Source organism: Prionailurus viverrinus, chromosome A1, assembly GCF_022837055.1.
Source record: "Prionailurus viverrinus isolate Anna chromosome A1, UM_Priviv_1.0, whole genome shotgun sequence".
In the NCBI taxonomy this organism is placed as follows: domain Eukaryota; kingdom Metazoa; phylum Chordata; class Mammalia; order Carnivora; family Felidae; genus Prionailurus; species Prionailurus viverrinus.
Genome location: NC_062561.1, coordinates 163,977,787 through 164,121,965, shown reverse-complemented (window position 1 = coordinate 164,121,965; position 144,179 = coordinate 163,977,787). Strand labels below are relative to the sequence as shown.

Here is a 144,179-nt window from a genome sequence, read left to right as displayed (position 1 = left end):
ATCTTTTAGATTGTAGGTGATATTGTAGAGAAAACAGTGGTACCATCTTGGTTGAGTTTCCTTTAGGATGATCCTGTAGATTCTCTGCAAATACTTCTTTTCCTGCCCACCACTCCTTTCTCAAACTTGCTTCACCTATTACATTCCTGTATTTCAATCGTAAGGAGAAGTAAAAGAAGAGTTCATTTCAGAAAGATAAATGTTTAGCATAAGATATGGATTCTAGCTGATTTGGTCAGCTAGATTTTCAGACCACACTTCACACTCAAAAAGAAAGTAAAAGAGATATGACAAATGTCACTTAGCATTCTAAAAAAATTCTTCTTATCTTTTTCTTCTCCTTTCATTTCTTCCATCTTCCCTTCTCCCTCCCCCTTTTAAATGTTTATTTATTTATTTTGAGAGACAGCTTATGCACAGAGGGGAGGCACACAGAGGGAGGAGAGAGAGAATCCCAAGCAGCTCCATGCTGTCAGTGTGGAGGCTGAGGTGGGGCTTGATCTCAAGAACTGTGAAATAATGACCTGAGCTGAAATCAAGAATTGGATGTTTAACCAACTGACCCACTCAGGTGCCCCTTGTTTTTCCATTTTTTCTGGTCTGATTCCACTCTGAGAACACTTGCCCGATTTGGGGTTAAGTTTTCTTTGGGTTACATTTGAGTGACTCACAGTTCTGGAAATTGATGAAAATTCACGAAATTCCTGAGCAGGCTTTTAAACTTCTCCTTCAACCTTTGAAAAGGATTACTCCTCTGGGAGAAAATGAGCAGATGGTGCCTAAAGCAGTTGGCCAAATTTCTATAACAATGCTATTACTTGACTCTGTGTCATCCGCTGGAGCATCTGTCAGAAAAAAGAGTTATGCTTCTGTGCTTCTCTCCTTTGACAATTAATCACACCTCTCCTCCATTTCTCACTGTTCAGCATATTGTCTTTTTCAAAATCTGGTGCCAGAAGGTTTCAGTGACTCCCTGACATAATTCAAAAAAGATACTACAACAATAGCATTATTGGGAGTCCTGTGAGACAAAGAGGGACTTCACTAGGAAAGAGGCTGACACTTTTTCAGTTATTTGTGACAAGAAGACTATTTAGAGTCAGTCACTTAATCTCAAGGGAATTATGATCTATGATGACATCTTAGTAAAGAAAAAAAAACCCCTAATATGCTATTCAAACTCCACAAGCTTCTGCTCCTCCATCATTCTGACTTATTTCTAGTCAACCTATGTTCAAATATGTACATGGTGAAGAAAATCTATCATTAATTCTTGCCATGTGTCATTATTACCACATGAGATGCCCGTGTCAGGGATCATATGTCCAAATGCAACAGTTATTTGTAATATTGCCTGCATCAATTAAGACAGTGACTGTAAATGCCCATGACTATGCCTTGGCCAAAGTTAGAGAAGAAGGAGCAGGAGACATGTACTAAATTGGAGCAGTCATAGTCGTAACACTAAAACCATTGGTCATAAATATGCATATATTCTGTTCAATTAGAATATTATGAGTCTTTAAGGATAGAGTGAATAACTCTATTTCATAGGTAAAAACCAGGTTATGTTTTATATCCTAGGCATCCAACAGTTACTATGGATTTCCAGATACAATCTTAATGGCTTTAAGCTCTTTAGCCAAAGTCATAAAATTTTTAAAGTTTCTCTTCAGCACTGGTCCAGTCCAACTGAGGCTAAGCCAATGGACTCTCCCTCCTACATCAGAATTAGAAACTCATATGCTGGCCCAGGGGATGGAACAAGGCAGAGGATGACTGAGTTTTCTTTTTTTTCTTCTCTTTGCCAAATACTGTTTTTTGTTTTTGTTTTTGTTCTTGTTGTTTTGTTGTTGTTGTTGTTGTTGTTTTGAGAGGGATTTGATGTTCTTGAGTTTATTTTTGAACAGAGAGGATATTTATAGGAAAAAGGAAACAAGAACAGGAACTGCCCATGGAAAACTAGTCTAGCATGGTCTGCTAGAAAGCCAATATACCTGTCTGTTATTTCTTTGTTCCTTGGAGACTTTATCATACTGATATGGAACTGTATCCTCTCCTCCACAAACAGTGGAGGCTTAAGATTTCTGTATAAAAAGGCTGAAGGTCACAAACAGGTTGGACCTTTTGGAAGTCAGAGACTAGAGAACTTTATTTGAAGCTGTGTTTGTTCACTGTGATTAACTTAGATTATTTATTACAGACAAATATAACAAACGTTCTTAGAGCTTTTAAGATTCAAGATTAAGAACATATCAATTTTTATATCAGATTATATTATTAATGATATTATAACTATAATCATTGTTTTTATTTAAAATACTTTCAGGGATAAAGAATCTAGCACTGCTAAAGCTTCCTCAGTTTACCTTTTGGTTCTGTGTTCATGAGATCTTCCATGTTGTTCATTTTTCTACCCCCACAGATGTCACCTGCTTCTCTGTCCTTCCACTGTACTTTCTGTAGTTTTCTGTTGTAGCTCTTATCATATGGTGTTGTAATTATTTGTTCCTGTTTTCCATTAGATCATTTGTTCTATGATATTGCTGTATTTATTTTTATTTCCATGGTACATAGCATTGATTAACATCAATGCTGATGAATCAGAGGTTCAATCTCTTGGATGACAGTGTACAAAGCTCTCCTTACCCATTCTTTAGTGAAATTGATGACAAACAAAAACAAAAACAAAAACAAAACAAAACAAAAGAAAAAAGGAAAGAGAAAAGAAAACTCAATCACGTAAAGCTTTCAGAAATAGCTCTTAGGACAAATGTCAAGCAAAGAAACATCTCTTCAAGGAAATCTATAAAAGGTAGTAAGAAAGGTGAGACTTTGAGAAAGGTGATATTTGAACCAGGACTGCTTCCTCCTTTCCTTTTTCCCAGCTCAGCAAGATGGAAAAACTACTCCAGACCACTGCAGCCAAGAAGATAGGACCCCTTCTTACCTAGCCCCTTGTCAGAGGGCTTTTTTCTCTGAGGAAGGAGGTCTTTAGTGCTTCACATCTTGGACCCAGCTACCTCTTGCTGAAGCTAAGTTCCAGGTGATTCCTGATGAGAGTTGGTACTCCCTTCTTCCATCTAGCCCTCACTTACAGAATAGAGGCTCTACTTTGGGTATGGAGTCCTGAGAATACTGTGGCACTGATTTACTTGCCCTCACCATTAGGTAGTGGTTCCACACCAGGAGAGATAAGCTAAGAGAGCCTCAGTGGTTTCCCCCCTACACTGAGTGTTCAGCTTCCAGAGGGAGTAGCCACACTGAGAGAGGCTTGCCATTTACCCCACCCTCAGTTCTAGGGTCCTTCTTCACAGATTTTTGCCTAAAAGGAGAAGCAGACTGTAAAACAGATAACTCTTTACCATTTCTCAAAGGAATTGACTTCATTTGCAATGGAGCATGGAGAAATTCAAATCTAAGGCTCTCTCAGGAACAGTGGAGGTTGTGGTGAAAGACAATTAAGAGACTAGTAGATTTTATGAAGATATAGCTTAGACTGTAAGCTACGTTGTCACCACCTTCAGCTCTGCAGCCATGGCTAAAAGAGTTTTTCTGGAGGGAGAATCAGGCCATAAAACAGATAGCTCCAAATCTTTTCTCAAAGGAACTGACTTCATTTGCAGCAGTTTAATGAAGTTTAAGCCTAAGCGCACTCAAAAGAAGTGTGGAAATTGGTAAAAGGCATTTGGGAAGAAATTCTTGAATGTAATGAAGACATAGCCTAGACGGTTGGCTGCCAAGTTTGTAGGAGATAACTAGAGAATAAGATAGCTGGGAGAAGCTTTCCTGCCATTTAAACAAATCTCAGACACTGACCACAGAATCTATTTCCTCTAAGGAGCCACCATTTGATTGGATTAGTTTGTATGTGTCTAGGGGCATTGCTGATATAGTAGAGCATTGGGGCGCCTGGGTGGCTTAGCAGGTTAAGCGACTCTTGAATTTGGTTCAGGTCTTGGTCTCAAGGTTTGTGAGTTCATGCCCTCAGTCGGGCTCTGTGCTGACAGTGCAGAACCTGCTTGAGATTCTCTGTCTTCTCACCTTCTGCCCCTCAACCACTTGTGTTCTCTCTCTTTCTCTCTCTCTCAAAAATAAATAAACTTAGAAAAACTCCACATATTGGGGCGCCTGGGTGGCTCAGTTGGTTAAGCATCCAATTTCGGATCAGGTCATGATCTCATGGTTTGTGAGTTCCAGCCCCGCGTTGGGCTCTGTGCTGACAGCTCAGAGCCTGGAGCCTGCTTCTGATACTGTGTCTCCCTCTCTCTCTTCCCCTCCTTCACTCACACTTGATCTCTCTCTCTTTCAAAAATAAATAAACATTAAAAATTTTTTTAAACCAACCCCCCCCAACTCTCTACATCTTTATTTATAAAAAAAGAAAAGTAGAGCAATCAGCTGGAAATTCATGGAGTTTAACAGCTGAATGTGTTCATTGTAAGAAAGGAAGAGAGCCTTATAAATACTACCCTTCTAGGGTAGCTGTGCCTTTCTGAAGAGCAACAAAAAACAGAGGCTTTGATTATGTGTGGAAAGGTGTGCATGGGGAATAGACTATGTTAAAATAATCCAGCCATTCACTAAACAAATTTTTAAAAATGGCAATAACATTCCCTTGAAGGGGAAAAACCAGTACCCAGAGTTTCTATAATATCATCTAACATTTTCAGTTTCCCCCAAATTATAAGATGTGCAAAGAAACCAGAAAAACAAACAAACAGTACAAAGTGTCTGTGACAGTGACCAGATATCAGATTTAATATAAACTTTTCAGCTCCAGAATTTCCATTTGGTTCTTTTTTTTTCTCTTTCTTTCTTTCTTTCTTTCTTTCTTTCTTTTTTTTTTTTGTCTCCTTATTGACAATCTTTATTTGATGGAACATTGTCATTATACCTTCCTTAACTTCTTTAATCATGCTTTCCTATAGTTTTTTTTTTAACATATTTGAAATGGCTGCTTTGAAACATTTTATGTGAAATCTGATCTCTCTGATGCATGCGTTAGGCATTCTTCTCAGAATACAGAGCCAAGAGGAGGAAGGTGACCAGAACTATAGGCAAGCTGGTATTGTTGCAGGATTTTTTACCTCAATACCCAGGGTTCCTTGTTTCACTGCTTTGCAGAATGAACAGGTGAACACAGAATAAAATGAGCAGCAGGTAAAAGTTTACTAGATTATGAGATCAGAAAGTAAGAATAGTATGAAAGCTCTCTTTACAGAGAAGGGGCATTTGAAAGCGAATGTCCCCGACTATGGGTAAAGGACTTTGTTTTATAGGGTTTTGGTCCGCTCCCCCTTTTCTTCCCCCTTGTTCCTTCTCAGGTTCTACCCTTATTGGCTAGGTGACCCTAAATGCCTGGTCATTTCTTTTTGATTAGCTTGTTTTGAGGGCGTTGTCTATGGCCAGACTGTTGCTTGTGGGTCATGCGTTTTATGGTCTACTTATTTTTAGTCAGGTCTTTTGTTTGTCAAATTCCTGAAGAAACCTGAAGTGGGGTAGGTGGTGTCGGTCACATTCTCAAGAGGAACTTCATGCCTGAGGGAGTTTGCTTGAGGTCAGATGTTCCCAGAAGAAATGTTTTAACATTTGTGTTTTTCCCCATCCAGAGACCTCAGGTCCTAACCTTCCCCTTCTTCTTACTTGAATTCTATCTTTTCCTACTATAGTATTCTGTTACTTTTTAACTATGACCCTACTTTATGATCCAGTTTTTTTCCTCTAGGGAGCTAAAGACTACAATTCTATTACAATTCCTAAGGCCAAATTCACTGAAAACTATTTTTATATTGTCATATTGTTGAGGCTTTTCTGCCAACCTGTCTTCTTGGTCACCTCATAGGCTATGGAATTCTGAATTTTCTCACCACATGAACTAAATATGAGATTTCACTGAATATATTTTTAAAAGTGACAAAACATGATTTTTTTTCAGATATATTAGATATCATCCCTCCAGGAAACCCTGGTCTAATTGCTCCAAATGAAATACAGGTGGAGATTTCTATAGAATATCTTTAAAGATGAGATTTATTTTACTATGAGATATCGGGCTGTAATACTAAAGTTAGAACTAAATAGATTTATTAAGACACTTTTGAGTAGATGATGATATTTTTAGATTTAAGACAAATATACAATTTACATATGTATGTTTATATATCAGAATGTTCTTCTGCCTAATAAAATACTTGATTTCTCACATTTAATAGTAAAATAATTTTTACATATATATGAAAGAGAGTATTCAGTTATGAAAAAAACAACATACTTTGTTACTTGATTTGAATAGATTACCAGGATGTTCTATTATTCTATTTCCCAGTTTATATTTGGACTATTCATTATTAAAAAAAAATCATCTCTATCAAATTAGTGTCTTTGAGCCTCTTAAATACATTTTTATTCAAAAGTATCAATGCACAGTTTTAAAATATGGTAGCACAGAGAGATCGAAGTTACAATTTGTCTGTTAACGGAGATTTTAACAAAACCTGCCAGAATTCTTCAGGGCTTTTTCATGGGCAATTTTTCTGAGTCAGGTTAATTGAATATTAAAATATTTAATATTAAGAAAATAAAACTTGACAAGCAGACAATGACATGAACAGCAAAAGCCAGCATTTCTAGGTATCTATTCAATGACTTCTAACAAATGTCCCTAATCATATAACCACTACTAAAAACAAGATGTGTGGTACTTTAATCTCTCCAAAAGATTTACTAGTGCCCCTTTGCATTTAGTCCTTTTACCTCTCTCCCAGCTTCTGGCAATTACTGATCCAATTTCTGTTTCCATAGTTTTTCTTTTGAAAGAATATTATATGAATGGAAGCATACTGGATGTAGGCTTTTGTGTCTGTGTTCTCTCTCTAGCTTCTTTCACTTTTAAGTTTCATCTGTGTTGTTGCATGTAGGAGTGGTTCATCCACCAGTGGCCAGGTTGTTTTCAGTTTTGGTAAATGTAAACAAAGCTGCTGTGAAATGTATATACTGACCTTGGTGTGGACATATATTTTCATTTATCTTGTTTAAATGGAAAGATACGAGGTTGCTGGATGGTGATATAAAGAACTATCACAACTAAACACCAAGAAAACAAACAACCTAATAAACATTGGGCAAAAAATTTGAATAGACACTTCAGCAAAAAAGATATAAATCAGTCAAATAAGCACATTAAAAAATGCTCAACATCATTAGTCATTAAAGAAAAGCACACTGAAATTACGGTGAGATATACTGTACAGCCACTAGAGTGACTGAAAAGAGTAGCCAGGTGCCAACAATACAGAACAACTGGAACTTTCATATATTGTTGGAGGGAATGCAAAATGGTATGGTTATTATGGAAAAACATTTTGGCAGTTTCATATAAAATTAAGCCTATACTTTCCTAATTTTCCTACGAACAATTTAAGCAAATGGCTCCACCTAGTGCAAATATGGAAAGAAACACTTGTAAAATCTACATTGGATTTGAAAGAATTGCAGCATGCCAATTTTTATCCTATTTTTTATTTAGACATTCTTATTTTATTCTGAATCTTATTTCTGTGTGGTAGTTTATGAGCTCAAGGTAAGAAAATTCTGAAAAATAATTAAATGTATAAAATGAAATATTTTGGCATACTATTTTCTTCTTTAAAATATATTACACAGATAAATTTTCTATTGTAAAAGACACATAACATGAAATTTACCATTTTAGCTATTTGTAAGTATACAGTTCAGCTGCATCAAGTACAGTCATCCTTTTGTGCAATTATCATCACTGTCCATCTCCAGAACTTTTCTTCATTCCTTAACTGATACCTGTACCCATTAAATATTAACTCCTCACCTCCTCCTCTCCCCAACCCCTGGTTACCTCTATTCCACTTTCTATTTCTATAAATTTGAAGAGTGATATTTTCTTCTTTTCCCAGATTTATTAAGATGTACCAATGTATAATATTGTGTAAGTTTAAGGTATGCAATGTGTTGATTTGATAGATTCATATATTATGAAATGATGACTATATTAGCATTAGCTAACATCTCGATCATGTCTATAGTTCCTTTTTTGTGCCACATAGTATTAAAAGAAGAAAGAGGAGGGGAAAACGTGCTATATAATCATGGGTAAATTCCAGACACTACATAATAAAAAACCATTGTTTTCTCAAAGGTAAAGTGATAAGTTAGATTAGAATACTGAGAAAGCAAGAAACTCTTATGCTTCAAAATACAAACTTTTGTTTTCATTTTCAATGTTAGTAGTATTATAAATATATAAAATGAATATATGGGGAAGTATATTGCCTGTGCTTAATTTTATAGACTGATGTCAAACATATAGAGCATATTAAGAAATTTAATATTATGGGGTGCCTGGGTGGCTCAGTTGGTTAAGCATCTGACTTTGGCTCAGGTCATGATCTCACCGTTCAAACTCTTATGCTTCAAAATACAAACTTTTGTTTTCATTTTCAATGTTAGTAGTATTATAAATATATAAAATGAATATATGGGGAGTATATTGCCTGTGCTTAATTTTATAGACTGATGTCAAACATATAGAGCATATTAAGAAATTTAATATTATGGGGTGCCTGGGTGGCTCAGTTGGTTAAGCATCTGACTTTGGCTCAGGTCATGATCTCACCGTTCATGAGTTTGAATCCTTCATTGGGCTCTGTGCTGACACCTCAGAGCCTGGTTATGTAGGTCTCTGATTGCTTGTTTATTTATTTATCCTTTGAATTTTGATTCAGCAATTAACACATACCAGACACAATAAGAAGCCCAACAGTTGCAGAGATGAATATGAGGCATAGCTCCTATCTTCCAGGAGTTCACATATATTGTGGGAATGATGGTAACAGTATATAAAAATAAAAACAACAAATAAAAAGCATGAAAGAAGAAATGGCATTGTATAAATAATGGTTTATTTGTAGATATATTTGTTCTCCCAAATTAATAACCTGAAAATAATGTATTTACATAAAATTTGTATTTTATCTCAAATGTGTAATTGCAGGAGAGCCCTATGTAAATTTAGAAAAGGGATAAAGTTTTCCTCATTATAAGAAAGATTCTTAAAATACTTTGAAAACTCAGTATTTTCCATTAATTTAGTAGAACCAGTTTGAATATGAACATTTACTATAGCATGCAAGGCACTACATACTTTTAGTACTTACCAAAAGAAGCTGAATGTAATTTGAGGGTAAAAAGTATGTTTTTAAAAAATTGTAAAAAAAAAGGGGGCTTTAAGGTATTCTAAACTAGCAATGTTAAGAGCTAGAAATACAGTTTATATCAATGTACTTCTTTGACTCAATTAACAAAAGCTCTTTGATACAATGTACAGAGAATGTATATTTTTAATTTTTTTTAATGTTTATTGTTGAGGGAGTGGACACAGAGACAGGGAGACACAGAGTCTGAAGCAGGTTCCAGGCTCTGAGCTCTCAGCACAGAGCCTGATGTGGGGCTCAAACTCACAAACTCACGAGATCATGACCTGAGCCAAAGTTGGACGCTTAACCAACTGAGCCATCCAGGCACCCTGAGAATATTTTTTTAATGGACACATACACTCAATTACACATATAAGACAGAAATATTTAAGTGTAGAAAAGATCAAGGAATTTGTTCATTTGGAACCATGTCATAGTTTTTCTACCAGGAGCTATGAAAAATACATTTTAGAGAGTATCTTTGAAGAATGAAAGCATTTGTTATTCTCCACTCTATACCAGAAGCTCTTTTAACTGTTTGATGGGTTTTATAAATTAGATTAAACACTTTCCAAGGGGAAGACACACAAAATTCTTTCGTATACTGAACTTGAGAGAGAAAATCATTAACTTAATTAAGTCTTTGGAAAGCTATTCCTGGGTCTGGACATACTCTTATCAGTGGCCAGCTGTTGTTTTTCTAGGACTGGCTGCAACCAGGAACTGTTTTTATTCTTAATTGAGAATGGTCATCCCAAATGGTTGGCAAACTTTAGGTTTCTCCTGTCTCCTAGCAGCATGGGTCCCTAAAGAGCAGTACGAGCCAAGATCATGATGTCATTCCCACTGTGGCCTTGAGTATTCAAGAGCTAAATTGTTTCTCATCTTGTTTAAAAATATCTTGTTTCAACTATTGAGTATATTGCCTGTGCTTAATTTTATAGACTGATGTCAAACATATAGAGCATATTAAGAAATTTAATATTATGGGGTGCCTGGGTGGCTCAGTTGGTTAAGCATCTGACTTTGGCTCAGGTCATGATCTCACCGTTCATGAGTTTGAATCCTTCATTGGGCTCTGTGCTGACACCTCAGAGCCTGGAGACTGCTTCAGATTCTGTGTCTCCCTCTCTCTCTCTCTGCCCCTCCCCTGCTTGTGCTCTGTCTCTCTCTCTTTCAAAAATAAATAAACATTTAAAAAAAATTAAAAAATAGAAACTTAATATTATTACTTTTTAGAATATTTCTTTCCTATACACTACATCAATTTACATAATAAATTACTTAGTACAGTTTTGATTCAACTCAAAATTGCTAAATATAAAGATGCAATTTTAAGCTTTTTCAGAGAATAATTACTATAGAACAAAATTTCCATTAAGCATATATTAAGCATAGTATCTACAAATTATAGGAGATTTTAGTCATAAACCTTTACCCTATTTATATAATAAACTCGTGTCTATTTTGTGGTAAAAATTCTGTATAAAAACAAGAAATGGCTACTAATAGGCTATAGATGTATGCTTTCTGTGTGACTACCTTGGTGGTCTCTGCTCTTAGAAACTGTGGCTTAGTCACAACTATATCCCGTTTGAGCTCTTCTGGTGGAAAGGGGTTTGTAACCTAAAGAATTTATGTTTTACAAATTTCTTCACTCAAAGGAAATCAATGTACATTTCATTGCAGCATCCTTACAACATTCTGATGATGTAAGAGGCAAAACTTGCTTTCCACAGCTTAAAAATTAGGAAACTGATGTATGTTGAAGTTAAGTGGTTTAACGAAAGTCATTCAGAGGTTCAGGTCTGACTCTCTTATCTCCACTTCCTTTAACTCACTCTAACCATGTTCTCCACACAATATAGATCCATAGTGATCCCTATTTTGCTTCCTTAGCCCCAGAGTTTGTGGTTATTTAAATTCTACAAGTCAGTGTGCAATAAAGATGATGCTGCTGAAGGGATTGAGTTTTCTGCACGTATTTTATAGTGCAGTGTTTTAGATGTAATCAGCATGTTCTTAAAGCTCTATGTTTAAATTTATCTTGCTAAATATGACTTTTCCTTTTATTTATACCTGCTTGGTCATCAGAATCATCGTCTGCTTTTCCTGCCAGTGACAGAGGAGGGGCATCAGGCTCAATGGGTTGAATAGGATAATTTTTATCTAAAGAAAAGTTCTTAATTCTACAGATTTGTGTAACAGTGACAGAAACAGATAAAGAAATTCGTGGACAATTGGTAAACTCTCTGTGGTTTGAGCAAATAACCTAAACTCTGACTGGTTGCTGACAGACTGGAATTTCTCCGTATTGATAGGAAGAAAATGACTCAGGAAATGGCATGATGTAGTTTTGATTCTCCAGAAGAGGGCACCATGTTTCAAAGACAGAACAAAAGATAAAAAGAACTTGGATGTATACCAAGAGCAGGGCAAAGTCAGTTCTCTAACCTTTCATAACTGAAGCCTTTTTTTTTTTGAGGAAAGAAAGATTGGACATTAATACCAAGTTATAAATTATACAGCTATAATTTACTTCAAATTTATTAAAGTGATATGTTATAAAATTTAAGATATTAAGGTTTCTTGGTATAAATATCGCTTTCTTGTTCTTTCCAAAAGTCACACATGGAAGTGCTAAAAAACATTAAGATAGTGTAAACCAGGCAGACTAGGTAATAAGGGTATGCAGCACTTTCTCAAGCACTAGCTGGGTGTAAGCTCATCGTGAATGGAACTGTTTCACCAGCAATTCCTATTAGACATGACACATATGTACTCATTTTATAGAGGCTCCTGGTCTAGTTACTGAAAATGCCCTTTAATAATTTGTCTCTCATTCTCAAAGTGATTAAGAATGAGATAATTAAGATAATTAAGTGCTTACTATTTTGAAACTATTTAAATATTATAAATATGGCACTACAATTAAGTTTGGTCTATTATATTATGCAACTTAAAATAATTTTGATGTTTTTTCTTCACTAATATTTGGAATTGATCTTGTTACTGTTTGATGAAACATGAAGTCTTTGTGCCAATATTCAATGATTATTTACAGGGAACCAACCATTTTAGCCATTGTCCTAAGAGCATGGGTGAAGTGCTAAGATTATAAAACAGTTTGAACAACTTTATCCAGATACATGTTGTTCTGATTTGATTATTTTTAACTAAAATTGTCTGTCAGTTCAGCTGAACAAGCAATTAGTTCAACCTTACAATTGGGAAATCTTTCTTTTAAAAGTAAATTAACCAGGGGCTCCTGGGTGGCTCAGTCGGTTAAGCATCTGACTTTAACTCAGGTCATGATCTTGAGGTTTGTGGGTTCAAGTCCCGTGTTGGGCTCTGTGCTGACAGCTCAGAGCCTGGAGCCTGCTTCAGATTCTGTCTCTCTCTCTCTCTGCTCCCCCCTCCCCCCCGCTTGCGCTCTGTCTCTCTCTCAAAATAATAAATAAACATTAAAAAATAAAATAAAAATAAATTAAACATTTGATTGAATTGGCCAGTTATTTTCAGGAAAGTAGCTAACTTGTGTCTTGTATGTAAGCACAACCTCAACTGTCAAAACTCTGCTTCTTATTCATTCAATTGAATCAGATATATAGAGCCAGACAGTTTTTTCTTTACCTTTATGTTATCTCTTTCTATCACCTATTGTTTTTCTTTTCTGCAGGGATTGTGCATTTAGTTTTCCAGTGGCCCAGCAACTATTATCTGTGCAAAGAATGTAGGTTCTAGGTGGTAAGTGCCATACTAATAAATACTTTGATAAATGGAAGATATGGAATTTATATTATATTATAATTTCAGAAACATCTAGGTGAAATTCTCCATGTTGAATTTCAATTTAAGGGGTATTAAAAGTATATGAATTTCAATTTAAGGGGTATTAAAAGTATACATTTGTTGTGGTTTTATTTTTACTTTCTTTTGTGGTATTCTAGGTAGTCTTTCCTGTTTTTTATTCTTAGTTCATGATCCATGATGCCTATTTCAGCTTTATCTCTTCTCTTTATCGCAGTTAGGCCAGATATGTCAATGAGTTCATAAGGCTTCATTTGTGTATCTCACTTAACCTCCTACAAGTGTTTTTTTAAAAATTTTTTTTAATGTTTATTTATTTTTGAGACAGAGAGAGACAGAGCATGAATGGGGGAGGGTCAGAGAGAGCGGGAGACACAGAATCTGAAGAAGACTCCAGGCTCTGAGCTGTCAGCACAGAGCCCGACGTGAGGCTCGAACTCACGGACCGTGAGATCATGACCTGAGCCGAAGTCGGACACTTAACCGACTGAGCCATCCATTTGCCCCTCCTACAAGTGTTCTTGATTCCTGTTCTGCAGACTTGTGCTTTGAAAACACAAAACAGTAAAAACATAAGCAAAAACAGCCTCATCAAAGTTATTCCCTGGGCTCCTGGGTGGCTCAGTTGCTTAAGTGTCTGACTCTTGATTTTGGTTCAGGTCATGATCTCACAGTTTGCAAGAATGAGCCCTGAGTTGGGCTCTGCACTGACAGCATGGAGCCTGCATGGAACCTGACTGGAATTATCTCTCTTTCTCTCTTTCTCTCTTTCTGCCCCTCCCCTGTTCTCTCTGTCTCTCTGTCTCTCTCTCTCTCTCTCTCTAAATAAATAAACAAACTTAAAAAAAAAAAAGAACAGGTTATTCCCCTGAGGCACAATTTGCAGTATAATGAAAATTCTGAAACGTAAGAGGACTTGGTAAAATCTTGTATTATTCTTTTCTCAGTCCTAATGAGGAACATTAAGCATGCCATAAATTTACTTCGCTTGCACCGGCATTCCTGTGGCAGGCTAAATAAGAACTATGTTAATCTTTAGGTTCCACAGTTTGCCCAAATAATTTGTTATAAGGTACAATATTATTTGGATTAGGGCATAGTATGTAGACTACTTAAAACAGTGCATACTGGACATTCCGTAAACATTCTTAATGATCTTGTTTTGAAAATAAGAGCTGGACAGCCCCTGTTGGCTTGTTGTTTTCCTTGCCCAGGAGATACAACCTGGCAGACTCTGTGCATTTAATCAGGAGTTGTGCTTAGCCCTTTGTCCTTTCTTCTGGGAGATAATTCACACCCCATCTCTCCACAACACTTACTCATGCAGTAAGGCATACCAACTACAATCAGGCAGGGAGGTTTAACTGTGTCAGATCTGATTGTGAACATTTGTTCCCCCCAGAAAGCTCAGGAGGGGGAACCAGCCAGCAACTCTCTTTTCATCCTTCCTCAGATTGGGCTTTAGGGAGCTTAAATCCTCCACTGCCAATGACGTAGACCCACTGCTTCCCACTTCCTCTTCCCTGCTTGGTGTGATGTAGTCCTGCCCAACCTGATTTAAGGATTCCATGGAGATGAAAAGACCCAGATAAAAGACTGGAAGTTCTACTTGGAAGGAGATAAGTAGAAGAAGAAAGTTTTCAAGAATTTGGTATTTGTTCTACATCGTGAAGATCTGGGTAGGAAAACGTGGACAAAATCTAATGACAGAGAAGTTGTAACAGAAGATTCAGTACAACAAAAACAAATAGTAAGATAGCAACTGGTTACTCTAAACAGAACAAAATAGTGCACACTAGGGACAAAATTAAGAACAATAGCAAACTAGTTAAACATTAAGGATAATATATATTTTTTCTTTATAATTTACAGTAGTGTTGCAGCAGGATTCTCGCACAGAGAGTTGTGACGCCAAGGCTTTTTAATTTCCAGGACCACTCAGTTGGGTTTGTACCCAAAGAACTGAGCACCAAACATCACGTGGCATAGTTTTTTATACATTTTCTATTTCTTTGTCTCCCATATATGGTAACACACATAAACATGCAGTCTGATTAAGTAGTCTCGGTTTACAAGGTCATGAGGGATGCTGTCACGTAGGCACATAGCCAGGTTACCTTGAAGTTTTCTCTCCCTTTTTTTCTCTCTCCTTAGGGAGGGGACCCTACCACAGTATGGATATAAAACTTTTCCAGCTTAGTTACTCCACACTGTTAGTAGCACATGAATTCTAAAAATATTCAAATATAAAAAAGTGGAATCTACAGACAGAACTCAAATATAATTAAGGACTTTGCTAGAGAATTTGGTATCTATACTGTGTTTAAGGATAGAAGGCTGTATTAGTCATGAATCACTAAGTTGTAAATGATAAAAGCACAAATCAAACTACTTAAAAAAAGCAAAAACAAAAAGATTCATTGGCACACATTACTGGGGTTGAAGGGACATGCTTCAGATATAAGAGATTTCAATAATCGTATCAGAATTCTTTCTTTCTGTCTCCATTCCTGTTTCTACCTGTGAGTTGGTTTTATTCCACAAATAGGCTTTTCCATTATGGCAGGGAAGAAGATTGTTGCCAGCTCAAATTCACATCCAGCCAGGTAGAGTTTCAGTGGGAAAAGTCTTAATATCTCTAGATCCACTTCAGAGAAGACTTACTGCTCCTGCTTGAGTCCTGTGAAATGCCATGGGCAAGCTTTGATAATAGGGCCACCCTGAAGCAAGGAAGGAGTGCTGTGGAACGGTCCAAATCAGGACACATGGTAGAAAATTCCATGCTGTTATCACAAAAGGGAGCAGAAATACTAGGCAGGTAAACCAACAAAATTCCTTGCCATAGTGATATTTTTAATTGGGTGTGGTGGAAAAGATCATTTATTAATATTTTTTTTAATTTAAAAAGTTTTAAAACTAAAACAAATTTTTTTACATTTATTTATTTTTGAGAGACAGAGAGACAGAGCACAAGTGGGGGACGGGCAGAGAGAGAAGGAGACACAGAATCCGAAGCAGGTTCCAGGCTCTGAGCTGTCAGCACAGAGCTGGGGCGGGGCTTGAACCCACAAACCCACAAACAGCGAGATCATGACCTGAGCCGAAGTCGGACGCTCAACTGACTGAGCCACCCAGGCGCCCCAATTAAAAAAAAATGTAAATGCTATTTATTTTCAGAGAGAGAGGGAGTATGCAAGCTTGCTCTTGTGCAAGTGGGGGAGGGGCAAAGAGAGAGGGAGAGAGAATCCCAGGCAGGCTCCCCCCCTTTTTTTAAATGAAGTTACTTTACTGGCAAAACACCATAGAAAATGTGTTTTATAATTACATGTAAAATGGAAAGAGAGTATAGCCTACATGTTAATGATCTTCATGTTCCATCTTCTTTAGGAATTTTAAGTAGTCAAAAAATAAGAACTACCTGAATGTGACTAATTACTTTTGCAAATTTTATAGGCAAATGGTATTGAAGGAAAAGTATGCTAATTTCAGTTAGCTGAGTTGAGTGGTAGAAACGTATAAATTGTCATAATAGAAGGTTAATGATTCTGATTGTGGCTACAGTATACTCCTGTTCAACATACAAAACAATATGCTGCCATGAAACTGATGATAGCAGTCAGAGTGCATCAAATAAAGGTAACGCCTCAGAACAGCAATTCTCCTTTAAAATTTGCAGGGGCCCCTGGGGTGGCTCAGTTGGTTAAGTATTGGACTTAGGCTTAGGTTATGATCTTAGATTCCTTTCCTGACCCACATCCAGCTCTGTGCTCAGTGCAGACCCTGCTTAGTATTCTCACTATCTCCTCTCTCTCTGCCCCTCCCCAGCTAGCACTTTTTCCTCTCTCAAAATAAATAAACTTTAAAATTTGCATCTGGCTCACTTAATAATTATTAAAAACAGATTTTTAAAGCCTGTGCTTCTATATGTATATAGATAGATTTGAAATATCTTTGAAACATAGATGGCCTAACCTTTAATTATGTAATATTTAAGAAAAAAAATGATTAAACCTTTTCGGAGAAGATTTTATACCTAGGCCATATACAACATACTGTGTTACCAGTTCATGTTCTTAAGATTCTCTGTAGCTGTTACCAATCCTCAACTATTCAAAAAAGTGATTTCTAGCAATGTTATCTAGACATTAATAATTATAATAAATTCAGGGCCATCTTTGCACAAAGTTTGCTAATATTAATTTAAAAGATATATACATTAGTGAACTGGAGGGATATAAATACTAAGATTCACCAGAAAATTTTTAAATTATAGTAAAAAATGTAACTTATTCTGAAAGTCTGGGAAGAACATTCTTCCTCCTTTGGATAACTAATTCTAATTTGAAAATTAATTTGTGAGTTAAGAGAAAAAGTGAAGTATAGTTACCACCTGTCACCTTATAAAATTATTACAGGCATTGCGTAGTATACAGAATTGTTGAATTGCTGTGTTGTACATCTGAAACTAATATAACTCTGTGTGTCAACTAAAGTTCAATTAAAAAAAAAGAGAGAAAGTGACAGAAAGGAAAGCTTGCTTCCTTTTTACTTTCCTCAGCCCATGAAAAAAAAATGAAAAAATGAAAAATTGACAGCTGTATAACTTCATATTTTGTTTCTCTTTTGATGTAGATTTTAAAAGCCATCTAGAATTTCCCATTTTTAATAAGTACTAGTTCTATTAAAGTATATTTATTTCCTAATGAAGAAATTCTTAACTGTGCTTTTGTAGTCATATGAGCGTTGAAAATTATTTTATTTTGGTGATGTTTCTAGATCCAAATAACTTAATATTGTAAACATATCTCTTAAATATTCATGATTAATCTAATGAACTAGAAATTATTTTTTCCAAATAACTTCATGAGATCTTATCAAATTACTCTGGTTCCTTTGTAGCTACAAAAAAAGAAAAGGAAAAATTTTAAAAATGTATATCCCATATACTTTTCAATGTTAACATTGCTAATATAGCTGAGTTCTAAAAACTATTTTAAGATTGTATAAAATATATATAATTATATTGTCAACTCATTACAGTAAGTCTTTCTAATCAGTAAGTTATTAAGTTACATGAATATTGTATTCACTCAACAATATAAATATTGTATTTATTGGGCACCTATGTGTGGTAGGTGCTGTTGATGTCTAGGATTATAGTCATGAGAGTCTGTTTTGATCTTTTCCAGATGACAGATAAATGAATAAGAAACTTTCAAATGATGATAAATGCTATCTAGACAATAAAATTGAGTAATGGCATAATATGTGCTCATATTTGAACCTCAAATCCTAGGTTTAGGAAATGGGATACTTTGGATAGGATAGTCAGGAAAGGCCTTTCTGAAGCATTAACACCATCAGGAATCACTTAATTTACATCTTTCATTAATATTTTGGAAAGTACAATATCTATATCCAAAGAGGAGATCAGAAGTGTAATTAAAGACTTACCATTGAAAAATCAGCAGGCTTAAACTACATGGTTATAAGGCTCAATTCTGTTTACAGTGAAAAATTACCCTACTGATAGCTAGTTGGTGATAGTGGAACTGAGCATTGAAACAGAAACCACAACTTCTGAAAGTTTACTGCACCATGCCTTGTAAAACAGATAAGTTTTGCTTATGAGTGAAACCATACTGTCCATTATAGATATAGCACCAGTTTATTCAGACCCATATGTTACAAAGTAAGACCATAGACAAACTGAGCCAAGAGTAACTCCTCTGGGATTCTCGAAAGAGAAGACCATTGTCTGCTCTAGTAATTCCCTAGTTTTCAGCTTGATCAATCCTGCTTACTCCATCCTATTTCTGATGCCAGTCTCCCAAACCCTATAAAATTCTTTCCTAGTTCCCTACTTTTGATATACCCATTTCCCTATGGTGTGCAGTCTTCCTTGCTTTTAGTGACAAATCTACCTGTGCTGAGTATAGGTGTTTTCTAGGTTATCTTTGACAGATAAGAATTGACAAAATGTACTTCTTCCATTATTTGAACTATACCAGATCATATACAATCTTTCTTTTGAAATTAGAAATTGAATAGGTTGATACAGGAAACCATCAAAATCCTAGAGGACAACACCGGCAGCAACCTTTTGACCTCAGCTGTAGCAACTTCTTACTAGACACGTTGCTGGAGGCAAGGGAAACAAAAGCAAACCTGAACTGTTAGGACTTCATCAAGATAAAAATCTTCTGCACAGCAAAGTAAACAACGAACAAAACTAAAAGGCAGCCAATGGAATGGAGAAGATATTTGCAAACTACATATTTGATAAAGGGTTAGTATCCAAAATCTATAAAGAACTTCTCAAACTCAATACCCAAAAAACAAATAATCCAGTAACGAAATGGGCAGAAGGCATGAGTAGACATATTTACAAAGAAGACATCCAGATGGCTAATAAACAAATAAAAAGATGCTCAACATCCCTCATCATCAGGGAAACACAAATCAAAACCACATTGAGATACCACCTCACACCTGTCAGAATGGCTAAAATTAACAACACAAGAAACAAGTGTTGACAGGGATGTGGAGAAAGGGGAACCCTCTTACACCATGATGGGACTGCAAACTGGTGCAGACACTCTAGAAAACAGCATGGAGTTTGCTCAAAAAGTTAAAAATAGAACTACCCTATAATCCAGCAGTTGCATTACTAGGTATCTACCCAAAGGATACAAAAATACAGATTTGATGTGGTACATGTATCCTGATGTTTACAGCAGCATTATCAATAATAACCAAATTATGAAAACAGCCCAATATCCATTGACTGATTAATGGATAAAAAAGATGTGGTATATACATACAATGGAATATTAGCCATCAAAAGGAATGAAATCTTGTCATTTTCAGTGATGTGGATGGAGCTGGAGCATATTATGTTAAGTGAAATAAGTCAGGAAGAGAAAGAGAAATACCATATGATTTCTCTCATATGTGGAATTTAAGAAACAAAACAGAATAACATATGGGAGGGAGAAAAAAAGAGAAAGGAAAACAAACCATAAGAGAATATTTATGGTAGAGAACAAAGTGAGGGATGATGGAGGGAGGGTGTGGGGGACAGGCTAAATGGGGGGTAGGTATTAAAGAGAGTACTTGTGTTGAGCACTGGGTGTCATATGTAAGTGATGAGTCACTGCATTTACTCCTGAAAGCAATATTACACTATATGTTAACTAACTAGAATTTAAATAAAATTTTGAAGAAAAAAGAAATGCTTTAATAAGAAAAATAAATAAATTAGTTTGAAATCAGTTAGAGTATCCAAAAGAACTTCCATTTATTAACTAGCTCCCTGAAGGAATTAGAAAGAATATACTTTTTCATTTCATTTTTCTGAAACAATAAACAAATACATATGATAACAGAAATACTGACTTACCATCATGTATTTGAAATGTTCCAAGATTCTGCAGAAATGACATTTAAACTTGAGTAATTATACCATGAATATCTTCTACCACAGGGCTACTATTTTCCAAATTAACAACTCTTGGAATCAATTAACATGCATTAGATAATTATAGAGACGTAGAAATTTCACTTTTTAGAACATATCCCTTTGCTTTGTGAAATCCAGGTATTTGAAACTAAGTATCTCCTCTTTATCATGACCTTTGTATTTAGGAGACTTATTGCTAGTATCCAATTTATTCTGAGGAATACCAGTTGACTTTCTTGTGGCGTTGTAAATTGGTACAATGCTTGTTTGGTGAGCAAAGAAAACTTGCAAGCAATTCTAGCTCATGAGTTAAGCGGAGAACATCTCTGTGAAGCCCCTCTGGGGCCAATGCCAAGATACTAGCAAGTATATTGCACAGAACGGCAAAGAGGGCAGGAACACTGCAGAGTGTATAGCTCCTGAAATCTACTCTGAGAGTAAGCCTGAGTCATTCAAGAATGTTACTTTTCATAGGGAAGCAAAGCCATACAAAGGTATGTGAAATGTATATTTCCTATAACATGCTTTAGGAGGATGTTTCTCAACCTTGAATGCACAGTAGCCATATCTGGGGGCTTTAAAAATTTCTGAAGCCCAGGTCACACCCCATGCCAATTAAATCACAATCTCCAAGGATGGGACCCAGGCATTTATTAAAGTTCCCTACAGAATTACAGTATGTGGTCATAGTCGAGAACTACTGCTTTAGGTAAACTAAATTACGTGCAGTAGTATGCCATTTAGAAAAACAGTAGAATATTCCAGAATGGGCAGACATACAAATACAACATTCCCTACCAACAGTGATGCAGTATCTTACAGCTTTTTACTAAAAAAGGGTATTTCTGTGTAGCGGTGTTAACAGTTACATGAACACATTTGAAACCATCCTATTAGTTAAGATTATGTATAATGCCCCACCAGTTCCACATTTGCCCCGATTTCTATGCCACAAACACTTGGTTTATTCTGAGCTTGAAATTTTGTGAAATTTCTAACATATGGAACATCTACATTGATTAAGCATGTTGAATAGTCAGTATTTATTTTTACTTTTTTAATTTGAGTATAACTGACATACTATGTTACATCAATTTCAGGTGTACAACTTAGTGATTTGACAATTTGTACATTATGCCCTGTTCATCACAATGTAGCTACCGTCTGTCCTGTTACATTGCTATTTTAATATCCTTGACTACATTGCTTATGCTGTGCTTTTTATTCCTGTGACTTACTCATTCCATAATTGGAAGCTTTTTCCCCCCTCTACCCATATTCCTTTCTCCCATTTGGCCAAACCTCCAACAGCCCTGTCCTCTGGAAACCATGTTTATTCTCTGTATGTGTAGCTCCAATTCTGCTTTTTCTTTCTTTCTTTCTTTCTTTCTTTCTTTCTTTCTTTCTTTTTTAGATTCCACCTCTGAGTGAAATTATATGGTATTTTTCTTTCTCAGTCTGACTTGTTTCACTTAGTATAATAACTTCTAGGTGCATGCATGTTGTCTCAAATGGCATGATCCCATTCGTTTTTAAGGCTGAATAATATTCCATTATGTGTATGTATGTATGTGTGTATGTGTGTGTGTGTGTATCACATTTTGCTACCCATTCATCTATAGACAGACACTTAGATTGCCCATATCTTGGCTGTTGTAAATAATGTTGCAATAAATGTATGGGTGCATGTACCTTTTTGAATTAGTGTTTTCTTTTTCTTTGGGTAAATACCCACTAGTGGACTTATTGGATCATCTGATATTTCTGTTTTTAATTTTTGAAGAACCTCAGTACTATTTTTAGAGTGGCTATACCAGTTTATATTTCTACCAAAAGGAACTCTCATGTGTTCCTTTTTCTCCACATAATAATCTGTATTTATTAAAGAACAGAATTTCTGATTAATTTGACAGGATTTTCAGCTTATATCATTAGAATGCTCTTCTTGTGGTTATCATTGGGTTATATTTCATTAGAACTTGTATTATGTTTTTAACCAGCTAGTAATTTAGTGGTATTTAGAAGTATCCATTTGGTTAATAGCCTGGGTTTTTTGTGTTAGACCTGTTTGAATTCTAGCTAGCTAAACTGTGTGTTCTTGGTAAATTAGGTACTTTTTCCTCCTTTTCTTTATATCTGTAAAGTTGGGATTTGTATGCCTAATTCACACAGTATAGGATCAAATGACAAAGGACATGAAAAGTGCCTGACATATAATTAGTACAGGTAATAGCTATTATTATTTAATTTTAGTAATATGCACATTGCTATAATCAGGAGTAACTAAAGGCTCTCATTTCTAGACAACAAAGAAAGGACTGAATATTTATTATATATTTTGAGTAACTAGAATATACCACACTTTGTGCTAGGAGGCTTATATAGATTTCTGATTTAATCCTCTTTGTGTGAAGTAGATCTTATCATCCCAGCTTTATAAATGGAACACTGATGGCAAGGGAGATTAATAATGCATACTAATTTTATTCCAGTGAGCACTTTTTAATTTATTTTATTATATTTATTTATTTATTTATTTATTTATTTATTTATTTATTTATTTTTGAGGGAGAGAGAGAGCACAAGTGGTGGGGTAGGGGTTGGGGAAAGAGAGAGAGAGAATTTTCTGCAAGCTCCATGGACAGTATGGAGCCCAACACAGGACTTAATCTCACAACTATGAGGTCATGACCTGAGCTGAAATCAAGAGTCAGAAACTCAAGCAGCTGGGCCACCCAGGAGACCCTTCCAGTGAGCACTTTTGTTGATAGTAGCAACCACATTAATAATGAATCTCCAGAAACCCTAGCCTTCACAATAATTTAAACAGTAGAAAATATTCAATATTGCATCGTGTGGAAGATTTCTTCCCCCTTCAGAAGACAGAGGAGAAAGTGATGTGGAGATGTTCAGAATTCAGAAAGGGGGTCCCAAACATGCAATAGACCTGAAGTAAGTAATGCTGTGTTGGCCAGAATGACCTAATCAGAGAAATAGTAACTAGAAAGAAATAGATTTCTAACTGTAGTTACTAAGTTTAGTAAACTTTTTCCCTAAGAAAAGTAATTCAAATAGATCAACTGTGTCTTAAATGAGTAAAGAGAAACAACAGTCCCTTTGTCCCTGACTCCATTTCCCTCTTTCTACTCTGTCTGCCTTAGTGGAGATGCATCTCAAGCAGACTTATTTTAATTAACAGGATCTGGGAAACTGAATACATACAGAGGAAGCACGAGAGTTTAGACTGTGAGTCTAGAGGTGGTGGAGCAGGTACAGATAACATTTGCTTGATCTAATTATGCTTTGAGGCCCTACTTGTATGCCAATAGAGTATTTCCTGTAAAAACAAAATAAAGCATTAATGTGGAAGTGTGGTGGAGACTGGATTTTGCCTAAGAGGCCCATAAACATGGTATTCATCTCTATCCCATCTATCCTGAATAAGAATATCCAAATGGTGAAATTCATTCTCCTGTGACCAGAACTGTGAGTACTTTCTGCCAATTATGTCTTTTTGTTTTGTCTACAACACCTAAAATAATAAGGCCCTTTTTTTTTAAATTAGTGCCTGATATTAAGAGTTCTTAATTTAGTTGAAACTTGATCTCCGATAATTCTTCAGTTAATCCACCTTTTAATCTGAGATCTTCTAAAAGCATAGTCTTAATAAAAGATCTGTGGGCCAGTGGTTATTTGGGAAGCAGACAGGATAGCAGTGAGGGGGAAGATCAAACAGGGAGGCAGGAGAAACCAAGACCAAAAGAAGTTACTGAGATGGTCACTGCTGTAGGTGACAAGAGCTCCATCCTTCAGGGGAAGGTGTAGAATATCTCAAAACTGTCTACCTGAGGGTGCACACGACAGAGCATTTGCCCTTTACTCTCATTCTGCACTGATTAAAGGTTATCTGGTGTCATTACTCCCGATCTGCACTTGTGTGCATGCTGAATGGAATCCTGCAGGACTCTCAGGGCACCGATTTGGAAGGCCCTGGGGCAGTTGCTTGAGGCAAGATGTTGTCAACACTGAGTAAGTTAAAGCAAACCCTTCACAGATATGATTCCAGAGCCAAGGCTGGAATCAATGGGACGCCTGAGGAAAGTGAGCATGGGCATCTGGGTTAAGTAAACATTTTTAGGACAGTTCAACCTGTATTTGAATCTGGACTCCATAACTTGCTTTGTGAGTCATTTTAGACCCAATATTTATCATTATTATGTCTCAATTTACACATCGTAAAATGGAAATAATATGTGCTTCATAGTAAGGATCCAATTGTTAGTACCACTATAGGAAGTGCCTGATGAATATTGCCCGGAACATCCTAAGTCATATAGAAGAGGTAGTTTGCAATCACATCACGTATCTTTAAAAAGGCTGATCAACATTATTTCTGTTGAACCACACAGCAATCTTTGCTTTGAGTAGGGCAAACATTATGTTTATTTCATGAGGACCTTGAGACACAGATAGATTATATGATTTTAACTAAAGTCTCTTATAAGGGATAATGCTGGTTTTCTGCCTGTTCTTCTAAGTGTTTAATTTTTTTTTAATTTTTAGTAAATATTAAAACTGTTAAGCTGGTCTGCAATTTGTAGGTTATAATTTACTCACAAATATAAGTTATGGATCAAGACTTAATTGCAATGAACTAATATCTGTTTACTTACTAAACTTGGTGAATAGCTCATTCCCTGCCATTGATTTTACTGTTGAGAACTGGGCAGGGCTGGGCTAAGTCATCTTCCCATGTCAGAGTTCGCTGTGGTAGAACCGGTGTAATTACCTCCACTGACTTCTACCTCTTAATTGAATTAGCGATTCCTGTAGTCTGCCTTAAATTAAGTTCTTAGGAAGCAATTTAGTTGTCAAGTGATTCAGATTAAGTGTGCACATTTGGATGTTAATTTTTTGAATACCTCAGTAACTGAAAAAAGTATACAAAATAGCTTATAATTACAAGAGTCAGACACAGATTTATATAGACTGCATTAATCTAAAATTCACCATTTAACGAAAATGTTAGTGACCACATTAATTCTATGAAGATTATTTTTTGCATTTATTTATTTAATCAAATGTATATTGCAGTTCTATGCCACGGCTTAAAAAGTAGCATCATATTCTTTTTAAACATTTGTGTGATATTTATTACATGTCCAGCCCTGCTCTGAGCCTCTTACATATACCAACCTATTTAATCTTTGTAATAGCCTTATGAGATAGGAACAATTATTATACCATTTTATAAAAGAGGAAACTGAGGCACAAAGAGGTTAAGTGACTTAGTGAAGGTCACATAGCTAGTAAGTGGCAAAGCATTCTGGTAGGGCTTTAAAGTCTCTGCCCTTAATCACCTTGCCTATCTCCTCATGTGATTCCTGAAAGAAAAAACAAAAAACAAAAAACAAAATAGAGTTTTTAGTGAGTTCATGAAACATAGGTGATTCTATTTAGGGATGGGGATTTTTGACAGTTGGAATCTCTCAAGATCCTTTTAAGTAAAAATATATAAGAACTTTTTATTGAAATGTTTACCAAGATACATGAAATGGATATAATATGCAGAGATGCCTGTGCTTACTTTATTTTGTCTATTTGGTTATCCTGATCAAAATTTGCATACTCTAGATCATCTCTGTTGTCTTTGGGTTGCTAGGATCAGAAGTTCAATTAAATTGATTTAACAAGAAAATGAAATGTATTGGCAAGTATAACTGATAATCCAGATGGTTATTGCTAGTTTAGGACTTGATTCTATGCAGCATACCTTTTCCTTTTTCTTTTTCTTTCTCTATCTCTTGGCTCTTCTCTTCTGTATTTTCCCTTCAGGCAGGCTTTCTACATGTGGTGTCAATGTTGTCCCTGGAGAGACAAGAGTTATATAAACAGAAGGAGAGCTCCCATCATCCAGAGTTCATATTAATTGCCAGAGAAGAGTTGATCGGCTCTGTTTAGGTCAAGTGTCTGCTTCTGGAATAATCATTAATTTTGGAGGCATGTGATGCTTGACTGGCCAATCTGGGTGGATGGACACATTGTTAGAATCATATCAAATAGGTGAATGTGCAATTCCCTGAAGAAAAAGAGTATTGAATTATCAGAGAAAGAAAGGTAATCTGTGTCACCGATCAGTCACAGTTGCTTGAGATTCCAAAATCTTCAGGTCCTTTCAAGATATTTTGTGACAATGGCAATGGTAATAGACAATGCTGGACCCTGTTTTCCTATTTCCCCAGAAAGGAAGGTGGTGCTTTTTATTTCTCGTTTTCATTAAAGGAACAGAATGAAAACCTTTTTTTTTTTTTTATTATTTATGATGGGTCTTAAATTGCTTCAGGTGATCAATAAAAGTAAGCTATTTAATTTAAAGTTAAAATACTATAAATTTTTGCCACATATATAACACCATATATAAAACATGCCTAAAGATATGTGAGCTCTCCCCTTCTTCTCCATGCTCACTTTTTCACCATTTCTTTAGACTCACTTTCATTCTAGCCTTGAAAAAGTATTGGAATTTCCCCAAAGGTGCTCTCATTTTATGCATTGGCATGCATTTATGTGCTGCTCTCTCTTACTGCAACGTCAGTTCTTGCCTGCCAAACATACTCTTAATTCCAAGGAAATCTACTTGGTCCACAGCCCTTACAGCCTTACATTGACCTAACTCTTATTCTTATTCCCTTCCCCACTGCCCCAGCAATAGCTTCTTAGACTGGTGTGAATGCATGTCTCAAATCAGCAACCTCTCTAGGAGAGAGGTAGTACCGTTATCCTTATTTGAGGAAACCAAGGCCCTGAAACAATACATAGAGCTGGTAAATGACAGAGTCAAGATACAAATTCAGGTAGATTAATGTCCAACCCCATGTTTTTAATCACTATATTCTCTCTCGTTCAAGAATGCATATTGAATGAATGGATTAATGCTTATTGAAAACCAGCCCTAATACTATGCCATGACTGACTAGAAAAAATAAGAGTTCAAATTTTTAAAAAAGGAAGAAAAATAAAACTGCTATTAGGGTTACTTAAAAAGGAGACAGAGAAACCAACCCTTCCACATTTTGTGAATGCAATGTTGACTGATCAGACAGAGCTTTTAGAGTAATGTGAGGTATTTTTGTAGAGTAAGATATGTTTCTTTTAGAACCAAAGCATTTGATTTAACACACACACACACACACACACACACACACACACACACACACAACCACCTTTCTAGTATGACCTATAAATTCAATATATACATTTAATATTTAATTTTTTCTTTGAGGCAAGAGTTGGGCTTGTGGTAACATACATGCATTTATTTTTTTTCTTTCACAGAATGTCACTTAATGGTTGTCTTTTGACATTTCAAGAGCAAGGCCCTCTGATAGTGCTGCTGAATCAGTGACTGCTTTGGTTGGAAATTCAGCTGTGTTTAGTGAGGTGTGGTACATAGCTAACTGCTGAAAATTGGCAGTATGTGGGTACTTTTGCCTGAACAACACTGACTTCCAAAGCAAACACTTTAAATGGATTGGTTAATAATAAGACAGGGAATGGAAGTAAAGAAGAGCTGATGGATTCACGCAAAATAAAACAAAATCTACAAAATTAAGCAATTCTTAAAAACAACCATACAGTCTCTGCAGGAGCAGAATTTATTGCCAAAAAGTTATTGTTCTTGACACCAAATAGCAGACTGGTCACCATATTCCATAACCAGGAGAACTTTCTCAGGAGCCTTAATCTCCTTATTTATTTAAAAAAAATTGTTTTAATGTTCATTTATTTTTGAGAGGGACAGAAACAGAGCATGAGTGGGGGAGGGGCAGAGAGAGAGGGAGACACAGAATCCAAAGCAGGCTCCAGGTTCTGAGCCATCAGCACAGAGCCTGACACGGGGCTCAAACCCACGAGCTGTGAGATCATGACCTGAGCTGAAGTTGGACACTTAACCAACTGAGCCACCCAGGCGCCCCTCTCCTTATTTAAAAGGTCATTATTCATTCTAATTTATTGGTCTTTTCCCTAGAAAATACTAAATGTTCCTATTTTTATCTGAATTCTGCCGATTACCTGATGAATCTTTGACTGTCAATTTGATTCTATTATTCACTACCAAGAACCTAATTCCTTTCCTTTATTCTTCAAATAAATTTGGGGATAAATTGCAAATAAGTAGTCACAGAAAACTAATCTAACTTCATCTTAAAATTAGGTACTTTTTTGGGGCTCCTGGGTAGCTCAGTTGGTTAAGCATCTGACTCTTGATTTCGGCTCAAGTCATGATCTCTTGGTTCGTGGGATGGAGCTCTGCATTGAGCTCCATGCTGACAGTGTGGAGCCTGCTTGGGATTCTTTATCTCCCTCTCTCTCTTGCCCCTAACCCCAACCATGCTCTCTCTCTCTCTGTCTCTCTCAAAATAAATAAATAAACTTTAATTTTTTTAAAATGAGGTATGTTTTTCCATCATCTTCATGGATGGACTTAACATCAGGTCTTTAGAATTATGCTTCTAAATCCTTAACATGTTAAAACTTCTCCACATTTCACATCAGATACGCAGTAATGAGAAAGACCCATGGATATTTGTCTCCCAACCCTTGGGGCTCTTTTCTGCAATGAATCCCCTATTATCTTGGCTAATTCACCCCACTGAAAAAATAAACCAGTACTGGCTGTCTCCTGTGTACTCATACACATATTTCTACTTCAGTGGACTTTTGCTCCTTTCTCTGTAACAACATACATTTGTCTGGGAGACCTAGCAACAGGTGATAATTACAAGGATCCTGTTAAGGGTTCAATTTTATGCCCTCAAAATTTATATGTTGAAATGTTAATTCTTGGTGCCTTAGAAACTTAGAGGTAACAGAGTCATGTGGACGTAATTAGTTCAGATGAGGTCATATTGAAGTAGGGTGCCCTTAATCTAATATGACTGGAGCCCTTATAAAAACGGGAAATTTAGATACAGACATGGACAGAAGAACAATGCCATGTGAAAATGAAGGCAGAGATTGGGTTGAGGCATCTACAAGCCACAAAAGGCCAAAGATTACCAGCAACCCATCAGAAGCTAGCAGGGAGTGATGGGATAGATTCTTTGCCACAATCTTTAGAAGCAACCAAGTCTGCTGGTATGTTGATCTTGGATTTGTAGTCTCCAGAACTGTGAGACAATAACTCTCTGTTGCTTAAGACACCCAGTTTGTGGTCCTTTGTTACACCAGTCCTAAAAAACTGACTAAAATCCACACAGACTTTTGGATGACCTGATCCTAATGAGCACTGACACATGGTGGGAATCTTAAAGTCCTTCTCCAACCTGAGCTCATTTCAGTCCTCTCTGAGTTACAGTTGTAACTCAGGGTGAATTCCCCAAATTCAGCAGAGCCTGTACCTAGAACCCAATAGCCAGATTGGAAAATCACTATTTCAAATGGAACTTTTAATGCTAGGATTTTAGGGCTTAAGCAGTTCTTCAGACCTGAACTCTTAATATCAGTGATAGGCCTCTCCTGAACTCCCAATAAATTTTCCTTTGCTCTCAGCTCTTATAAAACTCAGTTTGTCACAGTTCTGCCCATCACCTTCCTTTCCTGGCTTTTATTTCCTGGACTAACTAAACCTTGCCTTAATCATACCATCATTTCTATCTTTGTAGTGAGAGATGTAGCCTGGTTCTGGTGATCTGCGCATGAACAAGAATACACATCGTAGAGAATTGACAAGGAGGGAGAGTGGAACTACTTTTTTTCCTGTCATAAAAGAACAATGATGACCTACACATGGGTTCATGTGTGATGTAGGCTACACGTCCAATTTAAATAACTTGAACAAGAACTTATCTGCCTCTGGAATAATGGCACCTTATGTATACTGAGTTCCAACTTTTTGTGTTATATATTGCATGAGGTGCTTTCCCTATGAATTTCACATTGATCCTAATAATGACGATCATTTTCATCATTTGCCGAGTACCTACAGTATGTTTGCACTGTAGTAGGTTTTAACACACTTAATTTTAATTCATACCCAGTACAGAATTAGGCATTGTTCTCCACATTTTACAGATAGGGAAATTGAGATTCAGACATGTTAAATATTTACATTGGCAGGGCAGGAATTTTGACTGACAAGTTTAATGCTGTAACAATCTAGGACAGAACAAAAGAAATTCAATAAATAGAAGTTTCTATTTACATTGTCTGTAGTCAAAGAAATTTATTGCCCTATTAGACACGTTAGAGCCTAACAGCATCTCAAATCTGAAATAAGGAGTGTGATTCTTTCTATATGTAACGCACTAAACTTTTAACAACATTTCCCCACTTCAGGCTCAGAATGTTTCTCTTTTCCACCTTCCCTCTCTCCCTCCCTCTATCCAAGCATGGGCATGGCCTGAAACACCATGACAAGAACAGGCAGAATGTACAAGAAATACCTCCTGCTTTGTGGATCACACAATTGCTGTACATTTCCCCCCCATTATTTCAAACAAGTGGGTCTTTACTGGAACTCTAACCGAGAACTGGTTACTAACAAAATTTTGCAATAGCATGTTGAATTACTATCGAAATACAGTTGACTGTGGCTAAATCTACTATCCTCTAGACTATAGACAATGGAGTTTCCTGAAGCTCAAGGTTAATATTACTTGCAGTAAGATTTCCCCAGAGGTGCCGTTTTGCTATGGAAATACTCTAGATTTATGGCATGGTATCAGGCAAGATTCTGGTTTCTTTCTATCAACACCCTCTTAAAAATTCATGAATCAAAACACAGATTCAGAAATTAATGGAAGCTTGAAGCTAAAGACCACAATTCCAAAAGCCAGCTTGTCTTTTACTGTCATGCAGAAAAAAAATACTCTCAATGGGAACTTAGTTTAATTAACTACTCAAATATTCTAGTCTAGGGATTATTGACACTTTAAATGGATTCTTTCTGGAGTAGCTGATAAAAAAATTTTGTTGGGAGGTTGTTAAGAAAAAGTAACAAATTAGAGCTGATGAAATGTAAGTAAAATGGTTATTCCTTACTTGAGGGAAATAAATGGCAAAGAGCTGTGTGAAAAAGAGAAAAAAAAAAACCTTCCAAGATCTGCAATAACATTGATTCAGAGATTCATATCTCCCAAAGACACTAATTGCAACTTTTTAAAATGTCTGCTCTTGAGATAGTAGGACAAATGAGATTTTAGAGCAAGACCTGGAAAAGAGAAATGCTGATTTATGTTTATGTTTTCCTTCCTGACTGCTTCTTCCTGCCAGGAAGATTTTAGCAAGCAGATAAACTGTAGGATCTAAAAATTATTACCAAGTGGTAATGCTAGATAAACAGAAAATTAAAACAAATCACATAATTCTTCTATTGGTTATAAGTTTCTAGGAATTAAATAAATAAAGTACATGGTAGTAGACATTTAGATCAAATAATCTTTGAGATCATACGTAATTTCCTTTTTTCTCATTTAACATGTATTTTTCCTTCCTTATTGTTTTTTCTGCTGTGGGACTTCAGAACAAAATGGTGTGTGTATGTTTTTTATTTGAATTTACAGTATGTATGAGAGATATACAGGATAGTGCCTAAGAATGTGGGCTTTAGAGACAACTTGGATATGAATTCTGGTTGTGCCGGTCGGTAAGTTTGTAACATTGGACAAGTAATATTACATTACATGTCTTTGTCCAAATATTCACCTGTACAAGATGGGTTAATAAGAGCAGCTACTTCATGGTGTTGTGCTAAGGATAAAATGAGTTAGTATGGTGGCCTCCACCTGGTACATGAACACTTTAAAGAGTTGGGACAACTTTAAGGGAATCCCTTTCTAGATCCTGAACTCCACATGCATTCTACCTGAGAACTTGTGGCTGGAGGAGGGATTATTCCAGAGACGTCACGCCTCTTTGCCTCTCTCTCTTCACACCTGCTCTTTCCCACCTCTTACCCATGAATACGCTTAACTCTGCTGCTTACACTTAATGTAGAAATTCTCCGGGGCCAAGTGAAGTGACTATCTGAAATAGGGTTGTTGGTGTTGAGATGGTGAATAACACCAATGAGTAAAATTATGTGAGTTTTTTTTTTTTTGCAGGTTTGGTGATTTCTAATTCTCTACTTTCAACAAAATTCAAGGAGGACTTGCTTGAATTCTTAGCTGATAGATCATGAGAATAATTAAGGATGATAAGAACAGAGGATTCTACCATTCCTTTCTACCTCTGTGTGTGAACAGGCTTCTTAGCATGTTATGTGTCCCTGGTCACCATTTAAAAATTATTTTGAATATGGGGCACCTGGGTGGCTCAGTTGGTCAAGCATCAGACTTCAACTCAGGTCACAATCTCATGGTTCATGAATATGAACCCCATGTCAGGCTCTGTGCTGACAGTGCAGAGCCTGCTTGGGATTCTCCATCTACCTCTCTATCTGCCCTTTCTCCTCCCCCATTCTTTCTCAAAATAAATAAATAAGCTTAAAAATTATTTTTTGTGTATATATATATATATATATATATATATATATATGGTATATATGTATATTTGTTGTTTGATTTTGTTTTTGTGTTGGGGATGATACATATCAAACTACTTTATGACCTAGCCTCAGAAGGCAGAAGGCATTACTCTGGCTGTACTCATAAGCCCACTCATAATCAAGGGGAAGACATCGATCCCACTTCCTGGTGGAGAGCTGCCAATTTCACACTGATAGAGTTTGTTGAATGGGATATATTATTGCAAAAATTGTTGAAAAATATAAAATACTGGGGCGCCTGGGTGGCGCAGTCGGTTAAGCGACCGACTTCAGCCAGGTCACGATCTCGCGGCCCGTGAGTTCGAGCCCCGCGTCAGGCTCTGGGCTGATGGCTCAGAGCCTGGAGCCTGTTTCCGATTCTGTGTCTCCCTCTCTCTCTGCCCCTCCCCCATTCATGCCCTGTCTCTCTCTGTCCCAAAAATAAATAAATGTTGAAAAATATAAAATACTAAATATTATGAGAAAGGAAAATCCTACAGTTTTAAATTTGCAAGCAGTTTTGCTTCTATAAATGGGGAGGCTTGATTTTACCTTTGAAATCAGCTATTTCTTTAGTTTTAGGGAAAAAACCTAATGAGTTTAGTGGGAATTTTCCTATGGTAAGCCAATATTCCATTCTGAAATGAAGGGATAGAGTATAGTGAGGAGTGAAATTACTCTGCATTATAAATAAAAACTTTTCCTACTAAGAAATGGATCCATACCTCTGAAGTTTGTTTCCTTTCAGAATGAAAAACTCTCCACTTTCACATTTTCTGGAGTCCTTGAGGGAGTCCTGGTCCTGAATTCTGAGAAGGACAGTCATGCTGAAGAACACTAGTATGTGTAGGAGCTCCATATAACATGGTGGGATACTGGGACCTAAGGGTAGAGATGTTCACAAGCAGTTATGTTGGAATGGTTTGGCCAGGGGATTCTTGGGGTGGTTTTATGTAATGTCCAGTTTTGAGGGTTTCTTTCTTTCTTTCTCTCTTTTTCTTTCTTTCTTTCTTTCTTTCTTTCTTTCTTTCTTTCTTTCTTTCTTTCTTCTTTCTCTTCTTTCTTCTTTTGCTAGGATGACCAATTTGTCCTGGTTTGCCCAGAATTTTCTGGTTCTAGTTCTAAAGGTCCCATGTCCCTGGAAATCTTTTAGACTCAGATGAAACTGGATGGTTGGTCACTGAGCGAAACTGGATGCTTGGTCACTGACTCAACAATGGAGGTTAACTTGTTGGGAGAGCAGAATAGCAGCCTGGGGAAAGGTGACTTCAGGTCAGTTAGTGGCAACCTTCAGAAGAGATGAGCCATGTCCTGTTGAATCAGGAAGTAGTTCAGCTTTCAAGCAAATGTTAAGAAAAGGTATCGAAATCTTAAAAATAGGCAAAGAGATTACTGGGCCTCCTTTCAGTGTTATGCTAAGTATTGAAGTTCACAGAAATATATCCAGTTCCCTAAAGGTGAGTTCTTTTGCTTGACTTGCTATTTTCGTAATGATTATGATATCTTATATCTCTGTAATGGTTGTCATTCACTTGTAGAAGCAGATGCACATGATTATTTTCTGATAGCAATACAAGTGAATTTTGTTCAAGAGATGAAACGACTTATGTCCTATAAAAAGAGATGAACCCCAGAGGTCAGAGTTTGAGCATCCTGCAGAATATTAACTAGTTTTGTATTTTAATTAGTATTCTTATTCTACTATCCTTTCTTTAAGCCACTATAAATACTTTGATTTTTGCAACTATTTTTTGAACCAGACTCACCATCTTGCCAGTTCCCTCATTAATGAGGTAAATAAATATTTGATACTGCTGACTTTTTTTGGGTGAGTGATATTTTCATCTTGTTGAAAATCATGTTTTGATGTTAGAGATTTGCTGGAATGTGCTAATAGTCCTCAGAAACATCCTAGAAATTCATGGAGGGAGCGAACCTGGTACAAGTCTGGGTGTCTTACATCGCTCTCTCCCAGGGCTGGGGAGATAATGAACATGAGGCTATAAATAAGAGATTAGGTATTCCTATCTCTCCTTCATCCCCACTGCCAGTCCCTGCAGGCCTTTATCCTTCTCCTCACCTGCAAGTTTCCACTCTTAGAGGATTCCATCAGTGATGTTATGGTGGGATCCAGGGTGAGGCAGGTTCTTCAGAACCTCTTCTTAAAGGTGGATACGGACCTCTTCTTAAAGCTTAATTATGCTACATAATGATCCTAAAAAAGTCTGTGTTGCTTTCCTCAGTCTTGCCAAAGATGCTTTTCTAAGAAAGAGTTGGAGATGGAATCAGAATCAGAATAAAACTAGATGTACACATATAAGTATATGTGTGTATTGCATATATTGTCAGGGTCCTAAGAGTAAAGCAGAAGCCAGAGACAACTCCATATGTTGTTTTTGTTTTTGTTTCTGTTTTTTAAAGAAGGTGTTACCTGGAATCGGTTAAATAGGTAACAGAAAAACGGAAAAATCATGTAGGGGACGGTGAGGCATTCCAGAAATTAGCAAGAGCAGGAAGCTGCTCCATTCCTCCTGCTGGAGGGATAGAGAAACAGAAGGCAGTATCCGTGAAGCTCACTGGCTGGTGCTGAATAGCAGAAATAGGATCCATGGGGAAGATTCAGCTGTTGGCAGAGAAACTGCTACGGGCAGAAAGAGGGGAGAGAAGCACCCTGGTTTCTTCCTTCTTTCTAGCTTCCCACTGCCAAATCTAACAGGGAGCAGTTGATTACAAAGCCTGGGAACTGCAGCCTGCATGGACAGCCCCTTTGAGAGGAGAAAAGAACAGCAGAAATGGGGAGAAGGGGATTAAGAGGTGTGCTGAGCATACCTGCATTATTTACTGGGACGCACGATAGATCAATAAAAGGTAAATTCCCCTTTCTTCCAGTTTTCAATTTCATTGGCCATTTAAATTTTTTCTTTGATTACTAGGGATGTAAAGAAAAGTGCTTTTATCATATCCCTCAGGACCTTGAATCAGGTCAAAACTTTCTAAGAATACAAAGGGCTGTCCTCCTCTGAATGTCTTGAAACTACCCCTCTTTGAAGATAGTCAACTTGGTCGAGCTAAACAGTCACTCTCTCAGCTCCAGCATTAACTTCAATACTTTTTTAGTATCTCTCTCTTTTGCTTGGCCTCCCAAAGGTCTTCTTCTCTGTTTATGATGCATCCCTAAATCCCACAAAAAAAGAGACCTTTCACTGTTGATTTTACTTCCTCTAATTCACTTGCTGTCCTGTTTCACACATACACATGCAAAATACTGGGTTTCGTGGTGATACTAATTATACTCTCTTTTTGCCTTTGAGTTCTGAATACATTAAAAAAGTAGATACAGAAGTGAGGTGAGAGCAAAGTATCAGCTGTACTCCTGCAAAAGCTAGATGAAAGAGCACAGCTGGGACTTGCAGAAACGTACTTTTCCTCCCACGAATCCAACGTACCCAGTACCACGTTGCCACAGGTAAAGAGGACAGATAGCTTGCAGGCCCAGCTCCTGCATGCTCAATCCTGACCCACTCTCACCAGTTGGACAAATCAATCCTTCTTTCTGGGATATATGCAAATAATGAGGTAGAGGGGGTGACCAGAAATTATCTCCACCGCTCCTTTCTGGGTAGTTTAGGAGAAGGCCTCTCTCCCTGCAGAGATGAGAGAAGGATAATAGCTGTTCCCCTGAGTCAAACTACAGCCTACATAAAATGTCAATCAATCTGTTAAAACCTAACTGTGTCCCAGCTTAACCCCACAGGTTATCAATTTGTATGTAATCAACCCCTGCCTCAAGAATTTGCAAATCGGGCATTCCTGATTCCTAATTAAGAGAATTTAAATTTTTTTTTTTTTTTTCTCAACGTTTATTTATTTTTGGGGCAGAGAGAGACAGAGCATGAACGGGGGAGGGGCAGAGAGAGAGGGAAACACAGAATCGGAAACAGGCTCCAGGCTCTGAGCCATCAGCCCAGAACCTGACGCGGGGCTCGAACTCCCGGACCGCGAGATCGTGACCTGGCTGAAGTCGGACGCTTAACCGACTGCGCCACCCAGGCGCCCCATGGAGAATTTTAAAACCCGATTCAAAGCTTAAAATTTTTATTTAAAACTTCTGTGTTGAAACTTGTTTTGTAAGTATTGTAAGCTCTGTTACAAAAGCACAGTATAAGCAAAAATAAACTATCACACACCCAGTGTAGTCAGTAACTACGACTCTCAGAGTACTGGAAGTATGATTAAGAAAATGAAGTACTTCTGTAGGTGACAATAACTAAAAATATTTTCCTGAAAGAAAATGTAAGCAGCACGTGAACTCTATTTTAAATGTCTCAATCCATTGCTTTTAGATTTAATATAAAAATGAAAGTATATGACCACTAGATGGCAGCAAATTAAATCTTTTAAAACCATGTATCTGATTAAGTAGACGTGAAGGAAACGGGCCCGTCATTAAGTTGTGGCAGAGGGGAATTAGGAATTCAGACAGAAACCATAACAAGCAAAATACACTGGCAAATTATATAAACTATCATCCAAATTGTGATTACAGACTTTCTATATTGGCCTCCTAAAGTCAAAATCTTTCAACAGCAATTCCTTTGGACCCATATGTTCTAAGACAAAACTGATTCAACAGTAACTCCCCACAGTCTGATGAGTTCTGAAAATACAATCATTGACTGTACAGAGACCGGTCTAACTTGCAAATTCTGACCAATCTTTGCCAAGACCTACCTGTGACTAAGTCTAGCACCAAACCCTCTCGGTACCCTTCCCTGACTCCCTCCTTTGGTTGTGACCTTTAATACATCAATGAAACATGCTATTTTCAAGCTTATTGAGGGATTATCTTCAAAATGGCCTATAATATTAAAGTAGATTTATTTTAGGTAATGTAAGTCGAACGTCAGCCACAGTGCAGAAGCAAAGCATCAAATATCCTGACAGACCTTCTCCTTGACCAAATTTTAGATACACTCCCCTAGGCCTTCTTTTCAAAATCAGTTTTAGCAAAGAATCCTGCTAAGACATCATCCCCCTACCCCTGATATCTGATCACGCTTGTTATCTGATCAAGTTCCTTGTCCCCGTCTTTGGTATAGGGGTCTTTGGCCTGCTCTTAGCAAGAGTCCTGTTAGCAAGAATCCTCTTGTGCTTGATGTCTCCTCGTAGTAATTTTCTATCTACTGACGCCCTCAGCCTACTCTTTAGCTACAAATCCCCACTTGCTTTGCTGTATTGGGAGTCGAGCACAATTTCTCACCCTTATTGCAGAGTCTTGAATAGAGTCATCCTTTTCATGTTAACAAGCGTCAGAATAATTTCTCTTCACTTTTTAGTGTCTTACTTGTTTTCAAAATTTTAACATGTAATCTAGCAATCATTTTGAATGGCTTTACATCTGAAATTATTTATTAAAATGTATAATCGATAACAGGAAAGAATTTCCAATGCTCTTCTTTTTTATGTGTCTTATTCAGCTGCGTATTACTTCATCTATTGACCTCCTGGATAATCTTCTACTGTCTCCAACTTCAATCTACTCAACCATTTTGCAACTGAATTCCTAGGCTTCGCTAGCTAATGAGTAAAAATTACTTTATGTTTATTTCAACATCACAAATTCTTAACTGCAGAACCCCAGCTCTCCCAGATACTTCTGAATGTCCCCTATTTCCACAGAGATGTCAGTCAGGGAGTCATACCTGGGAATCTACTCATTATCCTTCTTCTTCTTCTTCTTCTTCTTCTTCTTCTTCTTCTTCTTCTCCTTCTTCTCCTTCTCCTCCTCTTTCTTCTTCTTCTCCTCCTCCCCCTCCTCTTTCTTCTTCTTCTTCTTCTTCTTCTTCTTTAAAAAATTTTTTTTCAACGTTTTTTTATTTATTTTTGGGACAGAAAGAGACAGAGCATGAACGGGGGAAGGGCAGAGAGAGAGGGAGACACAGAATCGGAAACAGGCTCCAGGCTCTGAGCCATCAGCCCAGAGCCCGACGCGGGGCTCGAACTCACGGACCGTGACATCGTGACCTGGCTGAAGTCGGACGCCCAACCGACTGCACCACCCAGGAGCCCCTTCTTCTTCTTCTTCTTCTTCTTCTTCTTCTTCTTCTTCTTCTTCTTTTCTTCTCCTTCTCCTTCTCCTCCACTTTCTTCTTCTTCTTCTTCTTCTTCTTCTTCTTCTTCTTCTTCTTCTTCCTTTTCTTTCCAGCTTATTCCCTTTCAGAGTCATTTGTTGTCTGTAAAGCTGCTTCAGGAAGCCTTAAAACTCTTTGTTATAGCTTTTAACTTTATTTCTACATGTCTTAAGTCTTATCTCTAATGTACCTCACAGTAAACATTGATTTTGGCTATTATGTTTCTTGCAAACCACTACTTTTTCACATTCTATCAGTTAATTAAGGATGAAAAGCCCCTCAGTAAAGTCAACTTCTATCCATTGACTGAGGGTCTCACTTAGTAGGTAGTAGAGGGCTACACATAATAGGTACTTTTTAATATAAAAGTTTATGCTTGAAATAATTTTATAAATAATTATCTTTGTTTAAGTATCTACTGTATGCCAGGAACTGTGTGAGACACTCTTAGCATATTACTTCAGGCCCTCACAATAATTTTTCAAATGAGTTGCCATTATTTTAATTTTATAAATGAAGAATTAAAGGTAAGAATATTTAAAAGAATTCCCCCAAATCACATAATAACCAAGAAGAGGTGGACCCAAAGTCTAGGTTGAATTCTCCATACATGATTCTTCCTTCATGGTTGCCACGTTTGTTTTCCTATGAGTTTAAAAATTACTTAGCATTTCATTTATCCAGCAGTTAGACTTTTATTCTCAGTAAACATAAGCAACTCATGGGAAGCCAATACAAAATAAATAAAGCAAAATACCTGTAATTGCTGAGAGCACCAATTTACTTAATGTTTTTAACAATACTTTGCAGTCACTTTCAGCCTACAACCTGTAGATCTTATAGTTCATATAGAATATGTAGCAAATTTGACTACATAGTTATGGGAGGCAACATCGTAGAAACTGTTGCAAAAAATAACTACACTCTATCAGTGAAGAATCAAGAACCATACACCTCGGTAGCTAAGCAATCCAAGGCCATTTACTAACCGCACAGATAGTTCTATACCTCTTCTTAATAGTGAGGTCATTCCTTGTTAAATAAACTACATTACAGTAATTTGTAACATCATGTCATTTTTCTGTTTTATTGACTCATTTGCCGAAAGGAGCTATATAAAATAGCCTCCCTAGGTTACTTTAGTGAGTTGTTCTTCCTACATACATGTTTAGAGGTTTTAGCTGAAATAGATACTATATGGAGGATATTTAACAGCACCTCATAAACATACATTGTTTAATTCAAACTGGTCTCTTGAAATATCTTAAGCTCTTGAATTGCTTAATTTCTCAGAGACTGATTTAGTTGGTAGCTATATTTCAAAGCCTATATCGAAATTTAATGCAACAGTCATTTGTTAACTTGTAGAAAATATGCAAAATTATTTTAATATCCATGTTTACAGATTCAAAGACAGTTTTTTGTTTTTTCTACATTTAATATTTCCAAAATTGGGGTACGTTTTACAACTTTATTTACATTTTCTATGAAAAGTTGTTTAGAAAAATTTTTTAATGCTTATTTTATTTTTTGAGAGAGAGACAGGGCACAAGTTGGGGAGGAGCGGAGAGAGAGGGAAACACAGAATCCGAATCAGGCTCTAGGCTCTGAGCTGTGAGCACAGAGCCCCATGCGGTGCTAGAACTCACAAGCTGTGAGATTATGACCTGAGCCAAAGTCCAACACTTAAACGACTGAGCCACCCAGGAGCCTCTGAAAAGTAGTTTTAAATTCGTGATAAAATCTTTCAGGAAAATACATATGAAGATGTCCATTTTAGTATTATGAAAACAAAAATTGTAAACAAGCCATACCATCAATATGGGAGTGGTTACATTATAGTAAATTCATACAATAGGATTCTATACAAAAACTGTACCATCATATAAAGATAGCCAACATGGATTGTTAAATGTGATGTCTAGTAAGGTTAAAATGGGCAAGGCAAATAGAGGTCTGTTATTTCTTATTAAATACTTAGGCTACAATCCTTGCAGCTGGATGGCACTGCCCTCTATTATATAACAAAAGCCTGTGATTAGACATTTTTTCCCTTGAATAAATGCTACTATTAAAAAAGACACAACTAAATCATTTAGCTGGCGAAAAAACCAATTATACAAATGGAAAAACATCAACTTATTATAAAATATGATAAAGGAATTGCTATTAATTCTGTGATTTAAATAAATCTTGCCCCCCCCCCAAACTTATAAACTTAACTTTTTAGAATAGAAAAGGAACCTCTATAATCACACTCCCCATCAGGGTAACCACCAGCTCTATATGGCTCTTGAGCATTTAAAATGTGGCCAGTCCAAACTGAGGTGTCCTGTAGGTATAAAATACAAACTGAAGACTTAGTGGAAATAAAAAAAATATATATAAAATATTTCATTAATAATTAATTATTTCAAAAATATTAATTATATGTTGAAATAATATTTAGGACATATTAGGTTAAATAAAATATATTACTCAAATTAATTTTGCCTGTTTATCTTTTTTGCAGTGGGACTAGAAAATTTTAAATTACATATATGCTAACATTTTATTTCTATTTTACAGTATGGCTCTATAACCTAGGTTTCTTAGAGACTCAAAAACTTCAAAGGTCTCTTTTCTGGTAAAACTGAGAAGAAATGGGGCACCTGGGTGGCTCAGTTGGTTAAGCGTCCAACTTCGGCTCAGGTCACGATCTCATGGTCCGTGAGTTTGAGTTCCGTGTCGGGCTCTGTGCTGACAGCTCAGAGCCTGGAGCCTGCTTCAGATTCTGTGTCTCCCTCTCTTTCTCTGCTCCTCCCCTGTTCATGCTCTGTCTCTCTCTGTCTCAAAAATAAATAAACATTAAAAAAAAACTGAGAAGAAATTAGTGAGGCACCACTTATTATTTCTTTTTCACACTCCTTTGGACTTAAAAAAAAATTTGTGATCAGAACAACAGCCACAAAAAATCCAAATTTACATGAGCAAATCTTCCTCTGGGAGCTCATCTTTCTATCATCATGCAGTTATGTTAGTAAACAACAATACAGGTATGGTTTCCCTGACTTTCTAGCTCATACTCCCTGTTACAGTGAAAAGGACCTATCTTTTTTTGACTGTCACCTGCTGCTTCCAGTGGTGAATTCCTGACTTAACTTTCCTAAAGGGCCACATCATTTTTTTCTCCATGGGTATTTTAAACAACATTGGGTATTGAAAATATGACTACACTTTCACACAGTTGTTTCTTGCATAAAGGTTTACTCAGATAACCCTGGAAGCAAGTCAAAGGGCAGTAGGTATGATACCATTTATTAGTTTGGGGCACTTCCCTTCTATTCTTAATTTCTTGTGTGTTTTTATCACAAAAGGGTGATGAATATTTTCAAATGCTTATTCTGCATCTATTAAAATGATCAGGTAGACTTTGTCTTTTGTGAATCTGGTGTATTATATTAAATGATCTTCAAATGTTAAAACAACCTTGCATTCCTATAATAAATTCCATTTGATCATGGAATATAATTCTTTTTATATGTTGTTGGATTTGACTTGCTAACATTTTGAGATTTTTTTTTTTTTTTACAATTCCTGACATCTTTTTGAAAGATATTTTTATGGATAAAGAATTCCTAATTGGAAATTTTTCTTTCATATTTTAAAGATATAGTTTTATTATATTCTGGCTTGCATAGTTTCTGATAGTATAATTTTCTTTTCTTTATTTATTTACTTTTTAAAATGTCCATTTATTCATTTATGTATTTATTGTATAATATACTTTTGTTTCTCTATAAATTATGTTTGTCTTTGCTTCTTTCAAACTTCTCTAATTAGGCTTGATTTTTAGCCTATGCCTATGATATATCTAAATGTGTGTTTGTTTTTTTTTTTGTATTTATCTTGCTTGGCATTTTCTGAGATTATTGCTTATGTGGTTCTACATCTCTTATTAATTTTGTAAAATCTATGACCATTATATCTGCAAATAATCTTCCAGCTCATTGTCTCTCCCAGGTACCTCAGTTATATGTATGCTAGACCATTTAATACTAATTTTCAGACACTGTATATGAATGTATATTGCAGACCAATCTATTTACACCTGGAAGTGATGATACTTCTATCTGATTGTTAGTCTAGTTTTGTCAATGTTGACAGGGGTAGAGTTGGATTTGGGTTTTGTTTTTGTTCCATTTATCTTTTGTGAACCATGTGCTTAAAATTCTAATGGGAATTAAAGGCTCGTGTGCTTTGTCTGAAACCTGGGGTGCTTGAGAGTCTTTTGACAGTATTACTGCTCTACTCTCAGCTTTCATCAGGGGTCCAGTATGCCTGTACCACAGATGGGGCTTCCTTCTGCTCTCCTGACCCACCTATATTGGTGCAGTGTCATTGCTTTTTTATTCATGCAAAGCTCATACTGGAAGCAGGTTCCTCTGGACCAGTCCCAGTCCTAGGCCCTGAGTGCCTGAGCCTCAAAGGTTGGACTTTGCCTTGTTTTGGTGGCAGATCTTGGGAAGGAATGATGTTCTTGCCACTCTGTCTTTGTCAGATGGCTTGTATTTCTACCCTTCCCTCTGGTTGCTGCCAACCTTTGGGTTGATCATCGAACAGGATGTTTTCCTGCCTCTCTTTCAATGGCAAATGGTTTTTGCTCTGCTTCTCTCGCTTTGCAAGTGATTAGGGGGCAAGAGAGTTTCCTGCCTCAATTCCAGAGGCTGAGCTGCTTCTGCTTTGCTTGTTAAAAGGCTCAGGAGCACAGCACTTTGTAGTAGGAAGATCAGGAAGAGTCCTTGTTTCTTCCTCATTGTCAGCCTATCACTACCAAATGCATTCCTCATTAAGGAGGTTAAGCATCCAACTTTGGCTCAGGTCATAATCTTGCGGTTCATTAGTTCAAGCCTTGCATCAGGCTCTGTACTGAGAGCTCAGAGCCTGGAGCCTGCTTTGGATTCTGTGTCTCCCTCTCTCTACCCCTCGCCCACTCACACTCTGTCTCTTTCTCTCTCTCAAAAATAAATAATCATTAAAAACTTAAAAAAAAAAGGAGGACTCTCCTCTCTCAGATGGCAAATATCTAATAAGAGGGTGTGGATTCCTCTTGACTCTGAGTTTCCTAGGGTTTCTAAACCATTATCTAGTCCTTATAGTCCTCACTTGTCCTTTAAAAGTTAATTAAAATTTTCAATATGTTTTTAAATTTTCTTTTATGGTTGCTACCTCCTCCTTCTGTGTTCTGCCAAAGCTGAAAGAGTCTGTGTGTCCCATTCTTCTTCCTAGGGGTTTGTTACCCTTTGGAAGCAATTCACCTCATTGCTTTGCAAATGTAGCTCTCCAGTGGGTTTAAAAAAGTGATAATTTTTTATATAATCCAGATTTTTTTTCTTGGTTGTTGTTATTGTCTTGGTTATTATGTTGTTGTTTTCTTGGTTATTATTGTTATTAGAGTCAGGTAACATTCTGTTTGGCTCTGTATATTCTGGGTAGAAGCAAAAGTCTTAGAATCATTTCTTTTGATCAAAGCCATCTTTTTCCCTCTGCTCTCAGGCAGTGCCCAGTCAGGTACTAAAGCACGAGAATAAGAGTCCCCTGGCTTTCCACCCTCCAAGGCATGTTGTTTCCTTTATGCTTATTAATGTCATGAAGCAATGTGAGGGTGAACCCTAGTTGAATATGATGAATATGGAAAGACTAAGGTATTTTTTCTACTTATGTAGTGACCACATGTTTGACAAAGTAGGTCTCCTCATAAGGGCAAAATAACATTTCCACTTACTGATGGGCATATAGTGAGGCAAGATGAGGACTCAGGTTGGAGGCGGGGTCTGTGGAACCCTCCTCCCCAGCACTTCTCAGTGTTTTTTTCTCCTGGTCTACCAGCCCAAGCACTTACTAGCAGCACAAAATTTTTTTGAAGATCTGTATTGTTTTTGATGACACAATGTCTAATCCATTGGAGGGAAGCTAGTTTCATTTTTCCTATAAAGTCACCCCCCCCCATATATATGGCCTGAATAATTAATATTTGTGCCTGAGAAAAGGAAGACAATAAGAAGACGAATTTTCACCATAAAAACATACAAGTTTCACATTCTGCTACTATTCTCCTCTATTCTTTCTTTTCAGTAAAATTGTTGTACCTAAGAAGGTGAATGACACGGGGTCCCATCCCACTATTTAGGGAGAAAATAATAATCCTTTCTGTTCTTGGCTAAGCATAGTTTCTAGGACAATAATTTCTATATGTAAAACACTTTACTTAGGCACATTCATTGGAATATTGTTTTATGATCTTTGCTGGTTTCTCCAAATATGATAGAAGTGTCTTTTTTCATGTCTCTGATTTCTCCTGGTCCTTCAACACTTTGCAAGCTGTTTCTAGTGAGACCATCCAGTTCAAAAAACATTACAGTAAGGTAAGTCTGGGGGGATTTGGGGGACCGTTCTGATATCGCATCACTGCACATTTCTCTTTCCTTCCTAATAAAAAGTACTAAATCCACTAGAGTTACTCTGGCGCCCCCGTTTGTGCTGGCAATGATCAGAATCTAGTCATAGTAGCTTCCTCCCCACCCCCCACCCCTTCCCCACGTGGAAGCAGAGAAGGAAACAGCCTTGGAAGTTCTCTCTGGGCAACTGTCACCCTTACAGGGACGTTTGCCTTCTGCTCAAGGAGAAACGTTCCCTCTGGAGGCCTGGGCTGCAGGTGCCTCCGGTGGCCCCCAGTTCCCTGACGTCTGGCCCGCTGGCGTTTTGGTGGAGCAGGTGGAGCAGGCCGCGCCTGGAAACCGCAGGGCACACCTCCTCTAGCCCGGCGCCGCCTTCTGTGAACCAAGACCCCGGCCTCCGCAGGCCACAGTCCGGCCATGCAGGACGCCCTAGTAGACATGGGGCCCAAGGCTTCCCCGGCCCAGATTTCTGAGGACACCTTGGCCGAGGAGGCCGGGAACGCCACGAAAAGAACCCTGCAATTGGGGACGGTTTCCTCTAGCCTGATCAAGTTCCACGCTTTCCCACAACAGGGGAACGATCAGGCTGTGGCCAGGCCCGCCCTTAGGAAGAAAACACGAGAAGGGAAAGAAAGTTTGGAAAGGCCCTGTGGCTTGGGCTGTATAGTTATTCCCAGCTGTCAGCGTTTCAACAACATCCAGTGCTTCCTGGTTTTCTTCTGCATCCTGGTCGCCTCTCAAGGTGAGCCTGAGCAAGGGTGGCGGTCTTGTGGTGAGGGCTGTGGCGGGGTGCCTCAGGGTTGCTGAGGTGGGGGAGGCGGGGGACAAGCTGTGAGTGGGGGAGAGGATTCTGTGTGGTGACCAGCTTGAGGCAGCTGTACTCTCACGTTTTCAAGGTACGTCTGGACTAAAAACAGGTGAAAGGGCCCATTACTTGGGGTTTGTACGCCTGTCATTGCTTCACCTCTTCAGGCACCTGATGACACAGTCTGCCTAACACAGTGTGTGTGACAGGGGCCCGGCCTCCAGCTAGCCGCTGGAGGGAGGGTAGTGCTGAGCCATTTGATGTTTGGTCACCAACTCTGAGAAGTTCAGGGCTGAATTACTTGAGGGATTAAAGTAAAACTGAAAACTGTGGCCGCTGGTGGGTTCCTGCTTGTGCTCACAATTTTGAGACACGCACTGGCCGAGCAGCTCCCCGCCTGGAGTTTGTTTCCTCATGTGTGAATTGAGGAGGTGAAGTGGGACCTCAAATAATCTATATCAGAGAACCCAAACTGGAAGGTGTTTATCTTGGAGGGAACAGTTCAACAAAGAATGTGAATTTGAATGCCTTTTGGGGGGGGGGTATGCATTCTTACTTGGCCACAGCTGTCACCCCGCCCATTATTTAGATTAATAGCCTGTTTACACTGACGGCATCGAACTTTGCCAAAAATGATCCCCTTTTGCTCTAAAATGTTATGTCTAAGTAAGTGCAATAAAAAGGCTGGATATGATAAGAATCACAAGAAGCACACATAAATAGTGATCAGTTTGTCTTGATTTTATTAAAGTAGTTTCTTGGGAAGAGGCATTTGAATTGTGCCTTGATAAAAGAGTACAGCTTTGATAGCTGGGATGTAGTTAAGGAGTATTTATTGTAAAAGGAAATCAATGAATGAATTTTTTGAAAAGTAAACACTCAGATATAGAAAAGCCTTGTTCTAGAATGTTGAGTGACAAGGTTGGTTTGGATGATGGTTTCACCTAAGCACCAAAAGGAGTAATTATATTTATTTTATTCATTGTGTCTCCCCAGGACTTAATTATAGTGACTAAGTTAGAAAATACACTCAATAAATATGTATTGAATGCATAAATCAATAAAAAAAAAAGAAGGAAAAGACAGATTGTCACCACATGAAGGTCTTTAAATACCAGACCGAGGATTTTGAAAGGATACTAAAAGGTGTTTGTTTATTATTTACTTATTTAAATGTTTATTTTGAGAGAGAGAGAGACAGACCACAAGGCGGGGAGGGGAGTGGCAGAGAGAGGAAGACACAGAATCCCAAGCAGGTTCAAGGCTGTCAGCACAGAGCCCAACGTGGGGCTTGAACTCACGAACTGTGAGATCATGACATGAGCTGAAGTCAGACGCTTAACCAGGCACCCCAAAAGGCGCTTATTTTTTATTAATGTGCTAGGTGATGAGTAAGAAGCTTTACAGGTATTAACTCACTAAATAGAATCTTCTTATTAGGCTAGTAATGAAGAGCCATTGGAGGTTTTTGAGCAACTGGTTTACAGTGAATGTTTTTAGCTCCACTACTTATTAATGACTTCATACAGGTTATTAGCTCAGTTGGGTATAATGTTGAGTTTTCCATTCATAAAAATGATATATCTCTGCATGTATATTTATCAGTTGATCTATTTCTTATTTATTGTTACATTTTAAACAATTTTGAAATAATTTGAAACATGCAGAAAGGGTTCAAAGTGATACAAAGAATTCCTATGGCTCATACACCCAGATTTTCTAGTTTTTTACGTTTTACCACATTTGTTGCTTCACTTTTTCTCTGTACCTACAGACTTTTTTCAGACATGGTACCCCATTACTGCTAAATACTTCAGTGTAAATTTTCCCGAAGTGAGAACACTTTTCTATATAACCAGTATACACCCTTTTCAGTCAGGAATATCAGTGCAACACTATCATCAAATTAGGAATTGGTGGTGCCACTCAGATAACGCCAACTGCCTCAATATGCCTCAACTGCCACGAACATTTTTAGACATTAATCTGCAGCAATTACTCATTTTTTCCCTGTTTCTTATGTCCACACAAGTCTTAAAGTATATGGATCTTTCATTCTGTATGTTGAACTTCAACCTGGTTATGTTTGATGTCTCCTTATAACCAGACTCAGGCCATGCCTGCCTGATTGGATCCAGGCTGTTATGAAATTGGTATCAGGTGTAGTCCCAGAAGATCTACCCATAAAGATGGGATTTTTAGGACTGGTTTTATTATTCCTTTCGTCTTGAGTGAAGTTCTGAGCTGTTTGACAGTGGAAGATAGGTAGTCATTTTTCGTATGTGATGGCATCATAATGAATCAAGCTATCACTTGTGTTTGATTGGGATGAAGTACGAGTTGAAGTATGTTATCTTAAAAGCCCAAGTGTCTCTACACTTTACTTTGTGGAAGTGATAATGACCATAAGGATTCTGGTGTAGGATGGACTCTTGAGTGCTCTTAAAAAGTGCTCTTATGAAGGGAAAATGACAAACTCATTTCTGATAACTCTCAGCTCAAGTCCTGGTCTGAGAATTCTAGAGCTCCCATCACATCCCTAAAATAAGTTCTCATTTCTTTGAACTGCAGAGCTTGTATTTTTGGAAATCAAATACAGAATTTAAGTGTATGGGCCTATGAGTTATAATGCCAGTGTAATGCACAATCTTGTCAAGTTTGTCCTGCATCTTCTCCTCTGTTACATTTCCAAGAAGAGTTGTTAATTTTTTAGTCTGTTCAGTTTATTGCCTGTTAGGACAGAGTGGTGACTTCCAAGCTCCTTACATGTAGAACTGTTACAGTATGAATTGTAATTGAACCAGGACTTATAAGTTTTTGTGTGGATATATATTTTCATTTCTGTGGCTTTTATGCCTGGAAGTGAAATTGACGTATCCTATGATAACTCTTTGATTCACTTTTTAAGTATGCTATAGGTTTTTCACATATGTGCTTTATTGGTTTGACGAAGTTGCTTTCTATTCCTAGTTCATTGAGTATTTTTATTATGAAAGTGTTTTGGATTTTGCTATATGCTTTTTTTTGATGTTTGTGTGGTTTTTGTCCTTTATTATATTAATCTGGTGAATCACATGGATTCATTTTCATATATTGGAATGAAATTAAGAAACACTATGATTTTGCACATTTAAATTGGGTGAAACATTCAAAATAATTGTACACAGAGACAATTTACTTGAGGAGTTTTGTCTTGTAAAGTATTAGTAAAAAATTCTCTGAATGGAGTATTTTGACTAAAATATTTCAGTACAAAAAAAAAGAACTTCGAACATTATTTAGTAGTGTTTTCTTTAGATAGTTATGCACCTGTAGAGAGTGTTTTCTCAAAATATGATCTACAGTGAACAGTCTTTTGGAGCTTTATATTAAGTAACAATTATTTTTGAGGTCTCTAAGACCTCATTCAGGCTGAATGATTCACTAGAAGGATGTGGACTCAGAGAAAGATGTTATCCTCATGGTTATGACTTATCCTCATGGTTACAATAAAAGGATACAGATTAAAATCAGTAGAGAAAAGACACATGGGACAAAATCCATAAGAGACCAGGCCCAAGCTTCCATGTGTCCTTTCCCAGTGGAATTGCATGGCCATGCTTAATTTTTCCAGCAACGATGTATGATAACACATGCAAAGAGTTGTCAAAAAAGGAAGCTTATGTGAGCCTTAGTGTCCAAGTTTTTGGGAAGTATTACTCATGTAAGCATACAGCATCAGTGTGACTGACCTGAACTACTCAGACTCCATTACCCCACTCCTACACACACAACAAAACATGCGTTCACCAGAAATTATATTGTTAGCATAAATTATCTGATCAAACTGGTACAGCATGGCCCAAGGCCTCACGCATACAACAACAGATGTTCACCTTAAATTACCTTATTAATATAAACTTTTTTACTGGTTTTGTGTGGCCCCAGGCCTCGGGTGTAATAAAGCACTCTTAATGGGCAGCATATTACAAGCGTTCAGAGTCATTTTCCAGGAGCCAATCAAAGGCCAGTTTTGAAGACAGGCATTTTTTTGAGCAACCACGGCCTGCTGAGTTAACCCTGTACTACAAAACTATACAAAGCAACTTGAATGAATTGCTGCTAATTTCATGAGAACAGTTAAACAAAAGATCATATTAAAAATATATTCTCCAAAAAATATGAGTAACATTTTATTAGAGACAAGTATGGCTAAGAAGTTAAAGTATGTGAGTGCATATCAAGAGTCATATTCTTTTATTTCGTAAAAGTTATGATATATAATATAAAGTTTTGAAAAGTTTTAAAATAAACTTTTAGCTTCACCAATGTAATAAAACTAATTCGTCCGTAAATTACAATGTGAATTGTAATTGAACCAGGAAAAAAAAAAAAACGTGAAAGCAGGAGGGTGGTGCAGTGAGAGAGGGGGAGAGAGAGAATCTCAAGCAGGCTCCATGCTGTCAGTGCAGAGCCTGTTGGGGCTGGGGGTGGGGGAGAGGGAGAGCTTGATCTTAGGAACTGTGAGATCATGACCTGAGCTGAAATCAATAGTTGGACACTTAATCAACAGAGCCATCCAGGCACCTCTAGAACTTTTGACTACAAAGATTCTAGGGTTGACTGATTGCTTCTGATTGTTCTAGAAAGTTTACAGAAAGAAAATGAGAAGTTTAGGGCATGATAAGGGAAATGTGTCAGCTTCTCTGATGGTTCTATGAGAATCTCATCACTTATAGTGACACACTACATATTTTGATCATTTCCAACCCCGAATTACAACGTAAGTTCAATTCACAGATTTATCAGATCACTTTTGTCAGAGTTAAGGCATTGATTGTGGAAAAGAAGAACCCTAAGATTTGGGATCAAGGCATTTGGGGAATTGAATGAGTCTGAGGACCATAAATCCCCAAATCCTGAACTTCCTTTCCCAGTAGGAGCAAATATTTCTCCTATGTCTGAAGAAAAATCAATTACTTGCTTGAAAATATTAACCTTACCTCACCCAAGTGAAGGGAGTGCTGGTTGCCCTTATGATCTACCCCACCACCCGTTACTGTTGCCTGAACCATGACTAGAATTAGATCCCAGCCTTCATAGAATGACTAACATAAAATCAAACCTGGGAGATAATATACACCAAAAATTTCCCTGCCAGTTCAGTGACATGTCTAGGGAATGATTGGTTTGGAGTGTGAGGGCTACCTCTTCTAAAGTGAAGGAAAGTTTCTTCACTTGTTCTACTCACTATTAAGAAACATAATCTTTAGTGAACCTATGGTTTTTTGAAGGTGGAAATATGTTATGGTAGATAGTCACACTGTAGCTCCACTCAGGGGCGGCCCTAAAAAAAGTAGAGGAAAAAGGAAATATTCCCAGTGGGCAGAACATTAAGAAGTATATCTGGTTATCTGTATTGCCTAGAATGGTGTGCTGCCATTGCCTAATGGTTTCACCATTTGGTAGCTAGAGGAGAACTGGGAAAGTGTTATGTCTATTTAAATGGGCATAGTTCTCCTTTGTGTATGTTCACCAAAGAAATCCATTACAGAGAAAGCGTTCAACAATGAGATAGATAACCATACTGTGAAATTAGCCAGCCGCTTTCCCCAGTCACTGCATGTCTTGTTCAGTGGGCTCATATTTATAGTGGCAACTGCATCAAGAATGGAGGTTATGAAAGAGCTGGATGCATAATTTGTCTTGACCATCATTGATACGGCTATTGCACTTACTGAATGCCTTATATACTGTCATGATCACTTATTATCACATTGCTTTAAGTGAAGGAAGTCATTTTATAGGAGAAGAAATGTATCAGGATGTTCATGTTCATGGAATTCACTGATCTTACTACATATCTCCATAACCCAAAACTCTTGGCCTTATAGATGATCATAATGTCCTATAGAGGACTCAGGTAAGGTCCAGCTAGGAGACAACAATAAATAAATGGGGATGCTGTCCTGTAGGGTGAGGCATATGCTTTGAGATAGCAACCTACACATGTCATACGTGATCAAGAAGTACAAGAGGGGGTGAATAGTGGAAGAAGGGGGTTATAAATATCAACTGTGTTTGCATAACTATTTAGAGAAATAAAAACAACAATGATGCATTTTTCTCTCATTTGTTTTATGTGCACACAAACACAAACATATATACATTTGTGTGTGTGTGTGTATTCCAATATTTTTCTTTTTCCCTTTTTATTTGATCAAAGAGTATTATGGGAGATAATGTTGCAAATTTATCTCTAGGTTACAGAATATCCCTGAGAAGGAAAATTAATATCCCAACACCAGAGTTGGACATAGTTACTGACAGGACATTTCTTGCTTTGGCCATTATTCCCCTTTGCCACATCTAAAATGAGAGTTGAGGAAAATTCTTCTCTTTGATGCAGCAACGTTTTTATACCTTGTTTCCTCCTGGTCTTGCTCTGTTAAACTTTTGTTGCTCTAAGTTTGACTTATGGTTTCTTTTTCAATGTAATTCCCTTGCAAATTTAGTTAAGTCTATGATGTCTTTGATTAGTTATTTATACCTTTTATAACATTTATACCTTTGCAATTTACTTTTTGTATTGAGAAAATCCATTCAGGTTTGCGATTGAACTAGAAGATGGATTCACATTACCTTGAGATATATATGATGACTGGTTGGACTGTGTGTCTCTGCTTTTGAGAGAAAGAGTGAGAACATGTTTGTAAGAATGATAATTGCAAAATGTTAGGCAGAAACATGATGGTTTCCCTGTTAATTTGGTATGTTAGTTTAAATAGAAGAAGGGTGAAAATATGTCCTGAGTAGTCTAAAGGGTGAGCTCTCAAGTTACTTGTCTGTTGGCCATAAACTTCATCATTCACGGTCTGGACTCATTCCTCTATTTACAAAGGGGACTGGGAGCTTGTAAACTACAATTCCCAGCCTTTCTTTCTCTCTGGCTTCCATGTAGGTGGTGCCAGTGAGAGGCTATGGCAGTAGATTTGCAAAACGGGCAAAGGAAGGCCTCTTTTTTGTTTTTTCCCCTCTGTCTGTGGTGATGTTTTTGGCAAGAGCAGCAATGCTTGGTGAGGAAAAGCCCCTGGATTTATGCTCAAGAATCACTTCAGCTTCATCAGCAGCAACAGTGCTTATGGTTGTAGGTCTGCAACTGCAAGAGCAGCAGAAGCAGTGGGTGGCTGTGAGTTGGCTCTCAAAGCATCATGTGGGTCCTGGCTTCCTGCAAAAGAGGTGGTGACGGCAATTCCAGCTGGAGCAGCAGCAGTGGCTCCTGCTCCCGCAACCTCCCTTGTCGTAGGGATCCTGAGTTTTGATAAGTAACTCTTTTCCCTTTTCATTCCAAAAAATGTATTATTTTGGTAACCAATGTCTATATTAATTTATTTTTCTTTCAAATATTTAGCATATTTTTTCCTAGTTGGATACTGAGGGATAGAAAAGCACCCGTAGGATACCATTTATTTAATGTTCAGGAACATGACAAACAATTCCTGTATTATTCAAGGATATACACATTGTCAAAAAAAAAAGTGTTTAAAAGGGTCAGAAATGGTAAACTTCAAATCTAGGATGTGCGTTATGGAGAGAGAGAGAGGAGTGTGTTTGGGGAGTACATATTGGGCTTCAGATATTTTGATAATGTTTTATTTCTTGTTCTGGGTAGTAGATAAACATAATTATTAGATTGTTATTTATTCATATTCTATGATTGAAATGAATACATTAAAATAAATATCAGTTGGCACAAAAACAGACACTCAGATCAATGGAACAGAATAGAGAACCCAGAAATGGACCCACAAATGTATGGCCAACTAATCTTTGACAGAGAAGGAAAGAATATCCAGTGGAATAAAGACAGTCTCTTCAGCAAGTGGAAAACTGGACAGCGACATGCAGAAGAATGAACCTGGACCACTTTCTTACACCATACACAAAAATAAACTCAAAATGGCTGAAAGACCTAAATGTAAGGCAGGAAGCCATCAAAATCCTCAAGAAGAAAGCAGACAAAAACCTCTTTGATCTTGGCCACAGCAACTTCTTACTCAACACATCTTCAGAGGCAAGGGAAACAAAAGCAAAAATGAACTACTGGGACCTCATCAATATAAAAAGTTTCACACAGCAAAAGAAACAATCAGCAAAACTAAAAGGCAACTGACAGAATGGGAGAAGATATTTGCAAACGACATACCAAATAAAGGATTAGTATCCAAAATCTATAAAGAACTGATCAAACTCAACACCCAAAAAACAAATAATCAAGTGAAGAAATGGGCAAAAAACATGAATAGACACTTCTCCAAAGAAGACATCCAGATGGCCAACCGACACATGAAAAAATGCTCAACATCACTCATCATCAGGGAAATACAAATCAAAACCACAATGAGATACCACCTTACACGTGTCAGAATGGCTAAACTAACAACTCCGGCAACAACAGATGTTGGCGAGGGTACAGAGAAAGAGGATCTCTTTTGCATTGTTGGTGGGAAAGCAAGCTGGTGCAGCCACTCTGGAAAACAGTATGAAAGTTCCTCAAAAAATTAAAAATAGGGGTGCCTGAATGGCTCAGTCGGTTAAGCGTCCGACTTCAGCTCAGGTCATGATCTCACAGCTTGTGAGTTTGAGCCCCACGTGGGGCTCTGGGCTGACAGCTCAGGCCCTGGAGCCTGCTTCAGATTCTGTGTCTCCCTCTGTCTGCCCCTCCGCTGCTTGCACTCTGTCTCTCGCATTGTCTCAAAAATAAATAAACATTAAAAAAATTAAAAAAAAATTAAATATAGAACTACCCTACGACCCAGCAATTGCACTACTAGGTATTTATCCAAGGGATACATGTGCACTGTTTCGAAGGGACAGATGCACCGTAATGTTTATAGCAGCACTATCAACAATAGCCAATGTATGGAAAGAGCACAAATGTCTATAGATGGATGAATGGATAAAGAAGATGTGGTATATATATATACAATGGAGTATTACTCGGCAATCCAAAAGAATGAAATCTTGCCATTTGCAACTATGTGGATGGAACTGGAGGGTATTATGCTAAGTGAAATGAGTCAGAGAAAGAGAAATATCATATGACTTCACTCATATGAGGACTTTAAGAGACAAAACAGATGAGCATAAGGGAAGGGAAACAAAAATAATATAAAAACAGGGAGGGGGACAAAACATAAGAGTCTCTTAAATATGGAGAACAAACAGACGGTTATGGAGGGGTTGTGGTGGGGGGATGGGCTAAATGGGTAAGGGGCATTAAGGGCAATGTTGAAATCATTGTTGTGCTATATGGTAACTAATTTGGGTGTAAATTAAAAAAATTAAAACCACTCTAAAAAAAAGGAAAAAAATTCAAAAATAAATACAATAAATATCAGTAAAAAATCACTATTCTTCAGTAAATAGGTACAAAAATTCAGTTATTAAGTATTTCTTAGAGGTTAAGGTCTGTTAGCATTTTAGAAAATGGATCGTGTGCTTATAGGGTTAAACAATCAGAATAATGTAAAATAAATTTAATGTAAATTGTTTTGCTTTGTAATGATTATAATGGTGTTCTTTTTTGTCTCTTAAATGCATACTATGGCTTTCTTTTTTTTTTCTTTTTACATTTTAGGTATTGTGTTTGGTCTTGTAGATCTAAGCATTGACACTTTTCAGAAGGAGAATCATCTGGGGACCAGTGAAAATTTAGTGTTATCTTTGACTTATGATATTTCATCTTGCCTGATAGTACTATTTATATCATACTATGGAGGGAGAGGAAACATACCAAGATGGATTGCATTTTCTTCCTTTTTAGTAGGAGTTGGCTCACTTTTCTTTGCTTTTCCATACATTAGTGATGGACGTTATCAATTGAGTGCAGACCCTGAAGGTAAGATTATAAAAGATACAACAAATTACTATTCATTTAAACCATTTCCTCTAGAAATTTAAAATAGACTGTGATATTTGTGTGTACATCCATCCATCTGTATCTATTTATATTACCAAGTTTATTAAGCTAATTAATTATAGCTCCATACTAACATTTATGTGCCTATCTCTCATCTTCTCATGATCAGATACCCTTTCATTTAAGAGATAGGGATAGGAAGAAGAAAGAATATTTTGGGCTAATTGTTTATCTTTTGTCAGTTTTCATATATATTACAAATCTCTTGAGAACTTTGGTAATTCCTTATGACTTCCACAGTATGCTTTAATTAATCCCTTTATTTTGACCTCAACACACATACACACAAGCAGAAATAAGTACACAAATAAACACACAAAAAAAAGGTTACACCCTTTTGAAGGTACTCCTACCATTTCAAAATGGGAGCTGCCCTTCTGCATAGTACTTGGAATCTGAAGAGATTAGTGACTTCTTTACTTTGTTCATTTTTTTTTTTTTTAATTTTTTTTTTAAATTTTTTTTCAACGTTTATTTATTTTTGGGACAGAGAGAGACAGAGCATGAACGGGGGAGGGGCAGAGAGAGAGGGAGACACAGAATCGGAAACAGGCTCCAGGCTCTGAGCCATCAGCCCAGAGCCTGACGCGGGGCTCGAATTCACGGACCGCGAGGTCGTGACCTGGCTGAAGCCGGCCGCTTAACCGACTGCGCCACCCAGGCGCCCCACTTTGTTCATTTTTTAATAAGTTTATTCCACAATCTTTTTGCTGTTCCCAGTAGAAGAAGTCTATTTTGAGGTTTCATAGTGCTATTTCTGACACTGTTGTGTTGGGTACTTTATTGTTGTGTATAGTTCTATAAAAATGTTAAAATGAATTTACCCATTTTGACAACTTTAAACTGGACTTTAGCAAGGCATGGTGGAAAAAGCCATGAGGATGTGTCCATGTGTGTATGTATGTGTATATACATGCTTATGATATTTAAAGGTATGCTTATGATGTGTGCTTATACTTTAAATAAATAATATTAAATATAGGTTAATATATACTATATAATTTGTATATTAAATATGTTGATATATCATCAGTATGTGAACTATGTAACATTCACATATATTTATTATATATTTATTACATTTGTACAATGTAAATATGTAGGCTAAATGTATTAATTTGTAGAATATATTTGTAGTATAATTAAAATATATATTTTTTTCCTGGGGACAAAAGTCAGGGGTACCTACCAGATGCCATATTTAAGAGGAACATGTGTGTATGTGTGTTTTGTATGTGTGTGTGTGTGTATGTGTGTATGTATATATTTACACATAATGTGTATATACATGTAATTGTGCCTACACATTTATATATGGTTTATAATATTTGTATCTTTCCCAATATTCCCACAAATATCCTTTTATAATTGTGTTTTTCAGAGAATATGGTGATTGATTGTAGAATGGCTACATTCAGTGTAAATTAAATGTTAACTAAAAAAAGCATACTGGTGGAAATAGCTTTGTAAAAGGTTAAATATTTCATGAGAGATACTGGATATTTGTTGTTTGTGTAACTTTTGACTGATTTAATAAAAAAAAATTATCTTTTCAAAAGATACTTGCCAAGAAATGAAGATCATCAAGACTTGCAGGAAAGCCTCACCATCATTCCAAGCAAAATACATAGCTTCCTTCATCCTGGGGCAGATTGTGCAGGGAATAGCAGGCATGCCTCTTTATATCCTTGGAACAATCTTCATTGACAACAGTGTTGCCACACACTCAGCTGGCATTTATCTAGGCAAGTTGTTTTCCCTCTCTAATATGATTGACCCGTTTTGAATTTTTATTGAGCTTTTATATCTTGGTGTACATGTTGAAGCTGATATGGAAGCGCTAATTATTGGCTCTTATAATAATATTATAATAAATAATAACAGGTATGTTTGACCTCAAAATCACATTGAGTTGCCTAATTCTGAGGTGTTGCTTGAGATTTGGAATTGTAGACAAGTGATCTGAAAGTCATCAAACATAAAGAAAAATTGGAAAAATACATACTGTCTTAAGTAATAAAATCTATACTCTTTATATGTGTGTCTAATATATATATAAAACATATAACATTTATATGTTTTATATATATATAGTTTGTAATATCAAACTTTATAGGCTGCGTTTCATTTCTCCAGGGAAAAAAAACTCAAGTTATTATATTGAATTGCTTGCATAGTTGTATATTTAAGCTTTGAGGACATAGGTGGGAAGCTGCTGCCATCATGTTCGTAAGGAGATAGAAATATTGTTTCATACCTCCTCAGCGCTAGATTCAGTGTTGAAATCGTCATCACCATTGTACTAAGCCTTTTGCATACGTTAACTTACTTCATCTGTTTTGGGGAGCTCAGATAGTTTGAAGTTAATGAAAATATAATCTTGTTCATCCCATCAAGAAGAGAAGTGATGTGCTATTTAATTGACTACAATGTAGTACTCTGTTTCCAGTGTTTTATGTCATGGTATCCTACAATAAATAACCCAGGGGTATATCTCAGAATAATCTGTATTTCCTTATGTTTTAATAGCTCCTGGCCCTGGTAGATCATCTGTCTGAACAGGGTTGTCTACCTATCATATTTTTTTTAAAAATTAGAAATTTAACAAAATATATATTGTGAAAGTGACTTAAGAGAAAATAGCATTTTGCACCAAAATAGTGCTTTTTCCACTAGAAGTAAGGAAAATTATGTCAATAGATTAAAATAGTTGACTTTCATATGTATATTTGCTTTTAGAAAAAAATTTGCAGTGATTTATTAGTGTTGGCTGAGGGTGGCAACAAATCTGTTTGTTTAACTTTTGGTTCTAATTGAGATGTACACATACACACTGCAGAAAGAAACTTACTGTATCTCCACCCCCTGCCACTATAGCTACCAGGGTGAAGGATACAAGCTATCACAAATTAAAGTGAAATCAGGTATATCAAATTTATATTTATATTAAATATAAATATATTTATATCACATTAAATATATAGACTAAATAAGATACAGTGAATTATATAATTAACTTGCCTAAGTTTCTTTATTTATGCATTGGATGAAATACAGGATGGCTAATTTTATGTGTCTATTTCACTAGATTACGGCAACCATTTATTTGTTTCAACACCAGTAGAGATATTTATGCTATATTTTTTAAATAGACTAACACAGTCAGTAGACTCTGAGTAAAGCAGATTACCCTCCATTATGTTGGTTAGCCTTATCCAATCGGTTGAAGGCTTTCAGAGGAAAGACTTGGGTTTCCCAAAAAAGAAGCAATTCTTTCACCAGACTGCTAGATAGAAACTCTGCCTGAGTTTTTCCAGCCTCTGGTCTATCTTATGGATTTCAGGCTTAATTATGGACTCACTACTGTAACTTTAACTCTTACCTGGGTTTCCAGCCTGCCAGCCTACTCTACAAATTTGGACTTGCCAGGCCTTACAATTGCATGAGCCAATTATTTATAATCTCTCTCTCAATATCCTATTGGTTCTGCTTCTCAGTTCTGCTTCTCATAACTAATAAAGTTAGTTATGAAACTTTCAGAGGTAATCTATTTCAACCATGTAATTTTTATCATGACAGAACTGGCTTATGTAGTTGTTTGATGTTCAGTATTCATTTCATAGGCTTAATGGACGCTTCATTAATACTTGGATATTCTTTGGCTTATGTGATAGGAGCACCCCTTATGAAGGGGACTGAAAACAGTACTTTTCTTATTAGGTAAGTCATTTTATTTCATTTTTTGTTGTTGTTTATGTGATATAAAATATTTATTGGATATGTATAGCCTATAAACATATATTTTTAATTTGTTGTACCATATTTTTAAGAAAAACGTGAATGCGACTGATACTTGTATTTATGTACATATAAATACACTTTTATCTTTATTGTTTGAAACGCAATATATTGTTTGAAAACATTATAAAGACAACCTTATTACTAATTCTGCATATGGTTTTTTTGAAAAATTGTGGAGAAAACAAATGACATAAAATTTATCATTGTAGCCTTTTTTAAAAAATTTTTTTTAATGTTTATTTATTTTTGAGACAGAGAGAGAGAGACAGAGCATGAATGGGGGAGGGTCAGAGAGAGAGGGAGACACAGAATCTGAAACAGGCTCCAGGCTCTGAGTTGTCAGCACAGAGCCCGACGCGGGGCTCTAGCTCACGGACTGCGAGATCGTGACCTGAGCCGAAGTCGGACACCCAACCGACTGAGCCACCCAGGCGCCCCTGTAGCCTTTTTTAAGTGTTTAGTTAGTACAGTAGTGTTAACCATGTGCACACTGTTATGCACCAGTTCACTAGAAATTTTGCATCTTGCAAAACTAAAATTCTATATCCATTGCACAATAACTTCCATTTATCCCCTTCTCTCCAGCCCCTGAAAATCACCATTTTACTTTCTAAGATTTTGGCTACTTCATATGCCTTATATAAGTGGAATCGTGCAGTGTTTGTCTCTTTGTGACTGGCTTATTTCACTTAGCACAAGGACCTCAAGGTTATTGAACATATGCCGTAGCATATGCCAGTAAAAATACTTTCTTTTTAAAGCTAAAAAATTGTCAATTGCGTGTATATACCACAATATTGCATCTGACAAGGGAGCATATGATAAGACAAAAAATCTGTGGTATGACAACTACAGATTTCACTGGTCTTACTCTGTGCCCTTATCCAGAAATAGCTGACTTGATAGAATGGAGTCATGTCTTGGTATTGTCCACACTTTTTGGTGGAGTATTTAGGTTTTCTCTATTACTATCATGTCATCTTCAGAGATAGGTTTACTCATTCCTTTCTGATTTGAATGCCTTTATTTCTTTTTCTTCCCTAATTGATCTGGCTAGTACTTCCAGTGCAAGGTTGATTAAAGTGAGGAGATTGGGTATCCTTACGTTATTCCTGATCTTATGGGTTTGTCATGATGACCTTTATCATGTTGATGCATTTTCCCTTTTACTCAATTTCTTGAGAGTTTTTATTATGAATGAATGCTGAATTTTGTCAAATGATTTTTCCACTTCAATTGACCTGATCATATGATTTATATCTTTCATTTTGTTCCTGTGGTGTATCACATTGATTAATTTGCAGATATTGAACCATTCTTGCATCCCTGGAATAAATCCCACTGATTGTGGTGTATGATCCTTTTAATGACTTGTTAAATTTGGTTTCCTAATATTTTGTTGAGGATTTTTGAATCTGTGCTCATCAGGGATATTGGCTTGTAATTTCCTTTTCTTGTAGTGTACTTGTGTGGTTTTAGTTGCACATTTAAATGTAATATCCAATTTCAGTTTGTTTTTTTATATAATATGGGAAATGGGTAAAGCTTCTATTTTTCCCCTCAAAGGGATATCCCATTGTACTGATGACATTTATGGATCATTCTGTGTGTGTGTTTTTTTTAAATCAATTTATTTTTTACTGATATTATACACCATCTATATCATAAATTAAATTTCTTGCATACATAGGTTTCCTTCTTATCTGTTGTCTCTCTAATCCGTTGTCTGATCTCTCTATTTTCATGCCAGTACTACAATGTTTTAATAACTACAACTTTATATATGATTTGCTATTTTGTTGGGTAAGTCCTTCCTCAATATTATTCACCAAAAAGCAGGGGCTATTTCTGCAAAATTACTTTTTCAGATAAACTTAATAGTCTCAGGTTACAGTGAAAACATTTTGATTTGAGATACTTGAATTTACTTATCAAATTGGGAATAAATGTCATTTTTCTATGCAAGAATATGGTATATATTTCTCTATTTTCTCTGCTCTTCCTTTGTGCCATTCAATAAAGTCTTAGGAATTTTGTTATTGAAAATATTCCATTAAGCTTATTCCTAGTAATTTATTTTGTTAGTAATGCGCTTGGAATCTTTATATTATTACTTCTTAATCAATTATTTCTAGTAAGAGGAAAATCTGTTAATATATATGGCACCTATTAAATTATTTGCTTACATTTTCTGACTATTTTCCTCAGTCTTCTTGGTTATCAATTATTTACAGATAGGTAATAATCATATATAGCATAATGCATATGGTTACAGTACATAGCTGGATTCAAAAGTAAAAAGAGAAAAAAATTCTAAATATTTTAATCAGTGAGGAAACACATAATCTTAGTGAAAATCTAGAGTTGAAACTTTCTATGCATACCATGTCCAGATATATATACCTCTCTGATAATGGAACTCAAGATTGCAACCTAATAGTATTGTAAGTCGGAACTTGTATCCCTTAATAATATAACAATGGATAAGGAGTTAGCCCATTAATAAATAAAACTGGGAATATTCTCCACTTTCTGTGAAAGGCAGGGCCTATATGCAAGCTCCTCACCAGGTCACTGTTGACAAATAGAATTACCTGTGAGAAACCAGCACCTTCACAACTGTGGTTCTTAACTATGTGGGTTTTGTCCCACAATGGATGGTCAGACAAGGTCTTATGTGTCTGTGGAATTGAAGACAGTGGTAGCTGTATGGTAATGAACGTCTCCAAATCTTCTCCCTAAATGATACAAAATAACTTTATAACTATGAAAATTTTCTGCAAGATCATGGCCTTAGCATGACTGAAGACAAATAGTGCTGAAATTGCAAAATGAACAGTGAGTAAAAGAGAAAATCAACACAGGATCCTTCACATTCCCATCCTGCCCTGCTTACTGCAAAGTCTGCCAAGGCAGGCCAAGAAAAAGCTGCAGGGAAAATGGAAGAGAAAGGCTAACAAAGAGTACTATGGGTGATTAGGTATGATCACCAGGAGAGTGATAAACACTCAATCTGAGTTGATTCAGAGAAGGAATTGTAAGAAAGGCATTTCCAAGTGTATGTAATGTAAAGGGTTAGATATCAGATAAAAGGTCAGTTGCTCACCTTAAAGGCCAGACTTGCCCTAAAGGTTGTTCATGATTTAAATGGGCAGGAATGATGTTTAAGGATAGGTAAGAGTTAAAGGGGTAATCTTCCAAAAGCATAGCTTCTGTTGACGAAAAAAGTTAAAAAGGAACAAAGAATTACTTGTGCCACCTGAGTGGACATGGGAAAAGAAAGAAAAGAGAAACAAATTAGAATCTTGTAGGATAAAAGAAACCTGCATAACTGGGGGAGTCACAATCAGCAAAACAAACAATAGGGACAAATTAACAGAAGATGTTCCTCCCTTCCTCCTTCCCTGTCCCTCTCTCTTTCTCTCTGTTTGATTATGGCTTTGTAATGAAATACACAAAGTTGAAATTTTTAATTTTTCTCTGTTAAAGTGTTGAAGACATTGATGATCATCACGAGTGGCTGAGGAGTTGGTGGATTTATTTCGGTTTTGTCTCACTTACTGCATGGATAACATTAATACCATTGTCATGCTTCCCACACAGTGTACGAGGTGACTGTAAAAATGTAATTCATTAAGTTAAAATACAGTAGGTTCCTTGTCCCACCCCCATTTCCCGTTCTCAGAATATGGCTGAACTACTTTTCTTTTTGTCATGGAGATATGACATATGCTAGTGTTATTTGAACACATGAAACTTAATGTTGCCAAATACTATTTTATTTATATGCCAAACTTTCATTAGTATATATTTTTGTTTCTTGTCATTTTTTAAAAAAGGTAGAGTTCATAAGTTTTCTTTAAAAAGAAATATATTTAAATCTATTTACCTAGCATTATTTAATACATGTACCACCTGAAAGAATTATTGTAAGATAAAGTAATAACTATTAAAATTCTTTTGGAAACACTAAAAAATACATGTAACATTAGAGAAATCAAATACTCTCCTAATGGTAGTAACTTTTATTGGCACAAAATATTTTTAGTAATGTCAAAGATGACTCTTTTACATTTTAGGGCTGTGTTGTCAAAAATTATAGTCACTTTCCATGTGTGGCTATTTAAATTTCAAAGTAAATTAAGATTACTCAGTCATAGGAGCTATATTTCAAGTATTTAATAGCTACATAGAGCTCGTGGCTACAGTATTGGACAGTACGGCTACGACAAGTTTTCATTATCATAGAATGTTCTTTATGACAGCACTGTTTTAGAAGAATGTGCTTTTTACTTAGATTGACTTTAGCTTGTTCAAAAATAGCTCACTTCCCATTTCAAGAAAAACTATCAAGATGTGTGCATATGTTTGTATATATGTTTTAATTATTTGAATGTGTCATAAGATTCTTTTACTCGTTAACCTATAGGTACAGCAAAGATAAAAGCTGAGAAACGTAAACAGCTTCATCCGTTTGACAACAAGTTTAAAGATAAGGAACTTGGAACTAGTATCAAGGATTTATTTGCTAATACTTGGGTAAAGTAAAATATTTTATATGAACAAGCCAATTAAGTTGACCTGTATATTTTCTAACAGTGGATTTAAAAGAAAAACCATAAAGTGTTCAACTTAAATCTGAGGGGGACTTAAGCCCTTAATTAACTTACTCATTTTACAGATAATGGCAAATAGGACCCGCCTTACCTAAGTGACGTTTCCGGGAACATGGCTAGTGTCAGAGGATGTACTAGTTTTTTCCTTCTACCTTTTCTTTTAATTTTACTTTTGTATTATTTTGTGTTTGTTCTTTTCCTGAAGAAATACGTAAGACTTATAGGTATTAACATCTTTTTATTATGTTTAAATGACTTAGAAGAGAACTCTAGAAGTTAACAAATATTCATGAAAACATCGTATTTTATGGAAATTATTTCATCTCCGTTTCAAATGGAGAAAAATTCTTTGCTTCTCTAGGTGAGAAACAAGGCCTACAATACAGACATAGTGGGTTTAATAAAAACAAACAAACAAACTTCTAAGTAGTGATTCTACATTCAATTTGCTTTCTCTTCTCCTTTTCATAAGTATCCTTTATGTTGTGGGCAGAATTATATTGAGGATATATGGAAACTAACACCTATGCCTTTATGGAGCTTATATTCTTGTGTAGGTTTCAGATTTTAAAAAATACAGAGATTAGAGGTAGCTCAGTCTGTTAAGCGTCCAACTCTGGATTTTGGCTCAGGTCATGATCTCATGGTACGTGAGTTCTAGCCCCATGTTGGGCTTTGTGCTGACAGTGCAAAGCCTGCTTGGGATTCTCTCTCTCTCCCTCTCTCTGCCCCTCCCCTGCTTGCACTCTCTTTCTCTTTCATAATAAATAAACATTAAAAGATACAGAGATTAAAAACGACTGATTAACAATTGTGTAGGGAAAATTCTACATAAAATGTACTTTAGTTATGGGGTAATAATGTAGGTTTCACTGAATGGGGAGCATTTAAATGGAATACCCTAAAGCAAGAGAAGAAGTTATCCATGTGAAGAATGGTCATTAATAAAATTCCAGGCATAAAAGACACATGTGGAAACATCTTGGAGCAGCAAAGTTTTAAGAATGTTCAGTTCAGAGAAGCCTTGTGTATTTGGAGCATAGTTGCTTGGTGGGGAGAATGAATGAATAACAGGTTAGAGAGTAAGCAGAGGCTAGGTCACAAAGGTCCTTGTGGGGCATGGTAAGAACTTTAGATTTTGGTTTTAATGCAATAGGAAGTCACTCATATAGGTAAGGAAATAGTGTTTTAAGAACTTTAAAACATGACTTTGGGTAAAAAATGGATTACAGTGGGGTAAGAGTTGAAAAGGCAGTATGACTCGGGTGTTATAGGAGGTTTTCTCTGGGTATTATAAATAGTAATTTTTTTATTCATATGAGACCCAATTGTAAGAACCAATTAAAGAATTATTTGGCATTTATAAAATACAGGGCTACTGACAATGAATTGTGTACGAAGAAGAAAAAACCTTCCACATGTCAACATGATTTGAGCTTCTGGGGCCTTAAAGAAAAGAAATTAAAGAGTGGCTCAGCTGATTAAGCATCTGACTTTGTTGGCTCAGGTCATAATCTCACAGTTTGTGGTTTTGAGTCCTGTGTTGGGCTCTGTGCTGACAGCTCGGAGCCTGGAGCCTGCTTCCAATTCTTTGTCTCCCCCTCTCTCTGCCCCTCCCCTGCTTGCAGTCTGCCTTTCTCTCTCTCTTAAAAATAAATATGCATTAATTTGTTTTTTTTTATAAAGAAAAGAAATTAAAGCCTAAAATATGGGGAAACAGATGTTCTAACAGATGTTCTAAAGCCTACATGTGGACGTGTAATATTAGGATCCAACAGAAAGCTTATGTATCTTATGTTCTTTCCTTTAACAATGTACCAGGCTGAGTTTCAGAAAGAAAACAGGGATAATGCGCCATACTTTAGGAAGCCTAGTAGATTAGAAAAAATCCCGCTGTTTGCCTTATTTCATGGGGTAGCACCTGCCAAAGCTCCGTTTCTTAGTAAAATGTAGCTACGGAGCAAGCCATGTTGGTGAAATTAAAGTAGGGCATGTCTTCCCTGATAATAATGGAGTCAGGCAGTGTTTTCTGCTAGGTTGGTGGTTAATTATGAGTCATTTAAGTAAGCAATGCAGCTTATTAAAGAATTCATGCAAGGAAGAGTGGAGTTGAGCAGTGGATAATGGCTATAACCCCTTATCAGGCAGGGGCTAGAGATGCTATGACTTTCTGGAAATGAGTAGAAAGTGGAACTAAAGGTGAGTTTATGCTTGCCTGTTGTAGATCTTTTAGGCAGAGAGATTTTCTTCAGTATGGTCTGTTACTTTTCATCTAAGCCCAAAAGTCAGATGAGATGCTAGAGATGCTGACCACTGAGGAGTAGCATCCTATTCTCCTTTGGTAAAAAGTTTTAGAGAGAGCAAGCTCTATCCTTCTCTTTGTGCTGTATTGGTTATCCAAGAGGTAAAAGGCTAATGATACATCAGATCTCTCCTCATCCATAGGTTCTTATCTGTTAGTAGGCCTGACCACTAGTAGGACTACCCAGCAGGGATATTATATAGCACTCACTAATAGTGAGACCTAATGTAAATGTCCATATTTCTTTGATTCTAAGACACACTTTTTTCCTTTACATTTTAGCATATTTAAAATTGGGTTGGTATTAAATTGATGGAGTCTTGAAATAACTGTAAAGCAGCATGTGATTGTGACATAGTAGGTATTGGCTAAGTATGGGTAAAATGGTCATGGCCATTCATATTATCATTACCTTAAGTAAGTTATATACTTTAGTGGGACTGTCCATAGTAGGCGAAACTGCTGGGTTAACTCTTCAAAAAGATGATGCAGTATTTAAGCATTGAGTTATGAAGTCATTATATATCTAGAAAGAAACAATAACAGAATATAATTTTGATATTAGTAAAGCAAACATTTGATGTTGAACGAATGACTGCTAGTTCACATTTTCTTGCAAATAACATCCAAGTGTTTTATGAAACTTAAGTAAAGGAGTCCCATAAGTAGAGATAGCATTATTGTTCTCTTATTAAGAAAGCTGCTAAAGGAGATGGCATTATTGTTCTTTTATTAAGATACCTGATAAAGGACTGCCTACCACGTGCCGAACTGTGCAACTGAGTCAGGAAAAATTGGCAAGTCCTTCTTAGTAGATCTAATATATTTCAAAAGCTGAAACTAATATCTGCATAGTATAGGACTTTCCTTAAAGCATTGTATTGTTATGTCATTGGCAGTGATTTTTTTTTCTTGGTGGTACATAAAATAATGGTGTTTCTTACTGTTGATAGCATCTTAGAGTCCATGAAATGTGGTATTTTAACCTTTCTGAGCCTCTAAAAAACTGGTGCAATAATGGTACCTTCTTCATAGGAATGTAAGGTGTATAGATTACCGCATAGCCCATAATAAAAACTCAATAAATACATAATAAATATGAATGCCTTCTTGAGATATTTCTGATTTTAGTTTAGGGAAGGAAAGTACACCAAAAATACAGGGGAAAACTTCATAAGATTTTCTTTTTATCTTGATAAAAGTGGGTTATCAACTAGAAAATAAATTTAAAAGACTAATTGAAAAATTTGATGGAATAAATATCTATTTTCTTCCTGCATTACTAATCCTATAGTTCAATACTTCCTGGTTCATGAGACTTAATTGGTACTATTTGCTTGAAGTTCAATGTCTGTTTACAAGCTCCTAATATAAGAAATGACATAAAATAATTCCAGCAAGCAAATTATTCCAATCAGTGAAATGTATCACCATCATCATAAGACTACTAACAGCTAGTTAAAAAACACATCTCCTGATTTTCTAGACATAGATTTTTTTAAACAAGTCTTTTTATCATAAATTTTAATTAAAAGCCAGAGAAGTGGCTATTTTTAGAATGAATTCTCTTTACTGTTACCATATTTCTTGCTGTTCCTTATTTATGTATTTTAGAAAATTCATCAGTTAAGGAAACACAATAGTTTTATTCAAATGTTAGTAAAGATAATTTTAATTTAAAAATAGAAAAAATGGGCCTGAATAAAAGATAACAAGCTAAAACAGAGACAAAATACTTAACATTTTTATAAAGTTATAATATCCATGAGATGAAAAGTTATAAATAAAAAGTCAATGGCATTAACTTGAAGAACAGAAAGAAAAATGACTAAGAGCAATAATAGTCTATAGCTCTCAGAATATAATAGATTAGAAGTATATTTTAAAAGAATAAAAAGAGAAAGCTTGGAAATTAGGAAATAAGTCAGGGAAAAGAAAAAAATGAAATTAAGACTGGCTGGAAGCAGGTAAGGAATAAAATTAAAAAAAATTAATCTTTATTTTTGAGAGAGAGGGAGAGAGAGAGGGAGGGAGGGAGGGAGGAGTAGACAGAGAGGGAGACACAGAATCCAAAACAGGTTACAGGCTCTGAGCTGTCAGCACAGAGCTTGACTCAGGGCTCAAACTCATGAACTGTGATATCATGACCTGAGCCAAAGTTGGAGGCTTAACTGACTGAGCCACCCAGGCACCCCAAGGAATAAGATTTTATAGGAGAAAACTTTTTAAATGTATGGAGTAGAGAGATCAGCACTTTTACCTTCTTTTTCTTCATCTCCTACCTAAAGTTTCACACCTTATTTATTAACAGGGAAGACATTTACATACTAAAACCCCAGTGAACAAAGAAGTGTCAATGAATATCATGATAATAAAGAACTTTTTGAACTATAAAGACCAAACAAATATAAAGTGTTATTCATTGTTTGTATTTGACTATAAGTGGATGACAGAATCTATCAAAGGAAGCTAGGATCCAAAGTATTTAGATATTATTCTATTGGTAGTCAAAATACTGAATTTCCTTGGAAAGCAAGTAAATTACTATTATAGATACTAAAATCAATTTACATTTGACATAAGTAACATAATTTTTAAAAATATATTTATTGCTTGTGTTTATGTCGGGACATAATATACTAGTTTCAGTCTCTGAGTTGTCTACTAGGTTTGACCAAATAAATTGGTGTGGAAGGAGAGTGAGTGAAATTTCAGGGTAGAGGGCTGAAACGTTTTTAAACTTGAAAAAAACAGCATTCTCTACATGAGATATTGTACTCTTATTGGCAGATTTAATAAAGATAAGCATTACTTTCTATGGCTAACTATAGATATTTCATCATAAGGAATGAAGACCAGAGCAAGGGAGAAGTTAAGTGATCAGTAAAACACTTGAGAAGTTCAAGGAAGTTTATTGGTGTCCTCTTCAGCTTATGTTTTCCTCCTATTTGCTCGTAGACACGAAGGCCTTTTATTGGCAAGATCATTGTTTCTTGTCATGCTACCTTGATTAGGGTAGGAAGTAGATTAATGCTTTTACCACATAAAAGAAAAAGTTCCCCAATTAATTGGGACATTATACACCCCATCTCCAATGAACCTTGGTTGAGTCTTTAGGAACTCTTTCCTCTCTTGCCTCATTGCTCTGCATTAGTTTCCTTGTTAACATTTCTTTCCCACTGTTTACTCGAGACCTATCCTGAACCTTAGTCTATTTGTCTGTGGCCACTCTTCCATATACTTTATATTTTGCTGATCCTGTCCTTATTTCAGACTCTAAGTACATTAAGGAGTACCTAGTCTAGTTTGAAATCATACCTTCCAGACCAACATGACCCTCCTCTGGTATGGTAAAGACCTTGGTTTTAGACCAACTCTGTAATGGACTAGGGCTGAGAGCCACAGTACTACAAGATATGGCTGTTGCATAAAATTATCTGCTACTGTAAAGAACTAATTTGATTTCTCCTTTTGTATATCAACATCTACCATAATTAAGCCTGAGTTTACTAATGAAATTCCTTGAATACTGATTTGTATGTCTGGCCTTTTTCTTTGCCTCCCATATTTATATTTAAGAAAAGAATATTTATTTATTTATTTATTTATTTATTTATTTATTTATTTATTTAAAAAGGAAAGCCTGGACATTTTATTGGAAAGGTCCTTTGCATTCTGAGTGTTTGCTTGCTATGCTCACATGTTCTTTCTGAATAAAGCGCCCACAGCCCTTTCTGAAGAAACCCAGAAGTGTTGTGTTGTGCATTAATTGCCATGTTCTATATGATGTAGTTTAAATGTCCTAGTTAAAACTAGGTCTGAGATCAGCACTTGAGCCCAAGACAGCCATCTTTAGATTTCCCAAAAACTTATCAAATATCTTGAGAAAAAATATCCAATCAGGACACCTGCTATAAACTGACTGATTTCTCTTTCTAAGAGAGTATAAATAGTCAGAAGGGAGCTTTAATAAATTGACATCAAGAAAATGAATGAGAAAAGGCCATTGAGACAGAGAAGCAAATGGAGAGAGAATATACTAAGTAGCTGTAATAGAAGTAGATATAGACACAATAAGCTGACAGAAAGAAACTGAATATCTGGGCCTTTGAAGCAATTAAGACAAAGCAATGGAGACAAGATAAGCTGCTGTTTGAGTCTGAATGATGTTGTTTCTTTATGAGTGCTGAATTATTCAGCTACTTAGAAAGTGTTTTTGGCTTTCTCTCTTTACAGTGTAACATTATAATAAGTTTCATCAATTGGATTAAACTATGAGTCTGTTCATTTTAATTCTAAAGAGTCCAAACAGAAAAATGATCTAGTACAGTGGTTCTTAGTGTGGGGCCTAGACCACCACCACCACCACCACCACCACCAACATCATCATCATCATCATCATCACCTGGGAATTTGTTAAAAATGCAAATTCTTAGGTCCTACTCCAGACCTACTGAAAGTAGGATCTGGCAATCTGTGTTTTATACCCTCCAAATGACTTAAAGCCCACCATAGTTTGCAACAACAAATCTAATAATCTAGTGTGACCTTCTTATTTTATAACTTATGAAAATGATTTGTATTCTTTCCTGGGTACCTTATATATGGCAGAAATTAAATTATTACATATATTCAATTCTCTGGATCACTTGAAGTTATAGATATTATCATTTCTATCTTATAGAGGATGAACCAGTAATTTAAAGAGGATGAGTAATTTCTCCAAAGACATGTATATCTTTGGCTACACATGCACATAGACAAAAGACACATAGGGTTGGCCGAATTGAAGTTAAAAATATAAAAACCTCTCAAAAAAAGAATATAAAAACCTCTCACATGCCTGACTCTAATGCCATTACTCTTGTGTACTCTTGTGTATTATAAAATACCACCTAAAAATAAGATACGTAGAGACTGCTATTTGCTGATTATTGTTCCAAAAATCAATCGCAGAGCCAAGGTAAAAGCTAGGTTTTCTGTTCCTTATTCTGCCTGTTATATATAATACATACTGCCATTTCATATAAAACCATGGTATAGTCCAGTGGAATGGAAGATAGAACTCAATAACAGACTAATATATATAAGAACTTGCCACGTGATAGAATAGGCACTGCAGGGATAGTTGCTCAGTAGATGTGATGACAAGTTTGGTTCTCTGTATGGTGAAATGAAGTTGGATTTCTATTTCATATCATACACAAAGGTGATTTCTAGGTTAATAAAATGTGATTAGAAAAAAACAACACAGTTAATGCTAAACCGTGAAAGACATATCTTGTGACATAGAGGTAGGAAAGGTTAAACAAGTTTGCCGTATTGTAAAATACGAAGTAAAAATTTATGGATCAAAGATTTCGGTTCTATGAAGGAAACCGTAGACAATGTTAAAAGATGAGTGACAGTTCTTTCAACCCAACAAGAGATTGGTATTTAGAATAAACAAGAAATTATTGGAAAATCTGCGTAGGAATTTCAGAAAGCCTAATAAAAATATGAATAGACAGTTTGCACACAGTAACAAATCCTAAATAGCTATGAATTACATGAAGAAATGCTCAATTGGATTTGAATTTAAGGAAGTACAAAATTACATGAAGAAATGCTCAATTGGATTTGAATTTAAGGAAGCATATTGTGGCACTGCTTCACATCCATCAGCATGGCTAAATTTTAAAAGCCAGCTAATAATATCAAGTGTTTGTGATTATGTGGGGTGTACCAGTTATCTACTGCTACATGACAAACTACCCCAAAACTTAGTGGCTTAAAATAATAAAACATGATTTTGTTCATTAATCAGCAGTTTTGTCAGGGCTTGCTCCTTTCAAATATACTTTTTTTAATGTTTATTTTTGAGAGAGAGAGAGAGAGACAGACAGACAGAGTGTGAGCAGGGGAGGAGCAGAGGGAGAGGGAGACACAAAATAGGAAACAGCATCCAGGGTCTGAGCTGCCATCACAGATCTTGATACAGGGCTGGAACTCACAACCTATGAGATCATGACCTGAGCCTAAGTCAGCCACTTAACCCACTGAGCCACTAAGGTACTCTATGGCTTATCCCTTTCAGATCGACTTGTCAGCTAAAGTAAAGTCTGGAAAATAAAATCGTCTGGAGGCTTATTTACTCAAATATTAGCTTTTGATACTGGTTGTTTGCTGAAATACTCACAGATGGCCTCTCCATCTGATCTGGGCTTTCTTATAACGTGGTGAAGGAGTTCCAAGGCCAGAGTCCTAAGAGAGTGGGAGTACATAGCAGAAGTCAGATTGTCATTTTATGACCCAACATCAGAAGTCATGCTGCATCACATGCTTTGTTGAGACAGTCATAAAGGACTTTTCCGAGGTCATTGCCTCCTGATGAGAGAATGGCAAAATTCTGGAAGGGAATGTGGAACAGAAAATATTGCTCTAATGGATTTTATAAAAAGTATAAGTTGCTACATGAAGAAAATAGAACTCTCTTACATTATGGTGGGATTGTTTTGGGAAAAAAAATTCTAGAGAAATGATGGAATGAAGTGTACTAAATGTCAATGCCCTAGCAATCCCATTCTAGAATATGTATTTCCAAAGGCGTTCTACCCTAGTCCTTGATGGTGCATGCACAGGGATGTTTAATGTAGCCTTGTTTGTGACAGTGGGAGTGGAACTGAGCCTAAGCATTTAATGCTGTGGGAGTGGACGAGTGTGGTGGAATCACACTTTGTAAAGTTAGATAGCACTCAGAAGATGAGTTAAATTAATATACAGAATATGTTTAGATTAAAAAAGTGGTGTTTAGGACTAGAAAAAAATCTAAGTTATTTTAAGAATATACAAATAAAACACCACTGAAAATTTCAAAGATATGTACATATATAGGAAATACAGAAATCTGTTTTAAAATTAATATTTTAATGTTAATTATTGTCATGTTAATTACTATGTATAGTGTAGTAGTATAATAGGTAATAGTAAACCATGACTATACGTCTTTGTCAGGTTTCTCAGTAAGTTCCAAAAAATTGACTAAAATGCAGAATTTAAATGACTTTACTCCGTATGGAATTCCCGGGAGTAAAATATTATAGAATCTTAACTGTATGTAATACTAGTGATTTTCCTTGAGTGTTGCTTAAATTATCTTTGTTTCATTTTTTAGTTAAGTAAAAAAATTTGTTAAGGAAAAAAAGTAGATAAAAGTAAAGGGGCATTCTAGACACCTGGTTAATGGCATCTAGTTTCCCTTAAGTTTCCTAGCAAACGGCCAGACTTACAAATAAAAATTATAGAGGTAGAATTACAAATAAAAATGGTTTAAACACTACATGTCTTTAACAGTATTTGTATACTGGTGAATTGCAAATTTATATATATATATATATATACACATATATATATGCACATTATGTATATATATATGCAATATATATATAATATATATACATGTATATTATATATGTATATATATTATACATATAATAATGCATTTCCAGTTTAGATTGTGAAAGGTAAAATTTTGTTGATTGGTTGTTAACATATGAGTGAATAAATCTTTTTTCTTTACCTAACAACATAAAATAATTTGAATATGACTTATTTCTATTTCAGGTTCTGATGAAGGATCCAGTATTTATATGCCTAGCTCTGACCAAAGCTTCAGAATCTTTAGTTCTTATTGGAGCTTCTGAATTTTTGCCTATATATATAGAAAATCAGTTTGTATTAACACACACCATAGCAACTAAAATCGCAGGTAGACCTTTTCAGCTCATTGTATTCATTTTGAAGTTTTTATATAAAGTTTTCTTATGTGCATTTAGGAAATATTTAAAATAAACATAAAGCAGGAGTAATAGCATTTACTCAAGTTTTATTTTATTTTATCTTATTTTTCTTTTCAGTGATTTTATGTATTACTCAGTGCTCATCACAATAGTATACTCTTTTTTAAAAAAATTTTTTTAACGTTTATTTATTTTTGAGACAGAGAGAGAGACAGAGTATGAACGGGGGAGGGTCGGAGAGAGAGGGAGACACAGAATCTGAAACAGGCTCCAGGCTCTGAGCTGTCAGCACAGAGCCCGATGAGGGGCTTGAACTCACTGGCCGCGAGATCATGACCTGAGCCGAAGTTGGACGCTCAACCAACTGAGCCACTCAGGCGCCCCCACAATAGTATACCCTTAATCCCCCTTTATTTCACTATGTTCCTGTCCCAACCTCTGGCAACCCCCAGCTTGGTATCTGTATTTAAAATCTGGGGTTTTTTTTGCCCCTTTTGTCCTTTGTTCATTTGTTTTGTTTCTTAAATTCCACATATGAGTGAGATCTTATGCTATCTGTTTTCTCTGACTGACTTGCTTCACTTAGCATTATACCCTCAAGTTCCATCCATACTGTTGTGAGCAGCAAGATTTCATTCTTTTTTATGGCTGAGTAATATTCCATCATATTTCACATTCTATCACATCTTCTTTACCCATAGGGCCTGGAATAAACATAGGGAGGCATGTATCCTTTTGAATCAGTGTTTCTGTATTCTTTGGATAAATAGCCAGTAGTGGAATTACCTGATCATAAACTAATGCTGATTTTAATTTTTTGAAGACCTCAAAAAATACTGTCTTCCACAGTGGATGCACCAGTTTTCATTCCCATCAACAGCATACACAGGTTCATTTTTCAACATCTTTGCCAACACTTGTTATTTCTTGTGTTTTTGATTCTAGCCATTATGATGGGTGTGGATTGATATCTGATTGTGGTTTTGATTTGCATTTCCCTGATGATGAGTGGTGTTGAACATCTTTTCATGTGTCTGAAATGTGTCTCTTGTAGGCAACATATAAGTGTTTTCTTGATAGATTCAGTCACACTGTGTCTTTTGATGGGAACATTTAGAATATTTACATTTAAAGTAATTATTGATAGGTGGGGCATCCGGGTGGCTCAGTTGATTAAGCATCCAACTTTAGCTCAGGTCATGACCTCACAACTTGTGGGTTGGAGCCCCATGTCAGGCTGTGTGCTGACAGCTCAGAGCCTGGAGCCTGCTTTAGGTTCTGTGTCTCCCTCTCTCTCTGCCCCTCTCCTGCTCACGCTCTGTCTCTCTCTCTCTCAAAAATAAATAAATATTTAAAAAATATTTTAAAAATTAAAAAAATAATTATTGATAGGTAATTACCTATAAAAATTATTGCCATTTTGTTTATTGTTTTCTGTTTATTTTTATAGTTCTTCTCTGTTCCTTTCTTCCTGTAATTGATGGCTTTTTTAGTGTTATGATTGGATTACTTTCACTTTATTTTTTTATATGTCATTATAGTTTTTTGTTTTGTGGTTACCATTAGGTTTATATATAACATCCTAAGTATACGACAGTCTGTATTAGGTTGATGGTTGCTTTAATTTGAGCACATTCTAAAAACACAATATTTTTACTCTCTACCTTCCATGTTCTATATATATGCTTTTGCATTTTTAAATTTTATGAATCCCTTAACTAATTTTTTAGATGTAATTAATTTTACTATTTTTGTCTTTATCCTTCATACTAGATTTATAGGTGATTGATCTGTAGTTTTATTATACATTTGCTTGTGGGCACCTGGGTGGCTCAGTCAGTTGAGCATCTGACTTTGGCTCAGGTCATGATCTCACAGTTTGTGGGTTCAAGCCCTGTGTCAGGCTCTGCGCCAACAGCTCAGAGCCTAGAACCTGCTTTGGATTCTGTGTCTTCCTCTCTCTCCGCCCCTCCCCCACTCATGTTCTGTCTCTCTTGCTCTCAAAAATAAGTAATAAAACATTAAGAAAATTAAAAAAAAAAAGATTTGTTTTTACCAGTGAATTTTTTTTCCTTTTATAATTCCTTCCGGTTCTGCCTTTTTATTTTCCACTTAAAGAAATCCTTTTAACATTTCTTACAAGGCTAGTTTAGTGGTGATGAATTCTTAACTTTCGTTTGGGAAATTCTTTTTCTTTCCACTATATCTGGATGATAAATTTTCTGGGTAAAGTATTCTTGGTTGAAGTTTTTTTTGTTTTTGTTTTTTTGTTTTTGTTTTTTTTTCTTTCAGCACTTTGCATATTTATGCTACTCTCTTCTGGTCTGTAATTTTCTGCTGAAAAATCAGCAGGTAGCCTTGTAGGGTTTCCCTTACCCTTTATATGTAACTAGTTGCTTTTTCTTGCTGCTTTTAGGATTCTTTTTGTTTTTAATTTTTGACATTTTAATTATTATATGTCTTGGTATGTACCTTCTTGGCTTCATCTTGTTTTCTACTTCTACACTGTTCCCTCTCTCACTTCTCTTCCTTACTCCTTATAGATAGCCACTATTCTAAAGTTAGAGTGCAATGTTCCCAAACAAGTTTGTATATTTTTACTGCTTATAAGCCTATCTGTGGACAATCTATTTCTAAAATTCATACATTTTCTTGCATATATTCTTCTCCCACTTTCATTTCCAATTGCATCTACCCCATTCATGTTGTTGTCTATTTAATGATGTGGAATTCTATTTTATGAATACACCACTGTTTATCCATTATCATATTAACGGACATGGAGTTACCTCTAACTTTTCACTCTTCCAAACAATGCCATAGTGAATAGGCTGTATGTGTCTACTTGTGCAGATCTGTAAAAGTTGATCTAGGTTTAGGGGCGCCTGGGTGGCGCAGTCGGTTAAGCGTCCGACTTCAGCCAGGTCACGATCTCGTGGTCCGCGAGTTCGAGCCCCGCGTCAGGCTCTGGGCTGATGGCTCAGAGCCTGGAGCCTGTTTCCGATTCTGTGTCTCCCTCTCTCTCTGCCCCTCCCCCGTTCATGCTCTGTCTCTCTCTGTCCCAAAAATAAATAAACGTTGAAAAAAAAATTAAAAAAAAAAAAGTTGATCTAGGTTTAGACATTAAAAGGGAATTGCTATTGTGTACATCTTCAGTTACTAGATATTAAGAATTGGCTCTCCAAAAGAGGTTGCAATTGGTATTAAATGTTTTAAGATTCTGGCATTAATGGGAAAGTCATGAATATTGTCATATATTTTATGGTGTAAAAAGCCAAGGATACATGCAAATACTTTTAGGGCAACCAGTAACAGTAAAAAAAAAATAAATAATAAATAAATAAATAAATAAATAAATAAATAAATAAATAATAAACAAATAAATAAAAATAAAAAATATTAATTTGGAAATTTTGATTAAAATTAAAAAAAAAACAAGAAAGGAAGGAAATGAGGAACATAAAACATGTGGGCCAAATAAAAACAAATGTTAAAATATGCACAAATTTTGACTATCAGCCTATTATGGAGTAGATTTTATGAAACAGGAAACACCATTGTCAGACTGCACATAGGCCAAAATCCCAAAACATAGCTGGTTTAAGGGCCATAATGACAATATTTTTCCATGAATCTGCCATATTGTTTGATGTTCTGATAAATCTAATCAAGAGATTGGGACTAAATTTATTCAGTTTCCTACAGTGTTTACATAAGGATAATATCAACAAAAGTCCAAACAAAGGATAAGGCCACATGCAATACTGGCCTCAACCATGCTGGCAAGATCTTGGCCCCAACCAGCTAAATAAATCCCTTGGCCCTCATGGTCTACCTTAGAAAACAAGATGGATTTCTCCTTAAGTTTCTGTATTTACCTTTTTAATTAGCCTGAATTATTAATCCAGTAAAACAGAAAGTATTAACAATAGTGTATGTTCTACCTTGGGCTAAAAAGATGAAGTTTTGGGCAATTCTGTCATCCAAATTAGTATTGATCAGTGGCTGATGCTGATCAGAATGTTTTCCAAAGCTGTGGTGTCACTGATTATTTCAACTAAAGTCAGGAACAAATTTTGTACCACCTCTTCTGATTGGATTACTCTTATACTGATAACTGCCCTCAGGTGCATATAAATAATGTGTCAGTAATCCCTCCTGGAGGCTCCTGTCAGATTTCCACAGTCTTCTGAGGGCTATTTGATCTACTGGTGGTATTTCTTTAAGCACTTCAAGATTTCTTATGAATATCCCTATGGCTTGAATATACCATTTTCACTTGACACGGAAGTTCTCTCAAATAGTTGTGAATCTGATTGGTGAATCCCAGAATGAAATATAAGTCCACAGAATCACAATGACTGCATGGGTCAGGGCTTCAGTTTTGACAAGAAGCCAGTAGTAAGCTAAGAGTTGTTTTTCCTACCTACCTATTTCAGGGAGTCAGTGAATCCAAACCCCAAGGGATTTTCCTGAATGGAGGCTGGCTCCCTCTTCCAGAGGCTCCAGTACACAAAATCTCTATAGATTTCCAGCTCCAATGGGTCATTTGGTTTGTGGTACCTCAAAGCAGGAAGAAGTATGCCATAGCTTCTTGATTAGCTTCAAAAGTAGGTCGGGATTACACTCACTGTAGGTTAGCTGATAGAAAAGACCACTAAAGTAGAATATCCACATGAGTCACCTACTGTCTCTAATACTCAGAGTCCAAAGCTATGCTATAATTCCTTTTGGTCAGGGGGAAGGAGAACAACAATTTGTCTTTAATTGCCAGAGAGATTGAGCATTGTGAATCTGTCTACATAGTTCCCCCGAAACTTGATGAGCATTCTTCTGGATTTTGTTGGGCTTTATCAGTCATCTTTGCTGATGAAGGTGTGATAACACCAAAGTCAGAGCTTTTGAATCTGAGACTTCTGACTCTCCATCCTACTGAACATTTATCTATCATTGAAAGCTTTTGGCATCAGATGATAATGGTACTCACAATAAATCCTTATCTACCCCATTGTAGTAAATATCAGGGGAGTTTAGGGTGTACTGAAAATGTGTAGTTATGGCCTTGCAGCATGAATGAGAATTGGTTTTTGTCTTTGGTTCCTAATGGGATAAAAAAGAACGTTTTGGCAATGTCCAAGATAGCATCTCAAGTACCATTTGTGTGTGCCATAAATTTAGTTACCTCAGATGTTTGGAACTTCAAGAGGTATAGGAGCAACAAATGAGTTTAATTTGTGGTTAATCTGCTATAAATCTCAATTCCCTAATAAGGGACTATGTTTTCACTGGACATAAGGTCTGGTGAATTGAGTTATTGCTCAAATCCTATTCTCTTACTACCCCTGCTTCCTTTAAATCCGTAATCAAAGCTGAGATTTCCCTTTCTCCTCCTGGGATTCTATGTTGTTTCCATTAGACCATACAAGAGGAGACAGACACACAGGTTTGGGTAAAAATTTATGTGTTTCACTTTTACTTTTGGAGTTTAGGAGCATAAATAATACAAGCTTGTAAAATATAATTACCCATTACACATTTTGGAATTGAAGCCGTAGCGTTAGTATATTGAAGTTACACCCAAAGTACATTAAAATTGTCCAAAGCCTCACTCACAAGATCATTTTACCTCCTTTTCTGAGGCATTTTAAGAGTCCGAATTCCATTCAATGTCTTATTTATGGTTTTACATAGGAAAATGTCTTTCTTAGGGAAATCTTCCAGAGATGGTCACAACCCTAAAGCAAAACAACTGTTAGGTGTTTTACTTTTGTCTTAGACTGGGTCCAAGGTTGACAGAAGAGACTGCAGGAGGAACTGCGCCCCTCAGCCCAGCTCTGGCCAATTCACATTAACAAGCAATTATGAACTCTACTGTCTCATCAACAAAGCAAATCAGATCAGCTTCTAATGATTCACTGGTTTTTGTCTATAGTGGTTGCATATTTCCCTCCTTTCCCTCTAAACCTACTTTGTTGAAAGTTTTTATCATGAATGAATTTTGTACTTTGTCAGATGCTTTCCTGCATTTGTTGAAATTGTCATTATAATTGTACACCTTTATAACTGTTGTCTGAAATCAGGAGAAATCCTCTAACCAGGATGAATCTTAGTAGTAGTTGTTACAAAGGGATAGGTCTAGGATTTTTATAGTTTCAGGTCTCATATTTAGGTCCTTAATCCATTTTGAGTTTATTTTTATATAGTGTAAGAGAGTGGTCCATATTTTCATTTTTTTACCTGTCATGTCCAGTTTTCCCATCACCATTAATTGAAGAGACTGTGTTTTCCTCATTGTGTATTTTTTTAATGTTTTATTTATTTTTGAGAGAAGGAGCGAACAGGGTAGGGGTGGAGAGAGAGGGAGACAGAGGATCCAAGTGGGCTCTGTGCTGACAGCAGCGAGCCTGATGTGGGGCTCAAATTCATGAACTGTGAGATCATGATCTGAGCCAAAGTCCGACGCTCAACCAATGGAGCCACCCAAGCACCCCCCTCCCATTGCATATTGTTTCCTGCTTTGTTGAAGATTAATTGACCATATAGTTTTGGGTTTATTTCTGGGTTTTATATTATGTTCTATTGATCTATTTTGTACTAGTAACATAGTATTTTGATCACTAGAACTTTGTAATATAACTTGAAGTCAGGAATTGTGATGCCTCCAGCTTTGCATTTCTTTTTCAGCATTGCTTTGGCTATTTGGGATCTTTTGTGGTTTCATACAAATTTTAGGATTGTTCTACCTCTGTGAAAAATGATGTTGGTGTTTTGACAGGGATTGCATTAAATGCATAGGTTGCTTTGGGTAGTATAGACATTTAAAAAATTTTTTTTCTTCTGATCAATGAGCATGGTATGTCTTTCCATTTTTGTGTGTCATCTTCAATTTCCTACATCAGTGTTTTATAGTTTTCACGTTACAGATCTTTCACCTCTTTGGTTAAGTTTATTCTTAGGTATTTTATTATTTTTGGTGCAGTTGTAAATGACATTGTTTTCTAATTTTTTCTCTCTACTGCTACATTCTTAGTGTATAGAAATGCAACAGATTTCTGTATATTAATTTTGTCTCCTGTGACTTTCCTGAATTCATTTATCATTCTAGTAGCTTTTTTGGTGGTCTTTAAAGTTTTCTATAGGTAGCATCATGTAATCTGCATATAGTGAAAATTTTACTTCTTCTTTACTAATTTGAATGCCTTTTGTTTCTGTTTGTTGTCTGATTGCTGTGGTTAGGACTTCTAGTACTATGTTGAATAAAGTGGTGAGAGTAGACATCCTTATCTTTTTCCTGACTTTGGGGGAAAAGCTCTGTTTTTCCCCACTGCGGATGATGTTAGCTGTGAGTTTTCTCATGTAAGGCCTTTATTATGTTGAGATATATTCCCTCTAAACCTACTTTGTTGAGAGTTTTTATCATGGATAAATGTTATACTTTGTAAGATGCTTTCCTGTATTTGTTGAAATGATCATATGGTTTTTATCCTCTTATTGATGTGATGCATCACATTGATTAAATTGTGAATATTGACAGTACTCCTGTATCCCTTGGGTAAATTCCTAGCAGTGCTATTTCTGGGTCATAGGGTAGGTCTATTTTTAATTTTTTGAGGAACCTCCACACTTTTGCAGAGTGGCTGTACCAATTTGCATTCCCACCAACAGTGCAAGAGGGTTCCCGTTTCTCCACATCCTCTCCAGCATCTATAGTCTCCTGATTTGTTCATTTTGGTGACTCTGACTGGCGTGACGTGATATCTGAGTGTGGTTTTGATTTGTATTTCCCTGATGAGGAGCGACGTTGAGCATCTTTTCATGTGCCTGTTGGCCATCCGGATGTCTTCTTTAGAGAAGTGTCTATTCATATTTTCTGCTCATTTCTTCACTGGGTTATTTGTTTTTCAGGTGTGGAGTTTGGTGAGCTCTTTATAGATTTTGGATACTAGCCCTTTGTCCGATATGTCAGTTGCAAATATCTTTTCCCATTCCGTTGGTTGCCTTTTAGTTTTGTTGGTTGTTTCCTTTGCTGTGCAGAAGCTTTTTATCTTCATAAGGTCCCAGTAGTTCATTTTTGCTTTTAATTCCCTTGCCTTTGGGGATGTGTCAAGTTAGAAATTGCTACAACTGAGGTCAGAGAGGTCTTTTCCTGCTTTCTCCTCTCGGGTTTTGATGGTTTCCTGTCTCACATTCAGGTCCTTTATCCATTTTGAGTTAATTTTTGTGAATGGTGTGAGAAAGTGGTCTAGTTTCAATCTTCTGCATGTTGCTGTCCAGTTCTCCCAGCACCATTTGTTAAAGGGACTGTCTTTTTTCCATTGGATATTCTTTCCTGCTTTGTCAAAGACTAGTTGGCCATACGTTTGTGGGTCTAGTTCTGGGGTTTCTATTCTGTTCCATTGGTCTATGTGTCTGTTTTTGTGCCAATACCATGCTGTCTTGATGATGACAGCTTTGTAGTAGAGGCTAAAGTCTGGGATTGTGATGCCTCCTGCTTTGGTCTTCTTCTTCAAAATTACTTTGGCTATGCGGGGCCTTTTGTGGTTCCATATGAATTTTAGGATTGCTTGTTCTAGCTTCAAGAAGAATGCTGGTGCAATTTTGATTGGGATTGCATTGAATGTGTAGATAGCTTTGGGTAGTATTGACATTTTGGCAATATTTATTCTTCCAATCCATGAGCATGGAATGTTTTTCCATTTCTTTGTATCTTCTTCAATTTCCTTCATAAGCTTTCTATAGTTTTCAGCATACAGATCTTTTACATCTTTGGTTAGATTTATTCCTAGGTATTTTATGCTTCTTGGTGCAATTGTGAATGGGATCAGTTTCTTTATTTGCCTTTCTTTGCTTCATTATTAGTGTATAAGAATGCAACTGATTTCTGTACATTGATTTTGTATCCTGCAACTTTGCTAAATTCATGTATCAGTTCTAGCAGACTTTTGGTGGAGTCTATCGGATTTTCCACGTATAATATCATGTCATCTGCAAAAAGCGAAAGCTTGACTTCATCTTTGCCAATTTTGATGCCTTTGATTTCCTTTTGTTGTCTGATTGCTGATGCTAGAACTTCCACTATGTTAAACAACAGCGGTGAGAGTGGGCATCCCTGTCGTGTTCCTGATCTCAGGGAAAAAGCTTTCAGTTTTTCCCCGTTGAGGATGATGTTAGCTGTGGGCTTTTCATAAATGGCTTTTATGATCTTTAAGTATGTTCCTTCTATCCCGAATTTCTCAAGGGGTTTTATTAAGAAAGGGTGCTGGATTTTGTCAAAAGCCTTTTCTGCATTGATTGACAGGATCATATGGTTCTTATCTTTTCTTTTATTAATGTGATGTATCACGTTGATTGATTTGCGAATGTTGAACGAGCCCTGCATCCCAGGAATGAATCCCTCTTGATCATGGTGAATAATTCTTTTTATATGCTGTTGAATTCTATTTGCTAGTATCTTATTGAGAATTTTTGCATCCATATTCATCATGGATATTGGCCTGTAGTTCTCTTTTTTTACTGGGTCTCTGTCTGGTTTAGGAATCAAAGTAATACTGGCTTCATAGAATGAGTCTGGAAGTTTTCCTTCCCTTTCTATTTCTTGGAATAGCTTGAGAAGGATAGGTATTATCTCTGCTTTAAACGTCTGGTAGAACTCCCCTGGGACGCCATCTGGTCCTGGACTCTTATTTGTTGGGAGATTTTTGATGACTGATTCAATTTCCTCGCTGGTTATGGGTCTGTTCAAGCTTTCTATTTCTTCCTAATTGAGTTTTGGAAGTGTGTGGGTGTTTAGGAATTTGTCCATTTCTTCCAGGTTGTCCAGTTTGTTGGCATATAATTTTTCATAGTATTCCCTGATAATTGCTTGTATTTCTGAGGGATTGGTTGTAATAATTCCATTTTCACTCTTGATTTTATGTATTTGGGTCATCTCCCTTTTCTTTTTGAGAAGCCTGGCTAGAGGTTTGTCAATTTTGTTTATTTTTTCAAAAAACCAACTCTTGGTTTCGTTGATCTGCTCTACAGTTTTTTTAGATTCTATATTGTTTATTTCTGTTCTGATCTGTATTATTTCTCTTCTTCTGCTGGATTTCGGCTGTCTTTGCTGTTGTGCTTCTATTTCCTTTAGGTGTGCTGTTAGATTTTGTATTTTGGATTTTTCTTGTTTCTTGAGATAGGCCTGGATTGCAATGTATTTTCCTCTCAGGACTGCCTTCGCTGCATCCCAAAGTATTTGGATTGTTGTATTTTCATTTTCATTTGTTTCCATATATTTTTTAATTTCTTCTCTAATTGCCTGGTTGACCCATTCATTCTTTAGTAGGGTGTTCTTTAACCTCCATGCTTTTGGAGGTTTTCCAGACTTTTTCCTGTGGTTGATTTCAAGCTTCATAGCATTGTGGTCTGAAAGTATGCATGGTACGATTTCAATTCTTGTATACTTATGAAGGGCTGGTTTGTTACCCAGTATGTGATCTATCTTGGAGAATGTTCCATGTGCACTGGAGAAGAAAGTATATTCTGTTACTTAGGGATGCAGAGTTCTAAATATATCTGTCAAGTCCATCTGATCCAATGTATCTGAATGTATCTGTTAAATCCATCTGGCCCAGTGTGTTATTCAAAACCATTGCTACCTTGTTGAATTTATGTTTGTATGTCTGTTCATTGATGTAAGTGGGGTGTTAAAGTCCCCTACTATTATTGTATTACTATTGCTTATTTCCTGTATGTTTGTTATTGACCATTTTATGTATTTATTTGGGTGCTCCCATGTTGGATGCACAAATATTTACAATTGTTATATCTTTTTATTGGACTGATCTCTTCATTATTACATGGTTTCCTTCTTTTTCTCTTGTTATAGTCTTTGTTCTAAAGTCTACTTTGTCCAAAAAAAAGATTGCTACCCTGGTTTTCTTTTCATATCCATTTTCATAGTAAATAGTTCCCATCCCCTCACATTCAATCTGCAGGTGTCTTTACATCTGGAATGAGTCTCTTGCAGGCAGCATATAGATGGGTCTCGTTTTTTATCCACTCTGTCACCCTATGTCTTTTGATTGGGGCATTTAGTCCATTTATATTCAAAGTAATTATTGATAGATATGTATTTATTGCCATTTTATTACTTGTTTTGTGGTTGTTTTTGAAGTTCTTATCTGATCATTTCTTTTCTTCTTCTCTTCTCTCACATTTTCCTGGCTTTCTTTAATAATATACTTGGATTCTCTTTATTTTTTACATATTTATCAGTAGTTTTTGATTATTAATTACCTTAGGTTTGTATATAACATCTGCATATAACAGTCTATATTAGGTTGATGGTCACTTAAGTTTGAATCTATTCTCTACTCCTCCCGGCCCCACAGTTTTGGTATATGGTGTTATAGTTTACATCCTTTTATTTTGTGAGTTCCTTGACTGATTTTTAGAGATACACGTATTTTCACTGCTTTTGTGCCTATTTTCACTTGTGGTTTTTGTTTTCCCTCACAGAGTACCCGTTAACAATTTTTTTTTAGGGCTGGTTTAGTGGTTTGGTTCATATCTCTCCTTCTATTCTGAATGTTAGTGTTTCTGGATAGAGTGTTCTTGGCTGTAGATTTTTTTCCTTTCATGTCATTCTTTCTGGCCTGCAAAGTTTCTGCTGAAAAATCTACTGACAATCTTATGGTGTTTTCCTTGTAACTGTCTTCATTTCTCTTGCTGCTTTTAAAATCTCTCTTTATCACTGTTTCTTGCCATTTTAATTACTGTGTGTCTCGATACGGACCTTCTTGGGTTAATTTTCTTGGGGGATCTGTGTGCCTCCTGGTTCTGGATGTCTGATTCCTCCCCCAGATTAGGGGATATTCAACTATTGTTTCTTCTGATAACCATATAATGTGAATGTTGTTACCCTTGATGGCGTCCCTGAGTTCCCTAAGTGTATTCTCATTTTGCCTACTTTTTTCCCCCTTACTTGCTCAGTTTGATTGCTTTCCATTACCCTGTCCTCCAAGTCTCTAATTTGTTCCTCCACTTCCTGTAGCCTGCTATTTATTCCATCTAGTATATTTTTAATTTCATTTGTTGTGTTCTTCATCTCTGGTTGGTTCTTTTTTATATTCTCTTATCTCTTTTTTAAGGGTCTTACTGATACTCTCCACTCTTTTCTCAAGTTCGCTGAGTATCTCTATGATCATTACTTTAAATTCTCTATGAGGCATATTACTTACATTCATTTCACTCTTGATATTTTTTTTTGTCCTGTTCTTTCATTTGGGACATATTACTCTGTCTCCTCATTTTGTCTAACTTTCTATGTCTGTTTCTGTGTGATCGGGAGATAGATCAGCTATGTCTCCTGATCTTGAGAGTAATGGCCTTATAAAGAAGTGATCCTCTAGTACTCTGCAGTGTAGTACTCTCTGTTCACCAAAACCTAACACTTCAAGGTGTCTCAGTGTGTGTTGCATGTGTCCAGCTGTTGTGTCCTGGCTACTTTTTCCTTTATTGTAGTCATCTGCAGTTTCTCTCTCTACCTGTCGTGGGCAGTCTTCAGTCCCCGGCCATGAGGCACACAGTTTTAACAAGGTGCATCTCAGTCTTCCCTAGGGCCCACTGCCACCACCAGAACTGAAGCCCTTAAAACATATGAGCCAGAATACCTGGTGTTGACAAGGTTTGCGTCAGAGTTCTAGAGGAGCGACCTGCAGGACTGAGACTGAGGCAAATGTAACTGGGAAGGGCAGATCCATCAAAGTCTGGGTGGCCAGGGCACAGTGTAAGCTAGTTAGGTAGTGAATGTGGGCACCACTCTAGGGGAACATAAATCTTAGAATAGACAGTAACCATGCTTACCTTTTAATCCAGAAGGAGACATTGTCTTTATTATACTTGACAATAAATGTGTTTTCTCCCAATTCCAGGAGGGACACTATCTCTGTTTTCCAAAACTATAAGGAAACTTGCCTTCTGCTTTCAAGAAGAACACTATCTCTATTATCCAAGGCTGTTTGTTCACTGTATAAATATCCTTGAAAAGATAGAAAAAAGATCAGTCAGTGGTTCTGCTTGCTGGGTATACAGAAACATGAGATACATGGAGAATTGCTTCTCAATAAATATGGTAGTAATTATAATACATATAAATAAAGATTTTCAGATTGGAGGGACAATCCAGTATATCACTTGGAAGAGATACTCCTTAAGTATGAGGACATGAAAAGATTGGAAGGATAGAAAAAGTACTGTGGGAAGAAAAGGTGGTGTAACTATAGTGATTTTAAGTATAGTATTCTTTAAAGCAAGAGGTATTACTTGTTATGAAGAGGTTATTTATAGTGGCAGGAGGGTTAGCCGGTGAGGTAGATGAAACAATTATACATAGGTATGCTCTCAACAATGTAGCTTTATAATAAATAAAACAGATAGCTGGGTTAATTAGGCATTGGTGATATTGGGTCAATTAGATATCGTTACGAAAAAAGGTAAATCTTGACCGCTACCTCACTATATACACAACTACCAAATTCTAGGTGTATTATAGATCTAAATGTGAATGGTAAGACAATAAAGCTTTTTAGAATAAAACATAAGAAAATATCTCATGGCCTTGGAGAAAACAAAGATTTTTTTATATAGGATAGAAATCACATAGCTGTAAAGAAAAAAATTAAGTGGTATTACATTAAAATTAAGAACTTCTGTTTATCAAATGTCAGGATAAAGAGTAAAAATGAAAGCAGACAATCTTTTCAATAGAAATACTCTACAAAGATTTTACTCTACAAAGAATATGTAAAAATTTCCATCAACAGTAAGGCAGATAATCCAATAAAAATGGACAAAAGACTTGAGAAGCTGTTCTATAGAAGATGATATCTATTGGCCAATATTCGTATGAAAGTGGGTTCACCTTCATTGGTTTTTGGGGAAATGCATATTAAAACCACAATGCAATACTATTACTCTTTCACCAGAATGGCTAAAATGAAAAAGGGAAATACATGTTGTCACAGACAGCATTTGGCATTTCATCCACTACTGGTGAAAATGTAAATTGGTTTAAGCATTTTATAAATCTGGCAATATCATGAAAATCTGAACATATACATATTCCCTTATTCAGAAATTACACTCCTGGTTACATACCAAACATAAGTTCTTCTCTTAAGAATATACCTAGAAGAAATGCAAATGTTTACAAAGGGACATATACATGAATTTCTAAAGTACATTACAATTCACAATATGACAGTGAACCAGTTGTGTATGTGTATTCTAGAATGCTATTCAACAATGAGAAGGCATCATCGATTGTTGTATATAAAACCATGGGTGAATTTTCTAAACACCATACCAAAAAACAAAAGAAGCCTTAATGCATACATACTTTATGATCCATATTTTAGAAAATCCTATGAGTACATGAAAGAGCCTCTAATCTTCTGGCAATTTTTAATTTTTGATTTGAGTGGTATTTTCATAGGAATGTTCACTTTGAAAAGTCATCAGTATGTATTGTGATTTGTGTACTTTTCTGTACACCAATGAAATATGTACATAAAAAGATGGTTGGAAGTTCTGTGCGTTGTTTGAATTTTCAACTGTTTTGTTTCCTCTTGGGGTAGCCTTCAAAGACCTAGCCCTTTAATTGTTGAACTCCCTGTGCCCAGGATTTTCCTATTGCCTAGGGCGGTAAGTCTGACAGCCAATATTTTCCTGGCTGAGTTAAGGACTCAGTTTTCTGCTCAGAAATATGCTTCGTTTTCTTAAATCTACAGTTGTTGGGTTCCAGCTGAATAAACCAAGTCTTTTGCCGGTCAGTTATATGGCATGGGGATGGGGATGGGGAGAGGACTTGGAAATCAAACATTTTATATAGACTTCAATCCATTCCCCTTGTTTTTACCTTTATCTCACTCCTGCTTTTAGTGGTACCTACTGCTGTTAATTTCTAAGATTCTGGGGTAAAATGTGGTTTACTTCTTACTGACTTCCTTACCTGCAGGAGTACTTCTCATCCTCTGAAGTCTCCTGATTCAGTTCCAGTTCCCACACTTTTCTTGATAAATACTGCCTCCATTCTATTCGTACCTTTTGCTTTCTAATAAATGAATTTGTTTGTAAATCTCTACCTTTTATCAAACACTCATATGTTTACTTTGCTCGAAGTAATTACTGACTTATTTAATTTTCCTAACAACCTTAACATGGTAGTATAACTATTTATAGATATTCATTAGTAGCATCTCATACATTTAGGTATGATTTTCATTGTTTTTTCTGTTCTATGTATTTTTAAATGATGATTCTTGCATTTTTACTTAAGCCAGAAAAGACTTTTCATTTCTAATTGTATGATTTTGTTTCTCTTTAAATAACCGTTCACATCGATTAATATTTTCCATATCTTTAATAGTGTTGTAAGCTATGTCTTTATGAGAAAACTGAATCAAAATACTTTATGGATTTTTAATTTTCTTAAAATCTGGGCATTTTTCCATAATTTATTTTATACGATGTTATTAGATATATACATGTTTAGGAGCTACATTTCATGGTATACTTTTTTTTACTACTTTATTTTCAGACTTTCCTTTAAAAATATCCAATCTGTCTTTTTAATAGTTAAGTTTTATCCATTTACTATTATCGTGGATTCTGATATTTTAGGTAACTTCTATTTATATTTTTTAGTTTATTATTCTTCTGTTTTGCTTCTTTCTCCCCCTACTCTCCTATCCTGTCTTAATGGACTCATTTTTTTAAATTTTATTTTATCTGCCTTTGGTTTGTTTAGGAGATTTTAACCAACCACTGACAGTTTGCTACCCCCACTTTTCAGTAGTGAGTGTGTGTGTACATATCCAGTCTAGATTATTAATTTTATAATTTTATAAATTAGCTATAGTTATCATTCTTTTGCAAGTAACATGCTTTTTGGAAGCTTTTACAATTTTTGCTTTATTCTTAATGTTATGAATTTTCCTTACCTTCTGTATGTGTAAGGATAGATTTAAGTATTTATTTTTAATCCTTGTCAGTAGTTGGAGTATACTTTTATTCCTAGGAATAATATTTTTTAATGATGGAAATTTCTCATTCTCAGTTTCAACTTTTCATGTATTATTTCTCTGGCATTCATTCCATTATATTTCTCACAACTGCTGTAAAACATTTTTAAGAGCCTTTTATTCTGTTCCCACTGTGCTTTTTTTTAAAGTTGCTTTCTGATCAGTTTTAAATTAAAAAAAATGGAAATGGTACAGAGGGCTAACTCCCATACACTGCACACCTGTTTCCCCCTTTTATTAACATCTTACATTAGTATGTTAGATTTGCTATAGTTAATGAACCAATATCAATACTAACTAAAGTCAACATTCTATTTGGATTTCATTAGCTTTTACATAAAGTTTTTGTTTTTGTTTTTGTTTTTGTTTTCTATTCCAGGATCTCTTTCAGGATACATGATATTTAGTTGTCATGTGTTTCTTTAGGTTTCTGTTGAGTTTGACAGCTGCTCAGTCTTCCATTGTCTTTTTTTATGACTTTGACAGTTTTGAGGAGTGCTGATCAGGTATTTTTTAGAATGTTCCTTAACAGGGAATTGCCCAATTTGTTTCCTTGTGATTAGACAGGGTTTATAGGTTTTAGAAGGAAGCTCACAGAAGTAAAGTGCCATTTTCATCAAATCATATCAAGGGTACTACACTATCAGCATAACTTACTACTTTTGAATTTGACCTTGTTCAACTGGGTAATCATATTTGATCATACTTCTCCATTGTACTCATTGCCTTTTAGCTAGTTATCTTGGTTATTTTTCTTTTACTCTTTTTTTTATTATATGGTAGATGAATAACACAGTCCTCTTTTCCAATTTATTCACTTATCAAATGTCTCTGGTCTGAGATTTGAGTTTTTATTTTAATAATTATATTTATAAATGCCTGGGTTTCTTATTTTTATATTCATCTGCTCTTATTTCATTCCTTTATTCTTTTATTTCTTCTTCATTTTTATGGACGTTACACTATCATTTATCTTTTTGAGTATCCTAAAACTATTTATTTCCAAGTCTCTCACAGACCCTTCAGTGATATAAATTTAATCTGATGTTAAATGGACTTGTGTTTTGCTTTATATTTCTCTTGCTATATTCCTATTTAAATCTAGCACCTCTATGTTTGGAGCAGTGAAGATTACATCAATGTAAGCATTTATTGTGCTACCTTCATACGATTATTGTCTAACTATATTTCTTCTTCTCCTTCCTCCTCCTTTTCTTCTTCATGCTTGCCTCTATCTAATCTATATCCTTGATTGAAAAGAAAACAATTTTCATAATGGCTACTCTGAAATCCCACTTTGTTGTGAGATTGTTAATAGCGCACATCCATCTACAGAACCAGCGGATGGCTTAATTTAATTCTTGGCCACACATCTCAGATTCTCTTGTCATTATGAGCATCCCTCTTGCTATAAACTATAAATCCATGAAGCTATACAATAATAGCTCTAAATAAGACAATTTTCTTCTGTTTGCATGGATTAGATGCCATTACTATATAGGAACAAAACTTCTCCATCATTCCATTATGCCTATAGCTTCAGCCCTACTCCCAAATTTATACTTCTCTTAAAGTTCAGGTTTGTTAAGATGTTTACCATGCCTTTAAGTTTTTGTTGTCTTTTTATTTAAATCCATGTTTGCTATATGTTTAGAGCATGGGGATTACATCAATGTATGAATTTTCTGTACTATCTTTAGCTGATTATTTTTTAACTGTTTTCTCCTCCTTCTCCTCCTTTCTTTTAGGCTTTGTTTTGCTTCCAGGAGGTGCACTTGGCCAGCTTCTGGGAGGTATCATTGTTTCCAAGTTACACATGTCTTGTAAAGCCCTTATGAGATTTACAATCGTTACATCTATTATATCACTTGTATTCTTTGGGTTTGTAATTTTTGTACGCTGTGATACAATACCATTTGCTGGGATCAATGAAGATTATGACGGGTAAATATTATTTTGTATATCAGGATTTTACATTTGAACTAACAATGTATTTTTCAGTTAATAATTATTTATCTAGTAACCCTGTATGTTTGTTCCATTCTTGGAATTATTCAACATGTAAAAGAAATATAAAGCTTCACCTTTATATAAGAAATATAAAGTTTCACCTTTTATATTAAGGGCAGAAATATCATGATGATAGCTTGTGACATGACTATTTATGCATTCATAAAGTAATAAATAAAAAAAACCATTGACATGAGTCAGGATGTAGAAGTAATATTCTGTATTAAAGTGACTAATGTAGGAGACAATGCTGTCTATACAAAGCCTTATCTTGTGTTCCCGAATTAGTATGTCTGCCTTTTTATAGACATCATAGAAGGGAACTGAAGTACATCTGATAGTACATGTAAGTAACACATTCTTTAAGCTAAACTTGCGAAAACTTAAAGAACTTGGCAGAGATTGGTATTAAACACAGGGGAACAGAATTCAAATAGAAAACCTAAGGACTGAGCAAGTAAAATCAGTAAAGAAAATAAGACTTTCACTTCAGAGTAGCTTGTGGCCGACCAATGCTCCCACTGAGAACAACCCCAGAAAACTGAATACAGTTTAAAAGGTTTGTTTAAAGGGCATCAGATGATTGTTTGGCAAATAGGAATTTAAAGGCCAAAATTCTAGAATAAGGCAGACCCTTAAGAAAAGAAGGAATTTTCTGCAGTTGGATACTTCTAGAGATATTTTCTAATTCTTGATGTTGGCAAGAAGCCAAGAATTTGGGCAAAGGTCTGGTCAGAAAGCATCTAGTTAAATGATGAGAAATCACACCTTTGGACAGATGTATCAACCTAAAGAGACAAAAATAGGGCTGGGCGGGATATCAGAGATAGGAGGGAGATAAACAAATAAGACAACATTCTGTTGGGTTTTCATTCAATATATATGCTGCATTATGAAGTAAGAAGCTGACAACAAGCAAAAATCTTGTAGAAAGTAGAGGAAATTCTAGCAGTATTGTGATACTCTGTAGATCAGAGTGACTTCAGAATATTGTGGGGGTGGAGTGGAGAGGAACTGTGGTGAACACTACGTGTTCTCAATTGGTATCTCTCTCAGGCTCAGACCTAACAGTGAGGGCCTTCCTGAAGTACCATAGCTTAGCCAGGAGTTAATCTGGTCTCTGATTGGATTGATTTGGTCAGCCAGCACTCTAACTATTGGCAGAAAGATACAACACTCTAAAAAAAAAAAAAAAAAAAAAAATATCAAACACAGCTAGTTGTAAAGTATCATAAGCAAAGGTCTTGCATTACAAAAAATTACTGAGCAGATCAAGGATGTGACCAAAAGTTATGAGACAGAACAGATGATAGAATAGACCCACAGGGGATCCAGATGTCATCATTATCAAATAAGAATGTTAACATAATATTGATATGAGCAGTAATACAAATGACTGAATTTCTCTTCAGAAACCATGGGTTCAGAAAAGAGTAGAACAATATGTTTAGAATTCTGAAAGAAAAAAAAATAACAAACTCTTGACTCTTTAATCATTAATCCAGTGATAATATCTTTCAAGAATGAAAATCAAGTAAAGCTATTCTCAGGTGAAGGATAATAAAATTAGTTGTTAGCTCTAAAAGAAATTAGTAAGTTTTTTTTTCAGTTTAAAGCAAAATAATCCTAGAGGAAAACTTGAAACTTGAAAGATAAAGGAAGAGTAAAAGAAGTGATAAATACACTAGTAAATAGACTAACTTTTTCATCTTAAGTTTAAGATATATGTAACTATTGAAAACCAAAGGTACAACATTGGTGTAGATTATCGAAGGTTGTAGATATAATATGTGTGACAACTGTAACCTAAGGGACAGAAAAAATGGACATCTGTGGTTATGAGACTTATACATTTTAAACAGAGTGGTAAAATATCAACTTGAAGTAGAAAAGTAAGTATAGATACACATACAGTTTAGGTATCTATGTAGCTCAGGTATACATCGATATTTCCTGTCTTTGTATGGTCTGCACACTAAAATTGTTTTTATATTAGTAAGTGTAGTGAGAAATAATAAAGAACAATAGGACTTATAGTTTCTATTCCAATATTAAAGTGCTTGTAAGTCATCACTCCCATCCTCACAATTAGAAAAGGTTTGGACAAATGAAAAATCCTCAACAGAGGGCAAACTGGGCAAAGTACTGTCCCCTAAACTGGAGAGATAGGCAAATAGAGAGAATTGCAGTTTACTGGAAGCAGAAGCCATTGGAACTGAATATTAAACAGTACTTAACTAATTGCTAGGTGTGGAACATGGAATAATTTGAGAGTTAAAGACTCCCGGGGACTCAGTCATGGGAAGACCCCGCACACTTTCATGACTCTTACATCCAGGTGCTCCACCAGGTTCTAACAGTGGAAACTGGGAGAAAAATCCTCTTGTGTTTTAGGCAGGAGGAGAGGGAAAGTAACCATTTGAAATATGCCCACAAGAAGTCTGCTCTTTGTAACAAGAGTCTACCCTGCAGGGAAACTACTTTCTCAGAGTTTCCCTTGCCAAACTTTAAAAAGGAGGGCAATTAGACCAGTCAACCATTTTATAACCTTCCTATTTTATATAAGGAAAGGGAGAAAAAAAGCTAAGAAAAACTTCTGAAGTTCACAGCCTAGAGACTCAGGCCCACTGGGGCAGGGAGAGACATAAAATCTAAGATTTAATCATAATATTATAGAATGCTTTCCCTCAAGAATATCTTACCACCACCACAACAGATACCTAGTAATAATAATTACAAGTGAGAGAGCTGCAATGTATGCGCTGTTTGATAAAAAGATTCTAGGGCAACCCAGGACAACCTGGAAGACAGAATGAGGATGCCATGGAAAATAGAGGCCTTTGACACCTGTAACTACAACAAACTTTAAACACAGCCGAATTCCTACACAGATAAACATAAAAACCTCACACTAAAAGGCCTATTTACCTCTGTTCTTGGTAACCTAATAATGTCTGCCTTTAAACAAACACATTATAAGGCATTCTAAAAGGGAAGAAAATATGCAGGCTGAAAAACACAGTAAACATCAGAACCAGACTCAGATATGGCACAGGTTTAGAAATGACCAGACTAGGAACATAAAATAGCTATGATTAATATGCTAAGGGTTGTATGCAAAAAAGTGGGCAACATGAAAGAAAAGATAGGTAATTTAGATAGAGAAATAGAAGTTGTAAGAAAAAATCAAAAGTAAATACCAGAAGGCAAAAACACTATAAGAGAAATGAAGAATCCCTTTCATGGGGCCATCAGACTGCAGAGGACTGAGGAAAGTATCCATAACTGTGAAGATATGTCAATAGAAACTTCTCAAACTGAAAAACACAGAGGAAAAAAAAAGATGAAAAAAAAAAAAACTGGGACAGATATCCAAGAACTGTGCAGCAATTACACAGATATAACAAATGATAAGGCAAACACCAGAAGGAGGAGAGTGGGACTGAAGAGGTGGGTCACATAATGGCTGAGAATTTTTCGTAATTAATAACAAACACCAAAATATAGATATGGAAAGCTCAGAGAACTTCAAGAAGGATAAATACCAAATAACTGACACCTAGGCATATCATATTCAAACTCCAGAATGAGAAAATAATGACAAAAATCCTGAAAGAAGCCAGGAGAAACAAACTTCACTGATATATGATTGAGGATTATTTAATACAGACTTATTGAGAAACCATACAAGCAAGAAGAGAGTGGAGTGAAATATTAAAAAGATTGAAAAAAATCATTAACCTAGAATTCTGTGCGCATGAAACAATCCTTCAAAAATAAAGCAGAAAGATGCCTGGATAACTCATTAGGTTAAGCTTCTGACTCGATTTCTGCTGGAGTCATGATCTCACAGTGGTGCAATCCAGCCCTGCATCAGCGTGGAGGCTGCTTAAGAGTGTCTCCCTCCCTCTGCTTTTGCCCCTTCCCTGCTTGTGTGTGCTCCTTCTCTTTCATTCTCTCTTTCTCTCAAAAAAAAAAAAAAAAAGTGGAAATAAAGATATTCTCAGGTTAAAAAAATAATGGAATGGTAAACCTGCTTTGCAAGAAACATTTAATGGAGTTCTTCAGAAAAAAGAAAAATGGTATGAATTAGAAATTTGAGTTCACCTACAGAAACAAAGAAACATGCTTTGCAAGTAAACCTGCCTCGCAAGAAATGTGTTTTTTGTTTTTAAGTTTATTTCTTTTGAGAGAGACAGAGACAGTGCCAGTGAGGGAGGGGTAGAGAGAGGAGAGCGAGAGAGCATCCCAAGCAGGCTCCATGCTGCCAGCGCAGAGCCACACACAGGTCTCAAACCCATGAAGCCATGAGGTCATGACCTGAGCCAAAACCAAGAGTCGGATGCTTGACTGAATGAGCCACTCAGGCCCTCCAGTAAGAAATGTATAAAGAAGTTTTCAGAAAAAATAAAAATGATATGAGTGAGAAATTTGAGTTTATATAAAGAAATGAAGAACATCAGAGAATGAATAAATGAGGGTATAATAATTTTTTAATTTTTAATTGGTGTAATAGATAACATGTTCAAAATAATGGTGATAAGAGGTTAAGTGTTTATAGTTTATGGATAGTGAAATGGATAATAGAAATCTTATACAAGAGGAGGGAGGAGTTGAGAATAGTCTTTTATAAGGTATGTGCACTACCCATGAAGTAGTATGGTGTTATTTGAAAGCAGACTTGCTTACATCCTGGAAATTCTAGGGAAATCACTAAAACATTTTTAAAAGTATAATTGCTATGCTAACAGATGAGAGAAAACAGAATCTCATAAAATACTCAAAACCAGAGGAGGCAAAAAAAAAAAAAGAAAGAAAAATGAAGGAAAGGTGAAAGCAAGAAAGCAAGAAAGAACAATTGTTTGGCATGTAATTTTTCACAGTCCTCTCATGATCTTTTGTATTTGTGTTGTCTCATTTGTGATGTCTCCTTCATTCACAATTTCATTTGTTTGAGTTCTCTTTTTTTTTCTTGGAAAATCCGAAGGTTTGTCTATTACATTTTTATTTAAAAAAATACCAGCTTTTAGTTTCATAGACCTTTTCTATTGTGTTATTAGTCTTTATCTCATTTATTTCTGTTCTGATCTTTGTTATTTCCTTCCTTCAACTAACTTTGAGCTTAATTTGTTGTTTTTCTAGTTCCTTGAGGTGTAGAATTAGGTTGTTCATTTGAGAGCTTTCTTTTTTCTTAATGTAGGCATTTATCACTGTGAACTTCTCTCAGAATTTCTTTAGCTGCCTCCCATACCCCATAGTCTTTGGAATGTTACCTTTCCATTTTCATTTATCTCAAGGTATTTTTTTTTAATTTCTCTTTTGATTTCTTCTTTGGTCCATTAGTTGTTCAGTAGCATGTGTTTAAATCTCCACATAGTTGTGATTTTTCTAATTTTCTTCTTTAAATTGATCTCTAGTTTCGTACTATTGTACTCTTCTTAAATTTAATGATTTGTTTTATAGCCTACTATACGATCTATTTTGGAGAATGTTCCATATGCATCAAGAAGAATAGGTATTCTCCTGCTGTAGATGGAATGTTCGTCTGTAGGTCTAACTGAGCCAATGTGTAGTTTAAATCCAATGTTTATTTTTTGTTTGTTTGTTTTTACTGATTTTCTCTCTGGATGATTTATCCCTTGTTGAAAGTAGGGTGCTGAAGTTCCCTACTGTTATTACATTTCTGTCTATTTTTCCCTTTAGGTCTGCTAAAATCTGTTTTATGTATTAGATATTCCTCTGTTGGATAAATATTTGCAACTGAATTGTTATTGGATTGATTCTTTTTCATTATAACATGATATTTGTCTCTTATAACAGTTTTTGGTCTACTCTGTCTCATATAAATATAGCTACCACAGCTTTCTTTTGGCTTCCATTTGCATGGAATATCTTTTTTCATCTCTTTACTTTCAGTCTTTGTGTGTCCATACATCTGACGTGAGTCTCTTGTAGGAGGCATACAGTTTTTTTTTTTTAATCCATTCAATCATTCTATGTCTTTTGATTGGAGAATTTAGTCCATTACATTTAAAGTAATTATTGCTAGGTATGTATATATCACCATTTTGTTAATTGTTTCTGGCTGGTTTTTAGTCCTATTTCTTTTTGTCTTGCTTTCCTTCTTATAGTTTGATGATTTTCTGTAGTGGTATGCTCAGATTGCTTTGTCTTTATCTTTTGTGTGTCTACTATAGGCTTTTGCTTTCTGGTTAGCATGTTACATAAAATATCTTATATTTTTAACAGTTTTAAGCTGATAAGAGCTTAACCTTGAACACATACTGAAGCTCTAAATTTTTATGCTCACTCTACATTCTATTTGTTGTTGATGTCATAATTTATGTCTTTTTACCTTGTGTATGCATTAACAAATTCTTGTAGTTATAATTATTTTAATAACTATATTAACCAGGTTAACCTTATCTACAAATATTGTCTTACCTATAATTATAAATAGATGGTATTTATCATTCAGCCAGGCTTGAGCTCTTCCTTGTCTCTCAAACTTTTGTGATTGTTTAAACTACCTTCTTTGTTTTTAATGGGCCCTGTTAGTCGAGGATGTGCCTAGACCTGTCAGTGTCCCAAAGGGACACTAGTCAACACCTAGATTTAGGCTGATTGGACCTCAATCTGGACCTCAGGCAGTAATAAAATACAGTTTGGACCCTTCCAGGGAGAAATTGGAGTTTAGTTATTTTGTCTGCTCCACCTTTGTTAGGGTTGAGTGTATAGCAGCAGGGGGTACTCCTGTGCACATTAATAATTGCTTTTTTGTCTTTGTCTACTATGGTCCCGTGGAACTCATCACTGCAAGCCCTTTTGGATGTGAGAACCAGACTACCCAGAAACCCATCCCTTGGGTGGCAGCCACAAAAGCTGGGATGCCAGCATATGTATAAGTTACTTCTAGGGAAACACTGGCAGTTTGTAGTGAGCTGACATGAGAAGGCAAAGGTAATGTCTGATGGCTTCTCTCATCTCTGGGGAGGATTGCAGTCAGCCCCTACATGCCTTCTAAATTAGAAGCCTGATCTTCAGGCAGCTGCTTTTAAAGTATTCAAATAGGCCTCTTTCAGGAGAAATCTAAAAAATGGGTATATTTTGTCTCCCCACCTCTGCATGAACCCTGTAGGGATAGCTGGTTAAGAACTGTTTCTTTGTTTGCTGCAGTACTGTGGAACTTTGCAAGCTCTGTTGGTTATCAGAGTCCTGCCATCAAGGGGCTCTTTCCTTGGGGGGATTGTGGTGAGCCCCTGGATAGATGTTAAATTAGAAGCCTAATCCTCTGGTAGCAGGTTTTAAAGTACGCAGATAGGATCTTTCAGGCAGACAGAGATGGGCACTTTTTGCCCATGGGGAGATAGCCATGGTGAGTCTGCAGAGCCCGTTAAGAAATGTTTCTTTATTTCTTTCAATCTTGTTCACCTGTGGATGCAAGCCCCAATAGTTTTTGGAACTAAGTGTTTTGGGTGTGTTTAAGACTCAGGTGTAACTCAGGTGTGAGTCTTAAAAGTTGGCACACTATAAGTGGGGTCCATATTTTTCACTGCTTAGGGAGAAGTTGCTAGTTGGGAGGTCCTTCCTGATTATCAGGCACTGGCCAGGGGTGAGGTTTATGCTGAAAGTGTGTCTCAGGTTTTCCTATCTGTTTCAGTGTGGGTGATGGTATTTTCTCATTTTCCCTATTTGTACGAGTTACTCAGGGCAATTCTCTGTATAGCTGTAGATTTGGTGCATCCTCAGTAGGAGGTGAGTTCCAGAGACTCTGTAACCATCTTGGATTGCAACCAAGATAGTATTTTCAACAAATGGTGCTAGAAAAACTGAAAATGTACGTGCAAAAAAAAAAAAAAAAACAAACAAGAAAAAAAATCTAGAGAGAGAACTTATACTCTTCACAAAAATTAAAACTAACTCAAAATGGACTCTAGACCTAAATATAAAACACAAATTTATAACTTCTGTAATATATCATAGGATAAAATCTAGGTAACCTTGGGTTTTATGATGACATTTCATATACAACACCGAAAAAAAAGCATGAAAGGAAAAAATGATATGTTAAGTGTCATTAAAATTAAAAACTTTCTCTCTGAAAGGCACTTAATGGAATTAAAAGACAATGCACAAATTGGAGGAAAAATACATATTTGATACAGGACATATCCAAAATATTTAAAGAACTCTTAAAATTCATCAGTTTACAGAGAAACAACCCAATTAAAAATGGCAAAAAGATCTGAACAGACACTTCACTAAGAAGAATATACAGATGCTAATAAGCATATGAAAATATGTTCAGTGTTATATGCATCAGGGAGTTAAAGATAAAAATAACAATTAGATACCCCAACACATTGACTGAAATCCAGAAAACTGACAAAACCAAATGCTAGCAAGGATATAGAGTAACAAAGACTCACATTTGCTTCTATTGGTAATATAAAATGGTAACTCTGTATATGCTCAATTATGTAAACCTAAAATTGTTCAAATATATAGTTTAAAATTCAGAATATAACAATCTAAAAGTATTTTGAAGTATAGGCAGTTTTTAATAATATAAAGTAAGACCTTTTGGCTTTATCCTAAATTTATATTTGGAAATAATTCTGAGCTTTCACTTCCAGCCCAGATGGGGTAACAGTTTTCCTCTTCTTCCAAAAACAACCAAGAATTTGATAAAATTGAAACAGTGTTTTTCAAGACATTGGAATTAGTCATTGAAAGACAGTGATACATGAGAAAGGAGAAACATTTAAGGTGAACCAGGTAATTCCTCCAGCTCACTGTCTTAATAGAGGTTTAAGGTCATGGCACAGGGAGTGGGAATGAGACAGATTCTGCCTGATTCCCTTAACTGAGGAAATTGAGCTGAGGGTTCAAAAACCAATATGGCTATAGTTCACAGGATTGTGTATTAGAGGATATATCTGCAGAAGACCCCCTGAAGTATTAAGTGCAATAGTAACTATGATGTATGTGAAGAAAGTTCTTGAGTCTAAGTCCACCAAAAGAATTAGAATTACAGTGCATACCTCTCACACAGGATTGGGAATAATATCTGTTTTCATCAGTCAACTAGGAAACCTCAAAAATCACAGTGCATAAAGTATACACAAGGATCTTGTCTCAGAAGTGGATAATAATTGTTAACTGAGTGCTATTCTGGCTGTTCCTATCAAATCTGCCTATCAAACTAAAAAAGATAAAAGTGTTTCCAAGTAAATTACCTGCATTTCAGAGCAAAGTTTAAGGATGTTTACAAAAAGACAAAAATACTCAGCATCAAAGATCAAAATTTAGAAGGTCCAATATTCAGTAAAATGTTGTAAGGAATTCAAAGAAGCGAAAAACTACAACCCATAATGAGAAGCTAAACCAGTTGATCAAAAATGACCCATAACTGACATGGATGTTAATATTATCAGAGTTAACACAGTTATTATATCAGTATTCCATATGTTCAAAAAGTAAAAGACATTTTTAAAAACTGAATTGAGCATAGAGAAATGAAAACCAGGATGTTTGAGAAAAATGCTATGTATGAGATTAATGACAGAATAGACGTTGCAGGAGTTTAAACTTGAAATTATTAATAATAAACATCCAACAGAAAAACACAGAGAAAAGAGAATTAACAAAAATAAACAAAGCATCAATGATTTGGACAACTTGAGGTGGCCAGCCAAACGCAGAGTTGGAGTCTCCAAAGGAAGGCCTTGGAGAAAGAAAAATATTTGAAGAAATTATGTTTAAATTTTAAAAATTTCATGTAGACCATAAACCTACAGACCTAGAAACTTAGCAAACCCTCAGAATAAGAAACATGGAGAAAATTACACCATGCTACATAATAATCAAATTGTGCTCACAGCACAGAGCCTGCTTCCGATCCTCTGTCTCCCTCTCTCTGCCCCTTCCCCACTTGTACCTGTGCTCTCTCTCTCAAAGATAAATACATGTGAAGATTTTTTTTAAGTGAAGGAGAAATAACTGTACACATAAAAAATGTAAATAATATTTGAACAACAGACTTATCCTACATGAAATGTTTAAAAAGTCTGGCTGAAGTAAAATACCAGATAAGAATATAAACTACACAAAGCGAAGAAAAGCAAAGGAAATGGTAATTATTTAGGTAAGTATTTTTTCTTATTTAACTCGCCTTAAAAATAATTGTTTAAGACAGATAAACATATATTTTGGGCTTACATGAAGTGCTATAATATCACATGTTGGTAAACTGTGTTAAGTTAAAGATGTATAATATCACCTCTGAAGCACCACTAAAATAACAAAGTCACAGCTAATAAGTCAAGCTGACACATGAATTAAAATAGAATTTTACAAAAACATTTGTTTAATCTCAAATTAGGCAAAAAAGAGAACAAAGAAGAGATAAAAAGAAAACAAATATAAAGGATAGATTCAAACCTAACTACAGTAGTAATCACATTAAATGTAAATGTTGCAATATCTCAATTAAAAGGCAGGAAATTTTAAATTTGATTTTTTAAAGCAAGACCCAATGTATATGTTGCATAAAAGAAATGTGCTTAAAATATAGACACAAGTAGATTATAAGTAAAGGGATGGGGAAAGGTGTATCATATTAACAGTAATCTAAAGAAAGCTGGAATATGATATCAGACCAAGTAGATTTGAGAGCAAATAATATTAGCAGGAATAAATAAGGTCATTATGTAATGATAGAGTGATCAGTTCATCAAAATTCAAACAGTTCTTGATTTTTATGAACCTAATGAAAGAGCTTTAATATATGTGAAGCAAAAACTTAGACACTGTAAGTAGACATGTAGAAATCCGCAAATATAATCAGATATTTCAATACTCTTCTCTTAATAATAGAAGTAGGCAAAAAAACCCCTCAGTGATGATGCATAAGATTTGAACAACACTAACAACCAGTTTGACCTGATTGACATCTGTAGAACACTTCACCTGTCAAAGAAGAATATACATTCTTTTTAAACTCGAAACCCTAAGTAAACCATATTCTGTAAAGCAAGTCTCAGTAAATTTAAAAGATTAAATCATATAATGAAATTAAATTTTCAAACCATGATGAAATTAAATTATAAACAAATTAATAAAAAAAGATTTCTGGAAAAGTCCCAAATATTTTGAAACTGAAAAAGTTCTAAACAACTTGTGTTAAAATAATTTTTTCAGAAGGGAAATTGTAAAATGGTTTGATGTGAATGAAAATGAATACACATGTAACAAAATTTATAAAATGCCACTAAAACAGTACTTAGGGAAAAATGTACAGCCAGTATTAGAAAAGAAAAAAAGTCTCAAGCCAATGACATTTGTTTCTACCTTAAAAAACTAGAAACATCAAAGCAGATTGATCCCAAAGTAAGTAAAATAATGGAAACAATTGAGATTTGAACAGAAATTAGTGAGGTAGAAATGATAAAAAACAATGGAGGAAATATAATCAGATTAAATTTTGAGAAGATGGATAAAATTGCTAAACTGTTAGAGAAAACTACCAATATGAAGAGTCAGAGAGCTGATGTGATATTTTTATAGATTCTACCAATATTAAAAGGATAGTACGGTAATATTATAAACAACTTTATGCCCATAAATCTGACAACTTCCATGAAATGGGCAAATCCTTCAAAAGACACAAATTTATTTAAGAAAAAATAAATGTATGTATCTAGTAAATAAATCAAATTTGTACTTAAGCACCTTCTGACAAAGAAAATTCCAGGCCCAAATGGTTTTATTGGAGAATTAAACCAAACATTTAACAATATCTGATTTTACATAAATTCTTCCAGAAAATTGAAAAGGAGTGTATGCTCCCCAACTTATTCTATAAAACTTGCATTATCTTGATGTCAAAACTAGACAAAAACTTTGTAAGAAAAGAAAAGTATATAGACTTATTTCTGTCATGAACATAGATGCAGTAACTTTTAACAAAATTCTAGCAAGTTGAACCTAAGAGTATATTAAAACGAAAATAAATTATGTTCAAGTAAGATTTTTCAGAGGAATGCAAGATTGCTCTTATATTTGAAAATCAATTGATATAATCCACCATATTAATAAAATCAAAAAAACTATAATCACAATAGATGTCAAAAAGGCCCATGATAAAGTGCCACATCTATTCCTAATAAACTAGGAAACTAGAAATTGGAGGTAACTATGAAAACATACAGCTAATACTATACTTAGTGATTATTATGGAATGAATGTGTCCCCCCCCCCCCCCCACCTAAATTCATATGTTGAAGCCAATGTGATAGTGTTAGGAGGTGGAGCCTTAAGGAAATAATTAGGTTTAGGTGATGTCATGAGGGTAGGACCCCCCACCCCCATAATGGGATTAGTGTTCTTTTAAGAAGGGGAATAGACCAAAGACTTCCCTCAATTTTCTGTGTGAGGATACACTGAGAATGTGATGATCTACAATCTGGGAAGAAGCCCACACCAAACATCAAAGCTACCTGCACCTTGATCTTGGACTTAGCTTCCAGAACTGTGGAAATAAGTGTTTATTGTTTAAGCCACCCAGTCTATGATATTTTGCTATAGAAGCCTGAGCTGCTATAAAATGATGAAAACATGAATGACATGTTGAAACATTCAAGGACAATGATGAAACATTGAATGACCAGGAGCATAACAAGGATATCTGCTTTCAGTACTATTACATTAACATTATAATGGATGTTCTAGCAATTACAATACCGTAAGAAAAAGAAAAGGCATCCTGAAAAGAAAAGTAGAAATAAAATAGTTTATTTTATTGTCTATAAAGAAACAATTGTCTATATAGAAACTATATAACTAAAAATATAACAAAAACCTATAAAACTATAAAAAATGATAACTGAACTATAACTAAAAAAATAAGTTTAGTAATTTGTAGGATACAAGATCAAAATGTAAGAGATTACAGTATTTCTACATACCACCTACAAATAAGAGGAAATTAATGTCAAAAACAACACTACTCACAGTAGTATTAAGAAAAAAAATGTTGTAGAAGAATATATCATCATACAAGAATCAATGGTGTTTTTATATACTACCTACAAACAGCTGGAAATTGATATTACACAAAAATGCCATTAGCAATAGTATCAAGAAGAAGAAATACTTAAGGATAAATATAAGAAGTGAAAGTCCTATTCATAATTACTACAAAATATTCCTAGCTAAAATAAATACCTAAATTTTTAAAAAGAGATCCCGTGTTCATGTTTTGGAAGACTCAATATATTAAGTTAATCCTTCCAAATTGATGTAGTTTTCAATGTAATCACAACCAAAGTCCCCACAGGGTTTCTTTTTTAGATATTCTACAAATAACTTAAATTCATGCAATATACACAGGACCTAGAAAAACCAAAAACAATACTGATGAAGAGTAGAAGTAGAGTACCAACACTATTTTATTTCAAGAGTTATTAGCTAATGTAATAAATTGTGTTGGTATAAACATAGATGAATATATCAGTGTGATAGAGTAGACAGTCCCGAAATAAGCCCACGTATAAAAGGATAATTGAGTTTTGATAGGATGTATGTGCAATTTAGCGAAGAACATATAAGCATTTTAACAAATGATGATGGAACAATTAGATATCTGTATGTAAAAAAAAATGAACTTTGATTCATATCTTGTACCACATAAAATACTTAAAATGGATTGTAAGTGTGAATACAAGATACAGAATTCTAAGAATATAGGAAAAATTTTTATAAATTTGGATTCAGCAAAGTTTTCTTAGATATGACACTAAATACATGATCCATGAAGAAATATATTGATAAATTGTTCTATGTCAAAATAAAATATTTCTGCCCTTTGAAAGACCTGTTAAATGAATAAAAGAACAAACCACAGATTGTGAGAAGATGTTTAAAAATCATGTATCTGGTGAAGGACATGTTTCCAGAATATATAAAGAAATTTCAATGCTCAATAAGAAAACTAATCAATAAAAATGGGCAAAAGATTTGAGCAGACATTTAACCAAATATATACAGATGGGAAATAAGCACATGGAAGGATGACTCACATCATTAGCCATCAGGGAAGGGAATATTAAAAACCACAATATGAAGCTGCTATATTCTTAGTCTGTCTAAAATTAAAGATTGATTATATCAAGTGTTGGTGAGGAATGTATAAAGCAACTGAAACTCTTATACACTGCTGGTGGGAATATAAAATAGCACAACCAAATTGGAAAAGTGACAGTTTCTCAAAAAGTTACATGAGCACCTACCATATGATCCAAACATCCTACTCTTTAGTATTTACCCAAGAGATATGGAGACATATCACCATACAAAGACCATATAAAGAACCCAGACAAAGAAAGTGTGTATATTATATGATTCAATTTCATGAAATTTAAATTAATGAATAATGACAGAACATAGATCTGCGGATGCCAGAGGCCAGAGGTATTACAAAGGGTCACAGTGAAATTTTGGGGGTGATGATTATGTTTGTTAACATGATTGTGGTGGTGATAGTGATGATTTCAATAGTGCATACATATATCAAAAAATTTCAAATTGTTCACTTTATGTATAGTTCATTGTACATATTGGGTTATACCCCAATAAACCTGTCAAAAGGAATTTATTTCAATAAGCATATTTTTATGTATCTCATATCCTAATATACACATTAATAAGTATAATACTTCAATCTCTTTTTTTACAGAACAGGACAGTTGGGAAACCTGACAGCTCCTTGCAATTCTCATTGTAGATGCTCATCTTCACTATACTCTGCTATATGTGGAAGAGATCATATTGGATATTTTTCTCCTTGCTTTGCAGGCTGTATACAATCTAAAATAATACAAGATGACAAGGTAAATATTTTTTTATTATGCTTCTTCCTCTCAATAAGATGTTCAACATGTAGATGGTGTTTACATTTTACTCCTAGCTCTCTATAAAAGCAGTTTCCCCCCATAAATGTTTAAAAAAAACAGGAAAAGAATATTTACTTTATGTGGCCATAATACAAAGGGCTTAAGGGAATTGGCAGTGGGAAAGATACTTCTACATTAAAACATGCCTCAAAAAGTAAGAAAATTATGAAAGGAAAAAAATTCACAGGTAAATACAAACATAAAAAAGTAGTAGATTAATCACTTATAAAACCAGGATGGAGATTAAAACACAAAAGCAGTAAAATTAGTTTTATCTATAAAAATCAGTCAGGGAATTCACAGAATATAAGGTTGTAAAATATGCTATTTTAAACATAAAATGTGGACAGAGGAGAAATTTAATACTTTTAGAATGGGTTCAAACTTAAGCAACTATCAACTTAATATTGGTGGCTATATGCATAGGATGTTATATATGAACCTAATGGTAAACTCGAATCAAAGGTGTAAAATAGATTTGCAAAAAATAAAGAGAAAATAATTCAAGGATGTCACTAAAGAAAGCCATGAAGCCACAAAGAATGTGAGCAGGAAAAGAAAGGAACAGAGAACTACCAAAACAACCATTTAAAAAAGTTAAAAAATGGCAGTAAGTTCATACCTATCAATAATTACTTTCCCTATAACTAGACTAAATGCCAATCAAAAGACATAGGGTAGCTGGAAGGTATACATAAAAAAAAGCAAGACCCATGTATATACACCCTACAAGAGACTCCCTTCAAACTTAAAGACACATGCAGATTGAAAGTGAAGTGATGGGTAAACATTTATCATGCAAATGGACTCTTGCTAGAATAGCAAGACTTACATTAGACAAAATAGACTTTAAAACAAAGACTGTAGCAAGGTACAAAGAATAACACTATATAATATAAAGAGAGGGGCACCTGGGTGGCTCAGTCAGTTGAGCATCCGACTTCAGCTCAGGTCATGATCTTGTGGTCTGTGAGTCTGAGCCCTGCATTGGGCTCTGTGCTGACAGCTGACAGCTGGTAGCCTGGAGCCTGCTTCACTTCTGTGTGTCCCTCTCTCTCTCTGCCCATCCCCCACTCACACTCTTATCTCTGTCTCTCTCTCTCAAAAATAAATAAACATTAAAAAAAATAACAATCCAACAAGAACATAAAACAGTTGTAAATACTTATGTATCCAACATGGGAGAACCCAAAATGTAAAGCAACTATTAACAGACATAAAAGAAGAAATCAATACTAATACATTAACAGTAGGGAACTTTAACACCCACTTACATCAATGGATACATCAGACAGAAAATCAACAAAGGAAACAGTGGCTTTGAATGACACATTGGAACAGATGGACCTAACAGATATATTCAAAACATTCCATCCTAACACAGCAGAATACACATTCTTTTCACGTGCACATGGAACTCTCCCCAGAATAGATCACATGTTAGGCCACAAAACAAGTCTCAACAAGTTCAAAAAGACTGAAATCATATCATATATCTTTTCTGACCACAATGGTATGAAATTGGAAATCAATCACAAAAAAATCATGCTACTGAACAATGAATGAGTTAACTAAGAAATCAAAGAGGAAATTAAAAATTATATGGAGACAATGACAATGACAATGACAATGAAAACACAGTGGCTCAAAAACTTTGAGATGCAGCAAAAACTGTTGTAAGAGGGAAAATCATAGCAACACAGGACTACATCAAGAAGCAAGAAAAATCTCAAACAACCTAACTTTACACCTAAAGGAGCTAGAAAAAGAAGAACAAAACCCAAAGCCAGTAGATGAAAGAAAATAATAAATATTAGAAATAAATAAAATAGAGACTAAAAAACTATAGAACAGATCAATGAATCCAGGAGCTGGTTTTTTGAAAAGATCAACAAAACTGATAAACCTTTATCCAGAGTCATCAAAAAAAGAGAAAGAGAGAGAGAGAGAGAGGACTCAAATGAAATCAGAAATGAAAAAAAGAAATAACAACTGACACCATAGAAATTGTAAAATATTACACACCACAAAGGATTATAAGAGAATATTATAAAAATATATATACCAACAAATTGGATATCCTAGAAGAAATGGACAAATTCCTAGAAACATATAACTTCTGAAAACTGAATCAGGAAGACATAGAAAATTTGAACAAACCAATTACTAACAATACAATTGAATCAGTAATTTTATAGAGAACAAACTATGGTTACCAGAGGGGAGGTGGGTGAGGGTATAGTTTGGGTGGGTAATGGGAATTAAGAAAAGCACTTGTGATGAGCACTGGGTGTTACACGTAAGTGCTGAATAACTAAATTCTACACCTGAAACTAATATTACACTGTGATATTAACTGACTGGAATTTAAATAAACACTAAGGGAAAAAAAAAACTTCCAACAAACAAGAGTCCAGGATCAGATAACTCCATAGGTAAATTGTACCAAACATTTAAAGATTAGTGAATACCTATTCTTCTCAAACTTTTCCAAAACAGAAAAGGAAGGTAAACTTCCAAATTCATTCTATGAGGCCAGTATTTCTCTGATACCAAAACCAGATAAAAATACTACAAAAAAAGAGAACTATAGGCCAATATTTCTGATGAACATAGATGCAGAAATCCTGAACAAAATATTCGCAAATTGAAAAAATAATAAAAAAATTTCATTCACCATGATCAAGTGGGATTTATTGCGGGGATGCAAAGGTGGTTCAGTATTCACAATTCAATCAGTGTGACGCATCACGTCAATAAGAGAAAATATAAACACCATATGATCATCTCAATAGATGCATAAAATCATTTGACAAAGTACAACATCCATTCATGGGAAAAACCCTCAACAATATAGGTTTAGAAGGAACATACCTCAACATAATAAAGGCTATACATGAAAAACCCACAGCGAACATATTCAGTGGTGAAAAACTAAGATATTTTCGCCTAAGGAACAAGACAAGATGTCCACTCTCACCACTTTTATTCAACATAGTACTGGAAGTCCTTGCCACAGTTATCAGAAAATAAAAAGAAATAAAAGGCATTCAAATTGGTAAGGAAGAGGTAAATTTTTCACTATGCGCAGAAGACATGACATTACATATAGAAAACCCTAAAGACCACCAAAAAACTACTAGAACTAATAAATGAATTCAGTAAGATCACAGGAGACAAAGTTAATATGCAGAAATCTTTTGCATTTCTATACACTAATAATGAAGTAGCAGAAAGGGAAATTAAGAAAATAATCCATTTGCAACTGCACTAAAAAGAACAAAATACCTACTAATAAACTTAACAAAAAAGGTGAAAGACCTGTTGTCTGAAAACTATAAAAAATTGATGACAAAAATTGAAGACAACACAAACAAATGGAAAAATATTTTATGCTCATGTTATGGGAGACCAGTGTTTTTTAAATGTCCATACTATCCAAAGAAATCTGCAGATTTAGTGCAATCCTTACCAAAATGCCAATAGCACTGTCCATAGAACTGGAACAAATAATCCTGATATTTGTATGGAATTACAAAAGACATCAAATAGCCAAACCAATTTTGAAAAGGAACAAAACAGGAAATATCACAATCTCAGATTTCAAGTTATACTACAAAGCTATGGTCATCAAAACAGTATGCCACGTGCACAAAAATAGACAAATAGATCAATGGAAGAGAGTGGAGTCCAGAAATATACCCACATCTGTATGGTCAATTAATCTATGACAATGGAGGCAATAATATGCAATGGGAAAAAGATAGTCTTATCAATAAATGGTGCTGGGAAAACTGGATAACTACATGCAAAAGAATGAAACTGAACCACTTTCTAACACCATATACAAAAGTAAACTAAAATAGATTAAAGACACAAATGTGAGACCTGATACCATAAAATTCCTAGAAGAAAACATATGCAATAATTTATTTGACATCAAAAAATTAACCATTTTTGTAAATATATTTCTTCTGGCAACGGAAGAAAAAGCAAAATTAAATTATTGGGACTACACCAAACTAAAAAGCTTTTGCTCAGCAAAGGAAACCATCAACAAAACAAAAAGACAACCTACTGAATGGGAAAAGATATTTTCAAATGATATATTTGATAAGGGGTCAATACCCAAAATATATCAAGAACTTACACAACACTAAAAAACAAACAAAAAACACACAAAAAACACCAGTCTGATTAAATTTGGGCAGAGAAGAATATGAATAGACATTTTTTTTAAAGACGTATAAATGACATGAAAAGATAATCAGCGTCACTCATGATCAGGGAGTTGCAAATCACCACCACAATATGAGGTATATCACCTCATACCTGTCAGAATGACTAATACAAGAAACACAAAAAATAACAACTATTGGCAAGTATGTGGAATAAAAGGATCCTTCATATACTTTTGGTGGGAATGTAAATTGGTGCAGCGATTGTGGAAAATGGAATGAAGATATCTCAAAAAATTAAACATAGAATTACCATATGATCCAGTAATTTTACTACTGGGTATTTATGCAAAGAAAATGAAAACACTAATTGGAAAAAGTATATGTACCACTGTGTTTATTGCAGCATTATTTACAGTAGCTAAGATATGGAAGCAACACAAATATCCATCCATAGATAAATGGATTAAAAAGATGTGTGTGTGTGTGCGTGTGTGTGTGTGTGTGTGTGTGTGTGTATAGATGTATATACACAAAATGGAGTGATATACACACACACACACACACACACACACACACCCATATACAATGTAATATTAGCCATAAAAAAGAATGAAATCTTGCTATTTACAACAATATGGAGGGATCTAGAGGGTATAATGCTAAGTGAAACATCAGAGAAAGACAAATACCATATGATTTCATTCATATGTAGAATTTAAGAAACAAAGCAGGCAAGAAAAAAGGACAAAAAATAAACTCTTAACTATAGAGGACAAACTGGTGGTTATTAAAAGGGAATTGGTGGGGGACAGGTGAAATAGGTGAAGGAGATTGAGTATACTTATTGTGATAAGTAATGTATAGAATTGTTGAATCATATTGTACACCTGAAACTAATAGCACTGTATGTTAATTACATTTGAATAAAAAAATGTCTCCATGTATTACATCATCCCAATTTTATAGTTTTAAAGAAGTAGGTGACTGTCATTGCCTCTTGCAGTAGTAAAGTTGAAAGCAACGGTTTAAGAGAATATTTTGTCTTCTACTTATGTCATTTATTGTAGTTCTGTCCCATCTGTCAGCAATACCCATTCGCAGCAAAATCTTGACCCATAGTCTTTCTTATAGCTTTGGGTTGACCAATGCTATCTTTCTGGTCACCTTTCACTTGGTTTTTTCTTCTCCTGAAGAATTAAAAATGTCTACACTACACCTTCTTGCTGTTTCTATATCTGTTCCACATTGACTCAGACATGAAAATCAGTCCATTTAATCGATGATTAGCATACATACAAGACCTTTATAAACATATCATACTTTCTAGAAAGGTAAAAGAGAATACTTACATGGCAGCAATACAAATGACTTACAACTGAATATATGTATTCTTGTTTGTCTTTTGCTGTTTACATGTATCAGGACTCATTTTAAAATTTCCCTGTTTGTGGGGCGCCTGGGTGGCGCAGTTGGTTAAGCGTCCGACTTCAGCCAGGTCACGATCTCGCGGCCCGTGAGTTCGAGCCCCGCGTCAGGCTCTGGGCTGATGGCTCAGAGCCTGGAGCCTGTTTCTGATTCTGTGTCTCCCTCTCTCTCTCTGCCCCTCCCCCGTTCATGCTCTGTCTCTCTCTGTCCCAAAAATAAATAAACGTTGAAAAAAAAAAAAAATTTCCCTGTTTGCTCATATTTGGTCCATAATGCTCAGAATTCCTTATTTCCCTAGACCTTCTACCAACCAGACAGAGTTGGCTACTCTGCTACTTGTTTGACTCCACGTTAATTTTCTTTTGTCCAAAGTTGCATAAATCTGCTTTTAGCTAAATAATGCACTATAACTTAAGTTTCTCCCTTTTAAGTTGCACCAAAGTAGGGATGTGGGATTTAAAAACTTTTTTCTCATGTTTCTGGCTGGTCTTTCTGAGGGGGAGAAGACAACAGAGAGGTATATATATCCTGACCCATGGGCATTATACCACCTCATTTAGTAGGCAGTAAGATCCTTTACTATTTATGCACTTACATAATAATAATGCCTTTTCCTGTTATACACAGATTACTTTATCATAAGATATTAGCATACCTGGCCTACTTCAGTTTTTTGTAGTCAGGTTTTCACTAGTGTATGATTTAATAATATATCTTCAGTTTCTTATTGAATATTAATATAAAAAATATTGTACACCCTTTAAAAATGTTTATTCTTAAATGTTACCTTATATTCCAGAGTCTTTCAACCCTTCCGGAGCCTAATACCTTGTGATTCTACCTTGTGGTCTTTTGTCTGACCTCCAGGTCTACTTGTCACTGTTCTCTACTTTCCTCATTATTCAAGAAGGCTGAACTATAAGACAAGACCTTCCTTGCCTTCTGAGTGGATTAAGATAATAAACAGTCCAAGTAGAAAAGCAGAAAAATGGGGGAAAAAGTGAAGGCATCGTGCTTACTTTCTTGGTTCACTTTCTGAACCATGGACTGACTGCATCCCTTGACTGAAGGTCTTAATTTCTCTCTTCCCTCTCTATATGACTCTCCTTCTGGTTCCCATTCTTTCCCTAAGACCCTTAAGCAAATCCTTTCAAATCTACTTTCAGAATAAATGCTGGATCTGACTAGCTTCATCATTTTCTCTGTTACCATTGTCTTGCATCTCATTTCAATAGCTTTTTAACTGTTTGCTTTCATCTTTCCCTTCATAGTCTGGTATAGCTGTCAGAGTGATCTTTTAAAAATATATCATTTATACATATATCCCTCCACTGTTTTTACATTATTAAGAATAAAAACCAAAGTTCTTACATTATTCTTGCAGTTTTTTACCAGTTTCTGTATAATGTGCCTTTTCCCCTGCTACTTTGATTTTATTTTCTTAGTTTCTTTCATGCTTATTCTGCTCCAGCCACATTTGTCTCCTTACTTTTCTGTGAATGTGAATATTTTTGCTGAATTTTTTTAGATTAATAGAATTTATCCTAAATAACTCTAGTTAAACACACACACATTTTTGTTACATAAAATACCTAGAATGTATCATTAATATTTCATTTCTAAATGAATGGCAGATTTAATGTAAGAATATTGACTAATAAAACTAGCTAGTGTACCTGCAGTTATTGATTTTATTTTATAATGATAGAAGTTGTTGCTTTATGACTATATTTCTAGAAGATGGTTTCTTGTTTTAATTTTCATAGACATACTACAATTGTTCTTGCATTAAAGAAGGATTAACAACTGCAGATGACCAAGGTGATTTTATTGACGCTAGACCTGGGACATGTGATGCAAAGTGCTATAAATTACCTTTGTTCATTGCTTTTATCTTTTCTACGATTTTATTTTCTGTTTTTTCTGGTATACCAAACACCCTGACCATCCTTCGGTATGTATATTATTCAAAATCATTGTTCATTTAATTTATGAGAAATGCAATTTTAAGAATATTTTAGAATATTGTTATAAATGAGTCACTTTTTGTTTCAAAGTGGCAACTGTGAGAGGGGAAATTGATTATATTGTCAAAATTTATATATTTATTTCTCTGTTTTAACTAATTATTTGCTTAAAGTTTGTGGTTATCACATTTAGTTTTAATTAATTAAATTTAACTTACAATATGGTAAATTCATATATAGGAAAATTGTTGTGTTGTCAAAATTCATGTGTATATTAATTTTATCTTTTATCTATTTTTTTTACTTAAAGTATATAGAAATCACATTTAGATTAAGTTTAATATAAAACTAAATTTTTTACTTAATTTAAGACACCTGGAAATTTCATGAATAGAGGATAAATCTTAATTTTAACACAAATGTGATTATAATGTTGGTTCATTAGTTAAGGTATTTATTGAGTGTTTGCTTCTATATTAGCCAATTTGACTATGAGAAAACATCAGTGTCATTAGCAAAGGAGCGTAATAACGTAAAAAATTGTAGAATTTCAGTACACAAATTTATCCTAAATTAAAGCAACATTTGAAATGTATTTTTTCTGAATATGTGAAATACATGTAATATTTCTTTTTATCATGTTGCAAAATAATTGGTCACTATTTTCAATTTTTTTTCAAAAGGCTAACATAAACTCTAGGTCATGAGGAGTGGTCTGTTGTTCCCTAGGAAAGCAGGCTAGAAAACATGAATAAATACATGCAAAAAAAAATCTGAGAACTTGGGGACGTGTGGTTTCTGCTTTTAATTAACTTGCAATTTAGATGAGAGTCAAAAGTTGGACTTATAAATCCAGTGAAGCAGCTTTTATAACCATTCATCTGTGTCTGGAGTAAAATTACAGGGACCAATAAGATATACACCTTGCCTTCAAGTTTCTTAGTGTATTGTAGGGAGAGAGCCGAAAAGAAGATGTACAGTGGATATTTAGAGGTGTCTTGATTAAAACTTAGACAGACTGACCCAGGAAAAGGTGGAAGAAATGGTAATTTTTATCTATGATGATTTGGAAATGCTTATAGAAGATACAATACTTGAACTGAGCTATGAATAAGCGATTTGTCATAATGCCTGCCAATTACGGAAAAGTTCTTAACAGGAAAACTGAGCAGTGAAACTAGAGGCAAAAATGTGTGAAGTATCTTGACAAGGAATTTGTTATGACAGAAGTAGCATGATGGTACAGGGACAGGGAGATTTGGGCTCCATAAAGGTGAGATCATGGAAGGCTTTCTTTGCCATATTAACACGAATGATGTTATCCGTTTTGCAGCTGGAGGCCATTGAAAAAAATAAACCTCATAAGTAAAAGTGATCAACTATGTATTTTAGATAGAATAATTTGAAGATGGTATAAAAGATAAAGCTGAGGGGGGAAACAAGAAAAAGGAAAGTAGTTGGGATACAATTTTCAAATTTAGTAGTGGTATTTAAAGTTAGAAGTGATAGAATATATTTGAGAAATATTTAGTTTGGATAAAAGCGCAAGATTATTACTTTGATGTTCCTCATATAAAATATTTAAAAAATTAGGATTATGTGCAGATTTCCAGTCTAGGGAACTAAATGAATGACAGTCCATTAACTGAGATGAGAAATTCAAGCAGAGAATGCTTAGATTGAGTATAGTCTGTACAATGTTAAACTTGCCTTATGTAAAGATCATGTGAAACATCCAGGTAAAAATTTCCAGCACTGAGATGAGACAGATGATAGTAATAGTCCAAAAATTCAGTTCTCAGTCTTATCACTTATTCTAGTAAGTAATTATATAGAGCTATAGGGAAAATAAAACACACATGTATGTGTGCACATGTGTGCACACACTATAGTTTCTGTAAATAATGAAATTGGTAAAAAAAAAAATCACAAAGTTGAAATTGCATGTGAGTATTGCCAAAATTGAAGCAGAACTAGAAGCCAACTTGTAGATTCAAAAGGATGTGAAATGTGGGGAGGATCTCAATATTGACAGATCTGATCTCTGGCATTTATTTCTGCTCAGAAGGAGAAGGCCCCACCTTAGAATGGAAATTTTGGGAGCACAACCTAGGTAGATAAATTAAGGTAGACGCTCTCTGGAAATAATAAGAGAAAAGGCTTGGAAAATGCCCAGGTGGTCTAGACATAGCAGATCTCAAAAAAGTGCCAGCAAAATATTACTTCTATAAATGAATACATCACCTTGGAAAGCAAGAAAAGTGAAGAGATCTCAGAAGTACATTGATTGTAGTAGAAGTTCTTTGGAAGCAGGCCGTATTTGGAGAGGTAGAAGTTGTGGAACGATACATAGGAATCATTCTTAAGTCCTCCCCTATGTCACAGAGGAGATAACTTCAGTTTTGAAGCTTGGAAACCCTGGCTTAAGTTCCATTCTCACAACCTGCCTCTAATTTAAGACAACTCACCTCATTAAAATATGAATAAATGGAGAAGAAAAAAGTTCTGCCTACGTACAAAATAACTATAGTAAAAGAAATGAAACTTATTAAGCATTACTGCACACAATGAAACTCATTAGAAAATTGTTCATGAATCAGATAAAAATATAAATGTAGCTATATGTAAATTTAGGCTAAAAAAATTAACAATTATGGCCACAAAATGAGAAAAATAGCTAGAAGAAGGAAGCTATGGAATGCAAGCTGACAGAACTCAGGAACAAAATTAAAAGGAAAAAACTTAGAAATGAAAACTAAATTAGAAGCAAACAGGGAAGAAAAGACAGCATAGAAACCAATGTGGAGCATAGAAATAAGGAGGGGGGATGAAGAATATAGAATAAAAATAAGAGAAAAGCATTAGATAAAAGGGACAAAAATAAGAGGAAAGGGAGATCTGACATAGGGATAATTGAAGTTCCTAAAGAAGAAAACCAAAACAACCCAACAATAAATATTTAAATTTTTAGTTAAACTTCACTGAAATATGATATTTAGTAAATGCTGGAATAATAAGCAATAATAATAATGAATAAAGACTGAAATAAAAAAGATTTGTGTTTACATTTTGAAACGGCACATCAAGTAAAACTAGGGAAATTTACCCAAACCAATAAACATTGAGATACAATGTATTAAAACTGTTATATTTAAAGGTGAAGAAATAGTCCTTCTGTCATAAAAAAAAAAAAAAAAAGAGGAAAGCAAACAAGTTTGGCACCAGATTTGTCCCCAGCAGCATTCAGCTCTAGAAAACTAGAAACACTTAAAAGATCACTGAGGAAAGAAAATATGAACTAATTATTTTGTCATCAACAAACTGCCCTACAATTATAAACAGCTTTGATATGGCAGAACTAGGAAATGTTGTTAAGAGATACTTCTTAAGAACTGAAAGCAAGACAAGTTATAATTAGCCAAGATACATGATTAGGAAAACTTTGATAATAGGTCTGTTGGTGAGCGTTGGATAAGTTAAAACAAACAGCTTTAACTACTTACATTTAGCTAATATATTTTTTAAATTTAATTAATTTATGCTAGAACTAAGACATATACTAATCCGAGCATAAAGGTAACAAAATAGAATGCAATATATTATGCTTTGATAAAGTAGAAATTATACCACTAACAAAAATTGGGGAAAGAAAATGGGTCAAAAGAAGGACAAGCATCTTGGATACCTAATAGATAATAAATGGGGAGTCAAGGGAAATCATCTTAATAGACATTATAATGAAGCATAATATATTCAAAAGAGTGCACAGATCACAGGTATACAGTCTGATGGAAATTTTACAAAGTAACCACCACCAATGTAACCACAGTCCAGTTCAAGAAATCAATAATTATAAGTATTCCAAAAGTCCTTCCACTAACTCCTTTCTTGTCACCAACCCCTTCATCACTTAAGGTTACCACTATCCTGACTTCTATCCTGAATAGGTTAGTTTGTTCTGTTGGAACTTTATGCATATAGGAGATGATAGCACGTAGTCATTTGTGTCTGTATTGTGTTACTCAACAATATGTTAGTAAGAGTCACTGTTGCATGTAAAATAAATTCATTTTCATTGCCCTATAGCAGTGCTGTCCAATCGTATTTTCTAAAATAATGAAATGTTTTGTATATCTGTTGTCCAAAATAGTAGTTTCTAGCCACATGTGCATATTGAGCATTTGAAATGCAGTTAAGTATGAATGAGGCACTGAATTTTAAATTTTATTTGGTTTTAATTGACTTAAATTTAAGTAGGCACATATGGCTAATGGTTACCATATTGTATAGCATAGTTTTATAGTAGTCCATTGTATGAATATACTAAAATTTGTCCATTTGTTCTTTAGTTAATGTTTCCAGTTCAGGGCTGTTATGATTGCTATTTCTTTTCTTTTTCTTTTTTTTTTCTTTTTTAACATTTATTGATTATTGCGAGACAGAGAGACACAGCGTGAGCAGGGAGGGGTAGAGAGAGGGGAGACACACAATCCGAAGTAGCCTCCAGGCTCTGAGCTGTCAGCACAGACTCAGAGCCCGACACGGGCTCGAACTCATAAACTGTTAGATCATGACCTGAGCGGAAGTTGGTCGCCTAACCAACTGAGCCACCCAGGCACCCCTATGATTGCTGTTTCTATGACCATTTTTCTATTTGTCTTTTTGGAAACATGAACAGATTTCTATTGAGTTCATATATAAACAATAGAAATGCTAAGTCATAGTGTTTACATATATTGGGCTTTTTAACAAATTTTAAAAGTATTTGCACAAATCCATTCTTCTAGCAGTCTATGATTGTTTTCAAGTTGGGCAATTTTGATGGGTGTGTGTGTTAATATTGTGATTTTAATTTCCTTATTCAGAGGACTGATATTATTGAATATATTTTCCTTTACTTATTAGCCATATGAATATGTAGTTTTGTTAAATGTCAGTTTGATTTTTTTGTCTATTTTTAAATTGAGTTGTCTGTTCATTACTGATTTACAGGGTTTCTTCCTATACAGTATCTATACCCCAAGTTGGGGGTCGCTTGTCATATATATTCATAACAAATATCTTTTCCAACTCAGTGCCTTGCCTTCTCAACAATGGTGTCATCTTTTGAGTGAAAATTTTTTTTATTTAATTTATTTATTTTTATTTTTTAAAAGTTTATTTATTATTTATTTTGAGAAAGAGGGGGGCAGGGGCAGAGAAGAGAAGAGAGAGAATCCCAGGCAGGCACTGTCAGTCCACACTGTCAGCGCAGAGCCTGATAAGGGGCTTGAACCTATGAACCATGATATCATGACCTGAGCCAACATCCATTCTTAACCAACAGAGTCATCCAGGCACCCCACAAATTTTTGATTTTAATGTCCTGTTTAGGAAATATTTCCCTAACCAAATTATGAAGACATTTCCTATGTTATTTTAATAAAAATTATAAAATCAGTAATTCAGCTGGAAATAATTTTTTACTTAAAGGCTGTCCTTTTCCTGGGGCACCTGGGTGGCTCAGTCATGATCTCATGGTTCATTCAAGCCCTGCATCAGGCTCTCTGCTGTCATCACAGGTTTCAGATCCTCTGTCCCCTTCTTGCTCTGCCTCTCTCCCACTCGTGCTCTCCCTCTCTCTCTCAAAAATAAACATTTTTTTTTAAAGGCTATCTTTTCCCTGCAGCAGTGTACCAACAGACTATATATGTGGATCTATTTCTGTACTCTGTTCTGTTCCACTGGTTTATTTACGTATCCTTATACCATTATTACACTTATTCATTCATTCATTCATTCATTCATTCATGCATTCATTCATTTATTCATGTATTCATTTATTTGAGAGAGAGAGAGTGCACTCATGGGGGAGGGGCAGAGAGAGGGAGAGAGAGAATCCCAAGCAGGCCCAGTGCTGTCAGCATTCAATTTCACCAAACCTGAGATTATGACCTGAGCCGAAATCAAGAGTCAGTCACTTAACCAACCCAGCCACCCAGACGTCCCCAGTATTAAATTTGCTAATATTTTGTTTAGTGTTTTTGCATCTGTATTCATGACTAAGGTTGCCTTATAATTTTTCCCTTTTTATTAATGTGCTCGTTAGGTTTTGGACTTAATGTTCTGGTCTCATGAAATGAGTTGGGAGATATTTCCTTTTTTCTTTGTATCTGGACTATTTTTTGAGGGTGTAGATATATATACGTATATATACATATATTTATATATTTAATTATAATATATATATTTAATTAAATATTTGGAAGAAGTCACTTGTGTTGTCACTGGGGATGGGAATTTCTTCATGAGGTTTTAAATGGAATGCTTGTGTGTGTGTGTATGTGTGTGTGTGTGTGTGTGTGTGTGTGAAAGAGAGAGAGAGAGAGAGAGAGAGAGAGAGAGAGAGAAAGAGAGGGAGAGAGGGAGAAAGAAACTAACCTTTTTGCATTTGTCTTTATAATTCCTATCATTTTACTTTTATGTTTATTATGTTTTTATTTTATTCACATATATCTTCTGTATATTTGTATATGTTCCTTTTCTATCCAAATATGAATATAGCTGCATTCCAAAAGTCTTAACATGTATTTTTCTCATCCTTTCAATTCAAATATGCCTTTCAATGTATTTTTTACAATTTGAACCACATGTTATTTAGAGGTGTATAGTTTAGGGGCACCTGGGTGGCTCAGTTGGTTAAGCATCTGACTTCACCTCAGGTCGTGATGTCACAGCCCATGAGTTCGAGCCCTGCGTCAGGCTCTGTGCTGACAGCTCAGAGCCTGGAGCCTATTTCAGATTCTGTATCTCCCTCTCTGTCTCTACCCTTCCCCCAATCATGCTCTGTCTCCCTCTCAAAAATAAATAAAAATTAGAAGTGTATAGTTTAATTTCTAAATATTTGGAAATTTTCTTGTTATATTTTGTTACATATATTTACATAGACATAAATATAATTAATATTCTATTTATTTTTAGTTTGAATCCACTGTGTTCAGAGAACATATTTTTATGTTTTTTTCCTTGAAATTTCTTTGGACTTACTATTATGGTGCATTTGTCCATTATTTCTGTCATTTTTGCTATATATATTTTGAGGCTTTTATTAGTTGAAAACAAACTTAGAATTGCTACAACTTCTTGCTTTATTGACCCCTTTATCCCTTGAAATATTCCTTTTTATCTCTAATAACTTTTTGTCTTAAAATTACTTTTTATGACATTAATATTTCTTTATCAACTATATTCTTATTAGCATAATATATACCATTCCATTCTATTACTTTTGATCTTTCTCTGACCATGTATATTTAAGGTAGTATATAGTTGACTTAAAAAAAAATCCAGTCTAACCACTTAGTTTTCAAACTAGAGTATATAGAGTATTAAATTAAAAATAACTGCTGGTACCTTTGGATTTTTCTCTCATTTTAGTGTATGTTTCAAAATATTTTCTACTCATTCTTTTACTTCTTTTAAATTAAGTTATTTTAGTTTTCATTGTTTTCCCTTTATTATTTTGCTAATTTTGCATTATTTTATTCTTCTTGTGGTAGTCAAGACATTATTAAAGTATATGTAGTTCATTAGAGTCAAATTAAATTAGTGCTTTTGCCACTTCCTGGATAATTCAAGGATCTAAGAATATTTTAACTCCATTAACTCTCTTCCAACCTTTTGTTATTGTTGTCATGTATTTTGATGCTACATAAATTTTATAACCTAAGAGTGAAACTGTATGTATAATATCATATTAACAGAATCAGAATCTTTATTTTTTCCTACATTTTTGTGCTTTCTTCAGAGATCATTTATTTCTTCCAGAAAAAATTCTTTTACTGTGGGTCTGGTGGAAATGAATTTTGTTCATTTTTTTATTTGTTTAAAAATGTCTCGGGGTTCCTGGCTGACTCAGTCAGTTAAGCATCAGACTCTTCATTTCCACTCAGGTCATGATCTCGGGGTTTGTAAGATCGAACCTCAGTTCTGGCTGTGTGCTGACAGCGCAGAGCCTGCTTGGGATTCTCTCTCTCCCTCTGTTTCTGCCCCTCCTCCACTCGCATGCATGCTTTCTCTCTCTCTGTCTCAAAATAAATAAACTTCTTTAGAAAGTCTTTAAATCACCTTTAAAGTCAAATTATATTTTGACTGTTTATGGAATTTCAAGTTGGTGGCAATTTTAGTACTTTAAAGAGAAATATTTAGCTTTCTTTCTGACTTCTATGAGAACATTTTATTACTATTCCTTTGAATGTAATATGCCTTTTCTCTAGATGCTCTTAACATTTTTTCCTTGTCCTTGGTTGTCAGCAATTTTAATATGATATTCCTTAGTATGATTTTGTTTATGTTTATGCTGCATGGAGATTTAAATTTTTCTTATGGCTTTGAAAGACAGGCTTGTTGTCTTTTCCACTTATCTATTATGATGGTAAGTGTATTTATTTGGTAGGCGGCCATAGAAAGGTATCACAGAATGGGTAACTTAAACAGCAACTGTTTATTTTCTCACAGCTCTGGAGGCTAGAAATCTGCAATCAGTGTGTGGGCAGCTCTCCTGAGGGCTGGGAGAGAAGGATCTGTTCCAGATCTCCTTGGCTTGTAGATGGCCATTTTTAGTCCAGTCTTTACATGTTACAGTCCATATTTCATGTCGGTGTACATGTCAGTGTCCATATTTTCTCTTCTAATAAAGACACTCTCATATGGGATTAGGCCCACCCAACTGATCTCATTTTAGTTTGATTACCTCTCTACAACCCCGTCTCCAATATGATGGCATTCTGAGGTACTTGAGGTTAGGATTTCAGCATATAAATTTTGGAGGGACACAATTCAACCCATAGCAGCAAGAAACCATCCCCAATTTATCACTTACCAGCACCACATTATCTTCATGACTCTGTGAGTTGACTGGACTCAATAAGGTAGTTCTTGATTGGGGTTTCTCATGAGCTTGTGGTCAGATGCCACATGACACTTACTCATCTGATAGCATGACTGGACTGGATTTCCAAGACAGCTGACAATTCAGGCTAACTTTTGGTGGGAGCCTAACTGGGGCTGATTGACCACAAGTAGCTTCCTTATGTGACTTGTACTTCTGCTAACAAAGTATTATAGTTCCAAAAGGGGGTGGCCCCAGCTTTAGTGTTCCAAGGGACCCAAGCATAAGCTGTAAGGCATAAGCAACAAGGCTTTTATTTGACCTAGGCTAGAAGTCCAAGAATGTTACTTTTATGCATTCTTTTTGCTAACAAAATCATTATGTTTCAGGAAGAAGATCATTAGGTTCCGCTTTTTGATGTCACATACAACTAGCATGTATACAGAAAAAACAACAACAACAAAAAAGGAATTGATGACCACCATTTTGGGTGATTATCTACCACACCCACTTTCATTGATTTAGGAGAATTCTTACATATTGTTTCTTCAAATATTCCTTTTGCTCCATTCTTTCTCTATTCACCTTTGGAATATTAATTATACATATCATAAACCTTTTACTGTGTCCATGTGTCTCTTACTATCTTTTGCATTCTATTTTTATTTGTTTTTATGTTTTGTGCTTCAGACTAAGTTTTTTCACTTTTCTAATTTCCAATGTATTAATCCTATCTCTACTCGCTTTTCTAGTTACCTACACTCTAGTTTACTAATTATACTTTCATCTGTGTTTAATGAGCTATGAAAGTCACCTATTGAATACTTAATTCTAATTAGTGTATTTTTCAGTTATAGAATTTCATTTCCTTTCAAGATTCTAATTCTCTGAAAAAATTCTCTGTCTTATCATTTATTTTCTTGGGTATATTAATTCCCCAAATTTAAAATCTCTGTTAGGTATCTAGTATCTGAATATTCTGTAAAACTATTATATTGTATTTTTTTCTCTTGGCCCTGTCTTTTATAATTCTATAATTATTTTTAATAATGTGTGGAATTTTGTGTACTAAGAACAATAGAGGCTAGAGACATTAATAACTCCACTTTTTTTTTTACAATAGCTTTATTTAAACACACAGAATTGGAACAGTTCCCTGTAATCCAAACAGGAATTTAGTTGGTTTGAGGTTGGGTTTAAGTCTCTAAAAGTCCTTATCAATATCCAGATTGCTTTTATCCTAGGGTATAGTCTATTAAGAAATCCTGAGTGAAAGAAACGTATGTTAAACATAGGATCCTTCATTCTTGGTGAGAGTTGAATGCTAGTGTTTGTCTTCCAGTTACAATGAAACTTCCAAGAACAATATTACCAGTTCTTTTTATATTGTATTAGAAATAATAGCCAATATATTTAGATAAAAATTCAGTAAGCTCCAGTATATAAAAAAATAACACACACTTAGAGCTACATGCACTCATGCACACACACAGACACACACACACACACACAAATTCAGTTAAAATTAATTTTTTAACCTACATTAACTGGAAAATGAAAACAGACTAAGGTCTGTAGTCTGATTAACATAAATAAGTGCATGTCGTTTTCCTGGTTTTAATATTATATAATAGTTACATAAGCTTTCATCACTGGGGGATGCTGGGTAAAGGAACACATGGTACTTTGTACTACTTTTATAACTACCTGTCAGCTTCAGAAATAAATAATTTCAAAATAAAAAGTAAAAAAAAAAAATGAAACACACACATGTACATACACACACATATGAATATTACAAAAATAGACTGACTTAACAGTTGGGGAAGATGTATTCAATATATGGATAGAAGACCTAACATCACCAATATATTAGTTCTTTTTGAGTTAATTGATAATTTTAATGTAATAATTAATAGAATAGAATTATTGGACTTTAAAATCTGATTTTAGATCTCTTAGGGAAAAATAACAAGCAAGAATAGCTTGGGAATCTTAAACAAAGGAACACAATAATGGAGCTTTAGTCTCATAAGCTAAAATGTACCATAAAATTTTAATTATTAAAACAATATAGTATTGATTTATGAATAGAATGACAGTAAGTCTAGAAATAGATCTCAGATTATATGGGGATTTAATGTAAAATGAAAGTGAGATCTTAAAGAAGTGGATCAAAGATTCATCTCTTAGAAAGCACCTGGGTGGCTTAGTTGGTTTAGCATCTGACTCTTGAGTTTGGCTCACATCATGGTCCCAGGGTCATGGTACTGAGCCCCACATGCCCATGTTGGGCTCTGCGCCGGGTGTGGAATGGGCTTAAGATTCTCTCTCTCTCTCTCTTTGTCTCCCCCAACTCCCAGCTTATGCTCTCTCTCTCTTTCTCTTTCTTGTAAAAAATAAAATAAAATAAAAATAAAGAGGGGCGCCTGGGTGGCTTAGTCAGTTAAGTGTCCGACTTCAGCTCAGGTCATGATCCTACAGTTGGTGGGTTCGAGCGCCGCGTCGGGCTCTGTGCTGACAGCTCAGAGCCTGGAGCCTGGTTTGGATTCTGTGTTTCACTCTTTGCCCCTCTCCTGCTCGCACTCTGTGTCTCTCTTTCTCATAAATAAATAAGCATTAAAAAAAATAAAAAAAAAAAAAGAAAGAAAGAGAAAGAAAGAAAATAAAAAAGAAAGAAGGGGGAAAGAAAAAGAGATTTGTTTGAGTATAATGAGATTGTCTTCAGGGGGAAAAAAAAATATCCAGAGTATAAACACACCAGAGAAAACTAAAATGGAACAAAGATTAAAAAAAAAAAAAAAAAAAAGTGTTAAGCAATACAAGTGCTAGAAAAAAAAATTGACCCTGGGTGCCTGTGTGGCTAATTTGGTTGAGCGTCTGACTTCAGCTCAGGTCATGATCTTAAGGTTTGTGAGTTCAAGCCCCACGTTGGGCTGTGCACTGACAGCTCAGAGCCTGGAGCCTACTTCAGATTCTGTGTCCCCCTCTCTTTCTGCCTCACCCCTGCTTGTGTTCTGTCTCTGTCTTTCAAAAATGAATAAACATAAAAAAAATTTAGAGCTTATCTCTTTTTTTAAAAAAAGAAAAAAATGTACTTATTTCACTATTATCTTTAAAAGCGCAAGGTATTGGGGTGCCTGGGTGGCTCAGTTGGTTAAGTGACCGACTTCTGCTCCGGTCATGATCTTGCAGTTTGTGAGTTCGAGCCCCGCGTCGGGCTCTGTGCTGACAGCTCAGAGCCTGGAGCCTACTTCGGATTCTATGTCTCCGCCTCTCTCTACCCCTCCCCTGCTCACGCTCTGTGTCTCTCTGTCTCTCAATAATAAATAAATGTTAAAAAAGATAAGAAAAGAAACGAGCAAGGTATTTCCAACTATGACTCAAAATGTAAAAATGGGAAAGACTGAAAAAAGGTACTCCATAAAATTAAAAATAATAACCAAAGTCAAAATTCAAGCAACAATAAGTATAAGCAACTCTTATCATATAAAAAGATTAATCCCTCTAATAAGTAAAGCTCTCTTATGATTAACAACTCTGTAGAGAAGTGGAAAAGCATCAAAGAGAAAGCAAAAATGCAAACGTGAAGGAATGTTCAGCCATACCCATAATAAGTGACATAGAAATTAAAATTTTAATGTGATAGTAGTTCTTACCTAGGTGACAGGAATAAAACTTTGATTATAGAATCTGTTTATGTGGCCATGTAGAAACAAGTACCTTCATAATATTGCTTGAAAGAGCACAACATAGTACATCTCCTGTGAAAGGGGATCTTTAATACCTAAAAAATTTGCAGATGTGCTTATCCTTTATGCCAGCACTTATACTTCTTGAAATCCTTATTGTGGACATCCTGTAAACAGATACATTTACATCTGTAAGTTTATCTATATCATATATGTATATGTTTCTATTTCATATATATATGATATGATATATAATATACATGGGTGTATGTGTATGTGTGTGTATGCGTGTATATATATATATGTATATATATACATATATATATATATATATATGAAACAAAACAATGGGAAAAATCTAAGTGTGAAGGAGCAACAGACTGGTTGAATAAATGATTGCATTTTGCACATGAAATGTAATGCAACTAAAAAAATTAATAGGGTGGAGCTCTATATTCATGTAGGAAAGGATCTTAGTATATTGTTACACGAAAAAAGAACAGTGAATATAGTATGCTACTTCCTGTGAAGAAAGAAATAAATATAGAGATATGCATTTACACTTATTTGTATTTGCATAAAATAACACTAGGTATAAAAAAGAATGTAATTAAAATGGTAACCTAAAGGTAACCAAAAGGAGGGGGCAGAAATAGAGGTAGATGACAGCAAGGGTGGAAGCAAGCAGGTTTCTTCAGCATATTCTCTTTATATTGTTTTGCTTTCCAAAGCATGTAATTATACTACAAATTCAACAAATAAAGTTTAATTTTAAAAATACAATAAGATTCAAAGTCAAAGACATAAATTGTGAAATCGTTGTCAAATGAGTGATACTTAGAGTCAAGGAAGAGGGGTAGGATGGAGTTTGTAGTAAGCCAATGGTCCTACAGAGGGCAACAAGAAAAGATGGGTTACATGATAAAAATAATACATTTAAAGGCAGAGGACTAGAGGGATTAAAATTCCAGAGAGAGCAGAAGTTTTTAGAGGTGAATTGGAGATCTAAAGCTGTCCCTGAGATTCGGCCAATTCTTGATGAAGGCTAGATCCTGACAGTCTGGACTAGGTCCAGGTAGAGGGTCACCCCGGGGGCAAGCAAACTGGCAGAGTTACTGGTGATTACACGGGACTAAGAATGACAAAATTGTTTTTCCTCTGGAGAAATTTGTTGCAATCTGACGCTGTGTGAAGTAAAGTCTAAACAGAAAAGTATCCTAACTTGTCTGTATCTCTCTATCAGGGGCTCATTAAGAAAAACTAGTTCTTCAATTCTTTCCTTTCCAACAGAGCCCGACTTGGGACTTGAACCCACAAACCGCAAGATCATGACCCGAGCCGAAGTCGGCGGCTTAACTGACTGAGCCACCCAGGCGCCCTCCACCAAAAAAATGTGTCTTGACTAATAAATATTCACTTATAATTTTAAAACACACTGCAAAGAAAATGCAGTAAAATTCGATGAGAAAATTATAGGACGGTCTCACTCTGCGTGAGGATTCAGAGAGGGTGTTCCTGAAGAACTGATATTTAAGCTGAGCCCTGAGGGATAGGGGATGAGTATTCACACAGTGGGAAGGACAAATGTGAAGATTCCGAGTGGGAGAAGTAGCTTTGTAAGATTGTTGTGTTATATAGAATGTCGTGAACAAGGAGGGTAATGAAGGCAAAAGTGAGGTGTGAAGTGGCATCCAGTAAGACTGATGTGATAAGGGTGACTCTTGTAAATGTTCTTTTGCAATTCTAGGTTTTATCATAAGAACAAGGGGAAGCTGTTAAAGGATCCTACGGGAGACAGTGAAGTAATCAGAGTTTCACAGTACAGAAAAATCACTTTGGCTCTTAGATGGAGAGTGGGCTGAAAGTATAAGGATGGTTGTTGGGAGATAAATTAGGAAGTCATTTCATTTTTTTTGGGGGGGGGTTTGTTTTCAGGAGAAAGATATAGACTTGGAATAGGCTGGTGGAATTAGAGATTAAATATATATTTTTTTTAAATCAGAGAAAGGACCAAAAAATGTATTTTTAAAAATCACAGTATTTGGTTATTGGTTCTGGTCCATGAGGAAAAGGATGGGATCACAGGTGCCTCTTTTCACATTTTGGACTTGAACACTGCATGATGGTGGATGACAGCTCCACTTGTGATGGGGGAGCACTGGGGAAGGAGCAGCTTTTGTGCAAAACAGGAATTTAAATCTAGAGCTGATGTCTTATAAGAATGATGTGGAGTGGAAATATAAGTTTAGAAGTCATGAGAGATAGTGGAAGCTGCCTTTTTACGTTTTGGAAGAGTACTAACAAATTTTTGTTTATTCCATGATATTCTTAAACACCCTATTATAGCCTTATTAGACAATATACAAAAAAACATTCGCTTAATTCATTTTCCATTAAATATTTTTAATACAAAGCTATTATTTATTTTGTGTTATTCATTTAACTGATGGAAAATCCTGGGAACCATTAATCTTTTTATCTTGTATATCAGAAGTGAAGATACAAAAATGCTTCTTTTTTAAAAGTTTATTTATTTAATTATTTTGAAAGAGAGAGAGAGAGAGAGAGAGAAAGAGAGAGAGAGAGAGAGAGAGAGAGAGAGAGAGAGAGAGAGAATCCCAAGCAGGCTCCATGCTCCGTGCAGAGCTGACATGGGGCTTGATCTCATGATTGGGAAATCATGACCTGAACTGAAATCGAGTTGGAAGCTCAACCGAATGAGCTACCGAGGCGCTCCCAATACATAAATGCTTCTTAATAATGCTACTTATGAATTATGGTCAGTTCTATATATGCTTCGGAAAGCAATGATAATCCATGTGAGAAAACTACATGTGCTAAATGAAGCAGAACACTCAATTATATTTAGGGATATTATTATCTCCACTTTATACCAAGACCTATACTAAAGTGTAGTTCTAAAATGTGGCACTTTCTTTTTCCTCCCTTAAGAATCTGCTTACTATGGAAGTATAAATTATTTTTTTATTTAAAAATACCATTGTCTTTTGAGGATTGGTTAATTTGTTTTCATTTTCCTAGGAGTAAACATTTGAGGAAAGAATATTTCCACCAGGTTGATATGGGTGGAATTATCTTACTTTTTGTGAGATAGTCACAAAATATTGTATGAATGCTACATTTTAGTATATTGAGTTGTTTGGATGAAAATGTTGGTCATATTAGTTCATTGCGCAAGTTCTAGAACAAGGAAAAAATGGTAAGCAAAGAGTTTTTTTTTTTAATAAAATGTAGTTTTTATTTTTTTACTTCCTAAAATGTTCAATGGTTTATTATTTTTTATTGTATTTTCAATTGAGTCTCCAAACTGATATGTGGTTTTGTGCATTTATTTTATTTTATTTTTTTAATTTTTTTTAACGTTTATTTATTTTTGAGACAGAGAGAGACAGAGCATGAACGGGGGAGGGTCAGGGAGAGGGAGACACAGAATCTGAAACAGGCTCCAGGCTCTGAGCTGTCAGCACAGAGCCCGATGTGGGGCTTGAACTCACGGACTGTGAGATCATGACCTGAGCCGAAGTCGGCCGCTTAACCGACTGAGCCACCCAGGCACCCCTTATGCATTTTTTTAAAAACAAATACTTGCTTTGACCTATAGGAAATACAGAGAGCTTCATTTTTTATATTTGGAAAATTATTTTTGTTTGTTTTAGCTTTTGAATAGTGAGGGTAACAGAGGTCCAGCAGGAAAGAGAAGGGGCTCTCAAATTAGGACAATTTAAGCAAGGTTGAAGAAAGTGGCTATTTAAAATGTGGGTGGAGTATAAGAATCATAAGGTATATAGTGCAGTACCCCTGGTCTGTTACCACTTGCCCAAAAGAAAACAAGGGTAGGAAAGAGAGAGACCTGTAGAGAGGACTGCTTTGCCTAGTGACCTAGTCAGCAGGATTTCACTCTGGGGAGAGAAGCTGGGAAGAAACACCTTGACCTCACTCTCCTTCCTCACTCTCGAGTACCCAACTGGCAAACTGTAATGAGAAGCCAGAAGGCAAGAGAGCCTATTGATGTAGCACATTTAGATCAGCTCTCAAGACAGAGATAAAGGTAAAGAAATGTAGAGTGGATCTCACAGGGGAAAAAGGAGAAATATAAAGTAGTGGATGTGCACCTCGAAATGGAGAAAAGGTAAGTGTGATAGTTAGTGCCAAATTTTTTTTTCAGCAAAGGAAAAAAGAGGCTGGGGCAGAGGGTCTGGCCCATAAATGTTTCCTCCTTGTGAAGAGCAAGAAGCTTTGGAATCAGTTGGCAAGGGGAAGGATATGAAGAATTGAAGCAATTGTACTTCTTTAATTCACCTAGATTGAACTCTGTTAACTGGCTAAAGATTTTTAGTTTAACTGATGAAGAGTAAAAAAAATAACAAAAAATTTATAATAGTAATAAAATAATAATAATAACCTAGCAAATTCTCTAAAGCTGTTAATAGTAATGTTTTGATAATATCATTACTCTTTGCTCACAGGATTGTATCCGACAATCAACGTTCTTTGGCCTTGGGTTTGGCCTTTGTGTTTTTGAGAATATTTGGTATGGACTTTCGGCAATCTTTTTTTACAGTGAATTGTTGATTTTTTGATATGTGTGTCTACATGTATATTTAGAATTTCAAACAAATAAAAATGGTAAACTGACACAACACAAGTGAATGGGGGAGCTGCTTTGCAGAATTTAGGAGACAATATTTATGTAAAAAGACAATACATAATGCAAAGCCGATCCTGTCATATAAAATATGCATTAATACTATATTTGATCAGACAGGACAGTCTATTTGATTAGATGTATATTCATCAATCTTGTCCAAGTGGTTTGGTAAGCTGAAACAAAACACATAACCACAACACTGCTTGCATGTTTGGGGAGTCACTAACAACATTTTCATTACCAAAGACTCTGATGTTTTTAAGGACTTACAGACAAAGAAAAAAATTGTTTTTCTCAGATGGTAATGCACTCTGTACTTCAGGCTTTCTTAAAATAGCAAAAACTAGCTTTCAAATCTAAATTATCTACATTATGACTGTATTAGCACCCCTGATTCAAAAGTTGATTAAAAATATTGATGGGGCAAGGAAACGAGATTAAACTGGATTGAAAACTGAAAGACATATGATAAATGGAGTCAAGAACATAGAAAAATTTAAGTGTGGCTTGGATAGGGATCAGAGAAATAATTCTCTACCTAGATCAATATGTGCGGTTCAAATTGGCTCTTTTTAATTAGGAAAAATGAGAGCATATTTTTATGTGAATCATGGCCTGATCGATAAGGACAGATTTGTTTTGGAAGACAGAACCTAAGAAACAGCTAATGCATAAACAGTTTCTAACATGAAAAAGGAAGCTAGTGAGACTGATACATTTTTGTTGGAAGAGGGTGGAACAAGATGATACTTTAGATACAGACTGCCTCTATATCTAACAGTATTTTGCCAACAGATAATTTGAAGCAGAGGATAGATATTATCTGTTTTCTGTTTAAAAGATAACTCTGCTTCTGGAGGGAAAAATACTTATAGAAGATAAATGTAAAGGAAAAAAAGGCTTTTGCTGCAGTCTAAACCAGAATTATGTTAAATTGGATTCTAGAGGTTGTGAAAGAGACACAGAAATCAACGTATCCAAGATATGTTTAGAGTTAGTGTCCTAAAGATTTATCATGGATTGGAAAAATATGAAGGAAAATAGAAAAAAATGAATAGTAGGCTTAGGTTTTTGACCTTGAACGATTATAAACAGAGTGCCAGCACTCAATAAGATTGGGAGAATTGGTAATCTTTGATAGTGATCTTGGATAGTGGTCTTTGGCAGGAGTCATAAGTCATGAAGCATGAGGGCCCTGACATAATGAAGTTATAGTAAACTAGATGTCAGTAAAGATATCTTAGTTCTGAGATTTCAGTTCTAATGTCTTTGGGGTGACTTTTTAAAAATGACTTCTAATTCATTTTTAGCTGAAATTGTTGCTGAGGAGATGTTGTCTCTGAGAGTATACAGAAATTTACGTAAGGCAGTACACAACTCTTCTTCTGGATATGAGGTCCTCTGAATCTAGGGTTGCTACAAACATACCAAAGCATTTACATTCCTAGTTATTTCTCTCAATATCTTGATAAATAACAGATGTACATTGCATTAAAAAACTAACTTTTCATTGATTGAAAACATAGAGAACATAAAAACATAAACTGATTACATGTATGTCATTCTAAAAATATGAAAGCAACTAATTTTTTATACCTACAGGAATAAGGATTTTTTAAAAATACAGTTTTTTCCAGTTCTTAATAATCCTACTTATAAGTAAATTCTTAGATAATTTTAAATGATATATTTAAATGTGATGATGGCTAAATACATCAGTTTAATTTTAGAATAAAAGTCATACTTATCCTAACCTGTAGTGTTTTCATGGAGCATTTATAATTATTGCATTTTTCATAGGGACTATACCTGGACCAATAGTTTTTAAAATGACAGCAGATATTTCTTGTATCTTTCGGGAGACTGAATACTGTGGGAAAAAAGGAAATTGTTGGATCTATAACAAGATGAAAATGGCCTACCTATTGGTAGGAATATGTAAGTGATACCTATTAAAGAATTACAGAAAAGTAAAACTGTTTTAAACATGTATGGTTGTTTATAGTAATGTACAATAATAATAAACTATGAACAAATGAATATTTTGATGTTTAAAGAACCCTTATTATATAGAAAATATTTTAGAAACTGAAGTATTAAAGTATTTATATGAATATTTGAGTCACTGCATTAAATACACAATTGTTTTATGTTGTTCCTGAATAAAGGGTGGTAATTAGCAAAATTTCAATTTGGGAAGTAATTTTGTCCATATACATATACAACCAAGTTGCTTGACCTTGTAACCCTTGCTATTTACATAGTAAAAGATTGGACAATTAAAAAAAAATTTTCACATCCCCAGAGAACATCAGGATACTCTCACCCTACTTACATGTGAGTTTCACAGTCTCTCTTGCTTAATGATGTAACAGCCTACCTAGCAAGTATTCAGTATTTATTGAATAAATAAAGATATGAGGAATTGAGATACTATGGTGGTATGAGCTGTGTTATGGTCAGCTTTGAGAAAATCTAGATATGCTTGTATTACTCTAGAAAATATATATCTCCCTTGATTTCAATTTGTTCATCTGTAAAGTGAGGATGTTGGCCTATATAATGTCTCAAGTCTTAATCTCTACTAACATTCAATAATTTTATTGTATAGATGTTGGTATGATAAATATTTAAAAGTGTTTATATGTTTTGTGATTTTAATGAGTTCCTTAATTTGAAGAAACATAATGATAGACTCTAATATTTACCAGTAACAAATACTTCTGTGATGAACAGTATATAGTGGTGCCTTGTAATTCAAAAGTCAATTATCCAGCAAACTTAGTCTACACTGAACATTGAGTAAAGTAAAATTTTAAAAAACAATTAAAAAGTAAAAAGTGACCTTTAAGAAGTCAAAATTAATTTCTCAGAGATAATTCAACAAAACTAGGTTTTGTTCTTAAGGAAGTCCTCTTAAGGCACTACTGAGCCTTTTAATTTTTATTTTAGATATATATGTAACATGCTTATCTATTTTCCAACTCAGCACAAAATTGACAAAGCTGGTGAACTGCTTAGAGATCCTGCTAAGGAGCTACTAAAAGGAGATAACAATAATAAAGGACATAGAGAAATACAGTTAGAAAGGGCAAACAGAAGAAACTGAAATAAGAATATGCTTTTGTGGCAGTTTAGTGTAAACTTTTTAAAGTTCTGATCGTTAAAAGAAATAATTAATAGACAACCATAGTTTAGAAGGTAAAGTGTAAAAAGGAACCAATGTCCAAAATATATAAAGAACTCCCATATATCAAAATAAGCAAAGGATAAATAATGGAAAAAATGGACAAAAGACTTGAAAGAATTCACAAAATTTAATAATCAGTCAATAAACAATGGAATGGATATATAAATTGTGGTAAAATCAACAATGGAATGATATATGGCAATGAAAACAGAAGGTACACAACTATATAAAATATGAATTAATCATACAAACATAATTTTGAAAGAAAGAAATCAAACAACTGAGTATGCACTCTGTGGTTCCACTTACATAATTTTGACCTGCTATAACTATATTTCAAAAATAAAAGTAACCCATTCTGGTTAGTGACTTTGAGGAAACATGAAGGAAAGCTTCTGGGGTGTTGACAGCTGTTTTGTTCTTGATCCAGATGCTGGTCACACTGTGTTTAGTTTGTGAAAAATGTATCTTTAAAAAAAAAATTGAGATGTAATGAAGATGCAATTAACATATATCTTAGGTTTTTAGTTTGATGGCTTTTGATAAATGAGTGCATCTGTGGAACCAGCACCTCAAAACAAGCTGTAGAAATTTATCCCCTGTCCCTTTTCAGTCAATTTCCTTCCTCTAGAGATAAACCTGTTTCAGGTTTCTATTATAATATGTTGGCTCTTTCTGTTCTAAAAATTTATGCAAATGGAATGCAGTATATACTCTTTTGTTTTTCTGTGTTGCTTAATATTATGCTTTTGGGAGATTCATCCATGTTATTCTATAGCAGTAGTTTGTCCTTTAAAAAAAATTTCCAAATACTGTTTCATTTTGTGAATATACTATAATCTATCCATTCTCTTGTTAAAATTCATTTGGTTGTTTGCAGTGTTGGGCTATTATAAATGTATGAAAATTATTGTGTCATTATAAATGACAAACGCATTAATGTTTATCTTTTGTAACCACTATAATTGATATTGTCAGATAATTGATGTTGTTGCTCTAGAATATTTTTTACTTTAATTTTCAGGGTCTTTTGCATTCTAAGCGCAAGTACTTTTATATAATGCTTGTAATATTTCTGTTTATATTTGGAAAATGGTGATTTTTTTCAAAAAGAATAAAGCTGCATGAAGTGGCTTAAATAGGTTCCAGTTCCTATTGATATTTAAGTTAGCAGCAATGTATTTTTAAGCTTTAGAGTTAATACATTCTGTGAAAAAAAGACACACTTTTTAAAGAAATTTTAAAGCTTTTGTAAACATCAAAAAATCCCCTTTAGTAACTTGATATGTTTATAACATTAATTACATTCTATAATTAGAAAATTGATATTTTAAAGAGATTACATATACTTACCATTTCTTTGGTAAATAGCATTCTTTCCACAAATATTTTTGCTCTAGATAGATTGACACATCTGATGGTTGTTTTTTTTTTTTTTTAATTCAGGTTGTATTTGCAAAGTAGTCACTATCTTCTTCACTGCTATTGCACTTTGCCTATGTAAATATTTACCAAAGGATAACAGTGAAATCCTGCATATGCCCGTGAAGAATCCAACAGTAAAAAAAAAAAGAAAAAACTAATTTATAACTGGATCATTAATGTGGAAGAATTATACACTGTCAGTCCATCAATGGAATGTTATACTAATAAAATTTGAAATAATTATAATATAGTTACATGTTTAATAAATGAATGTGACTCATATGATCCCGTAAGTTTATTATAGTTTGAGTACAAATATAATAATATAGTCCCTGTGTTTTGGATTTTTGAAATATATTGTAAAATACACATTTAATAACTAATAAAAAGAATACTTTTAATGAAAAATGAAGCAGAAGTGGGAAAATATACATAAGTTAATTCTGTTAGTGACATGTATTATTAGCTTTTGGTTATGTAGGACTACTTAGGATTCATATAGTTTGTTCTTCTTATTTAATTCGGGCTGTGGATGTTTATTTCTCAATAATTTTTCAAAATAAAATTAGATTTTTCATTCCAGTTCATATAATAAAAATTTAAATTAATGTCATACATATTCTCCAAAAGAAGGCAGTTTCAAGCGTCTTAAAAATTAACATTTTATTTATCTTTTATTTCACCATGGAGAGGTTTCTTTTGAAACTATCTCTGGTCAGTTGCCTAATTTGCAATACATAGTTTCATGCTCCTTTAATTTTAGTAGACACAAAAGTCAAAATGATCATATACATCTTTATTTTTACTTTGACTTGAGTTTTATTGATAAAGACTACCTGATGCCTGAGCTGATTTCCATTTTTGTGTTTTTATATTTAATTGTATGACAATTATAATTATTTTATGTGAAAAATATTCAAATTTAAATGTAGAAAATGTGTCAACCATTTGTGGAATTTTTTTAAGCTTAAATGTGTTTCTCTAGAGAGTTTTTGTTATAAGTATTTCATACATCATTGTACATCCATCCAAATTTATAGCAATTTTCTAAATGTTAGTATAAAAATCAGATTGTTATAAAACAAAAAAAAAAACTTCTCTACATTGCTTCTATTGTTCTCTTGGGAGAAGAAATAAAGGATAGAATTTCTCCTTTGTTATACACATTAGTCAAGGACCTCTGTGTGTAAATGTATTGCCCTATTCCTTTTTTTTTTTCCTTTCTCCAATTTTTTTTTTTAAATTCCGGTTAATTAACATACAGTGTAATATAAGTTCCGGGTGTAGAATTTAGTGAGTCATCACTTACATACAACACCCACTGCTCATCACAAGTGCCTTCCTTAATCCCTATCACCTATTTAAACCATTCCCCACCCCGACCCCCCAAATGATACAGTAACCCTCAGTTTGTTCTCTGTAGTTAAGAGTCTGTTTCTTGGTTTCCCTCTCTTTTTACCCCCTATATAAATTTGTTTTGCTTCTTATGTTCCACATATGAGTGAAATCATTTGGTATATGCCTATCTCTGGCTGAGTTATTTCGCTTCGCATAATTCTCTCTAGCTCCATCCCTGTCCTTGCAAATGGACTATTCACAGGATTGGCTGGCAGAAGAAATTGTGAAGCAATGAGTATTTATATTCTACTATCTATCTTTTTTACTTAACTCCAACATGCATTTATGAAAACCTACACACTAGTCTTTATATGAAATTCCAGTGGGATTGCAGAACATTTGAGGATCAGAGTGTGAAAACAGGAGTTTCTTCTTTAAAGATTCTGTAAGATCTGTTTCTGTGCCCTACATTCAGAAAAGAATAATTACACTTAATGTTTACCTAAGTAGTAGAAATATATCTGTGGTGATCTGTGTTTTCACAACTAAATACCTTCCTATGAAACATTTACTGTATGTTTTTATAGTGTATAGGATTTTAAATATCAGAATATAACAGGTTTTTCTAGGAGAATTAGTTTAATAATCTTAGGTTACTCATATCCTTTATTAATATTCTTATCTAAAAGATACCTGAAAATATATACAACTAGGAAATAAGGTAAAACAATGACAGATCCATTCTGAAGTTGCTTGTAGTTTATGTGTGTGTGTGTATATATTATCTGTATATTTATCCTTTTTTCAGAAAATAAAAGTATAATAAAAATTATAATAATTTGGATAGTAGTGTTAATACTTTAAATTTGAAGATAGACTTCTGATACAACAGAACATTGTTTCTGTCACAAACTAGTTTATAATTATGTGGATTGGTAAATAGAGAAATGATATAAGTATAACCCAGAAGTTTAATTGGTTAACACTAAGTTAGTACCTTTTGAAACAGTCAAGAAAATCTTTCTTACTATTAAAGAGAAGACCTTGGCAATAAATGGAAGTCTTAAAAAAACAGCTAAAAAACTTACAGTAATACCTTCCTTTGGAATCAGTTTTGAATAATGCTATCGAGAATCATTATGCTTTTCACAATGTTAACATATCTAGTGAAGTTGCAAGTGTAGATGAAGAAGCTGCAAAGTTATTTCTAAATATTTTTGTTTTTGATGAAGTTGATCTCTATTGGAAATTCATGTTCCCAAGGAACTTTATCTCAACAGAAGGAGGTGAGTCCCAGTGTTTAAACCTACAAAAGATTAACAGTGGTACTGGGTGAAAACCCAGTGTGGATTTAGCTGTGCTAAAATGTATTAAGATTGTGGTGGGTTTTTTGGTTAGAACTCTGGTTACAAAGTTGCAGCGGTTTACCTCTACAATGTTTTCTCCATAAGCCTTGTTATTTCTGGTGTTTGATTTTTGCCTAAGGGAATGTTTTAAAGGAATGCACACATAATATTAAGCAGAAATGCTTATGTTTTAGAATTGATGAGAGTTTCTGAGCTTCAAATGTCATGTTCTCCAAAATCTTAGAATAATTAATTACCATGAAAATCCTAGTCCCTCAATCTTTAAAAAAATGAATTCTTATTAATATTGGATTGAAGATTTCTTGTTTTAACATGTAGCGTTCAGTGTTCTGTATGTAGTCTAGAAAAGTATCAAGTTTTGATTTATTAATGGCAAATTTCCCTTCTCAACGTTGTTCACTCTCATTTTCCCCAAGTTAGTTAAGACATAATTGACATAATAGCTCTGTATAAGTTTAACGTGTACAGCACAATGGCTTGACTTACATATATTGTGAAATTATTACCTCAGTAAATTTAATTAATATCCATCATCTCAAATAAATACAAAAAAAGAAAACCAATGTTTTTTTTTGTTTGTTTCATGATGAGAACTCAATATATCTCTTCTCAACTTTCAAATATACGATAAGCAGTGGTAACTGTAGTCATCATATTGTACGTTATATCTCCAGTATTTATTTATCTTATAACTGGAAGTTTGTATTTTTGACCACCTTTGTCAAATTCTTCCCTGCCCCTCAACCCCTACCTCTATCTTTTAGATTCACATTTAAGTGAGATTATCCAGTATATTTTCTTTCTCTTTCTTACTTATTTCACTTGTCAAAATGCTTTCCAGGTCCATCCATGTTATCACAAATGAAAGGATTTCTTTCCTTTTTTTATGGCTGAATATTATTCTTTGTATATACATATACTACAACTTCCTTATCATTAATGAACACTTAGGTTGTTTCCACGTTTTGACTATTGTAAATAATAATGCTATGAACATAAGAATGCAGATATCTCTTTGATACAGTATATTTATTTATTTTGGATCTATTTCCAGGAGTGGAACTGTAGATCATATGGTAGTTTGATCTATTTTAATTTTTGAGCAACCTTCATACTGTTTTCCATAGTAGGTATACCAATTTATGATTCTGCCACCAGTGAAGAAGGGTTTCTTTTCTCCACATCCTCACTAGCATTTGTTACCTATTGTCATTTGATGATAGCCATTCTAACAAGCATGAAGTTATATCTCACTGTGGCTTTGATTTGCATTTTGCTGATGGTTAATGATGTTAGCATGTTTTCATGTACCTGTTTGCTATCTGTATATCTTCTTGAAAAAATGTCTATTCAGATACTCTGCCCATTTTTTCATTGAATTGTTTGGTTATTGAACAAGGGTATGGAGAGTGTATTTATATTTTGAATATAAACCCCTTATCAGTTATATAATTTGCAAATATTGTTCCATATACTATATGGTAAGTTATCCTTTTCTTCTGTTGATCATTTCTTTTGCTGTGAAGAAGGTTTTTAGTCTGATGTAGTCCCACTTATTTATTTTTGATCTTCTTCCTTATGCTCTAGGTTACATATCCAATAAAATCATTGCCAAGATCCATCTCAAAGAGCTTTTTTTCCTATGTTTTCTTCTCAGAGTTTTATGGTTTCTGGATTTACATTTCAGTCTTTAGCCCATTCTATGTTAATTTTTGCAAGTGGAATGAAAGAAGTAAGTGCCTAGTTTCACTCTTTTACATGGTGTGAATATTCTCAGCACCATTTATTGAAGATTGAGTATTCTTGAAACCTTTGGAAAAATATTGACCATATATACATAGGTTTATTTCTGACAGCTTGATTATATTCCATTTGTCTATGTGTTTGTATTTATAGCAGGACCATACTGTATGGATTGTTTTCCTGACTTTGGTGTTCATCTTCATGACCATTATTTTGACTTTTTATGAAGTAAATCACCCATCTCCATTTCAGATTCATTTCTAGTATTTTTTTTACTTTTACTTTCAGTAAATTTTTAATTTCAGTAACTTTTAATTTCAGTTAATATACAGTGTTATATTAGTTTTAAGTATACAGTAGTAATTCAACAGTTCCATATATTACTCAGTACTCATCAAGGTAAGTGTACTCTTAACCCCATTCACCTATCTCACCCATCCCCCAGCCCTCTGATAATGGTTACCTCTCCTCTGGTAAACATCTGTTTCTTTTTTATAGTTAAAAGTCTGGGTTTTTTTTTTTTTTTTGGTTTCTCTCTCTTTTTTCCCCTTTATTCATCTATTTTGTTTCTTAAATTCCACATATGAGTGAAATCATATGGTATGGTCTTTCTTTGACCGACTTCTTTTGCTTAGCATTATACCCTCTAGGTCCATCCATGCTGTCATGAATGACAAGATTTCATTCCTTTTTATAAATGAGTAATATTCCATTGGGTATATATATATATATATATACCTCATTTTATTTATCCATTCACCAGTTGAAGGATATTAGGGCTCTTTCCATAATTTGGCTATTGTTGATAATGTTCGTATAAACATCGGGGTGCATGTGTCCCTTTGAATCAGTATTTTTGTACTCTTTGGGTAAATACCCATAGTACAATTACTGGATCATAGGATAGTTCTTTTTCTAATTTTTTGAGAAAGTCTTTAGTGTTTTCCACAGTGGTTGCACCAGTTTGCATTCTCATCAACACAAGAAGGTTTCTTTTTCTCCATATCCTTGCCAATACCTGTTGTTTCTTGAGCTTTTGTTTTAGCAAATCTGACAGGTGTGGGGTGATATCTGATTGTTGTTTTGATATGTATTTTCCTAATGATGAATGATGTTGAGCATCTTTTCATGTGTCTGTTAGCCATTTGGATGTCTTCTTTGGAGAAATGTCTGTTCATGTCTTCTATTCATTTTAAAATAATATTATTTGTGTGATTTTTTTGTTTATTTTGTTTTGTTTTGTTTTTGGTGTTGAGTTCTTTATATATTTTGGATACTAACCCATTATTGGGTATGCCATTTGAAAATTTCTTCTCCCATTCAGTAGGTTGTCTTTTAGTTTTGTTGACTGTTTCCTTTGCTATGTAGAAGCTTTTTATTTTCATGTAGTCCCAGTAGTTTATTTTGCTTTTGCTTCCCTTGCCTCAGGAGACATATCTAGAAAAATGTTACTACAGTTGATACCAGAGACATTACTGCCTGTACTCTCTTCTTGGATTTTTATGGTTTCAGGTCTCATATTTAGTTTCTTAATCCATTTTCAGGTATGTGTGTGTGTGTGTGTGTGTGTGTGGTATAAGAAGGTGGTCCCGTTTCCTTCTTTTGCATGTAGCTGTCATGTTTCCCAATATGATTTGTTGGAGACACTACATTTTTCCCATTGCATACTCTTGCCTCCTTGATTGAAGATTAATTAACCGTGTAATTGTGAATTTATTTCTGCACTTTCTTTTTGTTTTATTGAGCAATGTGTCTATTTTTGTGATAGTACCACACATTTTGATCACTACAGTTTTGTAATATAACTTGAAGTCTGGAATTTTGACACTTCCAGTTTTTTCTTTTTCAAGATTCCTTTGGCTATTTGGGGTCTTTTGTGGTTTCATACAAATTTTAGGATTGTTTATTCTAGCTCTCTGAAAAATGTCATTGGAATTTTGATAGGGATTGCATTGAATATGTATGTATATTGCTTTAGATAGTGGGGGAATTTTAACTATATTAATTCTTCCAATAATAAGCATGGTATATATTTCCATTTAGTTATATTGTCTTGCCTAGGTCTAGGGCAATATTGAATATATTAATACAAATAAATACTAAAAATTCTAAAATTCAATAAGCAAAACACAAACCTCTAAAAAAAAGGAAGGGCATTTATAGAGGAGGAGAAACAATTGCCCAATAATTATATGAAAAAATGTGACTAAGGACTTAATTAGTAATCATGAGAACACAAATTGAAATACATCATAAAGATACCATTTCATACTCATTAGAATTGGAAAAATTTAAAAACTACAAAATCTCTTGTTGCAGATTTGGCACAACAGAGCTCTTTTAGACTGCCGGTGGAAGTGTAAAATGTTACAGGCATGTGGATAGCCATTTAGTTTTTTATTTTGAAAATATGTACCCAGTAACCAGAA

General features: G+C 35.0%; 1 protein-coding gene across 5 annotated transcripts; it reads left to right on the top strand.

Annotated features, from left to right (window-relative positions):
• Nucleotides 1-45,791: 45,791 nt before the first annotated feature.
• SLCO6A1 (solute carrier organic anion transporter family member 6A1) lies at nt 45,792-137,599 on the top strand. Of its 5 annotated transcripts, none has more exons than XM_047874429.1 (13): nt 45,792-46,338; nt 56,021-56,281; nt 57,922-58,107; nt 59,986-60,082; nt 63,653-63,774; nt 64,593-64,702; nt 74,684-74,828; nt 92,669-92,713; nt 107,787-107,821; nt 115,257-115,444; nt 132,506-132,570; nt 134,488-134,625; nt 137,324-137,598. In XM_047874429.1, the coding sequence occupies exons 1-13, from the start codon at nt 46,014-46,016 to the stop codon at nt 137,458-137,460; spliced, it is 1,854 nt and encodes a 617-aa protein (XP_047730385.1). In that variant the 5' UTR covers nt 45,792-46,013; the 3' UTR covers nt 137,461-137,598. The 5 variants fall into 5 exon arrangements, with proteins under 5 accessions (XP_047730385.1, XP_047730361.1, XP_047730370.1 ...); XM_047874405.1 differs by having other exon boundaries at nt 92,669-92,864; nt 107,668-107,821; XM_047874414.1 differs by lacking the exon at nt 137,324-137,598 and adding an exon at nt 124,716-124,816 and having other exon boundaries at nt 92,669-92,864; nt 107,668-107,821; nt 134,488-134,605.
• Nucleotides 137,600-144,179: the final 6,580 nt, after the last annotated feature.

Bases quoted from the DNA above. Each gene is read 5' to 3' on its own strand.
- SLCO6A1 (XM_047874405.1), top strand. From the start codon at position 46,014: ATGCAGGACGCCCTAGTAGACATGGGGCCCAAGGCTTCCCCGGCCCAG. The intron at 64,703-74,683 runs GTAAAGTAAAAT...TTTCTATTTCAG, and splicing joins ATTTATTTGCTAATACTTGG to GTTCTGATGAAGGATCCAGT. The intron at 92,865-107,667 runs GTAAATATTATT...CTTTTTTTACAG, and splicing joins ATCAATGAAGATTATGACGG to AACAGGACAGTTGGGAAACC.